The sequence below is a fragment of the Hyperolius riggenbachi genome, chromosome 3, assembly GCF_040937935.1.
Source record: "Hyperolius riggenbachi isolate aHypRig1 chromosome 3, aHypRig1.pri, whole genome shotgun sequence".
NCBI classification, from domain to species: Eukaryota; Metazoa; Chordata; class Amphibia; order Anura; family Hyperoliidae; genus Hyperolius; species Hyperolius riggenbachi.
The window spans coordinates 29,355,996-29,499,362 of NC_090648.1; the positions used below are offsets into that span (position 1 = coordinate 29,355,996).

Consider the following 143,367-nt stretch of genomic DNA (forward strand, 5'->3'; position numbering starts at 1 on the left):
AGTGCCTCCATCTGTCCCCATGCCTCTTTCTGTACCTTTGTTCTTCTTCTGTCCCCTTATGCTACTTCTTCTACCCTGTGCATCCCTCCGTCCCACTGTGCCTAAGCTCCTTCTGTCCCCCCTTGTACCTCTCTGTCTCTCTGTGTCTTCTTATGTCCCCTTGTGCCACTATCTTTCCCGTTTCCCCTTCAGCAATCCACCAGCCTGGTGTGTAAATGCAGAGTCTCCTGCTTCTTCTAGTGCTGGCACTTCACTCACCTCATGTCACGTGTAATAATGCTACATGTGGTAGGAGATGCTGGGCACTAGGGCGAGCCGACAGATGGAAGCACAGCACCGGACTCCAGTGGAGAGGTGAGAGCACAGCTTCTGCTGCTTTATATTCTGCATATATACACTAAGCTGGGGGAAAGCAGGAAGGGGGCATGCAATGAAATGCAAGAGGATCAGCGGGTTGTTTCAGGGACTCCCTGCATTATGGCACTACGGCACATGGTTCATATTCTTTAGTGTGTGTGTGTGTGTGTGGGGGGGGGGGATACTGTGACGTCCAGCCCCGCGATCCCATCTAACTTACTCTAGTACCATCGTGGATTAATCGCCTCCAATGGCTTGTGTGAGCGAGCTGACGTTAAAGGGGAACTTTAGCCTAAACAAGCATACTGTCATCAAGTTACATTAGTTATGTTAATTAGAATAGATAGGTAATATAATCTCTTACCCACCCTGTTTTGAAAGAACAGGCAAATATTTGTGATTCATGGGGGCTGCCATCTTTGTCATGGGGGCAGCCATCTTTTTGGTTGAAAGGAGGTGACAAGGAGCAGGAGACACAGTTCCAACACTATTTGACACTTGAAATGTCAAATTCAAAATGTAAAAAAAAAAAAAAAAAAAAAAAAAAAAATTGCACCAAAACAACAGAACGAGAACAACAAAATCAGAAATCCCATCATGCTTTGCACAGCATCAGGGGAAAAAAGCCCGGGCAGTTTTCTTCTGTGCAGCTAAAAATGAGGCTTGTATAACAGTATAAGAGAAACAAAGCTCTGATGCTGTGAAACTAATCTGGCACCATTACCATTCAGGGAATAGTCACACCCGATGGCTTGAATTACGGTGAACAGACTGATGCTAGAGATTGGTCGCACAGCTGCCAGCAATGTGACGTATGCGCAGTCACCCTTCAATTCCTGTTCCCTGTGCCACAGTTTACCATTCAGCCTCAGACCCTGAGGGAATCCTAAAAGCAGTCAGCACTGCAGGCAAAGTAACCTTTTGGATTGGTTGGTGAGTCCACGCACAGTCCAATTTTGATTGTATGTACAATCCTCACAATCTGTGATCTCATATAGAGACCAGATCGCTGCCACCAATCCGCAATAAAGAGTGCGAATACGCTAAGTCTAATTCTAGCTAAATCCTGTAGGAAACAGGGTTAATACACAACCTTTCTAGAGATAGCAAAACTAACACAAACTTGTCACATTACTGCCACAAACATGCATCAATTTTATTGGAATTCCACGTAAAAGACCAATACAAGGTGGTGTACACGTGAGAAGTGGAACGACAATCATACATGATTCCAAACATTTTTTACAAATCAATAACTGCAATGTGGTGTGTGCGTAATCAGGGTCATAATCAGGGTCGTACTGGCCCACCGAACCACCGATGGTTCCATCGGTGGGCCCCGGCTGCCTGGGGGGCCCCCCAGAGCTGAGGAGGGGGGCACAGGGCAGGAAGGGGGGAAATTGTGCACAGAGTGGCGGGGAGGAGGGAAACCTCCCCCCCTCCCTCACCTAGGGCCCCCCCCCCTTCTGCGCTCCCCCCTCCCTCCAAAATTGCAGCCAGCCAGCGGCAGCAGTGAAGAATCGGCATGCTCAGAGGAGCGAGAGTGCTGCGTGCTGCTGGGCTGGTCTCCGTCTCCTGCACTGGCCAATCACGCTCTCACAGGAAGTACTGCGAGAGCGTGATTGGTCAGTGTGCAGGGGACGGAGACCAGACCAGCAGCACGCAGCGCTATCTCTCCTCTGAGCATGCCGGTAAGTAATTATTCGCTGCTGCCGCTGGCTGGCTGCAATTTTGGAGGGAGGGGGGAGCGCGGAAGGGGGGGGGCCCTAGGTGAGGGAGGGGGGAGGGCTTCCCCCCCTCCCCGCCGCTCTGTGCACAATTTCCCCCACTTCCTGCGCTGTGCCCCCCTCCTCAGCTCTGGGGTGCCCCCACTAACTGTGACCTGCCTTTGTGGGGGTATCTGCCGCCAGCCAGATTGCATTTTGTGGGGGTATCTGCTGCCAGCCAGATTGCATTTTGTTGGGTTATCTGCTGCCAGCCAGATTGCATTTTGTGGGAAAATCTGCTGCCATTTGACTACTTGATGAATTATCATGAGGCATGTAACTACTTGATTATTTTATCTAAAATGTATCTGGTCAGACCTAATCTCTGTGAATAACACCGCTACTTATTTTGTGTTTTGTTTGTTTTTTTTTTAAGTCTGCCCATGACTCATCATGACCACGCCGATGTTCCAGTGCGTGGTGACACCCATTTATTTTTGCAGCGGCGCGCTGCGTGTGTACATATCGCTATTGGAGACTGTCCTCAGAAGTGCTCACAATCTATTTCCTACCATAAAGTCATGCAAAATTTCTAGAGTACATGTGTATGTGAGTGGGGAGGGGGGGAAGAGGAGGAGAGGGGATCGGGTGGGGGGGGCCCAGGCTGAAACTTCCTTGGTGGGCCCTTAGTGTCCCAGTCCGACCCTGTACGTAATTATTCAGCCCCCTTTGGTCTGAGTGCAGTCAGTTACCCATAGACATTGCCTGATGAGTGCTAATGACTAAATAGAGTGCACCTGTGTGTAATCTAATGTCAGTACAAATACAGCTGCTCTGTGACGACCTCAGAGGTTGTCTAAGAGAATATTGGGAGGAACAACACCATGAAGTCCAAAGAACACAGCAGACAGGTCAGGGATAAAGTTATTGAGAAATTTAAAGCAGGCTTAGGCTACAAAAAGATTTCCAAAGCCTTGAACATCCCACGGAGCACTGTTCAAACGATCAAAAGGAAAGAGTATGGCACAACTGTAAACCTACTAAGACAAGGCCGTCCACCTAAACTCACAGGCCGAACAAGGAGAGCGCTGATCAGAAATGCAGTCAAGAGGCCCATGGTGACTCTGGACAAACTGCAGAGGTCTACAGCTCAGGTGGGGGAATCTGTCCATAGGACAACTATTAGTCATGCACTGCACAAAATTGGCCTTTATGGAAGAGTGGCAAGAAGAAAGCCATTGTTAACAGAAAAGTCCCATTTGCAGTTTGCCACAAGCCTTGTGGGGGACACATCAAACATGTGGAAGAAGGTGCTCTGGTCAGATGAGACCAAAACTGAACTTTTTGGGCCAAAATGTAAAACGCTATGTGTGGCGGAAAACTAACACTGCACATCACTCTGAACACACCATCCCCACTGTCAAATATGGTTGTGGCAGCATCATGCTCTGGGGGTGCTTCTCTTCAGCAGAGACAGGGAAGCTGGTCAGAGTTGATGGGAAGATGGATGGAGCCAAATACAGGGCAATCTTGGAAGAAAACCTCTTGGAGTCTGCAAAAGACTTGAGACTGGGGCGGAGGTTCACCTTCCAGCAGGACAACGACCCTAAACATAAAGCCAGGGCAACAATGGAATGGTTTAAAACAAAACATATCCATGTGTTAGAATGGCCCAGTCAAAGTCCAGATCTAAATCCAATCAAAAATCTATGGCAAGATATGAAAACTGCTGTTCAGAAATGCTGTCCATCTAATCTGACTGAGCTGGAGCTGTTTTGCAAAGAAGAATGGGCAAGGATTTCAGTGTCTAGATGTGCAAAGCTTGTAGAGACATACCCTAAAAGACTGGCAGCTGCAATTGCAGCAAAAGGTGGTTCTACAAAGTATTGACTCTGTGGGGGCCGAATAATTACGCACACCCCACTTTGCAGTTATTTATTTGTAAAAAATGTTTGGAATGATGTATGATTTTTGTTCCACTTCTCACGTGTACACAACTTTGTATTGGTCTTTTACGTGGAATTCCAATAAAATTTTATTCAGGTTTGTGGCAGTAATGTGACAAAATGTGGAAAACTTCAAGGGGCTGAATACTTTTGCAAGCCACTGTAAATCCTTTTGCGCAGATTTTTCAGAACATCACTTAGACTAACGATTTTTAATTGTTTATTTAAAGAAATAATGCAGAACAAAATATAGCAATAGAAACAAATCGATACAGTAAATAATAAGGATTAAATGTGAAAATAATAACTTGATTATAGTCTAAGCAATGTGTCAAGTTACCGTATGTCCTTTTGCAGTAGTAAGTCCAACAGAAGATATGAAGTCCAGCTATGGAAAGTTCTGTGGAATGGATAGAAGTCCATGGATAGAGCAGCCAAATCCATGATGGTATAAGGACGGCTGCAGCAGGACTCTCTCTCTCTGCCTGAGTCCAACAGGTTTTTTTGAACCCTTTCTCTGCCAGAGGTTGTGGATGATAACAAGAGAGGTTTCCCCACCTTTAGCAATCTGACCTCAGGCTGAAGTCCGGCCCCTATTGTCTTAGGTACTGAATTGTGTATTTTCTCCAGTTAGGTCATAACTCAGTGGATATCAGACGTATCATATAAAAACAGCATTTTACATTCTGTCATCATGCTCTGAACCAATCGATATCAAACTCGCTTGTGCTGACACCTTCTCTGTCTAGGGAATCGATATCTCAGGGTGTGAGGCAGTTATGTGATCGAATAACATCTCAGAAGGTGTGCTGCGCTGGTCGCATGACACACTGCGAATTGTGGACCACGGGACCCCAACGGTTCCGCAATATCCATTGAATTATAGAATACTGTGAAATGAGATATCAAAGTCTCATTATCAGTACAGTAGGTTTCTGCAGGACAGGCCACGTGCAGGAACGTGGTCACCTAATGATTTTATGAGGGGTTCTGTTTTTTTCTCCTCCATGCATCTCCTTATCTTTAAATCTAGAATGTGGAGAGGATCTGTCTTTTTGAGGGTTTAGTGCTGCTCTCAGGAAGCATAAACAAACACTCACATACCCCCTCCCCCCCCCCCAGTTCAGGGGTTGTAAGATGGAAGAACACTGATTTTCTAAAAGCCAGGCCAATGAATTAAAGGGGCTCTCCAACTCATACATTGTGCACATTTTTGTATGATTGCGCAGATGGCGTGGTTCTGCTGGTGAAACCAACCATCACAAGAACTTCTTGCCTGGAGTGACAAAAAGGCTTGCAATTTCACTTTATATTTATTGCATTGCATTTTGCAACTTTTTGATTTTGAGCTGCTGGTGGCTTTATTGCAATTATCATCGTTGGTTGTACATTATAAGCTGGAAATTCCCACACTTATTATAGTGATTAAAGAGAACCCGAGGTGGGAATTACTTTTACTATTGGGGCACAGAGGCTGGTTGTGCGCACTAAGACCAGCCTCTGTTGCCCCATCGTGTGCCTCCATGTCCCCCCTGCTCGCCGCTATACCCCCCGCATTGCTGGCGACACGCAGCGTGTCGCCAGCTCAATGTTTACCTTGCGCTGTCAGTCAGCGCTGCTCCCCTGCCTCCTCCGCATCGGCGCACCCGCCCGTGTCCCTTCCCTCCCGCTGATAGGAGGGAAGTGACGCGGCGGGTGGCGCCGATGCAGAGGAGGCGGGGGAGCGGCGCTGACTGACAGCGCAAGGTAAACATTGAGCTGGCGACACAGCCAGCAATGCGGGGGGTATAGCGGCGAGCAGGGGGGACATGGAGGCACACGATGGGGCAACAGAGGCTGGTCTTAGTGCGCACAACCAGCCTCTGTGCCCCAATAGTAAAAGTAATTCCCACCTCGGGTTCTCTTTAAGTTATAATTCTATACTTCTTATTCATGTATGCTTGGGGGGGGCGGGCATCCTCAAAATGTTTGCTTAAAGTGAACCAGAGACGAAGCACCCTCATGTATTTTACCATATATATCAATGGGAACATTAGTGAAAACACCTACCTGTTTCATTTTTAACTGTTCAGCTTGCTTCTAATCAGCCCTGATAAAATCCCCGACTGAGATTTCAGTCTGGCTTTTCTATAATGACTCAGCTATAATGATTCCTGAGCAGAGCCAGCAGGGGGCAGGCTTGGGCTTGAAAAGACACCAGAGAACACAGACTCAGCTATAATAATTCCTGAGCAAAGCCAGACTGAATGCTCAGTCGGGGATTTTATCATGCCTGATAAGAAGCAATCTGAACAGCTAAAAATGAAACAGAAAGCAAGGTAGGTGTTTTCTCTAATGTTCCCACTGATATATATGGTAAAATACATGAGGGTGCTTCGTCTCTGGTTCACTTTAAAGGACTTGCGCGGTGAAAAAAAAAAAATAAAGATCAATACCTGTGTGCATTGTTGTTCTATGGAGGACGCCATCCGTGCCCTCCCTTCCATTCCGCGCAGTTTCTGTATCCGTATTCAGCCCCAGGTCGCACCCCGACCCCACACCACGGGTCGTGCTAGCTTTCCCCGCATAGACCTCAAATGCGGATGCGCAGCTTTAGTGCCTCCTCCAGCCGCGTGACATCCCACAGACGTGGGAGTGAGAAAACGGCTGGAGGAGGCACTAAAGCTGCGCAAAAGCACTCGCGTCTATGCGGACTGTGCAGCCGCGGCAATCCCGGCGGACGTCTTATGTGGGGAAAGCTAGCACGACCTGTGGTGTGGTTGAATACAGATACAGAAACTGTGCGGAATGGAAGGAAGGACGCGGATGGCGACCTCCATAGAACAGCAGTGCACACAGGTATTGATCTTTATTTCTGTTTTTCACCTTGTAAGTCCATTAAGGCAGCATAAAGTCTAGAACCTGCCCTAGTATAACTTGATGCTCTAGTTTGACTCTGATGCATTTCTTTCATTCTTAGGCTTTCGATGATGGCCTGTCTGAGAGAGGAACTGCTGTGTTCCATCTGCCTTAACATCTATACAGATCCTGTAACCCTAAGATGTGGACACAGCTTCTGCAATGTCTGTGTTGACTATGCTCTGGATGCACAGGAAGGATATGAAGGTTATTCCTGTCCTCAATGTAAGTCATTGATTCAGGAGTGGCCTGCAGTGCAGAAGAACATAAACCTAAGTAACATAGCAGAGAAATTCCTGTCTATCAAGACAGGTCAGGAGGCATCCAGGGTCTACTGCAGCCAATGTCTTTATGTTCCTCAGCCTGCCGTGATATCCTGTGTGCATTGTCAAGTCTCTGTGTGTGAGGATCACCTGAGAATCCACAATAAGGCACCAGAACATGTGTTATGTGACTCCACCAATCCCCTGGAAGGCGGCAGCAGCAGCTCCATTCATCAAGAGGTCCTTAAATCTTCCTGCACTGAGGATGCTGCCTGTGTCTCTACATCCTTCTCGTTGGTTGGTGCACGCTGGGGAAATCAGGTGGAGTCACTGGCTGAAGCCTCTGAAAGGGAGAACCAGCAGCGAAGAGAAATAATGAGAAAAATAGAGGAGATTGAAATAAAAATCAATAGTGTGGAGGAATGCAAGAAAAAGGCACAAGAAGAAACAGATTGTGAAATAGAGAAAATGTTTACCCGGCTTAGATTTCCTTGGAGAAAGATGAAGGACCAGGAGAAGAATTTCCTGACTTACATCATCAGGGAGGCAGACCAAGTGTCCCAGTTACACAAAAGTGCCATTTGGCAACTGAAGGATCAGAAGTACAAGCTGACCAGGAAGATGCGCCAAACTGAGAGCTGTGCAGCGCAACTGATCCACTGACGATCCATTCATGAGAAAGAGACACATGTGACATGCAGGGCCGGATTTGTACTCTTTACCGCCCTAGGCCACTGTCACCAGCCCCCCCCAAGTATAGGTGGTCAGATGACTTCTCCCCCTTTCCCTCCAGTATAGGTAGCCAGATGACCCCTTCCCTTTCCCTCTAGAATATGTAGCCAGATCCCTCCTCCCCCCTTTCCCTCCAGTATAGGTAGCCAGATTACTTCTTCCCCTTTCCCTCCAGTATAGTGCAACCTGCAGTTGGCTGATGGTGTAATGGTTAAGGGCTCTGCCTCTGACATGGGAGACCAGGGTTCAAATCTCGGCTCTGCCTGTTCAGTAAGCCAGCACTAATTCAGTAGGAGACCTTTGGCAAGTCTCCCTTACACTGCTACTGCCAATAGAGCGTGCCCTAGTGGCTGCTGCTCTGCTCTGGCGCTTTGAGTCCGCAAGGAGAAAAGCGCAATATAAATGTTATTTGTCTTGTCTTGTCTATAGGTAGCCAGATGACCCCTTCCCTTCCCTCTAGAATATGTAGCCAGATCACTCCTCCCCCCTTTCCCTCCAGTATAGGTAGCCAGATGACTCCCTTAATCCCTCCTTTTCCCACCCTCTCACCTTTCAGTATAGGTAGCCAGCTCGCCTTTATGCCGCAGCAGCCATCTGTGTCACTAATTTCTCTGCTTGTCTCCAGTGCAGAAGCTTCCTCTTCCTTTCCATCTCCAATGCTGCCCAAGTCCAAAGCTGCTGGCCACAATGCAAACGTGCACAGAGAGCAAGGCGGCTATCAGCAGAGTACCGCTTTCAGGAACTCGCCTTATCTCCCTCCATTGCAGTATTTGCAAGCTTGTAAATGCTGCACCAGTGTAGCCTGGTGCTTTGGTGCCCTTCTTCCTGTGGTTCCCTAGGCCATGGCCTAGGCGGCCTTGGCCTAAATCCGGCCCTGGTGACGTGTGTAACAGAGGAGGAGGAGATATTGAGAACAAAGGGAGATCTGATGTGCTGCCTCTAGCGATATGTGGCAATGTAATTGTATTTATTTGCATTTTTAGGCTTTATAGTCCATTGATATAGTTTTAGGATGTGGTTGCTGTGCTATTGTACTGGTTCTCTGTGAATACCAGATTCCTTTTTGTGATGTAACTTCTTCTCCAGTATTAGGAAGGGGCCTGCCTAGGAGAACTCATGGAGAAGCATGTGATCAGTTTGTTCAGCTGATAGATTCGTAAGGCTCTGATTTGCTGGTCATGATTAGTAATGGACAAATTTGTTTGCTGGAAAACAGTTTGTGTTGAACGGACATTCATTCGCTGTTCGCATTAACACAAATTATCGTTCCCAAAAGTTTGCGTTCACTTTTAATATCAATGGCCCTCAAACTAACCAATTGAAGACCACAGGTTTATACCCCCCTAGTGACCAGGCCATTTTTTTTTAAATCAGCACTCTGTAGCTTTAACAGCTCAGTTATATAACACCACCCAAATGAATTTCACCTTCTTTTCTTCCCACCAATAGAACATTTTTTATTTATTTATTTGTGGTGGGATCTGATTGCTGCTGTAATTTTTTATTAGTATTATTATTAATTTAAAAAGGTATTTAAAAAAAAAAACATTTTCCCCCCTCCCTCCCCCTGAGATCATTACATTACAATCACCTCTCATAGGCCTCAGCCTATGAGCGGCATTAGAGCGTTAGCCACTCCAGGAGACAGCTAAGTGACAAAGCTGTCCCCTGTACTGCGCTGCGCTAGTCCGCAGCACTGTACAAATGAAAATAACTTTGTTTTTGTTTTGTTTTTTTTACTAACATCCCGCAAGTTAGTCGACTTCAAAGTTATTATAGGAAAACATTTTTTTTATTTTAAAATGCAGTTAAAGGACAACTGAAGAGAGAGGTGGATGAAGGATGCCTCTTGTATTATGAAACTACCCAATCAATTTAACTGCATTTAGCTGGATTTGAGCAGATAGTATGTCTCTGATCACCTCAGAATTTATTCAGCTGCTTCTGTCCTGTGTCATATAATCAATAAACACTTGTGTCCCAGTGCCACTGGCAGCCATGCACGCCCAAGCCATCATTCTGCCTCCACCATGTTTTACAGAGGATGTGGTATGCTTTGGATAATGAGCTGTTACATGCATTCTATTCATGGCGGTAATGTACAGAACCAAAATTAGAAAAAAACAATCACCTGTCTCGCTCTAAATATTTATGGACCCAACTGTATTTTTTTGTGAATATTTTGCCATTAAGCCCCATCTGCCATGCCACTGTCAGGGTTTTTTGGACACTTTGTACACCTTTTTTAAAGAAATTGTGGCTACAGAATTGCCCTGAAGGTTTTCAAAGTCTGCCTGCCATTGAAGTTAATGGGGTTCGCAGAGAACATTCGGTTTGCAATTTTTCACTGTAAAATTTACAAAACATCCGCAAACAATGTTTGTCCATCCCTAGTTAGTATTATGGGTTAAACCAGGAAGTCTTCACAGCAAATCAGAACCTAACAAATTTATCAGCTGATTAAAGATGAGCTGTCAGAGACATACTATCTCAGAAAAAAACAACAACACATATATAAGTAGATAAATACTACTTACATAACATACTGTATGTATTGCACTGTCCACATTTTGATTTTAGTGATTCTACTATAGTAAAAAAGAGACAATTCTTCTTAGGATTTTCCATTTTTGATTATGTCTATCTTGAAGCCATTTCCTCTCTTACTCTGCCTTATTCACCGCCCTCCTCCCAGCCTTCAGGCACTCCCATCCAGTTGTGCAGTAGAAAGTGCATTGTCTCAGCATGAGAAACACTGGCCAATCAGAGAGGAATAGAGGTGTGGGAGGGGAAAACAGGAGGGAAAGAGGCTTTAGCCAATCAAGCTGCATTAGTTATGTCGGAGCGGAAAGTGAAGAAGAAAAAAAGAAAACCCAGCATGCCCTGCAACTTCCTTTGTGCGGCAGATGTATCAAATAAGAGCCAGGGAAACTGGGGAATGATGTTTTATGGAAAAGAAAAGAAAGTGATTTTTAACTTTTGGATTGCCTGGTTAGCATCCTTATTACTTGTTTACCAGATAAAAATAAAGAATTGATTTTTTTTATTTTATGCCCGACAGTTACACTTTAAACTGATCACATGCTTCTCATGGGTTCTCCTAGGCAAGGTCATCCCTACTCAGTATTAGTTCCTGTTTTCTTTCCTGCAAGACACATGCTGAGACTAGAAAATAAATATTCAAGTGACCTGCATATTACACTCATCTACAGCATCATACTGTTAAGCTGACTTTCTTGCAATAAAGGTTTTTGTGGAGACCATGTATTTGCAATGTTCAAGCTGTCTATTCTTATTATCAATGATTGATTTATACAGTGCCATCATCCCATGTGGTGCTGTGCAAAGTAAGAGACAAACATGCAGGGCCGCCATCAGAAATCAGGCCTGCCCCCCCACGGGCACACCCACTGGCTTCTGTGCCTGCCCCCTTGCCACCCCACCCCTGCGCCCGCCAGTAAGTGCTTTCATAGGATTAAGGATACCTTAGTGAAAATAAAATGAAAAACAGGTGGTGCAGGCATATTTAGCGGGCTCTCCTCATGTCCACCACTCCCCTTGTTCTCCTCTGTCCCCTCCATTGGTCAGTAGCAATTGTCACAGGGCCCCTAGTGGCTGGACCACAAAATGCCTTCCAATCGGTTTCAGCACACAGACCATGCAATCTGTGGTCGCAATCGGTGCGCAGAAACCGCTGGAATTTTGGCAGCAAACCGACTAGAAGGGAGCCTGTGAGTTACGATAATACAATTTACACACTATTTCAGGGTATAACTGCCACCACCTCTGTTATCATGGGACAGAGGCACCCACTGACTGGCTGACTCTAGACTTGCAAATAAAAACGGTTAAACACACTCTATTCTGTCTAGCTAGCAACAATAGTAGCGACTCTTCAGAGACCAGGTACAGTTTGTGCGGCTGAATAGCAGGGTAGCTGAATAAATAAAGGACGTTTTAGCTTCGTTTATTAACCACTTCACCACTGAGGGGTTTTACCCCCTGACCACCAGAGCAATTTTCACCTTTCAGCGCTCCTTCCATTCATTCGTCTATAACTTTATCATTACTTATCGCAATGAAATGAACTATATCTTGTTTTTTCCGCCACCAATTAGGCTTTCTTTAGGTGGGACATTATGCCAAGAATTATTTTTTTCTAAATGTGTTTTAATGGGAAAATAGGAAAAATGTGGGGAAAAAAAAATTATTTTTCAGTTTTCGGCCATTATAGTTTTTAAATAATGCATGCTACTGTAATTAAAACCCATGAAATTTATGTGCCCTTTTGTCCCGGTTATAAAACCGTTTAAATTATGTCCCTATCACAATGTTTGGCGCCAATATTTCATTTGGAAATAAAGGTGCATTTTTTTCAGTTTTGCGTCCATCCCTAATTACAAGCCCATAGTTTATAAAGTAACAGTGTTATACCCTCTTGACTTAAATATTTAAAAAGTTCAGTCCCTAAGGTAACTAATTATGTATTTTTTTTAATTGTAAATTTTTGAATTTTTTTTTAATTACAAAAAAAAAAAAAATGGGGAGTGTGGGAGGTAATGAGTTAATTTTTTGTGTAAAAGTCATTTATTTGTATGTGAAAAATGTGTAGGGTGTAGTTTACTATTTGGCCACAAGATGGCCACAGTAACTTTTTGCTTTATTGCGACCTCCAAGCCTCCTTCCGGAAGCTTGGAGGAAGAATAAGGAGGCTGGACACGTGAGTTTCTTCTCACAATGATCGCGCTGCCCATAGGAGAGCAGCGGGTCATTGTGGGGCTTAGATCAACGAACGGGAATGGATTTTCCCGTTCATTGATCTCCGGGCGAGCGGGCGGCGGCGTGTTTACTAGCGGCGGGCGGCGTGTTTACGAGCGGGAGCGCGGACAGCGTCGGGAACGCGGAAAGTACGTGTTTCTCCGTCCCTGGTTTTTAAAGGATGGAAAAAGGGGCGGAGAAATACGTACGCGTGGGGGTAAAGTGGTTAAATATGCAACATTAATTATATACAGAAAATCGTTAAAATCAACAATTATAGAGACAAATGATAACACAGTATAGAAAATAAAAATGGAGAAAATACTTAGAGTTCGAGGAAATATGTCCTTATGGGAAAATCTGAGCACATGGGAAATGTCCTTTGTTTCAGTTCAGGAAAATGGCCGCCAGCCACATGGTTCTCTGGCTTGCTTGATCAGGTGATGGTACACAGGAGGACTGAGGTCCGTCTGCTGGCAATGTGCTTTCGATGAAGCTGGTTCGGGGGTGTGGCAATGCCTGCCCCCTCTGAATTACAAACCAATCACAGTTCAAGTCCTTGGAGAGAGATTTAGGTTTAAACTTATACAACGCTGTAACTCAAAACCGATAAATGCTACATTGGCGCTGATAACAGATTAATATTCCTCAGATGATGACAATTCCTATGACATCAGACTTGATTAGGGTCAAGGGTCCAGTTCCTGAGAAGTTTAATAACTTGGTTGTAGGGGCCCCTGGCCCCTCTAGACTGGTATCAAGAGATTCAGTACGACTCTACAAATCCAATGATACCGCTCTCGTAACTATCCTATTTACGGTATTCCGTAAATATGCAAAAAATCATATAACACATGCATCTGAATCTGCCCCTAGCGGTGCCGCACTGGCTAGCCCATCCAGGCCACCTGGGGAGCGAGCTTGCTGGCTTCCTTTTAGGAAGCCATATTGCTGAGCAATTGACACCTCTGTTAAGGCCCAGATTCCTAGTCATATGCTAATTACAAATCACAGGCTCGACTGCAGATAGCCACAGACTGGTGCAGAAAATGGATTGCGATCGCATCTTTTCAGGGGCGGTTCACGGACGCCATCTGCGGGCACGCAACCGTCCGTGACAGCAACCCCTCAAACTTACTTCTTGGGGTGGTGGTCACGGCTTACTGCACAGGCGCAGCCCAGAAAAGTGTATCCTTGTACGCCTACACGCAGCTCTGATCGGTCTGCACTGGTGCACTATGTAGTTGTGACGTTACAAGGATACACTTCACCAGGCAGCGTTGCTCAGTAAACCTGTGAGCAGGTCAGGAGCCACTTTCATTGGCTCCTGACCACGTGATCACCTACAGCCAATCACATTGGCTCACATTGATAGTCAGCATCAGGAGTTAATGAAAGCGGCTCCTGACCATCTGACACCGCTCTGCCTTCATAGAGAGGGCAGAGAGAGGAGTGTGCCGCAGTGACAGCGGCGTGACCCGCGAGAGCGATGGATATGTGCGGCATTTCACCGGGAGGTGACGTTTTGTGGCACCAGCAGTCTGTGGTTCTTAAAGAGAAACTCCGACCAAAAATTGAACCAATCAGTAGCTGATACCCTAATTTACATGAGAAATCCTTTCCTTTTCACAAACAGACCATCAGGGGGCGCTGTATGACTGATATTGTGGTGAAACCCCTCCCACAAGAAAAGTTCAAACTTTTGGCAGTTTCCTGTCTGTGAATCTTGTTGCATTGTGGGAAATAGCTGATTACAGCTGTTTCCAACTGCTAAAAACCATGCAGCAGCTACATCACCTGCCAACAGTAAAATGTTTACTGGAGTTCCTCTTTAAGGGTCCGGAGACTGCTTGTGCGGTAGTGGTTAATCATCAGTTCCATAAGTGAGGAGATCTGGCTTCACATTACACATAGAGCTACATTTTAACAAGACTGGGGTGACTGGAAAGATCTGCAATCACTGGCTTCCGTACACCCATTCTATTGCTTCAGGGGCGTTTCTAGCCATTTTGTCACTCCAGGCAAGAAAACTTGTGGTGCCCCCCGGTCCCGCCCACACCACATAGCGCCAGCCCTTGGTCCCCTCCCCTCTGTGCCCCCCACCACACACACACACACAAACATAAACGCTGTATCCTTAAAGGTATCCTGCATGCACAGAAGACCCTGGCTGACTCAGACTGGTCCCAACTGAGCCAGTTACCGGGGATGATTGCGGACAAACAGGACAACGGGATGACTGCCAGGGACGCATCCATGCTATGGGGCAGGAGGAAGCCCCGGGTAAGTAAAAAAAATGTTGTAGTGTGTTGTCTCTTTCTGACTGAGGCTAAGATTCAGCAGCAGCAATGCTGCAGCATCACCTCAGACAGCATGATTGCTTGCTGCTGATATCATCATCAGTGGTGCTGCAGCAGCTGCGTCACTCAAACTTAGCCTCAAAACTCACAGTTTGCCTACCTACAACTAGTGACAGCTCAAACCAACTCACAACCTCTGACATTTGAAATGCAGCCACCATTATCTCCGACACTTGCAATGCAACAACTGCTACCTCTGACACTTGTAATGCAGCCACCACTACCTCCGACACTTGTAACGCAGCCAACACTACCTCCGACACTTGTAACGCAGCCAACAATCTTTCCGGCACTTGAAATGCAGTGGCTGGATAGTGTAATGGTTAAAGAGACACTGAAGCGAAAAAAAAAATATGATATTATGATTTGTATGTGTAGTACAGCTAAGAAATAAAACATTAAGATCAAATACATCAGTCTAATTGTTTCCAGTACAGGAAGAGTTAAGAAACTCCAGTTGTTATCTCTATGCAATAAAGCCATTAAGCTCTCCGACTAACTTAGTGGTGGAGAGGGCTGTTATCTGACTTTTATTATCTCAACTGTAAGTGAACTGTTTACTTTTTCTCTGCCAGAGGAGAGGTCATTCATTAGTTCACAGACTGCTCTGAAAGACTCATTTTGAATGCTGAATGTTGTGTAATCTGCACATATTATAGAATGATGCAATGTTAGAAAAAACACTATATACCTGAAAATAAAAGTATGAGAATATTTTCTTTGCTGCTAATCTTCTAGTAATTATTCATAGTACACAACCAATTCACTATATCATATTTTTTTTTCGCTTCAGTGTCTCTTTAAGGGCTCTGCCTCTGACACTGGTGACCAGGGTTCGAATCTTGGCTCTGCCTGTTCAGTAAGTCAGCACCTATTCAGTAGGAGACCTTGGGCAAGTATCCCTAACACTGCCACTGCCTATAGAGTGCGTCCTAGTGGCTGCAGCTCTGGCGCCTTGAGTCCGCCAGGAGAAAAGCGCGATATAAATGTTCTGTGTTTGTTTGTTTAATTACCGCCGACACTTGAAATGCAAAAAACGCTACCTCCGACACTTGAAATGCAGCAAACAGGAATGCAATAAACATTACCCCACACATTAAAATGCAGCAAATGGTACCTCTGACTCCTGTGAAAAACACGTTACCCCACAAATATAATAAATGCAGCACACCTCAGACATAAATGCATTAAATGTTCTCCCTCCCACTGGGTGCTGGTGGGGTGGGATGGAACTGCTTAGTGGGATGGGAGGGTAACACTGGATGAGGTGGAAGGTGATAGTGGGTTGGAGGAGGGTGACAGTGGAGGTGAAACTGTGTGAGGAGGAGAGTGACAGTGAGGAGTGGGAGGGTGACAGTGGGGTGGAGAAAAAGGTGATAGTAGGGAGAAGGAGGGTGACAGTGGAGGTGAAACTGAATGGAGAGGAGGGTGACAGTGGAGAGGAAAATTAGAGTGAAAGAGGAGGTGAAACTGGGTGGAGGGAAAGGTGACAGTGAAGAGGAGGAGGGTGACAGTGGGTGGGGAGAGGAGGGTGGGGGGGAGAGAAGAGTGACAGTGCGGAGGAGAGGATGGTGACAGTGGTGGGGGGGAGAGAAGAGTGACAGTGCAGAGGAGAGGAGGGTGACAGTGGGGGGAGGAGAGTGACAGTGCAGGGGAGAGAAGGGTGGTGACAGTGGGGGGAGAGGAGGGTGACGTGGCTTACTAGCTAGCAGCTGGGGATCTCCTGCAGTGATTAGCTTCCAGGTCCTCACGCTGGGATCAGGGGAGGCCAGCCACGTAGTCCAACTTCAGGGCGAATCGGAGGGAGAAGGATGAGTGAAGGCGGATGCCGCATTGGAAGAGGTAGGAGGCGGTGGAGGGAGAGCAGATGCTATATTGGAGGACGGAGGAGGAGGCGGGACCAGATGTCCAGAGTCACACTTCCCCGACCCCGCCGGCAGCAACTTCCTTTGAAGTCCCTGCCTCCTCTTCGCCGTCACTAGGCTTTGGCTGCGACCCTGCCCCCACCTCCCTATGCCTCTGAGGGGGGCACGTCAAGGGGACACAGTCTCCTGTCTGCACCCGAATGCCTGGTGCGTCACACGCAGGCTGCACGTACATGATTGACGGCGGGGGGCGGAGTTAGAGGCGGCGCCGCATAAAGTAAACAAAGTACTCGTGCGGCTGCTCGCTCTGTAAGAGAGGAGAGGGGGCGGTCCAGAAGGCAGCATTGCTTTAGTAGAGGCGTGGCCGTCGCCGCTGCCGCCGCTAGCATGACATTTAATGGAAAAAAAAACACACACTGCAGTAGCGGCCACAGTGAGCGGTCCCCCGTGTTGCGCCTTCTCCACTCAGGCGAAAATTTGTTCTTGCCTGGTGGGTGAGACGCCGCTGTATTGCTTGCTAAAGGGACCCTGAGCAGTAGATATAAATGAAATCAGTACTTACCTGGGGCTTCCTCCAGCCCACCGTAGGTCGAGAGGTCCCCTGGCATCTTCCTGGCTTCTCTCCTGGTCCCACTGGCCACTTCATTACCGGCGACAACCGGGCTGAATGTCGGCCTGACACTTCCTAAACAGTGGCGCTACATGTCATCACGCCAGCCGATACGTGTCACCATGGCGGCCAGCGTGACAGTCCTGCACATGCTCAGTTCAGAGTTAGAAAACCGTGCATGCGCAGGACTGTCACGCCAGCCGGCGTGATGACGTGTAGCGACCAGCGTGATGACGCGCAGCGCCACCGTTCAAGAAGAGCCAGGCCGATACTCAACCCCAGGTAAGTACCAATTTCATTTATATCTACTGCTCAGGGTCCCTTTAGCAAAAATCGCTAATCAACCAACCACATCTAGCGATGATGGGCAGATTCGACAAATCTCTCTCTAATGGAACCTGATTAGAACCTGTCAGCTGTCCACACACTGCAGACCGATTCCCAATCAATTTCATGCTGAAGGTGCTAGTCTGAAAAAGAAAAAAAAATCCAGTTAGTGGCAATTGTGTGTACAAAATGGAGAAGATTTGAGAAGATCAAAAAGCAGCAGTAGCTCAAATATCTCTTGCTACAACCAAAGTATGCAGAGTGTCATCTCTGAGCACACAGCACATAGAAACTTGAAGCAGATGGGCTATGGCAGCAGAAGACCACACCAGATGTCACTCTTGTCGGCTGGAAACTGAAGTTACAATTGTGCTCAGACTCACCAAAATTGGACAATATAAGATTAGTAAAGCATGATCTGGTCTGATGAGTACTAGAAAACTAGTCCAAGAGGAGTCTGGGAAAATGTGCATGTACAGAACATATTCCACCAAGGGGACTGAAGCCCTACAAACTGGCCCCCCTTTTCCTAATTTTGCTAGTATGTAACTACCAGGTTAGCTGCTCCCAGCCCGTATTCCTGAGTTTCCTGTTTGCATGGTAAGTAATAGTAGTTATGCATATGCTTTGCATCTGATTTGAATGTGAAGTGTGCAGATAGCTTATTAGAGGTGCTGTACATGTGAGCTGTTGGTCATTTCAGATGCAGCCTGTTGTGGTATGCACTGGCCCTCTCCTCGCTGTCCATTAAAATGTAAGTTACACATTTGTATGTATGTGTGTATGTATGTATGTATGTATGCATGTGCTGTGATCACTCAAAAACGGCTTGACCGATTTAAACAAAGCTTAGTATACAGATCCCTTACTACCTGGCATGATATATTCTGGGGGTCTCACATCCCCCTTGCTTACCTGGGCGGAGCTACAAACAGCAAATCAGATTTCATCCATTCATGTCAATGGAAAAAAATGGAAAGGCTGCCATTCTCACAGTAATCAAGCCAGAGTCCCCACACTTGGCACATTTGTTCACTTGGTGACCGAGGTTACAAATCCAGGAAAAGTGGGCGGAGCATAAAACAGCCAATCAAATTTCAGCCATTCATTTTTAATGGGAAAATGTAAACTGCAGCCATTCTTAGAATGTTAATCGCAGGGTTCTCAAACTTGGCACACTTGGTCACTGGGTGAATGAGGTTAAAATTCAGGAAAGTGGGTGGAGCCTACAACAGCCAATAAAAAAGCACCTATTGATTTTTAAAGGGAATATTTAAGCTGCTGCCATTCTTACACTGTTAATGGCAGAGGCTTCAAACTTGCTACAGTCGGTCAATGGGTGACTTTGGTCCAAATTCACTAAAGGAGCGTGGCCACATACAGCCAATCAGATTTCCTTGGTGGATAAACTGCTACCATTCACACATTTGTGATGCCAGGAACCTGAAAGCTCACAAACTTGGTCATTGAGTGACTGTGTGTCAAAGTTACAAAAAGTGGGCGGAGCCAAAAACAAATTTCACTGGGAAAATGTAAACTGCAGTCCTTCTTACACTGTTTATGGCAGGGTTCCCAAACTTTGCCCAGATGGTCACTGGGGGACTGGAATTAATATTCAGGAAAATGGGTGGAGCCTACAACAGCCAATCAAAATTCACCTGTTGATTTTCAAGGGGAATATTTAAATTGCTGTCATTCTTAGACTGTTAATAGCAGGTGCCTCAAACCTGGTATAGCTGGTCACTAGGTAACTGGGGTTCAAATTCAGAAAGGGGCGGAGCCACAAACAGCCAATCAGATTTGTTTAATTTCAATGGGAATATACAAATTATTGATACCAAGGACCCCAAAGCTCATAAACTTGGTAATTGAGTGACTGTATGCCAAGGTTAGAAAAAGTGGGCAGCGCCAACAACTAACTTTTTACATGGGAAAATATAAACTGTAGCCATTCTCACACTGTTAATGGCAGGGTTCTCAAACTTGACACAGTTGGTCACTGGGTGACTGGGATTAATATTCAGAAAAGTGGGTGCCTACAATCACCAATCAAAACTCACATATTGATTTTCAAGGGTAATATTGAAATTGCTGCCATTCTTACACTGTTAATGGCAGAGGCCTCAAACCTGCTACAGTTGGTCATTAAGTGGCTAGGGGTTAAAATTTACAAAAGGGACGGGGCCACAAACAGCCAATCAGATTTCTTTGCTGGATAAAATGCTTCTATTCACACCATTTTGACGCCAGGAACCCGAAATCTCAAAACTTGGTCATTGTGTGTCAAGATTACAAAACGTGGGTGGAGTCAAAAGCAGATTTCCCTGGGAGAATGTAAACTGCAGCCCTTCTTCACTTTTAATGGCAGGGTTCACAAACTTTGCACAGCTGGTTACTGGGTGATAGGGATTAATATTCAGAAAAGTGTGTTGAGCCTAAAAAAGCTAATACAAATTCACCTGTTGTTTTTCAAAGGGAATATTGAAACTGCTGCCATTCTTGCACTGCTAATGGCACAAGCATCAAACCTGGTACAGTTGGTCATTAGGTCACTGGGGTTCAAATTCAGAAAAAGGGGCAGAGCCACAGCCAATCAGATGTGTTTGATTTCACTGGGAAAATACAAATTATTGATGTCAAGGACCAGAAGGCTCACAAAATTTGTCAATGAGTGACTGTGTCCAGGTTACAAAAAAGTGGGCGGACCCAAAACCAAATTTTACTGGGATAATATAAACTGCAGCCATTCTTACACTGTTAATGGCAGAGTTCTTAAACTTTGCCCAGATGATCACTGGGTGACTGATTACTATCCAAGGAAGTAGGTGGAATCAATAATAGCAAATCAAAATCGTTGATTTCAAAGGGGAATATTTAAATTGCTGCCATTTTTACACTGTTAATAGCAGATGTCTCAAACCTGCTACAGTTGGTCATTGGTTGACTGGGGTTTAAATCCTGGAGAGGGGCTGAGCCACATACAGCCTATCTGATTTGTTTGATTTCTATGGGAATATACTGTAAAAATTAGTGATGCCAAAGACCCCAAAGCTCACAAACTTGGTCATTGAGTGTTTGTGTTTTAGGGTTAGGAAAAGTGGATGGAGCCAAAGCCAGCCAAATACATTCCCGGGCAACGCCGAGTCATCAGCTAGTAGCTTAATAAATGTAGCATTTGTTTTGGACGCAGGGCATGCATGTTCAGCCTAATAGAGGTGGTGCATGCCTGAGGGATTAACCAGTCAATTGCAGCATGTTTTTGGGGATGTGCAAAACCCCCCCCCCCTTTCCTAATTTTGCTAGTATGTAACTACCAGGTTAGCTGCTCCGAGCCCGTATTCCTAAGTTTCCTGTTTGCATGGTAAGTAATAGTAGTTATGCATATGTTTTGCATCTGATTTGAATGCGAAGTGTGCAAATAGCTTATTGGAGGTGCTGCACATGTGAGCTGTTGGTCATTTCAGATGCAGCCTGTTGTGGAATGCGCTGGCCCTCTCCTCACTGTCCATTAAAATGGAAGTTACACATTTTTGCTTAGCTGCTCCCAGGGTTATACATATGTTGTTTTTAACTTAGGTTAGGCCACTTGCCCGGAGGTCTACCGCACCGTGGTGCAAGTGTCCAGTATATTATACTTTGCATGCAAACTATAGTGGAAGCCAAAGTTCCTATATAGCATAATAAATGTAGCATTTGTTTTGGACGCAGGGCATGTACTTTCAGGCTAATAGAGGTGGTGCATGCCTGAGGGATTAACCAGTCAATTGCAGCATGTTTTTAGGGATGTGAAAACCTGCTACAGTTGGTCATTGGTTGACTGGGGTTTAAATCCTGGAGAGGGGCTGAGCCACATACAGCCTATCTGATTTGTTTGATTTCTATGGGAATATACTGTAAAAATTAGTGATGCCAAAGACCCCAAAGCTCACAAACTTGGTCATTGAGTGTTTGTGTTTTAGGGTTAGGAAAAGTGGATGGAGCCAAAGCCAGCCAAATACATTCCCGGGCAACGCCGAGTCATCAGCTAGTAGCTTAATAAATGTAGCATTTGTTTTGGACGCAGGGCATGCATTTTCAGCCTAATAGAGGTGGTGCATGCCTGAGGGATTAACCAGTCAATTGCAGCATGTTTTTGGGGATGTGCAACCCCCCCCCCCTTTCCTAACTTTGCTAGTATGTAACTACCAGGTTAGCTGCTCCCAGACCGTATTCCTAAGTTTCCTGTTTGCATGGTAATTAATAGTAGTTATGCATATGTTTTGCATCTGATTTGAATGCAGATAGCTTATTAGAGGTGCGCTGTTGGTCATTTCAGATGCAGCCTGTTGTGGTATGCGCTGGCCCTCTCCTCACAAGTCATGGGCTACTGCACATGTGTGGCCGAGACCTCACAACTCCTTGATTGTGCTTCCATGGCTGGGAACATTCTACTCATGCACAGAGTGTTTCCAGCAGCTGAAGCATGATTGGGCCGTGCATGTGCATTAGCCCACGACTGGTCTAGTGCAAAAGCTTTTGAAGGGGGACAGCAACACAACACAAGAGACCGGGGAAGAAACCAAGGGACCTTTAAGGCTGGAGGAAGCCCCAGGTAAGTAAAACAGAACTTTTTTCCCTGTCTCAGGGACCCTTTAAAGAAAACCTAAAGTAATTGAAAAAAAGCCAGTTTAACTTACCTGGGACTTCTACTGGCCCCTTGCAGCTGCCCAGTGCCCGCTAAGGGACAAACCGATGAGTTGCTGTGAGGGACTGGAGGATCATTTTGACCTGGCGTCAGCGTAGAGTAATTGCAGGGGCTGGTAGAAGGCCCAGGCTTTTTTTAAAATTACTTTAGATTACTTTTAAAGGACACAGATTTATACTTACCTGGGCTTCCTCCAGCCCCCTGTAGTCCGTCTGCTTGATTGCCGACATCCCGATCACCTCTGTTCTCCCCCAGTGAAGTCCGTGATCAAGCACAGTCGCGTTGAGTGCATGTGAGGTCCCGTAGAGTAATTGCAGGGGCTGGTAGAAGGCCCAGGCTTTTTTTTAAAATTACTTTAGATTACTTTTAAAGGACACAGATTTATACTTACCTGGGCTTCCTCCAGCCCCCTGTAGTCCGTCTGCTTGATTGCCGACATCCCGATCACCTCTGTTCTCCCCCAGTGAAGTCCGTGATCAAGCACAGTCGCGTTGAGTGCATGTGAGGTCCCGGGAGGCTCCCGATCGAAATCCTTTGGCTGGAAGCATTCTGCGCCAGCACAGTAACAATGTTAGTAAAATGCACATGTGCAGAACGCTCCCTTTCACGGGAGTGTGATCGGTTGTGGCCAGGACCACACATGTGCAGTCAAGTGCCTCTGAGCAAGACAGAAGCAGAGGTTAGGGTCCACAGCAAAGACAGTGGATGTGGACTGGTAAGAAGCCACCCCATATAATTACCTTAAAATAAATCATAAATAAATAATTTGAAATAACATGGTTTCTAAAGAGGAGGAGGGGACACAGTAAGGGTTTAACTAGAAATCATGGGGTCCCCCGCGAAATTTTGGATGCACCTCCCCCCGGGGCCCGCTCAGGTCCGTTATGGTGGGCAGGAAGGGTCTCAGCATGAGGGGAGAGCATGGCCAACTACATCGGCGGGGAGGGGGATCCACTCCCCCCTCCCTCACCTCGGGGTCTCCCTTCAGCGCTCCCCCTCCAGCATTAATCAGAGGTAGGAGCAGTGGCGGGCAGGAACACAAGCATACCTCTATGCGGACCACAGAGGTCCGATCTCTAAGTGCCACACGCTACTTCCTGATAAACAGCTGAGGGGAGAGCACGAGGTGAGGGAGGGGGGAGTGGCCTCCCTCCCCGCCAATGTAGGTGGTCATTTTTGCCCCTTACATAGCTCCCAACTGTCCCTCCTTTGAAGGGACTGTCCCTCTCTGGGAGTCCTGTCCCTCTGTCCCTCTTTCCTCCTCATGTGTCCCTCTTTCAGGACTTTGTCCCTCTTTCTATGTAAATATTTGTATTTCTCTACGAGGAGGAAACAGAAGAGGAAGAAGAAGGCGAAGAAGAGGCCCAAAAAGGAAACAATACAATAATAAAAAAGAAGAGGACCCCAAGTCAAAGGAAGGACACCCACAGGAAGCCTCAGCAGAAATTAGACAGGGATCCCCAACCAATCCTAAAGAAGAGAGTACAACCATACAGGAAGGGGAAGCAACACAGAGAGCAGAGGAATTGAAAGTAGCTGGTTGTGAAGGTGAGGAAAATAACAACATCTTTAATTTGAGCAATTTTTTGTTATCTGAGCATCATGTGTCGGTTTTAAACAAGGGACTTTCGTTTTCTCTAGTTTGTGGAGGAGACCATTTTGATACATTTAAAGACATTCAATTCTTTTTACGCCGTGTTCTTTTTAAGAAAATGTTTTCTCAAAAGGGTGGTACATTTCCCTCACCTGAGGAACCAGCTGAGGAGAGTCCAGGTCCTAGATCATTGGATGAAAGGATGTCCTTGAGGGACTTGGAGACCCTTTTGGATGATGGAGGAGAGTACCTTGAAGCTCCCCCTGGTGGTGATGTTGTGTATACCAACCTGAAAAAGAGGTCCAGGTATATGCCACCTCTCTCTATGAATAGAAGTGTACAGGTCTTTGCTGATTTAGTCGGCAGGGATTTGGGTAAACTTTATTGGGGGAGTCATTTTGATAATCTCTCCCCCCAAGAGAGACAGGCCTTGCTTGAGCTGAAGGAGGCTGACGACGTCATCATCAGGGGGAGCGATAAAGGAGGTAATATCGTTTTATGGAGTAAAGAAGCTTACTTCAAAGAAATGAGCAGGCAATTAGGGTGTAGTGAGACATACGCCAAATTAAGGGAGAATCCTTTTCCGGACATTATCAAGAAGAGAGACAAAATCCTGAGTATAGCTATGACACAAGGATCAATTTCTACCAGTGAGTATCAATTTATGAAATTCAATCATTATAAGATACCAGTTTTGTATTTAATCCCCAAAATACATAAAAATAAAGAATGCCCACCTGGCCGTCCCATTGTGTCAACAATAGATGGCCCGCTGGAAAAAATCGGTACCTTTATTGATGAAAATTTGAAAGGTCTAGTGGAGGAATTACCTTCATTTGTTAGAGACACCAGAGAATTATTGAACCTGATTAAGGATTTTGTAGTGGAGGCCTCAGACTACCTGGTGGGGATTGACATCGAGTCCCTGTATACTTCTATACCCCACAGGGTTGGTGTAGAGGCGGTAACTTATTTTTTTGGATCAATACAGGGGCTGGATGAGACAGAGAAACCGGGTGGTCGTTGACCTCTTACAGTTGGTTTTGACAAGTAACTGTTTTTTGGCAGATGGGGTGATGTATCGACAGACGAGGGGGACGTCAATGGGGGCCGCGTGCGCACCGGCGTACACGTGTCTGCATCTTGGGGCATGGGAAAGACATGATTCTACCGCCAGCAGGTGTTCGGTGCGCACGCAGCCCTCTGGCTTCGTTATATAGATGACGCCCTCCTGGTCTGGAGAGGCCCCTATGATACTCTGGTTGAGTTTCTGGAGGGATTGAACAACAATTCAAGAAATCTAAAGGTTACTTATACTATCAGTAAAGATGAGATCTCTTTTTTGGATTTGAAGATACGAAAGGGAGAAAGAAGATTAGAGACAGTTTTGTACAGAAAAGAAACGGCAGGTAACACTTATTTGCATGGTAATAGCTTTCACCCTGAAGGTCAGAAGTGGGTGATACCGTACGGGCAGCTAGTGCGGATTTGATGGAATTGCTCTAAGGATGAGGAATTCCAAGAGGAGGCGACTAAAATGTGCGAGCGGTTTAAGAAAAGAGAATACCCAGGACATGTTCTTGAAGAAGCATTAGAGAAGGCTTCCTCTCTTGATAGAGAGGAATGCCTTAAGAAAAGAATAAGAAATAATGGAGATGACAGGGTAAGACTCATTACTACGTATGGCTCACATTGGCCACAGCTGAGAAAAGTGTTACAGAAACACTGGCATGTGTTGAGCCTCGATCCTGAAATACTTAAGGCAGTAGGTCCTTTTCCACTTCTGACCCCTAGAAGGGCGCCTAATCTACGAGATACACTGGTTAGGGCTGAGGTGTATTCTAAAAATATTAAGAAAAACGATGGAAGGGGATTCCTGGGCCCTATACCTAATAGAATGTTCCCGTGTGGTTCGTGTATACACTGTAAATTGGTAGAAAAATCTAAAACATTAAAAAATGCCAGAGAGACAAAAGAATATGAAATACGAAGTTTTATTAACTGTAAAACAGAAGGAGTGATCTATATGATCACATGCCTGTGTGGGCTCAAATATGTTGGGAAAACGAAAAGAAAGTTAAAGAAACGTATAGGGGAACATGTTACCAACATAAGAGAAGCAGATGAAAAGAGTCCTCTGGGGGCACATTTTGCATTATTTCATGATAGAAACCCAGACTGTATGCGTTTTAAGGGGATTTTGAAACCAAGAAGGAATAGACGAGGAGGTGATCATGAAAAATTATTGTATCAGGTCGAAAATAGATGGATTTATAACTTGGGGACATTAATCCCAAATGGATTGAATTCTGATTTAAATTTGGTCCATTTTTTGCCCGAATATTAAAAATAAGAATATTATGGAGTACAGTGATTGGGGGATAAGAAAATCATGTGTGTATGGTGTGCTTGTAAAATATGAGTGTTCTCCTTTAAGAAATGATTTTTATAAGGTTCAGGAATTGCAAGGATTAATGAGTAGCTGGTGCAGTAATTTCTATATAAGAACAGAAGAATACTATAATGATGCTACTCAATGAAACGATGCAAGGTCTCAATATAAAGCTGCATATGAGAAAAATTGGGGTATGACTGTATTAGATATATTATGAAAATGAGGCTTGGTCACGGAAGAAAGCGTTTTAAAGGTGTGGAGAGAATTCCGGTTTCTCTATGTCAGAACGAGGCATGGTTCCAAGTAATTGCTTAAAGAGACTCTGTAACAAACTTTCCAGCCTTAGTTCTTCTATCCTATAAGTTCCTTTGCCTGTTCTAATGTGCTCTGGCTTACTGCAGCTTTTCCTAATTGCACAGTGGCTGTGTTATCTCTGTTATATGATCTAATCTGTTTCCTTCTGTCGGCACAGTCGGGCTAAAGCTGGAATGTGTGGAATGTGCAGGGCTGCTTGTGCTTGGTAGAAGCTATACACACCCCCTCCAGGCCCCCTGCAGGCTCTGTATGACTCACACACTCTGCTTATGTGAGCCTATCACAAGCTGGTTAGATTGTTTGTAAACACTGCCTAAAACTGTTAATTACAAGCCAGGATTGCAGCAGAGAGTGGCAGAAACAGCACAGAGGGGCACAGGAGAACATAATGAATAGAATGGTATGCTTTTTGCTGTAAAAATGTTAGAGTACAGATTCTCTTTAAGAGAGAGAGCATGCCTAACACCCTGCATCCACAGCATCATCACACTGAAGAAGCCCACGTGATGTGGGCGTAACGCGTATGTGGGCGTGGTTAACTGTGGCTGGCTGACGGGACGCTCCTTCGCTGCACACGTGGATGTGAGCTCGATGTTCCTTCCTGGGCTGCTGAGACTAGGTACCTGGTCGTTGTGGGACGCCGCAACATTGCTGCGCAGTTTCCACTTACTTAGAAGGTAAAAGGCATGTGCTGCCGCTGTGCAGGATATCTGAAGATTAAGGTCATTCAGTGATTGTGAATGCCACTCTGAGGCCGGGCAAGGCTTTGGTTTACGATATAGCCGCTGGCTCACTACACATGTGGATTCTGATTAATGGAAGGTGTCTGGAAGAATGGACAATTACCTTTGATGTAGTAGCAATAGTTGCAGTATTGACCTTTTTGAAATAGCGGTATCTGAAGAATCTCTATTGTAGGTCCAGAGAACTTGGACATTAGGTGCTATTTTACAGTTTCCACATAGGTGCATTCATAACAGATCGGCCGATCCTGATTGTGTATATGTGGTATAGCTGTTGGTGTGTGCATGCTCAGGAGCGCTCCTGTGTGGATAGCCTATGCAGTAGTTTTATGGGGGGAGGTGCAAGGGATTGGGGTATCCAGCTGTGGTTGGGAGGTGTTCAATTGATCCAATAAAGTTTTGCATTTTTATAGTTCCTTGAGTGGCGGTCACACTTTTTTGTGTTCTGAAAAATGTGTTTGTTTGACTCTAAACTTTATTCACATCCTTTAAATTGATATATTTCTAATGTTAATATGAAGGATAATGAACCAGGATAGAAAGGACCAGTGTCATTTGAGTTATAAAACAACACATTTTTCTTATGAAATCTTTATGGTTTTCATGACTAGAGGTGTGTCGGAGGCGTGAGCAGGTGTGATCAGGGGAGCTTAAGTTTCCCTCTTTCTCATTTCAAAAAGTTGGCAGGTATGCCCTTATGCTGCGAACCCTCCTGCCCCCCAAAATGGCCCTTGGAGGGCCTCGAGGCCTCCCCATAGGTGCAGGGGCTGCAGCCTGAGCAACATCAGTATTTTCATTTTACATGTCTCACATCCAGAAGACGTTTTGTTAACTTACAGCCACCTAAAGGAGCAGACACCCTGAAGGCTTGAGTTCTGTGTGCAGCAGATCAACTTTTTAAGGGAAAGGGATCTCGATCTCCTCTGTGCCTGTGCACTGGGGCTCTCATGCATCCATCAGCCCCTGCGGCACCGTGAGACCTCACCTCCCTGGCTCCTGGCTCAGGCTGACGCCAAGTAGTGTACTCGCATGACATCACGTGACTTGATTGACAGCGGGCACTGAGTTAAGAGATGCGCCCGCTGCCCGCCACTAGAAGCTGGACTGGCAGGGATTTGGGAGCGAGATTCTGCCTGCTGGTTGCTGCAGGCTTGTTCACACTCGCTCCAGTCCAGGCAGCTTCACTAACCACTCCATCGGCGGCGGTGTACATACTTCTCAGTCCGCTCTCTCCTTCTCCTCCTCATAGCCAGGAACCATGACCACCCCACCTTACCTGCTGCTCTGCTCACAGTAGTATATCACAGAGAAAAGCAGGGTGGGTGGCTGGTTGCGGTTGCGGACTTGGGGAGCTGGCGCAAGTGGCTCAGAGGCACATTATGGAGGTTGACAGGTGCAGTTAACCTGTCACCTGCCCCACGGACTCTAGCAGATTTCAGTGCCCTAGTCCTGGGCCTTGGGTGCCTTCCCATAAATCTGGCCCTGGTCATGGTCGATCTCTTACTTCCCCTAACCAATAAGTCTAGGATGGGATGTCGCTATTCCCTGATCCCCAGCGACCAACAAGTGCTAGTTTATATCTCTACAGAAAGGAAGAGGCCACGTACAGTGCTGTCTGTGGGAAAAACTTTCTCCCAAATGGCACTCACTACCCTGGTAGCCCAGAAAGGGTGGTTCCCTCAGCTGAAGGAGTTCATATAGCAAACAATGAGGTAGATTCATCGAGCTGTGTGCACTGCTACAGCATCACAGCTTAATGACAGGAGTGGTGATTTACGCTTGCTCCTCCAAACTAACAGCCACTCCGCTGAGCCTGCCCTGAACCCTGGCTGGTCCATTGGCTTTAAAGAGACTCTGAAGCGAGTCTAAACTCACCTTTTTAACATGCAGTCATGTTAAGTACTAAAACCCCTGCTAAACCACCGCTATCCCATGGCAAAACGAGGGGTTTATACCCCCCAAGTCCCCTCTCCTACCTCCGGGGAGCGCTTCCTGATGAGGCAGAGCTTATGGCTGTAGCTCTGCCTCTCAGCGCATCAATCCCCGCTGATTGCCGCCTCTCCCCACCCCTCTCAATCTTCCTTCACAGAGGGGGGCAGGGGATAGGCGGAGATCCGTGCGGCGATTGACGTGCATGGAGGCAGAACTGCAGCTGAAAGCTCTGCCTCCAGGAGCAGCAAAATCCATCGCTGAGTCACTTCAGCCTTGCTTGTAAACACAAGTGAGCAGGGGATCATGTTTCAGCAAAATCAGTTAGGCAGGGGAATAAAGAAAAGAGGGGCAATATATTATAGATAAAAAGAACCTCCAGCATGCAACTGTTTGGCACTGACTACTAAAGGGCCAGTGCTCCTAAAGTATGTGATAACAGCAGAAACAGTTTTGAAAGTTTTGAATGCAGGATTAGCATCTTTATTACTTAATACACTCAGACCAGTTGCTGTTGAAATTAGATTTTTATGGTGACAATCCCGCTTTAAAGTTTCCTGTAAACAGGTTGTTGGGTGTGGGAGGTTCTCTTCTGGTTTTCAGAGCTGGTCACACTGGCATGCCTGGAATGAGGCCATACAAGATTGTTTCTATTGTTATGACTGAGGAGTGCTTTTGTTATCCTGATCCCCAGGCTCAGAGTGAAGTCAGATCTTGTCACAGAGAGCGGGAAGGTGAGGACTGGAGATGAAAGGGTTACTGATGCAAGGAGTGGTCAGAGGAGAGGAAAACACAGAACTAACCAACAGTCTCTCTTTCTGTATACAGACCGGTCCGAGAGCCAAGACCCAGGAGCTGACACTCTACAGGATGGCATGTCTCAGAGGTACTCCTATCCAGCTCTGATTGGCTGCACTGTTCCTTTATACTTTGCTGTAGCACACTTTGAGGCCCGGGGGCCGGGGCCCAATAGCAGCGCCTTTCTAAGCCCTTGTGTTTTGAAAGAGCAGAAACTGAGAATTGTGCCCGTCATACAGGACAAGGGAAGTGTTACTGTGCAGTGTCCATACATACAGAATAAGAGCAGATACTGAGAATTACACCCGGCATACAGTACAAGAGAAGTGGTACTGTGCAGCCTCCATACATACAGAATAAGAGCAGATACTGAGAATTACACCCAGCATACAGGAAAAGAGAAGCGCTACTGTGCAGCCTCCATTCATACAGAATAAGAGCAGATACTGAGAATTACACCCGGCACACAGGACAAGAGAAGTGCTACTGTGCAGCCTCCATACATACAGAATAAGAGCAGCTACTGAGAATTACATCCGGCATACAGGACAAGAGAAGTGCTACTGTGCAGCCTCCACACATACAGAATAAGAGCAGATACTGAGAGTTACACCCAGCATACAGGACAAGAGAAGTGGTATTGTGCAGTGTCTATACATACAGAATAAGAGCAGATACTGAGAGTTACACCTGGCATACAGGACAAGAGAAGCCATACTGTGCAGCCTCCATACATACAGAATAAGAGCAGATACTGAGAATTACACCCAGCATACAGGACAAGAGAAGTGGTATTGTGCAGTGTCTATACATACAGAATAAGAGCAGATACTGAGAATTACACCCAGAATACAGGACAAGAGAAGTGGTATTGTGCAGTGTCTATACATACAGAATAAGAGCAGACAGAGTTGCTCAACTCCGAATTCGGGTGAAACCCGGATTATTGCTATCCGGATTTCACCCAGTTACCTGTGCGGGGTGGACGGGGGGGGGGTCAAGCTTACCTGTCTGACGTCTTCAACGATCCATCCCTCTGCACCTCCCATGATGCGTTCCACGCGGTGGTCACGTGATTACAAACACTTCCTCCTTCCGGGTTGAAGGAGGAAGTGTTTGTAGTCACGTGATGACCGTGGACCGTATCATGGGAGGCGCCGAAGGATGGACCAAAAAAGACAACAACATAGCTCCCAACTGTCCCTTTTTCAGGGGGACAGTCCCTCTTTGGGAGCCCTGTCCCTCTGTCCCTCTTCCCTCCTCATTTGTCCCTCTTTCAGGACTTTGTCCCTCTTTCTATGTAAATATACATATTCTCTAATAAAAAAATTGTTTGATTGACTCTAAACTTTATTCCCATCCTTTAAATTGATATATTACTAATTTTAAAATGTTAATATGAAGGAAAATGAACCAGGATAGAAAGGACCAGTGTGGTTTGAATTATGAAATAACATATGTTTCTTATGAAATCTTTATGGTATGCGTGACTAGGGGTGTGCTGGGGGGTAATTAGGGGTGTGGCAGGGTGTGGCTTAAGTGTCCCTCTTCCGCATCTCAAAAAGTTGGGAGGATGGACATCAGATAGGTAAGCTTGACCCCCCTTGTGACGCCAGGCGACGCCCAGTCGTCCAAAACGCAAGTGTCCTCCACCTTGAGACTCCATCTTGATCACATCTGTGCCAGCTTGAGGATATGTTGGCATCCACCTGGTCTGAACTCTGAACTTTGAACTGAAACAAAAGGACTTTACCAAGGACTTTATGATTCTTCCCACAAAAGGACATCTTTCCCTGAAACTACGTATTTTTCCCCCTTTCTTTTCTTTTCATACTGCGCTATTAATGTTTCAATAATTGTTGATTTTAATAATTGTCTGTATATATTAATTATTTATATTGCCCGTGAATAAAGACTTTATCAAAGTCATTCACTGTTCCGCTACCCTGCTTCTTAGCCGCACAAACTGAACCAGACTTCTGGAGAGACGCTACTATTGTACTGTTGTTACTAGCCAGACAGAATAGAGTGTGTTTAACCGTTTTTTATTTGCAGGACCAGTCAGTCAATCGGGTCCACTGGCCCATACCAGTGGTGGTGGCAGATACCCTGAGATAGTGTGTAAGTTGTAATTACCATAACCTCACAGGCTCCCTTCTGGTTGGGCTGCTGCCCAAATTTCTGTCAGTTTCTGCGCAAAGATCGCGACCGCAGCTTGCATGGTCTGGGTGCTGAAACCGATTGGAAGGCAATTTGCGGTCTGACCACTAGGGCTCATGTGACAGTGTTTGGCAGTGGTTGGGATCTGTGTTGTGCTGAAAGTATCTAAGATAGCGCTAGCGCTATCAAGAAACGAACTAATTCGTTGGTGTAGCTGGAATGCAATATATTTTTTATATATACAGAGAGACTGTGTAGCCAGTACCCCTCCCCAAAAGTTTTATTTTATTTGGCGTGGAAATGTCCGGGAATTACAAGAACATGTGCCTGGCGGACCTGCAAACTCTTTGCCAAGCGAGAGGCATTGACGTCGGCCGCAAGAAACACCAGGACCTGGTAACGGACTTGTTCCAATGGGATACCCAGCAACTGCGGGAGCCGGGTGTGTCCGCTGAAGTGGATACCAGCCCATCTGACCCAAATCGAGGGGAACCAGAGACTGAAGATTCTGAGCGTACAGAGGTTGAGCATCCTGCGGGCCCTGTTGCAACAGTTACGCCAGAGACTGTCAGTGTGGACCCCAATCCCACAGTTTCTGAAAGTACTCGCCCGGAACCGGCCAGTACTGGACTGTCCGTTTGTACTGATCCGCTAATGCAGCAGGCATTACGAAAGCTGATGGACACTGACCTGGAAAAGTACATGCAGTACATGGCGGAGCGAGAGGAGCGCCAGGCTGCAGAAGCACGTGAGGCGCGCCAATCTGCAGAACGCCACGCGGAGAGGAATGCCGCTGAGCGAGAACGGGAGCTCCAACGACAGCATGAGCTAAACATGGCAAAAGTTCAACAGGCCAGTCGGAGTTCCCCGCCCAGCCTCCCTGCTGACAGAGCTGCATCACCCATAAGTGCAAAATTTAAATTTGCTAATATTGAAAAAGACACTGACATTGACTTGTTTTTGCGGTCTTTTGAAAAAGCATGCCGTCAGTATCGTCTGTCCCAAGACCAGTGGGCCAGACATCTGACACCTTTGCTGCGCTACAAAGCGTTTGATGCTTTCGCAGAGTTACCTGCGGAAAAAGATAATGATTATGCTGCTATAAAAGACGCTATCATTACCAAATACCAGCTGACGCCAGAAGCCTATCGCAAAAAGTTCAGGGCCTGGCAGAAAAAGTCTTCTGATTCTTATCGAGATGTGGTCAGCAGCTTGCTCACCACACTCCGCCAGTGGACTCTAGGCCTCACCAAAGGGTCTTATTATGTCCTGGAGGACTTGATAGTCCTAGAACAATTTCTGAACATTTGCCCTGCTGATGTACGACAGTTTGTGCTGAAGCGCAAGCCTGCGTCAGCAACTGTCGCTGCAGACCTCGCTGAAACCTTTACAACTACCCGGGTGGCTGATACCGGCAGAACTGTCCCATCCAGCTGGAGAGGAGGTCAGCCCAATACCCCAGCAGACTCTCCTGCCCCTGTGTGCCGTCAGCCACAGAGGCCACCCAGCGCAGCTGCTGCACCCAGGCCTGCAGCCCCTGGAGAGGTCACCTGTCACTACTGCTGCCAGCCCGGACACATGAAATTTGACTGTCCGGAGCGGAGACAGACACCAACAGCACCTGTATCACCTGTACCTCACCCACAGCAGAGGCAACCCGCCAGCGAACCACAGCATGGATCATCAGATTTTGTCCTGTTTGCCCGTGGAAAGGAAATCCGAGACCGAACCGACCAGCAGCAGCCTGTTAGAGTAAACGACAAAGTTGTCACCGGATTCCGAGACACCGGAGCTGACATCACGTTAGTTCACTCACACCTTGTGCCAGAGGAGAGCATCAGCTCCAGCCGATCCCTTGCCCTTACTGGAGTAGAGGGCACCCTTTTACAAATAGCCCAAGCGAGAGTGAAGCTCGACTGGGGGGTTGGGGTTCAAGAAAGGGTTGTTGGGGTTGTGAAGGATCTCCCAGTCCTGTGTTGCTGGGGACTGATTTGGGCAAGCTTGTGTCCTACTATGAACCTGCCACGACCGCCTTGTCGCTCCCGGAAGGAGACGGACTCTCCACCCACCACCGGGTACTTTATACACTTGGGGGAGCACCAGGGGGAGGTGGGTTGAATGTGCCCAGTTCAAGGGTACCCAGTTCAATAGTGCCTGCTTCAAAGGCACCTGAGTTTGATGCACGAACTTTCTGTCATGAAGATGTAACTGTACCTGTGTTTAATGTACAAACTGTCTGTAATGAAAATGTGTCTATGCCTGTCACTGTCATTAATGCATGCAACGATAATTTAAGTAATGCCAGTCTGTGCCATTCTGAAGGTATACCTGTGCTAGCAGTACCGCGCAGCTGTACTGCTCAGAACCCGAGCTCAGAACAGGTGGAGGGGGTTCCGGCCTCCTCCTCCTCCTTTGACCGCAGGGATGAGACCTTTCAGCCGCTGGCCTCGTGTGACATGAGCCAGTTGGCTGAAACTGACAGCGTATTCACAGCAGCACTACAAAGTGACCCAAGCCTGGAGGTGCTCAGGCAGCAAGCCTCTGAGCCCCTCGCAGACGGGGCCGCTTTCAAGGTGTACTGGGAAGGCAGGAGACTGTACAGCCAGTCTGTACAGCCCCCTACATGTAAATCGCATGCAAATACCAAATGGCTTGTGTTTCCGGGTGCGTTCAGGGGACATGTGCTGAAATCCACACATGGTAATCCTCTGACAGGGCACTCAGGTGTCCGCAAGACACTTGCCTGTACTCGGAAACGGTTTTATTGGCCCAGGATGAACAGGGATGTAGCAAACTACTGCAAAGCATGTGCCGTCTGTCAGGAGCTGGGGAGGTCCAGGGGTTCCCTTAGGTCCACAGCCACTTAGCAGGGAAACCCTGCGTGGGCCGGCTGTCGACCTACCCAACTCACTGCCGGTTGTCCGCAGTCCTGGCAGACGCCACGTCCGAACGCAGTGGCGCAAACGCCCTGTCCAGAACGGTCCAGGTTGGGTCAAGCCTGAGGGGAGCGGACAGCGACCTGTCCAGGGGAACCGAGCCGCAGGCTCCAATGGGTTTTCCCGCCGTGCCGGCAGCTCGAGACCAGTCAGCCAGGTTGGCCGACACAAAGCGGGCAGCCGACACCGGAACGCTGATGGGCTGTCCCGGTGTCAGGGGGAACTAGACCCAACAGCGCCAATGGCTGCTACGGAAGGCATCCTGGTGACACCTCCCTGAGCAGAGCTCAGGAAGGGGGAGGTGTGACGCCAGGCGACGCACAGTCATCAAAAACGCAAGTGTTCTCCACCTTGAAACTCCATCTTGATCACATCTGTGCCAGCTTAAGGATATGTTGGCATCCACCTGGTCTGAACTCTGAACTTTGAACTGAAACAAAAGGACTTTACCAAGGACTTTATGATTCTTCCCACAAAAGGACATCTTTCCCTGAAACTAAGTATTTTTCCCCCTTTCTTTTCTTTTCTTTTCATACTGCGCTATTAATGTTTCAATAATTGTTGATTTCAATAATTGTCTGTATATATTAATTATTTATATTGCCCGTGAATAAAGATTTTATCAAAGTCATTCACTGTTCTGCTACCCTGCTTCTTAGCCGCACAAACTGAACCAGACTTCTGGAGAGACGCTACTATTGTACTGTTGTTACTAGACAGACAGAATAGAGTGTGTTTAACCGTTTTTTATTCGCAGGACCAGTCAGTCAGTCGGGTCCTTTGGCCCATACCAGTGGTGGTGGCAGATACCCTGAGATAGTGTGTAAGTTGTAATTACCGTACCTCACCGGCTCCCTTCTGGTCGGGCTGCTGCCCAAATTTCTGTCGGTTTCTGCGCAAAGATCGCGACCGCAGCTTACATGGTCTGGGGTGCTGAAACCGATTGGAAGGCAATTTGCGGTCTGACCACTAGGGCTCATGTGACACCCCTACCCACCCCTCATAGGTTAACTGGGTGAAATCCAGATAGCAACTATCTGGGTTTCACCCGAATTCGGAGTTGAGCAACTCTGAGAGCAGATACTGAGAATTACACCCGGCACACAGGAAAAGAGAAGTGTTACTGTGCAGCCTCCATTCCTACAGAATAAGAGCAGATACTGAGAATTACACCCGGCATACAGGAAAAGAGAAGTGTTACTGTGCAGCCTCCATTCCTACAGAATAAGAGCAGATACTGAGAATTACACCCGGCACACAGGAAAAGAGAAGTGGTACTGTGCAGCCTCCATACATACAGAATAAGAGCAGATACTGAGAATTACACCCAGCATACAGGACAAGAGAAGTGTTACTGTGCAGTATCCATACATACAGAATAAGAGCAGATACTGAGAATTACATCCAGCATATAGGACTAGAGAAGTGTTACTGTGCAGCCTCCATACATACAGAATAAGAGCAGATACTGAGAATTACACCCGGCAGACAGGAAAAGAAAAGTGTTACTGTGCAGCCTCCATACATACAGAATAAGAGCAGATACTGAGAAATACACCCAGCATACAGGACAAGAGAAGTGATACTGTGCAGCCTCCATACATACAGAATAAGAGCAGATACTGAGAATTACACCCGGCATACAGGACAAGAGAAGCAGTACTGTGATACTGTAACATTATACAGTGAAGTTTATTATTTTTCTCTATTTCCATTACAGATGTAGTGTGACTCTTGTCTGCAGATCAGCATGTCTTCAGGTAAGAACTGAGTTATTAAGTGACCTATTACAACAAATAAAATGTAATATGATACTTGTGGATACATTTTGTTTCCTGAATGTTCACTTAATTTTTGCAATTCCGATCTGGATCCTAATTATGATTTTGCATGTAATCTTGACTTTGCATACATTTTGCAAGTTACGCAAAATTACCTTCACTGAATTCACTAATGTATTTTGAACATATTTTTGCATAGATGAGTATATGTGTGAAAATGAGTGGGCATGCATGCTAACTTACAGGACCACTATCGCAAAAAAAAAAAAAAAGGCAGTTAAAAAAAGGCAGTTAAAATCTTACAGAACTGACAGGTTTTGAGCCAGTCCATCTCCTCATGGGGGATTCTCAGGGTTTTCTTTGTTTTCAACAGCATTTCCTGAATGGCAGTTTAATTGCCATCAGTGGCGGCTCCAGGAAATTTTTTTAGGGGGTGCTATGCAAGTGCTGGACCAATTTCCGGGGGAGCTGACGACATGCGTCGCGCGAAGCGCGCCGCGGCAAAAAAATGGGTGTGGCTACAACCTGCGGCGCGCTAGGCGCCGCCGCGGCGAAAAAATGGGCGTGGTCATGACCGGATGAGGGCGGGGCTAACTGTAATTTAAAGTGAACCCAGGGTGAGAGTGATATGGTGGCTGCCATATTTATTTCCTTTTAAACAATACTAGTTGCCTGGCAGCCCTGCTGATCTATTTGGCTGTAGTAGTGAACTGAATTACACCAGAAACAAGCCATGCAGCTAATCTTGTCAGTTCTGACAATATTGTCAGAAACCCCTGACCTGCTGCATGCTTGTTCAGGGTCTATGGTTGAAAGAATAAGAGGCAGAGGACCAGCACGGCAGCCAGGCAACTGGTATTGCTTAAAGGGAGATAAATATGGCAGCCTCAATATTATTCTCACCTCGGGTTCCCTTTAAAAGTGCAACGCAAAGACAGAGGGCCCAAGTTTTGGTGACCCTTTTCCCAGAAAATTCACATAATTGTGCAGGTTTTCTCAAGAAAATACACGTAATGTGAGCAGATTTTAACAAAAAACACGTCCAATGACCCCAATATGCACAATCGTTATCAGATATGGCTCCAATATGCACAATCGGTAGCAGATATGGCTCCAATATGCACAATCGGTAGCAGATATGACCCCAATATGCACAATCGGTAGCAGATATGACCCCAATATGCACAATCGGTAGCAGATATGACCCCAATATGCACAATTGGTAGCAGATATGACCCCAATATGCACAATCGTTAGCAGATATGACCCCAATATGCACAATCGGTAGCAGATATGACCCCAATATGCACAATCGGTAGCAGATATGACCCCAATATGCACAATCGGTAGCAGATATGGCCCCAATATGCACAATCGGTAGCAGATATGGCCCCAATATGCACAATCGGTAGCAGATATGGTCCCAATATGCACAATCGGTAGCAGATATGGTCCCAATATGCACAATCGGTAGCAGATATGGTCCCAATATGCACAATCGGTAGCAGATATGGTCCCAATATGCACAATCGGTAGCAGATATGGTCCCAATATGCACAATCGGTAGCAGATATGGTCCCAATATGCACAATCGGTAGCAGATATGGTCCCAATATGCACAATCGGTGGCAGATATGGTCCCAATATGCACAATCGGTGGCAGATATGGTCCCAATATGCACAATCGGTGGCAGATATGGTCCCAATATGCACAATCGGTGGCAGATATGGTCCCAATATGCACAATCGGTGGCAGATATGGTCCCAATATGCACAATCGGTGGCAGATATGGTCCCAATATGCACAATCGGTAGCAGATATGGTCCCAATATGCACAATCGGTGGCAGATATGGTCCCAGTATGCACAATCGGTGGCAGATATGGTCCCAATATGCACAATCGGTGGCAGATATGGTCCCAATATGCACAATCGTTATCAGATATGGCCCCAATATGCACAATCGGTGGCAGATATGACCCCAATATGCACAATCGGTAGCAGATATGACCCCAATATGCACAATCGGTAGCAGATATGACCCCAATATGCACAATCGGTAGCAGATATGACCCCAATATGCACAATCGGTAGCAGATATGACCCCAATATGCACAATCGGTAGCAGATATGACCCCAATATGCACAATCGGTAGCAGAAATGACTCCAATATGCACAATCGGTAGCAGAAATGACTCCAATATGCACAATCGGTAGCAGAAATGACTCCAATATGCACAATCGGTAGCAGAAATGACCCCAATATGCACAATCCGTAGCAGATATGACCCCAATATGCACAATCCGTAGCAGATATGACCCCAATATGCACAATCCGTAGCAGATATGACCCCAATATGCACAATCCGTAGCAGATATGACCCCAATATGCACAATCAGCATCACCTGAAAAAGAAAAGAAAAACCCATTTACTCACCTACAGCCAGAAGACCTTCTTTCCCGACCTCCTGTCCCGAGTCCCGACCTCATTGTGGCGCGCAGCGCCCGCGCGCCCACGATCCTCTTCCTTCCCGACGTCACGACGAGACTTCCTGCCTGCATGCAGAGAGCAGGGCTACGGGAAAATGGCCGCCCGAAGCCATGCACTGCAGACTCGAAGTCTGCAGAACAGGGCTCCGGGCGGCCATCTTACCGTAGCCCTGCCTGCTGCTCCGTGCTGCCGCTCTGTGAACTGACTTGGCGTCTTTTAGACGCCTGAAGTCAGTTCACTCCAGGGGGTGCTTTGGGGGTGCTTGGACAATTCTAGGGGGTGCTCGAGCACCCCCTTGCACCCCCCTGGCGCCGCCCCTGATTGCCATAATTGTAAGATACCAGCCAGCCTCCCTACTCACTTGCACACTATTTTGTCAGTTAGACTTTGCAACTGCTGTTCAGGAAATGCTGTTGAAAACAAAGAAAACCCTGAGAATCCCCCATGAGGAGATGGACTAGTCCAAAACCTGTCTGTTCTGTCAGATCTTAACTGCCTATTTTTTTGCGATAGTGGTCCTTTAAGTTACACTGTTACGTTACAGTTGGCTCTGCCCACATTTTGTCATGGCCATGCCCATTTTAGTCCTTTATTGTCTCTTTGGTGCCCTAGGTTGCCACGGATCTTTGAGGATGGATCAGGTGGATTTGGCACCATGATGGGCTAATGATGTCTAATAGACGCCAGTGTTAAATCGTCAATCAGGCACCCAGCGCTTAATTTTGGCTCTCGATGTGAGTAGTAGTGGCTACCACATAGAATTGTGGCTACAACTATCAGAATTTGTCCCCCAAAAAATTAATAGTGTTAGGACCTTTTAGGGAGGGGATAAGGTTAGGCATTAGGAAGGGGGTGTTAAGGTTAGGGATAGAGATGGGCCGAACGGTTCGCCGGCGAACGGTTCCCGGCGAACTTCGGTGGTTCGCGTTCGCCTCCCGCAGGCGAACGTTTCCGGAAGTTCGGTTCGCCCCACAATGCACTATGAGGGTCAACTTTGACCCTCTACATCACAGTCAGCAGGCCCAGTGTACCCAATTAGGCTACACTAGCCCCTGGAGCCCCACCCCCCTTATATAAGGCAGGCAGCGGTGGCCATTACGGCCACTCGTGTGCCTGCATTAGAGAGAGTAGGGCGAGCTGCTGTCTGTCTCTCATAGGGAAAGATTAGTTAGGCTTAGCTTTTTCTGGCTGCATACCTGTTCAGTGATCCTGCCACTGCATACCTGTTCTGTGAACCCACCCACCACTGCATACCTGTTCAGTGATCCTGCCACTGCATTTCTGTTCTGTGAACCCACCCACCACTGCATACCTGTTCAGTGATCCTGCCACTGCATACCTGTTCTGTGAACCCACCACTGCATACCTGTTCTGTGATCCTGCCACTGCATACCTGTTCTGTGAACCCACCCACCACTGCATACCTGTTCAGTGATCCTGCCACTGCATACCTGTTCTGTGAACCCACCACTGCATACCTGTTCTGTGAACCCACCCACCACTGCATACCTGTTCAGTGATCCTGCCACTGCATACCTGTTCTGTGAACCCACCCACCACTGCATACCTGTTCAGTGATCCTGCCACTGCATACCTGTTCTGTGAACCCACCACTGCATCCCTGTTCTGTGAACCCACCCACCACTGCATACTTGTTCAGTGATCCTGCCACTGCATACCTGTTCTGTGAACCCACCCACCACTGCATACCTGTTCAGTGATCCAGCCACTGCATACCTGTTCTGTGAACCCACCCACCACTGCATACCTGTTCAGTGATCCTGCCACTGCATACCTGTTCTGTGAACCCACCACTGCATACCTGTTCTGTGATCCTGCCACTGCATACCTGTTCTGTGAACCCACCCACCACTGCATACCTGTTCAGTGATCCTGCCACTGCATACCTGTTCTGTGAACCCACCACTGCATACCTGTTCTGTGAACCCACCCACCACTGCATACCTGTTCAGTGATCCTGCCACTGCATACCTGTTCTGTGAACCCACCCACCACTGCATACCTGTTCAGTGATCCTGCCACTGCATACCTGTTCTGTGAACCCACCACTGCATACCTGTTCTGTGAACCCACCCACCACTGCATACCTGTTCAGTGATCCTGCCACTGCATACCTGTTCTGTGAACCCACCCACCACTGCATACCTGTTCAGTGATCCTGCCACTGCATACCTGTTCTGTGAACCCACCACTGCATACCTGTTCTGTGAACCCACCCACCACTGCATACTTGTTCAGTGATCCTGCCACTGCATACCTGTTCTGTGAACCCACCCACCACTGCATACCTGTTCAGTGATCCAGCCACTGCATACCTGTTCTGTGAACCCACCCACCACTGCATACCTGTTCAGTGATCCTGCCACTGCATACCTGTTCTGTGAACCCACCCACCACTGCATACCTGTTCAGTGATCCTGCCACTGCATACCTGTTCTGTGAACCCACCACTGCATACCTGTTCTGTGAACCCACCACTGCATACCTGTTCTGTTCAGTGGACCCGCCACTGCATACCTGTTCTGTTCAGTGAACAGTTTGGTGTGTCAGTGTGAAGCAGTACCTTAATTACACTACCTGATTGATGTATACACATGCAAGATGTTTTAAAGCACTTTAGGCCTGTCATTTAGCATTCAATATGATTTCTGTCCTTAAAACGCTGCTTTGCGTCAAATCCAGATTTTTCCTGGGGACTTTTGGCGTATATCCCACTCCGTCATGCCCCCCTCCAGGTGTTAGACCCCTTGAAACATCTTTTCCATCACTTTTGTGGCCAGCATAATTATTTTTTTTTTCAAAGTTCGCATCCCCATTGAAGTCTATTGCGGTTCGCGAACTTTAACGCGAACCGAACCTTCCGCGGAAGTTCGCGAACCCGGTTCGCGAACCTAAAATCGGAGGTTCGGCCCAACTCTAGTTAGGGAGGGTTAAAGGACATATGAAGTGAAAATAGACTAATGAAATAAATGATTGTATCTGTCTTCCTTCTCCTAAAAATGACTTTTTAACATATTCCACCATTTTATTTTATGTTTAACTACTTTTTAAATTTTAACTGTTTTATTGTTTTTGCTCAATGACACATTCATGGAAGTATGCCAGAGCTATAATCTATGAACTATTGACCCTTTTTATCTCTTTCCTGCTCTCAGAAGCCATTTTCTGCTAGCAATGTGTTTTATAGTTGGAATTTCTTATCAGTGAGGGCCACACTGTAGTCACTTCCTGTCTGAGTCAGGACTGAGTCAGCCACTTACATACCTGATATTTTACTCTTTCAGGCAGAGAAAGAAAAAAAGGAACACAGCCTAGTTATTTGTGTGCTTGGCTCTGTACATACACATGCCTATCTCCTCATGTCACATGTCACTTCGGGTATCCTTTAAAGTGGAACTGTAGATTGCTAATAAACACAGTGTTTAACTTACCTGGGGCTTCCCCAAGCCCCCAGCAGCTGTCCCGCGCCGCTCCTCAACGAGTTTCCGTTCCCCCGCCGCCGCTCGGTCCCGCACCTCGACTTGTAAGTCGATGCCAGCGTGGCTCTGGCCAAGCGTATCCTTTCTTCGCGTTCCCCTCTGCAATAGCGTGGAACGCGAAGAAAGTATACGCGTGGCCAGAGCCGCGCAGGTGCAGTGGCCCGGCGGCGAAACCGAAACTAGCTGGCGGCGGGTGAACGGAGGCTCGTTGAGGAGCGGCGCGGGACAGGACAGCTGCTGAGGGCTTGGGGAAACCCCAGGTAAGTGAAACATTGCTGACAGGACACCACTCATCTGGTACTGTATGCATTGCCTTCTTTGGATTTTACCTATGTCCACGCTCTACTCCGCATGCTGGCAACTTGCAGTGTCTGTCGCTCCTGCTGATGTTTTGCTGGACTTTGCTTTGCCTCTCCTCAGCTTTGCAGCTTTTTGTTGCTTTCTATCTGTGCCCTTTGAACTGCCTGCCTCACACAAGTGCCGGATCAGCCGTTACCTGGATTATCCATCCCCCTGTATACCCATGGTTGTTGTGTCTTGCCGGGCTGTCTGATATCTAGTTGTTACCGTTACTGAGCGGACATTTCATTCAAGAACTCTCACTGGAAACACTCAGTCTGAGTCAAGTGGAACTAGCTCATGCATGGGTTTCTACAATTGAGGGGGTCAGGATTGTATGGGCGTGTGTGTGTGGCCTGAGTGAGCGGTGTGCTGACAGCCATTAGGATGTTTCTGTTTTAATGTGTGATCTTTTTATTATGTACTTCAAATTTTGATAATTAATAAAATATTTTTGATATTTCCTTAAAACATGTGTTCTTATTGCTTGGAGTATATGCCCCGCATTAGTACCTCCTAAATTGAAGTGAAACATTGTGTTTATTAGCAATCTACAGTTCCGCTTTAAGGGTAGGATAGGAATGCAGATATTTTACTCATATTGCCTTATCCCAGCGTCCAAGTGATGTGATGCTGTAATAATACATACTCCTTTCAAGCCCCTAACCGGAGTGCTAAGGGACTTTAAAGGACACTTGTGCAGTGGTAGATTCTTGATGTAGATGAGCCTTTCTCAGCCTTTTTACCCTTGGAGGTACCCTGCTTCTTTTTACCGTACCCCCTATTATACTTCCCTCTCGATCGGGGAAAATGCCAGGGAACTCCTGCAGAGTACTCAAGGAACCCTGGTTGAGAAAGCCTGATGTAGAAGATGTTGGAGAAATTCAACAGAACTGCAGCTTAGTCTAAATAAGAACTGACTGCAATTTATATTCTGGACACTAGATGTCGCTGCTGATGATGCCTCTACAGTGATGTCTATGGTTATCTCTCTATGTTTCTTTTAGGTGTGTCCAGTGCTTCCTGTGTGTGTACACTGTGTGTGTTTTAGCCTGACACCATGTTAGGTGGTCTTGCTGTATGTTGCTGAATCCAAGTTTAAGTAAAACCAAGTTCCTGTTACTACTTCTTGTCTGGACTGCAGTGCTTCATTAGATCCAGTAATCAAGCGCAACTCTAACAGGTTATGGGCCCAGAGCAGCAATCAGAAGAAGCCCAGGACAGCAGCAACCAGGAGCAGAGATCAGCGCAAGAAAGCTTTCCAGAGACATCTCCTGCAAACAAGTAAGACTGTTATATATAAGGGGAGAAAGACAATGGCCGGAAACTCTGATATTAAACTCTCAGTGGCCAAGCTGAACAATGACAATTATCAGCTATGGAAGTTTAAAGTGGAAATGCTTTTATCCAGAGATGATTTATGTGAGGTTACCACCACAGATAGACCACTGGATAACAATCAGGACTGGGATAAGAAAAACAGACAGGCATGGGCTACAATCAGTTTGCTAGTGGAGGATGACCAGCTTATCCACATACAACAACAACAACAAATAACATTTGTAAAGCGCTTTTCTCCCATAGGACTCAAAGTGCATAAGCATGGCTCAGACCATCGTGGTACAGAGGAAGAATTTTATACATCTGGAAATGCCAGGCTAAACAGGTGGCTTTTCAGTCTGGATTTGAATAGCTCCAGGGATGGTGCTGTCTTTACTGGGTGTGGTAGGGAGTTCCAGAGAGTAGGGGCAGCATGGCAGAAGGCTCTATCTCCAGATTTTTTGAGGTGCACTCTGGGAGTGACCAAGTTTACAGAACTTGCTGATCTGAGGTTGTGAGAGGTGTGGTGCAGCTTCAGCAAGTCCTTCATGTATCCAGGTCCCAGATTGTGCAGGGATTTGAATGTCAGCAGTCCAATCTTGAAGAGTATTCTCCATTCTACTGGTAGCCAGTGCAGTGAGCGAAGGATCGGTGTAATGTGACAGTGGCGAGGCTGGTTTGTTAGCAATCTGGCAGCAGAATTCTGCACTAATTGCAGGCGACGCAGGTCCTTTTTGGGGAGGCCAACATAAAGGGCATTGCAGTAGTCCAGCCGTGATGTGATGAAGGCGTGGACTAGGGTTGGAAGATCCTCTGGGGGAATCAGATGTTTAATCTTTGCAATGTTCTTCAGATGAAAAAAGGAGGATTTAACTACAGATGAAATTTGGTTTCTGAAACTCAATTCCCCATCGATTAGCACACCAAGGCTGCGCACAAGGTTGGAGCTGTTTATGTCTGAATTCCAAATCTTGATTGGTGTTGCTTTAGGATAGAGCTGTTTTGATGGCGAGCGCTGGCTTTGGACAAACAGGACCTCAGTTTTGTCAGCATTCAGTTTCAACCAGTTATCATTCATCCATGCCTGAAGCTCAGCTAAGCAAGAGTTTATTTTTGGGGTAGGGTCTGTTCCACCAGGTTTGAAGGACAGGTATAGCTGTGTGTCATCGGCGTAGCAGTGGTACGTCAGGCCATGTCGTTGGATAAGTGTGCCGAGTGGCAACATGTAGATTGCAAACAGCAGAGGAGATAGGATTGATCCTTGTGGCACGCCGAATTGTAGAGGTGCAGGTTTGGATATTATAGGACCTAGGGATACTCTCTGTGTTCTGTCAGTCAGGAATGATCTGAACCACTGGAGGACTGATCCACTGATGCCACAGTACTCCTGCAGTCTGTTAAGCAGGATTTCATGGTCAACTGTATCAAAATCCGCTGAGAGATCCAACAGGATTAGGATGGAGCATTCCCCTCTGTCCCTTGCCATGAGCAGGTCGTTGCAGACTTGGATGAGGGCTGTTTCACAGCTGTGGTGTTTCTTAAAGCCAGATTGTAGAGGGTCCAGGATGTTGTTTACTGACAGCCTGGTTTCAAGTTGCAGATAGACAGCCTTTTCAATAACTTTACCTAAGAAGGGGAGGTTGGAGACAGGTCTGTAGCTGCTCATAGCATCTGGATCCATGGAAGGTTTTTTAAGAAGTGGCTTGATGATTCCTTCTTTTAGAAAGGTAGGAAACCTCCCTGCTTGCAGAGAGCAACATACGCCACGAAGATACAGCAAAAGACATGTGGAGTGTGCTAAAAGGACTGCATGAGCGATCCAGTTTAAATAGCAAGTTGTTTTTGTTAAGGAAACTGTATAAAATGCGGCTTAGCGAAGAGCAGAACATGCAGGAACACATAAATGCAATGCTGGAAATAATCACACAACTCAAATCAATCGGGGAGACTATTACAGACAGTCATGCTGCAGCCATGTTGTTGTGCAGTTTACCCGACACATACACTGCACTGATCAATGCAATGGAAACACGGCCTGAAGCAGACATTACACTAGCGTTTGTGAAAACTAGGCTTATAGATGAGTATGACAGAAGGAAGGAATTAATTCATGACTCCGTGCAGAGAGACCCCAGAACCGCTCTTAAAGCTATAGACACACAGTTACACTGGAAGGAGACCAGAATCTGTTTTCGTTGTAACAAAAAGGGACACTTAAAGAGGATCTGTAACATAAAAAGATCCCCTGGGGGGTACTCACCTCGGGTGGGGGAAGCCTCCGGATCCTAATGAGGCTTCCCACGCCGTCCTCCATCCGTCAGGGGTCTCGCTGCAGCCCTTCGTGGAGTCCGGGCAGCGGTGACGTCATTATTTACCTTCCTGGCTCCAGCGCAGGCGCTCTGACGGCTGTCGGCTCCGAACTACACGGAAATACCCGATCGCCGTCGGGTCTGCTCTACTGCGCAGGCGCAAGTTTCCGGCGCCTGCGCAGTAGAGCGGACCCGACTGAGATCGGGTATTTCCGTGTAGTTCGGAACGGAAAGCCTCCACAGCGCCCCCCGCTGGAGCCAGCAAAGGTAAATATTAAACTAACAGTCGGCACAGTCGCCGGCTGTTCGGAGGGCTGCGGAGAGACCCCCGTGGGACAGAGGACGGCGTGGGAAGCCTCATTAGGATCCGGAGGCTTCCCCCACCCGAGGTGAGTACCCCCCAGGGGATCTTTTTAATGTTACAGAGTCTCTTTAAAGAGAATCTGTATTGTTAAAATCGCACAAAAGTAAACATATCAGTGCGTTAGGGGACATCTCCTATTACCCTCTGTCACAATTTCGCCGCTCCTCGCCGCATTAAAAGTGGTTAAAAACAGTTTTTAAAAGTTTGTTTATAAACAAACAAAATGGCCACCAAAACAGGAAGTAGGTTGATGTACAATATGTCCACACATAGAAAATACATCCATACACAAGCAGGCTGTATACATCCTTCCTTTTTAATCTCAAGAGGTCATTTGTGTGCTTCTTTCCCTCTGCAGCTATCTTCCACTGAAGTAAAATAATAGAGCAGAGAGAAGCTGCACTAATCTAAATAATACACAGGCAGTGTGCAGAGAGGGGCCTGGAGGAGGGAGATGCATCACAGAACCACAACACTGAAGAACTTGGCAGCCTTCCAGACACAGCCTGACAAGTCTGACAAGAGAGAGATAAGTTGATTTATTACAGAGATGGTGATAGTAGAACGTGCTGCAGTAAGCCAGAACACATTAGAATAGCTTTTGGAACTTGTAGGATGATAAAAAACAGAATGCAATTTTTGTTACGGAGTCTCTTTAAAGAAGGACTGTACAATATGGAAAGCAGAGCAAATCAGACAACGTCCCCATTATACTAAACAAAAAATCAAAACCACAGTCTCTGATTCAAAGGAGGGAAATTGGAACGCTACATTTAAAGCGACAGATAACAATAAATGTGAAGGCTGGTGCATCGACTCAGGGGCAACCACCCACATGACGAGTGATAGAAGTTTCTTTACCAAACTTGATATGAATAACAAAGGAATTATTTCTCTCGCAGATGGAAGCAAAGTACATGCAGAAGGATATGGTCATGGGACCCTCGTATGCGCTGATGATGAAGGACACAATTTAACCATACCTGTGAAAGATGTGCTTTATGTACCTAATCTAGAAGGAGGACTCTTATCTGTGAAGCGTTTAACAGCCAGAGGACTCACTGTTTAATTCCAAGATGACAAATGTTTTATCCTGAACGGCAAGCAGACAATAGCATATGCCAAGCTGGACGACCATCTGTATCACCTCAACACAGTGAAGCAACAGGTGAGACAATGTACACACAAGCACAATGACTGTATACACATATGGCACAGGCGACTAGGTCACAGACACCCAGAAAGCATGCAAGAACTACAAAAGAGGAATCTGACAAAGGACTTAACAGTATCCCCATGCTCAGTTACCGTTAAGTGTGAATGTTGCATAAAATCCAAAGCTACAAGAGCAACACTTCCCCAAGCTAGTCAGAACAGAGCTTCAAGACCACTTGATCTAGTACACAGTGATGTATGTGGTCCCCTTTACCCACCTACATCTGGAGGCAACAGATACATAGTGACCTTTATATATGACTATTCAAGATACACTGTCACTTACCTAATGCAACACAAAAGTGAAGTTTTTGAAAAATTACAAGACTACATAACAAAGGCCAGTAACAAGTTTCAAAGAAAGCCCTTCATACTTCGGACCGATAATGGAGGTGAATTTACAGGACATAAAATACAAGAGTATTTGAAGCTGAATGGAATAGAGCATCAAAAGACAGTCCCATACACTCCAGAGCAAAATGGTGTAGCTGAAAGAAAGAACAGAACTCTAACTGAAATGATCAGATGTATGCTGACAGACTCTGGACTACCTCAAAAATACTGGGGCGAGGCAGCAATGACACCCACATATTTACAGTACAGACTTTTTTCCAGAACAGTGGAGAAAACTCCATATGAGATGTGGCACAATGCGAAACCATGCGTAAACCACTTAAAAGTTTTTGGATGCAAAGCATTCATCTACATTCCTGAAGAGAAACGCAAACTACAAAACAGAGCATTTGAAGGTTTTTTTGTTGGATATGGTGACAATGTCAAGGGCTACAGAATCCTAAATCCCAAAACAGACAAGATTACCATTAGCAACAGTGTAACTTTTCTTGAAGACGCAAGAGATGATGTAATGACAATAGAGAATGCAAGAGCAAAAGAGAAGATTGACACTGACCATCCCATCACCATGAGTACTGAACAAACATTTGAAGTGAGTGCAAACTACAACAATACTGAACAGCAGTTACCAGCAGATTCAGACACAGGACTGAGGCGATCAACAAGAGAAAACAAAGGTAAGGCACCCGTACGTCTGTCTTACAAGGCAAGCACTGCCACAGTCTGTGAACCTGCAACCTGGGAAGAAATATCTCAACTTCCAGAAGGGGAAGCCAGTAAATGGATGAAAGCTGCTGAGGAAGAGATAAGATCCATGAATGACACTAAAACATGGACACTTACAGAACTTCCACCTGAAAGGAAAGCCATTGGTTGTAAATGGACTTTTAAATTGAAGTACAATGCAGATGGAACGATTAAACGATACAAATCGAGACTCGTAGCCAAGGGATACTCTCAAAAACACGGAGATGACTATGATATGACATTTGCTCCAGTAGTCAAATATGCCACAATAAGAACTTTGCTAGCAGTAGCGGCGAAAAAGAAAATGGGAGTGCGACATTTTGATGTGAGGACCGCCTTTCTACACGGTGAGTTAGCAGAAGAAATATATATGGAACAACCACCAGGTTTCAAAGACGAACAAAGACCGGATCTAGTGTGCAAACTTCATAGGAGCATATATGGCCTGAAACAAGCAGCCAGAGCATGGAACATAAAAATAAACGAAGTGCTTACACATCAGGACCTTCAAAAGAGTAAAGCAGACCCCTGCCTATACACAAAGAAATTGGCAAACAGATGGATCTACATCATGGGCGTCCCTACGTCTGGCAAAATGGGGCAGACGCCACCCCCTGGCCAGCTGCTGCCCCCCCCTAGCCACCCGAACTCGGAAGTGTTTGAAGCCGCGGCTGCCACTTGCTCCCCGAGACTGACAGGCTGCTGCTGTGCTGCCCATCACCCACCCACTCTCCCCGTGCACTGGGCGGGTGGCTGGCAGGTGAACAAGTCCCGGTGCCCACCCTCCACAGAGTCCCCCTGCGTCCCTGTACCTATGCACTGCAGCGCTATCATCAGACAGATGACAGGCGCTGCAGAGACTGTAGCATTACTGTTGCTAGGCAACAGCAGGAAGCGGTGTTGCCTGGGTCTAGGAGTGGCCCCACTTGCTTGCCATCCAAGCCATCATGGGACACGGGAACTTCTGGAAGTCTGGCACTGTGACTGCACAGTGTTCAGCATCTGACAGGAATCCCCAGGCAGCAGACAGCAATGAGCTCCTCCACATGACCTCACCAGCCAGAGCCAGGCAAACTTCACGTGCACTGAATGGCTAGTTGTCGCCCGTACTCTGCTGCAAGACGAAGGTATGGGGGAGGGGGTAATAGAGGCTGTAAAGCTGCAGCAGAGAGACGTCTGTGAGCATGTCCCCCTCCCAATCACATAACTGTGTAGGTGTTCTAAGTCTCCCTGCGCTGTAGAGCCCTCAGTGTAACTGCTTCCCCCTCTCACCTCAGGCATTCATTATGTGTAAGGGGGCTGGAAGTTGATTAGATGTGTGTGTCAGTGTGGTGTATGTGTGTGTGTCTGTGTGTCTGTGTACAGTGTGTGTGTGTGTCTGGTGTATGTATGTGTCTGTGTACAGTGTATGTATGTGTCAGTGTATGTATGTGTCTGTGTACAGTGTGTATCAGTGTGGTGTATGTGTCTGTGTACAGTGTGTGTGTATGTGTGTCAGTGTGGTGTGTGTCAGTGTGGTGTACAGTGTGTGTGTCAGTGTGGTGTCTGTGTACAGTGCGTGTGTATGTGTGTCAGTGTGGTGTGTCTGTGTACAGTGTGTGTGTGTGTATATTTTAGCATACATTCAAAGTGTACCTGTCACTAGGGGTAGAAGAGGATTTATTCTTCCAGCCATTCTTCCAGCCATCAGCTCAGCCATTCTTCCAGCCATCAGCTCTGTTATTGCCCTCCTGGTGCCCTTCAGTGCCAAACACTAACCTTTCCCCTAACTACACCTACCACCAACCCTCCTCCTCCCTACACCTACCACCAACTCTCCCCCACCTACACTTACCACCGACCTTCCGCCAACCTATACCTTACAACAACACCACAACTATCACACACACACACACACACACACACACACACACACACACACACACACACACACACACACACACACACACACACACACACACACACACACACACACACACACACACACACACACACACACACTACTCGGAAAAAGCACCGGTGGAATTTACACACCTGAGGCGGGAGGCCTCAGGTATGCAAATTCCACCGGTGCTTTTTCCGCTGTTCCTGTCGCTACAGAGTTATGTTCCAGAGTAGCAGGAATCCACTGCTGCTATTGTGCTGTTCCCGCCACTAAAAATGTTAGCGGAACTCCTCTGCTGCTACCATGCTGTCCAAACAATACACGTGCCCTTAGCAACTGAATTACTGGCAGTGGCCGGTAAATCTACCATTTAACATGGGCATCTATGGCGTCGCTCAGTTTCTCGGCCGCAAGTTGCTTGGGGGCGCACTTTGGAATCTCTGCCTCTGGTCAGGACAAGGTCCTCCAGCACCCAAGGCTGAGACACCAAAGTGCGCCCCTCCATCCCTCCCACCCCAGCCGTCACACACTGATTGCTATTAGACTAAGAGATGCCCCAGGGCCCCCAACACCTTCATCTCTAGTTATCTGGCTTGAAGTCACTGCCATGTATCGCCTTTTCTTATTTCTCTCTGCTTCAAACACAATAGGGGAATGATAGCGAGTGAGTGAGTTGTGCCCCCCTCCTACACTGCGCCCTGAGGCTGGAGCCTCTCTTGCCTTTGCCTCAGCCCTGTGTGTGCCCCCCCTACACTGCGCCCTGAGGCTGGAGCCTCTCGCGCCTCTGCGTCGGCCCGGCCCTGCTGGAGGACCTTGTCCCGGGCCCTGGCTGGATGATTGATTTTGATCGGCGCAATAGCCAATTGTGGGGGAAGGGCGGGTGGCCATGGAGACGGCGGGTCACGTGGTAGCAGGCGGCAGCACAATCTGACAAGGGCCGCTCTGCTCCTGATGTGACGTCACACACCCACACTCTGCACTCCCGCAGGGAGGGGGGTGCGGCTAGAGCCCAGCCCACATGCAGAAACAGTGAGGGCCTATTTCCACTATATGTGTGGATTCTGGATGCAGAAAACTGACTCCAATGAATGCCTATGGGAAATCTGCTTCAAAAAAATTGCGTTTAGTGGAAACAGGCCTATAGGCATTCATTGGAGTCAGTTTTTCTGCATCCAGATATTGAATCTGTGTGTAGTGGAAACAGGCCCTTAGACTGTCTGTCTGTAATGTCAGCAAGGAGGCGGGCATGGCCAGGGAGGGACTGTGTCATGTGCAGACTGCAAATGAGTCGGGCGGCAGGCCAATCTGCAACTGATTACAAGGGGGGAGGGGAAATAGGGGTGGAGTACAGGGAAACTGTCTGTCTTTGTACCTACTGCTGTGCTGTGGTTAGTTCTGCCCCCCCTGTCACTACCTGAACTGGGGTGCTTCTGTCACTACCTAAACTGGGGGGCACCTGTCACTACCTAAACTAGGGGCTCCTGTCACTACATACACTGGGGGGTCCCTGTCACTTCCTGAACTGGGGGGCACCTGTCACTGCATACACTGGGTGGCTCCTGGCACTACCTAAACTGGGGGTACCTGCCACTAACTGAACTTGTGGGCTCCTGTCACTACCTGAACTGGGGGGTACCTGTCACTACCTAAACTGGGGGGTACCTGTCACTACCTAAATGGGGGGGGGGGGGTACCTGTCACTAACTGAACTGGGGGACACCTGTCTCTAAAAGGACTGGGGGTTGGGGCTCCTCTCACTACCTGAACTGTGGGGCCCTGTCACTACCTAAACTGGGGGGCTCCTGGCACTACCTAAACTAGGGGGCACCTGTCACTACCTAAACTATCAAGGCCAGCCAGCCCAGCATCACCACCAGCCAACCAGCCCAGAATCACTGTCAAAAAGGCCACAGCATCACCACCAGTCAGGCCAGCATTTACTTCAACCAGCCAAGCATAGCCTAGCATCACCGACAGCCAGTTCAGCCACAGCATCACTGCCAGCCAGGCCACAGCCCACACATCACCCCCAATCCAGCCAAAAACAGTATTGCCAGGCCAGCCAGGCACAGCAGCCAGTAGAGGAGAATTCAGAAGCCAGGTGAGAGGTGTCTACCATATTAAAGGATACCCGAAGTGACATGATAATAATTGCCTCATGGTTACTGAATTTGTCTTGTTGGGGGCCTCATAATTGCTGAATTTGTCTTGTTGGGGGCCTCATGATTGGTGAATTTGTCTTGTTGGGGGCCTCATAATTGCTGAATTTGTCTTGATGGGGGCCTCATGATTGCTGAATTTGTCTTGTTGGGGGCCTCATGATTGCTGAATTTGTCTTGTTGGGGGCCTCATAATTGCTGAATTTGTCTTGTTGGGGCCCTCAGGATTGCCGATTTGTCTTGTTGGGGGCCTCATGATTGCTAACAGCGAGACTATGAGAAAAGCTGAATCATCATCATAAGAGAAAATAGCATTAAACCTACTTTTTTAGCTTTTTAAAACAAAAAATAAAACTGGGAGGTTCTAAAAAAAGAGTATATTTTTCAGGAGTAGGATGGATGAAGTTATTTATCTTCACAGTTTATTTTCAACTTGGATTTTCCATAATGTTCATGTATGAGTTAAAACATTTGTATTTAGTTTAAATTGCTGTTGCCACTTTGCGATAGATAAGTGACTTTTGGGTTGCAGTTTGGGCACTCGGCCTCCAAAAGGTCCCCCACCACTGTCCTAATCTGATGTTCCACATTGCTAAGTTCATGTAAATTTGTCTCCACCCATGACCACACCCACATTCTGGTCCATGGCCACACCCATTTTTCGGCGCGGCGCGCTAAGCGCGCCGCACAACTTCTCCAACATTTTCGGCGCGCTGCGCGCGCCGCACCACTTCTTCCTCCCCTTCTTGCCCCCCCCTGGAAACATTTCTGCGGACGCCCATGATCTACATGCTAATTTATGTTGATTATATCCTGATTTGTTTTGAGCAAGAAGGGGATAAAGCAGAGGTACTGAAGAATCTGAATAGGCACTTTGAGACCAAAGATCTTGGCGACATAAACAATTACCTCGGCATTCAGATTGAGAGAGAGGAAGATGGGAGCTTCCTTCTGAACCAAAAACACAAAATACAAGACATAATTCAAACATGTGGAATGAAAGATGCCAAACCAGTGAAGTCTCCTATGGAAACCAACTACCCAAAGGAGATGAACAGACAAGATAACCCTTTACCAACTAACACTAGTGGTGCTCAGCAGAGCTCGAATATTCGAGTAGCTCGAATATTCGAGCTCTTTTTCAGCTATTCGAGCTCGGTATTCGAGCTCCGAATAGCTGTAGCTATTCGAATGGGCTATTCGAGAACACTCGAATAGCCCATTCACTATTCGAGCTATTCGAGCAAACCGGCGCTATTCGAGCTCGGTACCGAGCTCGAATAGCGTCATAGCCCAGATTGATGTGCTTAGAGCCAATCAGAGGGCTCCCAGGCCCTCTGACGGCAGCCAATCACAGAGGGGGACCCTGGCCAGCCCCTACCCTATAAATAGCGGCCGCCATGTTCGGGTTTTCCATGCTTGCCTGAGACTTGTACAGAGAGAGATCTGCTCCTTTGTGCTTTGGCTTAGCAAGTGCTCTATTGTGTTCATTTACCTAGCGTTTTTGCTCACCTACACCTGCCATATACACCTGTATTGTTGTTATTTAGATAGACATTGTATTTTAGTTAGTAGCTTGTGTGTTACATTAGAGACAGGCAGCTGCTGCAAGCTTACAGGTTTAGGCCTCAGGGGGGCCTTGCCTCTGTGGGCAGCTGTCCTCTGTTTATTTCTCTCATCATCTATACCAGTATTTCTGCTGTCCTTTACTAATAGTATTGTAGTTATACTGTACTAGGAGTAGGACACTCACTGACTGTCACTGTTTATAGGCTACTAGCTAGCTCCTGCGTGTGTGCACTCACTCACTGTCTGTGTGTACACACACTCTATTTCCTTCTGATTACTGATTGATTATTGTTAGTTGTACTTACTTACTACTTACTCTTACTGTACCCGTAGGGACACTCACTGTCACTGTTCATATAGGCTACTAGCTCCTGCGTGTGCGCACTCACTGTCTGAGTGTACACACACAACACACACTCTATTTCCTTCTGATCGCTGATTGATTATTGTAATTAGTTAGTTCTACTTACTGTTACTACTTACTCTTACTGTACTAGGAGTCTAGGACACTCAGTCACTGTGTTCATAGGCTACTAGCTCCTGCGTGCGTGCACTCACTGTCTGAGTGTACACACACCCACACTCCATTTCCTTCTGATCGCTGATTGATTATTGTTATTAGTTAGTTCTACTTACTGTTACTACTTACTTACTCTTACTGTACTAGGAGTCTAGGACACTCAGTCACTGTGTCCATAGGCTACTAGCTCCTGCGTGCGTGCACTCACTGTCTGAGTGTACACACACCACCCACACTCCATTTCCTTCTGATCGCTGATTGATTATTGTTATTAGTTAGTTCTACTACTTACTGTTACTACTTACTGTACTAGGAGTCTAGGACACTCAGTCACTGTGTCCATAGGCTACTAGCTCCTGCGTGCGTGCACTCACTGTCTGAGTGTACACACACCACCCACACTCCATTTCCTTCTGATCGCTGATTGATTATTGTTATTAGTTAGTTCTACTACTTACTGTTACTACTTACTTACTCTTACTGTACTAGGAGTCTAGGACACCCAGTCACTGTGTCCATAGGCTACTAGCTCCTGCGTGCGTGCACTCACTGTCTGAGTGTACACACACCACCCACACTCCATTTCCTTCTGATCGCTGATTGATTATTGTTATTAGTTAGTTCTACTTACTGTTACTACTTACTTACTCTTACTGTACTAGGAGTCTAGGACACTCAGTCACTGTGTCCATAGGCTACTAGCTCCTGCGTGCGTGCACTCACTGTCTGAGTGTACACACACACCACCCACACTCCATTTCCTTCTGATCGCTGATTGATTATTGTTATTAGTTAGTTCTACTTACTGTTACTACTTACTTACTCTTACCGTACTAGGAGTCTAGGACACTCAGTCACTGTGTCCATAGGCTACTAGCTCCTGCGTGCGTGCACTCACTGTCTGAGTGTACACACACTAAATTTACTTGTGATTACTACTACTGATTATTGTAACTGCTAGTTGTACTTCCTGACTGTTAATACTTACTTACTGTACTAGGGGACACTCACTCAGTCACCTCACCAACCAACCCACTCCATTAAAGTACCCCACTTTTCACCCGCCCTTTTACAAAACTTTTGTCTATACGCCCAAAACATTGAAGATGTCTGGAAGTGGCAGCCAGCGCGGTTTGGGCAAGGGGAAGGGCAGCAAGGGAATCAGGAAGAGAGGGAGCAGCATTGTGGCAAGCCGCGGCCGCGGGCGCGCCACCATGCACAGTTCCGCAGCAGCAGCAGCAGCGTCAGTGGCTAACATTCCTCCCATAGCCACTGGCCGTGGACGCCTTGGGCGCCGCCCAGGAGGAGCATCTGCAACTCACGCTGCAGAGACACAGCAGCAGCAGCGTGTAGCACCTGCTCCCATTTTCCTCCAGCCGGGTCGGAAACGTCCCATTGAGGAAAAGGATGCAGACACTGTGGTGCAACTCATGACGGAGGATGAGCAGCCCGCCATCAGCTCTGCATCCGAGGCCTCCACCCTCACCACCACCACCCCTGTTCGCAGCAGCCGCCCAGCAGGGCCTGGGGAGGAGGCCAGTTCACCGTCAGTCGCCGACCTGTCACTCAGCACTCTTTTGACCCCAGGCATGATGAGTCAATTGAATGCTGTTGTTGGCGATTTGGAGGAGGAGATGCTGATGGGCACTTTGGGGGAGGAGGGATTGGACAGCAAGACTGTGGCGACAGTCAAGCGTCCCATCCATGCATCAGCAGAGGAGTTTGGGGGGTCATCATCAGAGCAGGACATGTTTCAGGAGGGGCATGATGATGATGACCCGGTGACAGACAGAGACTGGGTGCCAACACATCCAGAGGATGTCGTCCTCAGCAGCTCTGAGGAGGAGGAGGAGGATGCGGTTGTGGGCCTTGCAAGGAGGCGCATCATTGCAAGCATTGGCAGCGTCCCACAGCCTGCTGGTGTCTCAGGCTCAGCAGCAGCAGCAGCAGCATCAGCCAGTACCACCACCAGCCGCACCCAAGACCCCCCCCCCCCCCCAACCACCACAGGGAAACAGGCAGCAGCGCTTCCATGCCGTAGGGGGATGTTTTTGTCACCAATCTGGCGGTTTTTCACCATGCCCACAGTGTACAGCAAGTACGCCACTTGCAACCACTGTCAGCGGAAGTTGAGCAGAGGTGCAGACCCCTTGAAGTTCAGCACCAGCTCGCTGATCAACCACCTTTCTGCGAAACACTTCCACCAGCATGAGGAGTTCCAGAGGCTGAAGGCATCTGGTGCTGGCAGTGGCACCAATCCCATCACTGCACAGCCTTCAGCAGCAGCAGCAGCAACAGCAGCCACCCGCCCTCCTGCTCCTCCAGCAGCACCAGCAGGAGTGCGGAAACGCCCTGCTCCTCCCCCCTCTGCAACTCCTGCCGCCGACACTGAGGCCTGTTCTGGCAGCCAGTCCTCAGTGGCCTCCTCTGCTCCGTCTGCTGATTCCCGTGCCAGCAAAAAGGCACGCCAGAGCCTTTTGAGCGAGTCCTTCCAGGGGGTGGTTAGGGCTCTGCCTCCCAGCAGCCGTCGCGTGCGGCAGCTGAACGGCTTGCTGGCACGGGCCATGTGCTCCCAACTCCTGCCGTACACGCTCGTGCAGGAGGGGAGCGACATGCGGGCGCTGCTTGCTTGTGCAGCCCCAGACTGGCAGCTCCCCAGCAGACACTTCTTCGCCCGCAAGGCCATTCCTGCACTGCACCGCTTTGTGATGGCCAATGTGGAGCGAGGGCTGGAGCACGCGGTTGGTGAAAGGGTCCACGTCACCATGGACTCCTGGAGCAGCCGCTTCGGGACAGGCCGCTACCTGTCCTTCACTGTCCACTGGGTCAGCTTGGTGGAAGGGGGTGAGGATGGGAGAGCAGCAGCGGGCACAGCAGCAGCAGCAACACAGTGGGTGGTGCCACCCCGCAGGGTCAGGGGAACTGCAGCGGGTTCCTCCGATCCTCTGCCATCCTCCGCCACACCTGGCCAAACCCCCCGCCTCAGCAGCAGTGTGAAGGCCCGCCACTGCCAAGCGCTGCTGCACTTGGTCAGCCTTGGCAAGACCAAGCTGACGGCAGCCCACGTGTTGGCCAAACTCCAGGAGCAGGAGCGGATTTGGCTGACCCCCAGAGGCCTCAGAGTCGGAGAGGTGGTGTCCGACAATGGGGCCAATCTGGTTGCTGCCATAGACAGGGGAAACCTGACCCACATCCCCTGTCTTGCCCACGTGCTGAACCTGGTGGTGCAGAAGTTCCTGCGCACCTACCAGGGGATGGACGAGCTGCTGGAAACGGCAAGGAACGTTGTGCGTCACTTCCGGCGCTCGGCTGCAGCCTGTGCGAGCCTGGAAGACGTGCAAAAGGAGCTGGATCTGCCACGCCATCGGCTGATCATTGACGTTCCGACTCGCTGGAACTCCACCCTGGCGATGTTGGAGCGTCTGGTTGAACAGAAGCACGCTGTCAACCACTACCTTGCCCTGGCCACTGTTTCCGCAGCTCAGAGAAGGGACAAGACCAGCAACATCCCGTCCATCGTCCCCGATGATGACTGGAGGCACATGCAGCAGGTGTGCTTAGTGCTGGCTCCCTTCCTGCAGGCCACAAACATGGTGAGCAGGGACCATGCTATGGTCTGCGAGTGGGTGCCCCTGGTTTCTCTGCTGAACAGGGCACTCGATGCTTTGCTGGCACAGGGAGCGGCAGCCTTGGACCAGCAGGAGCGGCAAGCAGCTGCACAGTCCACCTCTGAGGGGGAGGAGGAGGAGGACTTGGTGGAGGTCCCTGACCTGGCTGCTGATGAGGGGGATCAGCGCAGTGCAGCTGAGTTGGTGCGGGGGTGGAGAGAGGATGAGGCAGCAGAGGAGGAGGATGAGGAGGACAGCACTGACGTCGATGTGCCAGCAGACGTGGCCCGCCTCTTCCCAATGGCAGCGCACATGCTGACGTGCCTGCGCAGGGACCCCAGGGTGATCCAGATGAAGCAGAGGGAGGACATCTGGATCAGCATGATGTTGGACCCACGCCTCAAGGGGAAGTTGAGCCAGTTCCTGCCGCCTGCAGGAGGAGACCCAGCGCAACAAATAAGGAGCTTGCAGCAGGCCCTTGTTGAGCGCTTGGAGGAAGCCTTCCCCCAGCCTTCCACCCCCACTGTCCAGCAGCCAGCACAGAGGCAGCAGCAGGTGCCTGCATCCAGCAGCAGCAAGCGCCCCACAGACCTGCTGTCTCTCAGCCACGAGCTCTACAGGACTGTAGAGGCTCCGGCAGCAGTGACTAGAGAGGAGATGCATGCAGCAGCATCCTCCTCCGGTCACAGCCAGCGCCTGACCCGCATGGTGGCTGACTACATGGGGTCCTACAGCGGGCTTGACAGCGATGCCCCTGTTGATCCCATGGAGTATTGGGTCAAGCGCATGGAGATCTGGAGCGAGCTGGCGCAGTACGCCCTGGAAGTGCTGTCCTGCCCCCCTTCCAGCGTGCTGTCCGAGCGCTGCTTCAGTGCAGCTGGTGGCGTGGTCACCGAGAAACGCTCACGTCTGTCTCACAAGTCTGTGGACAGACTGACGTTTCTCAAGATGAACCAGGCGTGGGTGGAAGGCGAGTTCCTGGCCCCTGTTGTCGGCGAGAGGGGGACATGAACTGGCTGCCGGAACTTAGTACCATCGTTAATGTGCCTTACCACCCTTTACCACCTCCTGGCTCCTGCTCACTAAGCCAGCCTGGTTCACTTTGACTATTACGTCGCCTGCAGCCACACATTTCACACCTACAGTGGGCTGCTGCTGTGTACTGCCCTTCTGCTGTCTGTCTGTGTTTCCCACTGCCAGGGTACACAGAATTACCTTCTGCTGCCACTCTGCCACCAGCTATTACGTCAAAACAATAGCTATATTGGTTGTAAAACCAAAACCAAAAAAAACCAATAAAAAAAAAAAAAGGTTTAATTTTTCTGAGGTGCCCGGGTTGAAAACTGTGTTGTCCCAGTTGTGTATTGGACACAATGTGGGCTGCACGACCGCTGTCTGGGACCTCCTGTTGTGTTTATTTACAGCCCTGGTATCACCGCTAGGTACCAGGGCTATTATGTCACGCTGCCTACCTGCTGCCACACTCACACTGCTCCTCCATTCCTCCTGCTGCTGCTGTCTGTCTGTGTTTCCCACTGCCAGGGTACACAGAATTACCGTCTGCTGCCACTCTGCCACCAGCTATTACGTCACAACAATAGCTGCTCACACTGCTCCTCCATTCCTCCTGCTGCTGCTGTCTGTCTGTGTTTCCCACTGCCAGGGTACACAGAATTACCTTCTGCTGCCACTCTGCCACCAGCTATTACGTCAAAACAATAGCTATATTGGTTGTAAAACCAAAACCAAAAAAAACCAATAAAAAAAAAAAAAGGTTTAATTTTTCTGAGGTGCCCGGGTTGAAAACTGTGTTGTCCCAGTTGTGTATTGGACACAATGTGGGCTGCACGACCGCTGTCTGGGACCTCCTGTTGTGTTTATTTACAGCCCTGGTATCACCGCTAGGTACCAGGGCTATTATGTCACGCTGCCTACCTGCTGCCACACTCACACTGCTCCTCCATTCCTCCTGCTGCTGCTGTCTGTCTGTGTTTCCCACTGCCAGGGTACACAGAATTACCGTCTGCTGCCACTCTGCCACCAGCTATTACGTCACAACAATAGCTGCTCACACTGCTCCTCCATTCCTCCTGCTGCTGCTGTCTGTCTGTGTTTCCCACTGCCAGGGTACACAGAATTACCTTCTGCTGCCACTCTGCCACCAGCTATTACGTCAAAACAATAGCTATATTGGTTGTAAAACCAAAACCAAAAAAAACCAATAAAAAAAAAAAAAGGTTTAATTTTTCTGAGGTGCCCGGGTTGAAAACTGTGTTGTCCCAGTTGTGTATTGGACACAATGTGGGCTGCACGACCGCTGTCTGGGACCTCCTGTTGTGTTTATTTACAGCCCTGGTATCACCGCTAGGTACCAGGGCTATTATGTCACGCTGCCTACCTGCTGCCACACTCACACTGCTCCTCCATTCCTCCTGCTGCTGCTGTCTGTCTGTGTTTCCCACTGCCAGGGTACACAGAATTACCGTCTGCTGCCACTCTGCCACCAGCTATTACGTCACAACAATAGCTGCTCACACTGCTCCTCCATTCCTCCTGCTGCTGCTGTCTGTCTGTGTTTCCCACTGCCAGGGTACACAGAATTACCTTCTGCTGCCACTCTGCCACCAGCTATTACGTCAAAACAATAGCTATATTGGTTGTAAAACCAAAACCAAAAAAAACCAATAAAAAAAAAAAAAGGTTTAATTTTTCTGAGGTGCCCGGGTTGAAAACTGTGTTGTCCCAGTTGTGTATTGGACACAATGTGGGCTGCACGACCGCTGTCTGGGACCTCCTGTTGTGTTTATTTACAGCCCTGGTATCACCGCTAGGTACCAGGGCTATTATGTCACGCTGCCTACCTGCTGCCACACTCACACTGCTCCTCCATTCCTCCTGCTGCTGCTGTCTGTCTGTGTTTCCCACTGCCAGGGTACACAGAATTACCGTCTGCTGCCACTCTGCCACCAGCTATTACGTCACAACAATAGCTGCTCACACTGCTCCTCCATTCCTCCTGCTGCTGCTGTCTGTCTGTGTTTCCCACTGCCAGGGTACACAGAATTACCTTCTGCTGCCACTCTGCCACCAGCTATTACGTCAAAACAATAGCTATATTGGTTGTAAAACCAAAACCAAAAAAAACCAATAAAAAAAAAAAAGGTTTAATTTTTCTGAGGTGCCCGGGTTGAAAACTGTGTTGTCCCAGTTGTGTATTGGACACAATGTGGGCTGCACGACCGCTGTCTGGGACCTCCTGTTGTGTTTATTTACAGCCCTGGTATCACCGCTAGGTACCAGGGCTATTATGTCACGGCGAGCTGCCTGCCTCATTGACTGCCTGCTGCCACACACTCATCCTCCTCCTCCTGCTGCTGAATTTACCTCCTGCTGTCTTTGTGTTTCCACTGCCAGGGAGCACATACAATGGCGCTTCCAACATGCGTGCGCCCACCAGCTATTTGTTACGCTCAAAAATAGCTGCATTTCTTTAAAAAAAAATTTGAAAAGAGAAATACGTGAAGAAGAAGAAGAAGACGATATTGAAAAAGAAGGAGAAGGAGAAGATGAAGAAGAAGATGAAGAAGAAGATGAAGAAGAAGAAGATGAAGATGAAGAAGATGAAGATGAAGAAGAAGAAGAAGATGAAGAAGAAGAAGATGAAGAAGAAGATGAAGAAGATGAAGATGAAGAAGAAGAAGAAGATGATGAAGAAGATGAAGAAGAAGAAGAAGAAGATGAAGAAGAAGAAGATGAAGAAGAAGAAGATGAAGAAGAAGATGAAGAAGATGAAGAAGAAGATGAAGAAGATGAAGATGAAGAAGAAGAAGAAGATGATGAAGAAGATGAAGAAGAAGAAGAAGAAGATGAAGAAGATGAAGAAGAAGAAGAAGAAGATGAAGAAGAAGAAGAAGAAGATGAAGAAGATGAAGAAGATGAAGAAGATGAAGAAGAAGATGAAGATGAAGAAGATGAAGATGAAGAAGATGAAGATGAAGAAGATGAAGAAGATGAAGAAGAAGAAGAAGATGAAGAAGAAGAAGAAGAAGATGAAGAAGAAGATGAAGAAGATGAAGATGAAGAAGAAGAAGAAGATGATGAAGAAGAAGAAGAAGAAGAAGAAGAAGATCTAGAAGAAGATTAAGAAAGATAAAGAAGAAGAAGAACAAGTATATACAGTAACACTACACTACTGAACCAAATTAAGGACACAACTTCTCTTTCCACATTTTTTTTTAAAGGAACATCCCCACATAATCACTTGCTGTTGTTACTTGGAAAAAAAGATGTTTCTTGCATCATTCACCCTCAAAACAAGTGTTGGAAGCTATTTTGGGCCAATTCGAATAGTCAGCTCGAATAGTGAGCTCGAATACCGACTCGAATAGTGAGCTCGAAGTCCGAGGTCGAATCGAATAGTAAAAAATATTCGACTCGAATATTCGACTGACCTCGAATAATTTACTATTCGAATTCGACCAAATTCGAATTTTTAAAAGGGGTATTTGAGCACCACTAACTAACACTCAATACAGGCAAACAATAGGGAAATTGTTGTACCTTACCACTGCTACAAGGCCTGACATCGCAGCAACAGTTGGAATCTTATGTAGAAAGGTTTCAAAGCCAAGTCAGATGGACTGGAATGCTGTGAAGCGAATCATTCGCTATCTTAAAGGAACTCTATGTTACAAACTAAAGTTACCAGCAAGTGATGAGTGCACCTTAACTGGATTTGTGGACGCCGACTGAGCAGGAGACACCAATGACAGAAAGACTACCAGTGGTTACTTATTTTTTTTGTCGGGAGGTGTCATCAGCTGGACTAGTAGAAAACAGCTTTCTGTTACTCTGTCCTCCACTGAAGCAGAGTACGTTGCAGCAGCCCAGGCAAGTCAAGAAGTTATATGGCTGAGACAATTACTAACAGACTTGGGTCAACCACAATCGGGACCAACACAAATCTATGAGGACAATCATGGATGCATTGCACTTGCACAAATGGAAAGAGTTAATGCAAGAACCAAACACATTGATGTGAAGTTCCACTTTCTCAGGGATCTTTAGGAACAGGGATTCCTTGAGTTACTTTATTGCCCAACCGAGGATATGACAGCAGATATCCTTACAAAGCCTCTGACAGCTGAAAGACACTCAAGGCTTACAAAGAAGATGCATTTAACAGACTAAGCCTTAGCTGTTGAGAAGGGGTGTTGGAGAAATTCAACAGAACTGCAGCTTAGTCTAAATAAGAACTGACTGCAATTTATATTCTGGACACTAGATGTCGCTGCTGATGATGCCTCTACAGTGATATCTATGGTTATCTCTCTATGTTTCTTTTAGGTGTGTCCAGTGCTTCCTGTGTGTGTACACTGAGTGTGTTTTAGCCTGACACCATGTTAGGTGATCTTGCTGTATGTTGCTGAATCCAAGTTTAAGTAAAACCAAGTTCCTGTTACTACTTCTTGTCTGGACTGCAGTGCTTCATTAGATCCAGTAATCAAGCGCAACTCTAACAGATGATACCTAGCAACCACCTTGTCCGTGTTTCCTCCAGCACAGTGATGGCTAACTTTGGCACTCCAGCTGTGGTGGAACTACAAGTCCCATGAGACATTGCAATACTCTGACAGCTCTAAGCATAACTCGCGGAGGCATGATGGGGTTTGTAGTTTTGCCACAGCTGGAGTGCCAAGGTTAGCCATTACTGCTCTATTTATTTATTTTTTATTTATTTCAGTATTTATATAGTGCCAATATATTACACTGCTTCCCGACCATCTAACGCCGATAGGCATCGGGAAGGTGGCAGCTCCAGGACCGCCTAAAACTGAAAGGCATCAAGTCCTGGGGCGGGGTTTAGCAGGGGATTGCGCGCGCAAACGCGTGCGCATCACCGCTTGAATGACGGAGCTCCGCTCCGTCATCAGTCTACCGGCGACAATTGCCGCCAGGAGACTGTTAGACGGCTAAACCGCCGCTGTTTGCAGCACTGCGATCTATGGCAGCGCTGTACTGGGGACTGCCGTGTCACTAGGCTGTCCCCTGGGGAGGCTCCGAGAGTGATCATCTCTCATAGGCTGATGCCTATGAGAGCTGATCGCTGTGATTGGCTGCCAGGGGGTGGGAGGGGGGGAATAAAAAAATAAATGTAAAAAATAAAATGACAAATAAATTAATAATAAAAAACACACTGCAGTAACAATCAGGACCCACCAACAGAAAGCTCGGTTGATGGGCAGAAAAGGGGGGGAGGATTCATTGGTGTGCTCAGTTGTATGACTCTGCAGCAAGCCATTAAAGCTGCAGAGCACCAATTTGAAAAAAAAAATTGCTTGGTCACTAGGCAGGGCAGCCAACAGGGGGGGACAACTGACACTGCAGTGAGGGGTCCAGGGCTTCTGGGGGCCCTGGGTTCTCCCAAAGCGCTGGAAGGTCCGCATGTGCTGGCTGCGGGCCTGTGGCTCACTAACCAGCATACCGCGTTCCAGCACTGAGAGAAGAGTGACATCAGCACTTGAACGTGGGGAGCAGATGAGCGAGCCCGCTACAGCGGACTTTCTATACCGGGTCACCACCTATACCTGGCTATAGGCTGCCTATACTGGGCCAACACCTATACCTGGCTACCTATGCTGGGGCTGGAACCACCTATACCTAGCTACCTATACTGGAGCACCACCTATATCTGGCTACCTATACTGGGGCACCACCTATATCTGGCTACAGGCTACCTATACTGGAGCACCACCTATATCTGGCTACCTATACTGGGGCTGGAACCACCTATACCTAGCTACCTATACTTGGGCACCACCTATACCTGGCTACCTATACTGGGGCACCACCTATACTTGGCTACTTTTACTGAGGGCACCACCTGTACCTGGCTACCTATACTGGGGCATCACCTATACTTGGCTACTTATACTGGGGTGCCTATAGCTTGCTACCTATACTGGGGGCACCTGAACCTGGCTAACCTATACTGGTGCACCACCCATGCCAGGCTACCTATACTGGTGACAACTATACGTGGCTACCTATACCGAAGCACCACCTATAGTTGAATACCTATACTGGTGGCACCTGTATCTTGCTGGCCTATACTGGGGCACCAGCTATACCAGGCTACCTATACTGGGGGTATCTACACCAGGCTACCCATACTAGGGCACCACCTATAGCTGGCTACTTATACTGGTTGAACCTATACCTGGCTACCTATACTGGGGGCACCTATGCTTGGATACCTATACTGGGAGCATCTATATCTTGCTAGGGCGGGGGGACGAGCTGAGACAGAAGGGGACAAGAGGTAACACAGGGGATAAAAGAGGCACAAGGGGAACAGAGGCGGACAAAAGAGGCACAGGGAGAAAAGAGATGAGACGGGAACATGAGGTCACACAGAGGGACACAAAAGAGGCACAAACTGAGGTGAGACAGAGGGGGACAAGAGATGCACAGGAAGAAAAGAGGGGGAGAAAAGAGAACGGATAAAGGATAAGAACGGACCTACAAGTCCCTATCTCATTTGTTAACCGGGAACTACCTGTATTTTGCTAGTATTTGGCTCCACCCACAACATGCCATGGCCACGGCTACTTTTTGCTGCATCATGCTGTGCATGCTGCTTTCTTCAGTGTTGAAGCCATTCACATTTTTTGCAGCAGTGCACTTCGCACACGGACACAGGGGTGGGGTGGCTAGTGGGCGGGCACAGCAACCAGAGGGTGGGCCCAGGGAGGGGGGCCCAAGCCTGATGATGTGTGAGGGGCCCCAAAATTTCTGATGGCGGCCCTGTCACTAGGGGGGTGTAAGCCTACAGTCCTCAAGTGGTTAATACAGGGTTCCTCCTTTGGAGCTCCTTCTGGTAGCCACCAATGACTATCATGCACAGCGGGGCAGGGAAGAAGGTGTTGCCATGGCTTCCCTCCTCAGTGTGTGGTGCAATCCCCTGCCTTTCTCTTCTTCAGGTTGCCTCCTCTTTCCTGTCAACATTCTTCTGACATCACATCAGTCAGACTGGTAGAGATACGAGGAGAAGAGAACAAGAGAAGCTCCAGTAACAAGAAGCAGGCTAGAGAATACAACCTGCAGTATGTGGCAAGATAGGTAGCTATGACAACAGCTGCCTATCTCCACAGCTCTGCCTGGGCAATGCATGGCTTTACATGAAGAAGCATGGCTATGGAACATAGCATTAGCAAAGGGGGAGCATAGCTATAAAAGGGGATAGCGGTACTATTGTGAAGGACAGGGCCGGTTTAAGCAACAATGGGGCCCCAGGGCAAAATAAACCTGGGGGGCCCCCCAACATATACCACGGAACAAAAATCGGCATTAGGGGACCTTTTTTGCAGCTGGTATAGTCAGGGTGTGAAGTCCCAATCGGTCGGAGCTCCACATTCTGGCTATCCCAGCCTGCATGGGGGACAAGGGGTTAAAAAGTTTCAGGAGGGGGGACCCCACATAATTTAAAAAAAAATAAATTCCCACACTCTAAACATAAAAATTTTTTTGGGAAAATAGGAAAAAAATGCCAGGGATCTTCATACAGCCATATTGCGGCTGTATAGCGATCCCTGGCCAAAGCGCTGCGGCTGCGTATAGACCCCCTGGAAACCCCGTCAGGAAATGTATTGCGCTTTCGTTTGATGCATGTAAAATTACACTACCGTTAGGTTTGCTACTAAAAGTGACATTTACCGCATTTAAAATTATACTTTTTTCCTTCGAAACTTTAAAATCGATTTTCTTAAAAACTATAAGGTCTTTTTGAAAAATTGTTTTTTCCTCTTATTCCCAATGATCTCCTTAACATATCCTGCAAATTTAGGGTTTCTAGCATTTAAGGTAGATATGCTATTAACCATTAAAGTCGGCAGGTTTTTAAATGTGTATTTTGTTTTTCTTTGAGACTTTAAAATCGATTTTCTCAAAAACTATAAGGCCGATTTGAATTTTTTTTTTCCTCTTGTAGCCACTGGGGGCCCCTGGTGAAGGATGTGGTTAGGCTATAACAGTCTATACTGTGGTAACATAGCATACCGCCCAACTTTTTCAGATCAGAAAGAGGGACACTTAAGCCACACCCCTGCCACACCTCTAACCACACCCGACACACCCCTAGTCATGCAATCTTTGAAGATTTCATAATTAAAATATGTTGTTTTATAATTCAAACCACACTGGTCCTTTCTATCCTGGCTCATTTTCTTTCATATTAACGCTTGAAAATAAGAGATATATCAATTTAAAGGATAGTTATAAAGTTTAGAGTCATTTAAACACAAATTTTCAGTAGAAAAATGCATATATTTACATAAATCTGTTCATGAGTCCTGAAAAAGGGACAAATGAGGGGGACAGAGGGACAGGGTCCCCAAAGAGGGACTGTCCCTCTAAAGGAGGGACAGTTGGGAGCTATGTAAGTCAGTGATATGGGGGTATGAGATGAGTGTCATGGTGGACAGGCATGCTTTTACACCAATGTTCCCCAACCCTGTCCTCAAGGCCCACCTACAGTGCATGTCTTGTAGAAATCCACAGAGGCAGTTGATCAGCTCTGCTGAGACACTAATTACCTCACCTGTGAATGTTTGTGGTTTTCTGCAAATTGCAAAACATGAGTGAGCATTGTGGACAGGGTTGAGGAACTCTGTTCTATACAACTGTGCTGCTACAGGGTGTGTGTATGTAGGGGGGTTGTCCAATGTCTACTGGCAGATTGGGGTCATCAATGTTATAGGGGCAGTGAATGTACAGAGGGCCTATCAAAATGTTGATGGACATTCTTATCTAATCTCTGTTTTCGAAACTGTGGGAATGTGGGTTCCATGGCACACGTCTGGTGGTTCTGCTGCCCCCGAGTTCAACAATAGTGGTCAAATATAGCGGCCCTCATAGGCACCATTTGAGGCCTCTCAGTAGCCCCTGATGCTTAGTCGCTCCTTCTTGGCGATAAGCCTCTGGGCTGGAAATTCCCCACACACAGAGCTAGGCAGTGGCAACAACTCACTCTTTCTGTAGATCTCACAAAAAAATCATTATGGACACCATGACCTCAGAGAGGCTACTAGCCAACATTAATGACACCAGGGAGGTCTTCACTAGAGCCTGGCAGCCGTGGCTTTCCTACTCAGATAATGTGGGCCTTCGCCCCCATGGTATCTCTGCTTGATTTGCTACTACTGACCAGTGATGCTCGGATACCCCTTTTTATTATTCGAGTTTGGTCGAATTCGAATAGTAAATTATTCGAATTCGGTCGAATATTCGAATCGAATATTTTTTGCTATTCGATTCGACCTCGGACTTCGAGCTCACTATTCGAGTCAGTATTCGAGCTCATTATTCGAGCTGACTATTCGAATTGGCCTTATATAGCTTACAACACTTGTTTTGAGGGTGAATGATGCAAGAAACATCTTTTTTCCCAAGTAACAACAGCAAGTGATTATGTGGGGATGTTCCTTTAAAAAAAAAGGTGGAAAGAGAAGAGAAGTTGTGTCCAAAATTCTGTTCAGTAGTGTATATACTTCTTCTTCTTCTTCTTTATCTTCTATATCTTCTTCTTCTTCTATATCTTCTTCTTCTTCTTCATTTATATCTTCTTCTTCTATATCTTCTTCTTCATTTTCTTCTTCTATATCTTCTTCTTCTATATCTTCTTCTTCATCTTCTTCTTCATCTTCTTCATCTTCATCTTCTTCATCATCTTCTTCTTCATCGTCTTCTTCTTCTTCATCTTCTTCATCTTCTTCTTCTTCATCTTCTTCATCTTCTTCTTCTTCATCTTCTTCATCTTCATCTTCTTCATCATCTTCTTCATCGTCTTCTTCTTCTTCTTCATCTTCATCTTCTTCTTCATCTTCTTCATCTTCATCTTCTTCATCTTCTTCTTCTTCATCTTCTTCTTCTATATCTTCTTTTTCTATATCTTCTTTTTCTATATCCTCTTCTTATTATTATTTTTCTATTTCGTCTTCTTCTTTTTCTATATCTTCTTCTTCTTCTATATCGTCTTCTTCTTCTTCACTTATTTCTCTTTTATATATATTTTTTTAAAGAAATGCAGCTATTTTTGAGCGTAATAAATAGCTGGTGGCGCACGCATGTTGGAAGCGCCATTGTATGTGCTCCCTGGCAGTGGAAACACACAGACAGCATGAGGTAAATTCAGCAGCAGCAGCAGGAGGAGGAGGATGATTGTGTGGCAGCAGGCAGTCAATGAGGCAGGCAGCGAGACATAATAGGCTGTGTGGTACCTAGCGGTGGTACCAGGCCGTAAATACACAGCATGAGGTTCCAGACAGCGGTTGTGAAGCCCACATCATGTCCAATACACAACTGGGACAACACAGTTTTCAACCTGGACACCTCTAAAAATAATATCACAAAGTATTAATAAAAAGAATATATATTTTTTTTGTTTTTTTAAAGAAATGCAGCCATTTTTGAGCGTAATAAATAGCTGGTGGCGCACGCATGTTTTAAGCGCCATTGTATGTGCTCCCTGGCAGTGGAAACACACAGACAGCAGGAGGTAAATTCAGCAGCAGGAGGAGGAGGAGGAGGAGTGTGTGGCAGCAGGCAGTCAGGTAGGTAGGCAGCGTGACATAATAGCCCTGGTACCTAGCGTTGATACCAGGGCTGTAAATAAACACAACAGGAGGTCCCAGACAGCAGTCGTGCAGCCCACATCGTGTCCAATACACAACTGGGACAACACAGTTTTCAACCCGGGCACCTCAGAAAAATTAAACCTTTTTTTTTTTTTTTTTTTAATGGTTTACTTTTTTTTTTACAGCAAATTACACAGATATAGCTATTGTTGGACGTAATAGCTGGTGGCAGAGTGGCAGCAGAAGGTAATTCTGTATACCCTGGCAGTGGGAAACACAGACAGACAGCAGCAGCAGCAGGAGGAATGGAGGAGTAATGAGAGTAGCTATTGTTGGACGTAATAGCTGGTGGCAGAGTGGCAGCAGAAGGTAAATCTGTGTACCCTGGCAGTGGGAAACACAGACAGGCAGCAGCAGGAGGAATGGAGGAGTAGTGTGAGTGTGGCAGCAGGTAGGTAGGCAGCGTGACATAATAGCCCTGGTACCTAGCGTTGATACCAGGGCTGTAAATAAACACAACAGGAGGTCCCAGACAGCGGTCATGCAGCCCACATCGTGTCCAATACATAACTGGGACAACACAGTTTTCAACCCGGGCACCTCAGAAAAATTAAACCTTTTTTTTTTTTTTTTAATGGTTTACTTTTTTTTTTTTTTTACAGCAAATTACACAGATATAGCTATTGTTGGACGTAATAGCTGGTGGCAGAGTGGCAGCAGAAGGTAATTCTGTGAACCCTGGCAGTGGGAAACACAGACAGACAGCAGCAGCAGCAGGAGGAATGGAGGAGTAATGAGAGTAGCTATTGTTGGACGTAATAGCTGGTGGCAGAGTGGCAGCAGAAGGTAATTCTGTGTACCCTGGCAGTGGGAAACACAGACAGACAGCAGCAGCAGCAGGAGGAATGGAGGAGTAATGAGAGTAGCTATTGTTGGACGTAATAGCTGGTGGCAGAGTGGCAGCAGAAGGTAATTCTGTGTACCCTGGCAGTGGGAAACACAGACAGACAGCAGCAGCAGCAGGAGGAATGGAGGAGTAATGAGAGTAGCTATTGTTGGACGTAATAGCTGGTGGCAGAGTGGCAGCAGAAGGTAAATCTGTGTACCCTGGCAGTGGGAAACACAGACAGGCAGCAGCAGGAGGAATGGAGGAGTAGTGTGAGTGTGGCAGCAGGTAGGTAGGCAGCGTGACATAATAGCCCTGGTACCTAGCGTTGATACCAGGGCTGTAAATAAACACAACAGGAGGTCCCAGACAGCGGTCATGCAGCCCACATCGTGTCCAATACATAACTGGGACAACACAGTTTTCAACCCGGGCACCTCAGAAAAATTAAACCTTTTTTTTTTTTTTTAATGGTTTACTTTTTTTTTTTTTTACAGCAAATTACACAGATATAGCTATTGTTGGACGTAATAGCTGGTGGCAGAGTGGCAGCAGAAGGTAATTCTGTGAACCCTGGCAGTGGGAAACACAGACAGACAGCAGCAGCAGCAGGAGGAATGGAGGAGTAATGAGAGTAGCTATTGTTGGACGTAATAGCTGGTGGCAGAGTGGCAGCAGAAGGTAATTCTGTGTACCCTGGCAGTGGGAAACACAGACAGACAGCAGCAGCAGCAGGAGGAATGGAGGAGTAATGAGAGTAGCTATTGTTGGACGTAATAGCTGGTGGCAGAGTGGCAGCAGAAGGTAAATCTGTGTACCCTGGCAGTGGGAAACACAGACAGGCAGCAGCAGGAGGAATGGAGGAGTAGTGTGAGTGTGGCAGCAGGTAGGTAGGCAGCGTGACATAATAGCCCTGGTACCTAGCATTGATACCAGGGCTGTAAATAAACACAACAGGAGGTCCCAGACAGCGGTCGTGCAGCCCACATCGTGTCCAATACACAACTGGGACAACACAGTTTTCAACCCGGGCACCTCAGAAAAATTAAACCTTTTTTTTTTTTTTTAAAGGTTTACTTTTTTTTTTTTTCTTACAGCAAATTACACAGATATAGCTATTGTTGGACGTAATAGCTGGTGGCAGAGTGGCAGCAGAAGGTAATTCTGTGTACCCTGGCAGTGGGAAACACAGACAGACAGCAGCAGCAGCAGGAGGAATGGAGGAATAATGAGAGTAGCTATTGTTGGACGTAATAGCTGGTGGCAGAGTGGCAGCAGAAGGTAATTCTGTGTACCCTGGCAGTGGGAAACACAGACAGACAGCAGCAGCAGCAGGAGGAATGGAGGAGTAATGAGAGTAGCTATTGTTGGACGTAATAGCTGGTGGCAGAGTGGCAGCAGAAGGTAAATCTGTGTACCCTGGCAGTGGGAAACACAGACAGGCAGCAGCAGGAGGAATGGAGAAGTAGTGTGAGTGTGGCAGCAGGTAGGTAGGCAGCGTGACATAATAGCCCTGGTACCTAGTGTTGATACCAGGGCTGTAAATAAACACAACAGGAGGTCCCAGACAGCGGTCGTGCAGCCCACATCGTGTCCAATACACAACTGGGACAACACAGTTTTCAACCCGGGCACCTCAGAAAAATTAAACCTTTTTTTTTTTTTTTTTTTTTTAATGGTTTACTTTTTTTTTTTTTTACAGCAAATTACACAGATATAGCTATTGTTGGACGTAATAGCTGGTGGCAGAGCGGCAGCAGAAGGTAAATCTGTGTACCCTGGCAGTGGGAAACACAGACAGACAGACAGCAGAAGGGCAGTACACAGCAGCCCACTGTAGATGTAAAATGTGTGGCTGCAGGCGACGTAATAGTCAAAGTGAACCAGGCTGGCTTAGTGAGCAGGAGCCAGGAGGTGGTAAAGGGTAGTAAGGCACATTAACGATGGTTCTTCCGGCAGCCAGTTCATGTCCCCCTCTCGCCGACAACAGGGGCCAGGAACTCGCCTTCCACCCACACCTGGTTCATCTTGAGAAACGTCAGTCTGTCCACAGACTTGTGAGACAGACGTGAGCGTTTCTCGGTGACCACGCCACCAGCTGCACTGAAGCAGCGCTCGGACAGCATGCTGGAAGGGGGGCAGGACAGCACTTCCAGGGCGTACTGCGCCAGCTCGCTCCAGATCTCCAGGCGCTTGACCCAATACTCCATGGGATCAACAGGGGCATCGCTGTCAAGCCCGCTGTAGGACCCCATGTAGTCAGCCACCATTCGGGTCAGGCGCTGGCTGTGACCGGAGGAGGATGCTGCTGCATGCACCTCCTCTCTAGTCACTGCTGCCGGAGCCTCTACAGTCCTGTAGAGCTCGTTGCTGAGAGACAGCAGGTCTGTGGGGCGCTTGCTGCTGGATGCAGGCACCTGCTGCTGCCTCTGTGCTGGCTGGACAGTGGGGGTGGAAGGCTGGGGGAAGGCTTCCTCCAAGCGCTCAACAAGGGCCTGCTGCAAGCTCCTTATTTGTTGCGCTGGGTCTCCTCCTGCAGGCGGCAGGAACTGGCTCAACTTCCCCTTGAGGCGTGGGTCCAACATCATGCTGATCCAGATGTCCTCCCTCTGCTTCATCTGGATCACCCTGGGGTCCTTGCGCAGGCACGTCAGCATGTGCGCTGCCATTGGGAAGAGGCGGGCCACGTGTGCTGGCACATCGACGGCAGTGCTGTCCTCATCCTCCTCCTCTGCCGCCTCATCCTCTCTCCACCCCCGCACCAACTCAGCTGCGCTGTGCTGATCCCCCTCATCAGCAGCAAGGTCAGGGACCTCCACCAAGTCCTCCTTCCCCCTCAGAGGTGGACTGTGCAGCTGCTTGCCGCTCCTGCTGGTCCAAGGCTGCCGCTCCCTGTTCCAGCAAAGCATCGAGGGCCCTGTTCAGCAGACAAACCAGGGGCACCCACTCGCAGACCATAGCATGGTCCCTGCTCACCATGTTAGTGGCCTGCAGAAAGGGAGCCAGCACTAAGCACACCTGCTGCATGTGCCTCCAGTCATCATCGGGGACGATGGACGGGATGTTGCTGGTCTTGTCCCTTCTCTGAGTGGCGGAAACAGTGGCCTGGGCAAGGTACTGGTTGACAGCGTGCTTCTGTTCAACCAGACGCTCCAACATCGCCAGGGTGGAGTTCCAGCGAGTTGGAACGTCAAGGATCAGCCGATGGCGTGGCAGCTCCAGCTCCTTTTGCACGTCTTCCAGGCTCGCACAGGCTGCAGCCGAGCGCCGGAAGTGACGCACAACGTTCCTTGCCGTTTCCAGCAGTTCGCCCCTCCCCTGGTAGGTGAGCAAGAACTTCTGCACCACCAGGTTCAGCACGTGGGCAAGACAGGGGATGTGGGTCAGGTTTCCCTTGTCTATTGCGGCAACCAGATTGGCCCCATTGTCGGCCACCACCTCTCCGACTCTGAGGCCTCTGGGGGTCAGCCAAATCCTCTCCTGCTCCTGGAGTTTGGCCAACACATGGGTTGCCATCAGTTTGGTCTTCCCAAGGCTGACCAACTGCAGCAGCGCTTGGCAGTGGCGGGCCTTCACGCTGCTGCTGAAGCGGGGGGTTTGGCCAGGTGTGCCGGAGGATGGCAGAGGATCGGAGGAACCTGCTGCAGTTCCCCTGACCCTGCGGGGTGGCACCACCCACTGTGTTGCTGCTGCTGCTGTGCCCGCTGCTGCTCTCCCATCCTCACCCCCTTCCACCAAGCTGACCCAGTGGACAGTGAAGGACAGGTAGCGGCCTGTCCCGAAGCGGCTGCTCCAGGAGTCCATGGTGACGTGGACCCTTTCACCAACCGCGTGCTCCAGCCCTTGCTCCACATTGGCCATCACAAAGCGGTGCAGTGCAGGAATGGCCTTGCGGGCGAAGTGTCTGCTGGGGAGCTGCCAGTCTGGGGCTGCACAAGCAAGCAGCGCACGCATGTCACTCCCCTCCTGCACGAGCGTGTACGGCAGGAGTTGGGAGCACATGGCCCGTGCCAGCAAGCCGTTCAGCTGACGCACGCGACGGCTGCTGGGAGGCAGAGCCCTAACCACCCCCTGGAAGGACTCGCTCAAAAGGCTCTGGCGTGGCTTTTTGCTGGCACGGGAATCAGCGGACACAGCAGAGGAGGCCACTGAGGACTGGCTGCCAGAACAGGCCTCAGTGTCGGCGGCAGGAGTTGCAGAGGGGGGAGGAGCAGTGAATTTCCGCACTCCTGCTGGTGCTGCTGGAGGAGCAGGAGGGCGGGTGGCTGCTGTTGCTGCTGCTGCTGCTGCTGCTGCTGAAGGCTGTGCAGTGATGGGTGTGGTGCCACTGCCAGCACCAGATGCCTTCAGCCTCTGGAACTCCTCATGCTGGTGGAAATGTTTTGCAGCAAGGTGGTTGATGAGTGAGCTGGTGCTGAACTTTAAGGGGTCTGCACCTCTGCTCAACTTCCGCTGACAGTGGTTGCAAGTGGTGTACTTGCTGTACACTGTGGGCATGGTGAAAAATCGCCAGATTGGTGACAAAAACAACCCCCTACGGCCTGGAGCCGCTGCTGCCTGTCTCCCTGTGGTGGTTGGGGCGGGGGTTTGGGTGCGGCTGGTGGTGGTACTGGCAGATGCTGCTGCTGCTGCTGCTGAGCCTGAGACACCAGCAGGCTGTGGGACCTGCCTACTGCTGCCAATGCTTGCAATGATGCGCCTCCTTGCAAGGCCCACAAGCGCATCCTCCTCCTCCTCCTCAGAGCTGCTGATGATGACATCCCCAGGTGCTGGTGGTGGCGGCACCCAGTCTTACAATACTTCAGTAATCAGTATAAGTGTGAACAGTGAGTGTGTCCCCTAGTACACTAACTAGAAAATATAATAATCAGTAGTAATCAGATTAAGTAGAAGGAAATAGAGTGTGTGTGTGTACTGAGTGCACGCACACACACACGCAGGAGCTAGCCTATGAACAGTGACTGAGTGTCCCTAGTAGTAAGTAGTAAGTAAGTGTACAACTAGAAATTACAATAATCAGTAGTAATCAGAAGGAAATAGTGTGTGTACTGACAGTGCACACACACACACACAGCGCAGGAGCTAGCCTATGAACAGTGACTGAGTGTCCCTAGTAGTAAGTAGTTACTAGTAAGTACAACTAGAAATTACAATAATCAATAGTAATCAGAAGGAAATAGAGTGTGTGTACTGTACAGACAGTGCACGCACACACACACGCAGGAGCTAGCCTATGAACAGTGACTGAGTGTCCCTAGTAGTAAGTAGTAAGTAAGTGTACAACTAGAAATTACAATAATCAATAGTAATCAGAAGGAAATAGAGTGTGTGTACTGAGTGCACGCACACACACACGCAGGAGCTAGCCTATGAATAGTGACTGAGTGTCCCTAGTAGTAAGTAGTTAGTAAGTACAACTAGAAATTACAATAATCAATAGTAATCAGAAGGAAATAGAGTGTGTGTACTGCACGTACACACGCAGGAGCTATGAACAAACAGTGACAGTGAGTGTCCTAGTACAGTTACTACAAAATACAATCACTCAGTAGTAAAGGTAGGACAGCAGAAACACTGGTATAATAAACTAACAGAGGACAGTCACAGGAGGACAGCTGCCCACACAGGCAAGGCCCTGAGGCCTAAAGCAGTGTAAGCTTGCCTGCAGCAGCTGTGTCTGTCTCTATGTAACACACAAGCTACTAACTAAAATACAATCTCTATCTAACTAACAACAATATAGGTGTATATAGGAGGTGTATGTGAGCAAAAACGCTAGGTAGTTGACCACAATAAAGCTCTTGCTAAGCCAAAGCACAAAGGAGCAGATCTCTCTCTGTACAAAGTCAGGCAAGGACGGAAAAACGGAACATGGCGGCCGCTATTTATAGGGTAGGGGCTGGCCAGGGTCGCCCTCTGTGATTGGCTGCCGTCAGAGGGCCTAGGAACCCTCTGATTGGCTCTAAGGACATCAATCTGGGCTATGACGCTATTCGAACTCGGTATTCGAGCTCGAATAGCACTGTTAGCTCGAATAGCTCGAATAGTGAATGGGCTATTCGAGTTCACTCGAATAGCCCATTCGAGTAGCTGCAGCTATTCGAGCTCGGTATTCGAGCTCGAATAGCTGAAAAAAGAGCTCGAATATTCGAGCTACTCGAATATTCGAGCTCTGCTGAGCACCACTGCTACTGACTTGGATCTGTGTCCTTCTTATTGTAGCCTATGTCTCACCTGTGTCATTTTTTGTTACTTATTGCTCAGGATTACTAAAGTTGTTTTTGTTATTACTGATATCAATTCATGAGTCATGACTAAGTTGTTATGTAAGTTCTTTTACTTTCACTGCACCTGCTGGGGCAATTCATGGCTGTTTTATGCTTATCATGTTGTCTTTCAAAAGGTAAAAAAAAAAAAAAAAACTTTTGAAAATAAAATGTTGATGGGGCTCTCATGACTGTGCATCTTGGTGGCCCAAAAGTATAGACAGAAACCATGTAAGTGCGCCACTAGCAGGTGAACCATAGTAACTGACAAAATATTTTGTGTGTAAACAAGTCTATTTATTCTACTTGGTTACAATGCTATTTTTTTTTTTTCCTTTTTTATGACTTTTTACAGGAAATCCGCCCCCCATCCAGACTCAGCCTCATAACCAGTTCTCCGGACCTCCTACCGCAGTGCTACCTCCTGGCCTGGAGGTTCTTGTAAAGGTCAGTTATGCTGCCAGTCCAAAAGGGAGTCTACAGCAGGGATGATTAACAGTAATGAGTGGAAATGCCGATATCCTTTTCACATTAATTTTTGCAAAAATTATGTTTAATTTGACTTAAAGTAAACATGAGATCAAAAGCCATAAAGATTCGATACTTTCCCGGGGCTTCCTCCAGCCCCATAAACCCGTCTGAGTCCCTGGCCGCCCTCCCGCAGTCTGCCGTTCAGCCGCGATCAGCCCCCAGTAACAGGCTCAATTGCGTCCAGTCTGGGTCTTCTGTGCATGTGCGGTAGGTCCGTGCATGCACTAAGGTTGGTCTCACAGTGGGACGTTACAGGCGCACGTTAGAGCAGCCTGTAACGCACCCCACCGCACAGCAATGAAAAATCAATGGGATGTTCACAGTGTCCACGTTGCGTTACACAGTAACGCTGCGCCATAATATAACGTACTGCATGCAGTATTTTATAAGCGGCAGAGCCGCGTTAGACTGCTTGCACATGCTCAGTAATGTTGGGGAGGAGCGGAGAGCGGCCAGGCACATGGCTAATTAATATTCACTGCACTCAGTGACGTGTAGTGTTTACTTCCTGGAGCGGCTGCTCTGTGCGGCGATTGGCCGGGGCGGGACCACGTGATGCCGCATGCGTCCAAGAGTGCGCATCACGGCATCACTGACGCCAGAGTGAGCTGCACAACGCGGCTCACTCTGACGTCCACATCAGAGAGCACCAGGCGTTGCGTTAGGGGCACGTTATGCGACCATAACGTCCCCTAAAACGCATCGTCCTACTGTGAAACCAGCCTTAAGAGCCAGACTTGACTTGATTGAGCCTGTTACTGGGGCTGATTGCGGCTGAACGGCAGACTGCGGGAGGGCGGCCAGGGACTCAGACGGGTTTATGGGGCTGGAGGAAGGCCTGGGTAAGTATCGATTTTTTATAGCTTTTTATCTCTGGTACACTTTAAGACTGGATCCACACTATGAGCTTGATTCACAAAGTGGTGCTAACTGTTTAGCACGGGTGTGATAAACACTTAGCACGTGAAGTGCCGTTCACAGACTTTGCGCAAAGTGCCGCGATTCGCACGATCGCGGACTTTTGCGCTTCACTTCACGTGCTAACTGTTTAGCACACCCGTGCTAAACAGTTAGCACCACTTTGTGAATCAAGCCCATAGTGTGGATCCAGCCTAAGAGCAAAAATGCCATTGAAAAATATTTTGTAATAAGTTTGTGATTTTTTTTCACATTTTTGCCAATTTTCGGGCTAACAATAAATGATTACTGCGCATTTCGGCTGTGAAGAATACTGATTATTTAGCTCTCTTGTGACCTTTTGCCATAATGCGAAAATACCATTTATTTTCACAAATATTTTCTCGAAATCGAAAATAGCATTTTCAGTGTGAAAACTTTCAAGCAACACTGATTGATGATCAGCGGCACCCAAACAACTCTGAGCTGAGCCAGGATTATGTAAATATTGCAAATGTATGCAGCTTGAAAATCGACCAATCCGATGCTGCCCCCTTGCAACAAAATGCAATGGTATTCTGTCTACTAGAGCTAGGCAAAATGGTGGTTTGTTGCAAGGGGCGGGGCTATGCGCCAGAAGTCGCCGGGCACACATCTCCAGGAGAGATTAAGATAAAAAATACCCCACAGGTAATTATAACGTACTTTACTATAAGATGATCGATGCAATGTGCAATTTTCCCTTCAGGTCCACTTTAAATTACTAAGGCGTTTATTATTATTATTATTATTATTTAGTATTTATATAGCGCCGACATATTACGCAGCGCTGTACAGTGTATATATATATATATATATCTTGTCACTAACTGTCCCTCAAAGGAGCTCACAATCTAATCCCTACCATTGCCATATGTCTATATTATGTAGTGTAAGTACTGTAGTCTAGGGCCAATTTTTAGAGGGAGCCAATTAACTTATCCGTATGTTTTTGGAATGTGGGAGGAAACCGGAGTGCCCGGAGGAAACCCACGCAGACACGGAGAGAACATACAAACTCTTTGCAGATAGTGCCCTGGCTGGGATGTAGTGCTGTATGTAGTGCTGACATTTATTTATAGTCAGGGCTGGATTTACCATAAGGCACTGTAGGCTCATGCCTACAGGCACCTGATGATGGAGAGGCAGCTCACTCCCCTTCCCCAGTGCCTCCCTACCTTCTTCCCTATGCACAATCCTGATGAGAGTGTAAATGAGAGGTTACTCACCCAGCTCTCGGCATTCCACTGATGAGATCTCCCTTTAGTCGGGGGCACCTCTAGGTAATGAAACACTGAGGATAGCTCTTGCTACCTAATGCTAAAGGACACCTGCAGCTACCTATAATGAGCAAAGGAAGTAAGGGAGAAGTGACAGCTGAGACAGCCAGCCAGTGGCGTAGCTAGAGATCATTGGGCCCCATAGCAAAACTTTTAAGGGGCCCTCAGATGTAGGCACTCTGAGGCCCTGTTCAGACTATGTGCGTTCCAAGCCATTTTTCCAGAATGCGTACGGGCTGAGTTTGCGCATAGAAATGTCTGCTAATGTTTTCTAATGGCCTCGTTCACATCTATACGTATGAGACGCATACGTTTCTCATCTGCATTGTTGCAGTCAGTTCTGTGCATCACGCACAGAAACGGACACAATGAAAGTGTATGGACGCGTATCAAAAATGCGTACTATTGCGTTTTAGTGTGCGTTTCCCATTGTTTCCTGTGTGACGCACTACCTTGCAACATGTAAAAACGCAATAGAAACGCATGCGTTTTTCAACTTGCATTTTCCTTGCTTTTCTATGCGTTCTGCAAATGCTGACAGAATGAACAGGGGTTTAAGCAATGCCACCCCCCCCCCCCCACACACACACACACACACACACACACACACACCCTATGGATATGAGTTCTTTGGGCAATTTACGTTCTCATGCATTCAAAAATGCATATAGTTCATGGGCACTGAGACAAAGTCTGAGGCAGGAGAAACAGAAGTTAATGGTGAATACATTAAAGTGAACCTCCAGACTAAAAATCTACTCAGCAGCACTGAAAAGGCTTTGTGTTTTTTCAACAGTTTCACAGGATCAGAACTTTGTTTTTCTTACCAAAGCTTCATATTTAGCTGCAAAGAAACTAAGCTCCGCCCCATCAAAGAAATCTGCCCAGGCATTTTTCCTCTGATGCTGTGCAAAGCATGATGGGATTTCTGATGTTGTTGCTCTCGTTGCCTAGCGTGCGCAGCTGGGAGGAGTGATCAGGACAGTTGGAACTGTGTCCCATGCTCCCTGTCACCTCCTTTCAACCAAAAAGATGATTGCCCCATGAAATCACAAACATTTGCCTGCTCTTTTAAAACAGGGTGGGTAAGAGATTATATTACCTATGTATTTTAACTAACATAACTAATGTAACTTAATGACAGTATGTTTGTTTAGGCTGAAGTTCCTCTTCAAGTACTACCTTGCCCTTATATACTTCAGGGCCCCATAGCAGATGCTATGGCTGCTATGTCTATTGCTCCGCCCTTGCAGCCAGCACACTTGCAGTGCTGTTCGGCAGGGTTTTGTACTTACATGGAGCGCGGAGTCTAGGGTGCCAGGACATCTGTGCCTATAGGCTCCCATGATGTAAATATGGGCCTGTTTATAGCCATTTGTAGTGTTAAAAGCAATAATAATAAATGAGAATATTGTTGTTTAACTAATTTTCTTTTGTTCTCAGGAGGAAGAGGTTATATTGAAGGATAAAGGTGAGAGCAGTGAGTGGGGATTGCTCTGAGCTACTGATTTCTAAAGCTGAATTTTAGATGGCACTTCAGGCCTAGTTCACACTGCGGGCGTTTTTCAGGAGTGTTTCAGCAATTTGCTGATCGGCCGGATATCAGCAAAACATTGTAACGATGTATCCCTATGGGACCATTCTTGCATGCAGCATTCGGCCGCAATTGCATTGCAATTCTCATTCCTTTGGAAGCAGTGGCTTACCTAAGGATTTAACACCCGATGCTGATTATTTACAGACAACATATACCAAGCCCCCCCCCCCCCCCCCCTCTTCAACTTAAAAAAAAATTAAAAAGACCTAATAGTTTTTAAGAAAATTGATTTTAAAATTTCAAATGAAAAGAGTATTCCTGTCCACCCCTGTATCACTTAAGTATGGGGTGCCCCAGGGCTCAATCCTCTCTCCCCTGCTTTTCACAATTTACATGTTACCGCTGGGTAAACTAATCCAAAAACATGGCCTGACATACCACTGCTATGCAGACGACACCCAACTATATCTTTCCTTCAAGCCTGGTGTGACAGACCCAACTCTAACTATAAACGCCTGCTTACGTGAACTACAGCAATGGATGAATGACAACTGGCTGAAACTAAATGCAGACAAAACTGAAGTCCTTCTGATTGGAGGGCAGAGCATGATAACAAAACAACTTAACTTGCAGTCTTCACCACTGGGAATAGGAGGCACGGATCTACGCAGCTCTGTTCATGTGCGTAGCCTGGGAGTTCTAATTGATTGGGATTTAAACTTCAGAACTCAAATCTCTGCTGTGGTGAAATCATCCTATTTTCACCTGAAGAACATTGCAAAAATCAAGCACCTCATCCCCCCAGAAGATCTGCCAACCTTAGTCCACGCCTTCGTCACATCCCGACTGGACTACTGCAATGCTCTCTACACTGGCCTTCCAAAAAAGGTCTTGTACCGCCTACAGCTGATACAGAATACTGCTGCCAGACAGTGCTAACCAACCAACCCCGTCACTGCCACATAACGCCAGTCCTGCACTCCCTTCACTGGCTACCTATAGAATGGAGGGTCCTATTCAAGATCGGCCTACTGACATTTAAATCCCTGAATAATTTAGGCCCTGGATACATGAAAGACATGTTGCAGCTGCGTAGCAATCCCCGCATTCTCAGATCAACAGGTTCTAATAATCTAGTCATACCCAGAGTCCACTTGGAAACTTTTGGTCCCAGAGCCTTCTGTCATGCTGCCCCTACGTTTTGGAACTCCTTACCTCAACAGATCAGGACAGCTCCATCCCTGGACGTGTTTAAATCCAGACTGAAAACCCACCTGTTCAGTTTGGCATTTGCAGAAATATAACTTTTGTTGTGTGAATACTTCATCCTACTAATTACTGAATCTGAGAGAGCCTAAGCGCTTTGAGTCCTATGGGAGAAAAGCGCTATAGAAATGTTATTGTATTGTATATTGTATTGTATTAAAAACCGCCAAAACCCGCCAACTTTAGCGGTCAATAGCAAAGCCCCTTTACTTGCTAGAAACACCAAATTTGCAGGATATGTTAAGTAGAACAGTGGGAACAATGTGAAAAAAATTCACCAAATCACCAAATTAGCATAGATTGTAAAGGTGATCAGTGGCTACAACTTAAAAAAAAAATTCAAAAAGACCTTATAGTTTTTGAGAAAATCCATTTTAAACGTCCAAAGGAAGTTTCAAAGGAAATAGTAAACATGTAAGTGCGGTAAATACATTAACTGTCATTACCACATTTAAATGTATACTTCGAACCTTTAAAATCGATTTTCTATAAAAAAAAAAAAATCCCCTTGTTCCAACTGTTCTACTAACATATCATGCAAATGTGGTGTTTATAGCATCTAAGGGAGCATTGCTATTAACCACTAAAGTCGGCAGGTTTAATCACGGATATTTTTTCAGTGATCACGCCCCGAATACGCGGAATAACGGCTGAATCCGTGATTGAATTCCTTGACCAATTCCCGATCATGGATTCGGATCACAATGTCGGATAGTGAGAAAATGTTTGTGAATCACGGCTATAACGTGATCACGACTTTGTGATGAGCACCACTGGGTACGCCACGGCTTGGAAGGCAATCGCAAGACGCAACCACCAAAAATTTGCGACCTGAGTGTGAACCAGCCTTCAGGCCTATGATCTATGAAGCCTTTCTGCAGTCTTTGCTCCAGCCAGCAGAGGGAGCTGTGTGATTCTCACTGTTCCAACCCTCAGTTTTTCAGACCAAGACGGGGCAGACTCTGTTCTCTTTACGTCAGGAGTCGGAGTGCTGCGGACCATCACTCAACCTGCTCCTCCGAGACCCTCATAGGAGGGATGTGGTCTCCCTGCGCCTGGACTCCAGCGGTGGCTGCTGCGGAGGGGAGACTTATGTAAGTTTATTGTTGCTTTAAAACCGTCAAAATAACTCAAAAACTGAAAGAAAACACCATCACTTTTGTGGACAAAAAAGCTCCGGCAAACAGGGAAACTTTTAGGTAATGGGGCCTTGGGCAAAAATGAGTATGGTGGCCCTTACAGGACTTACCTGGCTAACCTATACTGGGGGCACCTATGCCTGGCTACCTATATTGGGGGCACCTATGCCTGGCTATCTATACTGGGGGCACCTACCTAGCTAACCTATCCTGGGGGACCTATCTGGCTAAATCATACTAACCTATACTAACCTATACTGGGGGCACCTATGCCTGGCTACCTATACTGGGGGCACCTACCTAGCTAACCTATCCTGGGAGGCCTACCCGGCTAAATCATACGGGGGGCACCTATTCCTGACAAACCTATACTGGGGGCACCTATGCCTGACTATACTGGAGGAAGCTACCTGGTTTAAATACACTGGGGGCACCTATGCCTGGCCAACGTATACTGGGGGTAACGTGTAACGTGTATGGGAACATTTTATCGCATGACACCAATGGTTTCCCGATGGGTTCTACTGTGTTGTGGCTGCCGACGTCTGCACTTTAACACACCACAACATGCATTCTGTGTGATGGGAAGTAATGCTGCCAATAGATGTTTTTTGTTGTTTTTGGGTTTTTTTTTCACTTAGAATTTTTTATATTGAGTCCAATACAACAAAAAATGTGCTGCCTGATGTGATGACGCTGCAAATGCCCAACACCAGGGGGCGCACGCAGCGTCATCAGAGGGACACACCGGGGGATGTGATCACTGAAGGACATGAAGCGACGAAGGAGGAAGAAATCACCACTGGGGATTGCCGAGAAGAAGACGGAAATACGCATGCGGGGAAGTTGCGACTCGTGAGGTGCCGACGTGGGGTCCCGCACACCAGCAACACCGCAGGGGAATAAGCATAATAAGTGGATGATCTGGACACTTCCTTAACCACTTAAGCCCAACTGGATGAATATTCTCGGCCAGTTAGGCTGCGCGCACTCCCGTGGGCCGAGCGCTCCCGCGGGGGCTCCCATGCACGCTCCCACCACCGGCCATTAGCTCAGCGATCAATGAAAGGGATTACAGATCCCTTTCACTGATCGAAGCCCCCCGCAGAAAAGATGACAGCATCTCTTCAGATGCTGCGGTTTTTCTGAGTTCAAAAGGTTCCCTGTCTTCATTCTACTTCCTGGGAGCGAGAGCGATCGTTCCCAGGACTTTTTGACTGTGGCCATCTTGTGGCGAAATAGTAAAACTACACCCACAACCACTTTTCATTAAATAAATACATTTTTTAACATTTAAAATTAGCTGTTTACCTCCCACATCAAAATACCCAAATACAAATGTTAATAAAAATAAAAAATTACAATAATAAAAAAAAACATAAATAGTTACCTAAGGGTCTGAACTTTTTAAATATGCATGTCAAAGGAATATATTAATATAATTTTTTAAATTATGGACTTGTAAATACTGATTGACGCAAATTGAAAAAATGCACCTTTATTTCCAAATAAAATATCGGCACCATACTGTAACGATCAGTGAAGCACAGAGAGGATCTGATTACCGGTGATCTGCAGTATCACTGGAAATACAGATGTATACCTGATTATAAGTGATCTGCAGTATCACCGATAATCCGATATACCAGCTAACCTCTGTTCACCTGAGTAGAGTGTAGTGTTTTGGTGTAACAGTAACACTTTGAGGACAAGCCTCAGCGCAGTCAGGAGTACTGCACAGATTCCTTCTGCAGACCCGGACTCTCCAAGATGGGAGGAGTCGGGCTGACAGCAGGAAGGATAGTCTGAAAGTAACCCTCAGGAGGAAGGGTCGCTAACAGAGTGAGGAACCGCCTCTAACGGTAAGGTCGGTTCTCGAGGTCGGACAAGCCAGGTCGTACACACACGGACAGATACAGTACAAGAACAGGAGACAAAGGCGGAGTCTAAGTGCAGGCAGGGTTCGGCAATGGGGTATCAGATATATCGAGGTACAAAATCAGGAGGCAGAAACAGAGTCTAGGGACGAGCCGGGGTTCGGCAACAGAGTATCAGAAATATCGAGGTGCAAGATCAGAGTTCAGGAGGATAGTCAGGCAAGCAGGAAGTCATAACAGATAATCACAATCAAACTAGTACTTTAAGCTATCAACAAAATCTAGCTAAGTGTAGGATTACAGCTCCAGCTGGTCCCGGCACACTTGCGGATCTGACTACGGATCTGGGTGGTCCCACGTATGTGATCGCAACGCCAGACACCTGACAACTGAACAGCTGGCAGTATATATACACGGAGGCCTCTCCAGCACCTCCCTAAGTGCTGGACCAATCAGGAGAGAAGCCAGGGTCAGCTGACCAACCTGGTCAGCTGACTCATTTCTGGCTGGCATATATGCTCTGCCTCAGTGCGCGCGCGCGTCATTCTTAACCTAGGGGGACTACGTGTCCCAGCCACCCCAACACCGCTCTGCGGTGTAACAGCCAGAGGGCCATGCGCGCTAACCGCCGCGTCCAACGCGGCGGTTTTCCCGTGCTCCGCCAAGCCCTGCACGGGGACAGCCGCCTCAGACTGAGTGGAGGCGGCTGACTCCCCGTGCTCTGCCACGCTGGATGTGGAAGCAGCCGCCCCGCTCTGAGAGCGAGCGGCTGCGCTTCCACGCTTACTGACAGTACCCCCCCCCCCCCACATGCACCGCAGGTTTGAGTAGGGACACATGAAACGACCTTACGCCCCGCATGCTGGCAGGAGGATCAATGGCGTAAGTGACGTTATTAATTCTTTTGGTCACTGGAAATGGACCCACAAACCTGGGACCCAGTTTGGCAGAAGGCTGCTTCAGGGTCAAATGACGTGTGGACACCCAGACTAAATCCCCTGGTTGAAACTTCCATTCCACGGACCGTCTCTTGTCTGCTTGACCCTTCTGACTCTGGAATGCCTTCTGCAAGTTCCCCTTAACAACTCCCCAATTGTCCCTGAGTGACCTCTGCCAATCCTCTAGTGCTGGAAATGGAGAAGAGACAACTGGAAAAGGGGAGAATTTGGGTGACCTCTCTGTCACAATTTGGAATGGAGAGAACCCAGATGAGGAATTCTTCAAATTATTTTGTGCGAATTCCGCGAAGGGCAAAAATTTTACCCAGTCACTCTGTGCCTCCGCAACGTAACATCTTAGGAATTGCTCCAAAGACTGGTTGATACGTTCCGTCTGCCCATTAGTCTGTGGGTGGTAGCCTGACGAGAAAGACAATTTCATGCCCATTTGGTGGCAAAATGCCCTCCAGAATCCAGACACAAATTGGACTCCCCTATCCGACACAATGTCTTCCGGAATGCCATGCAGCCGGAAGACGTGAATGATGAACAACTCGGCCAGTTCCTGAGCCGAGGGGAGTCCTTTCAGGGGCACAAAATGGGCCATTTTGCTAAAACGGTCGACTACCACCCAAATGACCGACATTCCTTCAGACCTGGGCAACTCCCCCACAAAATCCATGGACAAGTGGGTCCATGGCTCACTCGGGGTGGGCAAAGGCTGCAGCCTACCTACAGATGCCAGCCGGGAGGGTTTACTCTTGGCACAGACCGCACACTCCCTGACATACTCCTTGCAATCTGTTGCCAAAGAAGGCCACCAAGCACACCTGGCAATCAGATCCTGCGTTCCGGCAGCTCCAGGATGACCAGCATTCTTATGGGCGTGAAAGAGATTAAGGACTTGTAAACGAAAGGGCAGTGGGATAAACATGACCCCTTCGGGCTTTCCCTCAGGAACATCCTGTTGAAAGGGGCCCAAAACCTCCGTCCAATCCTCCCAAGTCTCCGTGGCGGCTAACACTAGTTTCCGCGGGATAATGGACTCAGGAGCGGGCGGCTGTGCTGTCTCTGGTTCAAAACACCTGGAGAGGGCATCTGCTTTGACGTTTTTGCTGCCTGGGGTGTACGTAATTATAAACCTAAACCTCGTAAAAAATAAAGACCATCGGGCCTGACGGGGACATAGCCTCTTCGCCCCCTCGATGTATTCCAAGTTCTTGTGGTCGGTATAAACTGTGATCATGTGTTCTGCCCCCTCTAACCAGTGGGGCCATTCCTCAAACGCCAATTTAATTGCCCGAAGTTCCCTGTTGCCTATATCGTAATTTTTCTCTGCAGGTGAGAACCTACGGGAGAAGTAAGCGCACGGGTGTAATCTGCCCTGCAAGCCAGACCGTTGAGACAGCACCGCCCCCACCCCAACCTCTGAGGCATCAACCTCCACGATAAAGGGAAAGGATGTGTCCACATGCCTCAAAATTGGTGCTGAGCAAAATAATTCCTTCAAAAGAGAAAATGCCGCCACGGCCTCAGGGGACCAGTGGTTGGTATCCGCCCCTTTTTTCGTGAGACTGGTAAGGGGGGCAACTACCGTGGAGTACCCCTTAATGAACCTCCTGTAATAATTCGCAAAACCTAAAAATCTTTGTAGGGCCTTTAACCCCACTGGCTGTAGCCACTCCAACACAGCTGTAACCTTGGCAGGATCCATTGAAAGGCCTGAGGTGGAAATTACGTACCCAAGGAACGTGACAGTGGTCACCTCGAAAATACACTTTTCCACCTTAGCATAGAGCCTATTTTGTCTTAATTTGTTCAAGACAAACTTCACGTGGACCCTGTGCTTGGAGAGGTTATTGGAGTAGATTAGTATATCATCAAGGTATACCAGCACGAATCTACCCAATACCTCCTGGAATACCTCATTGATTAATTCTTGGAAGACGGCTGGCGCATTGCACAACCCAAAGGGCATCACTAAGTACTCGTAATGCCCGTCGGGTGTGTTGAAGGCCGTCTTCCACTCATCGCCCTTTCTAATGTGGATTAGGTTGTATGCCCCCCTCAGATCCAACTTAGAGAAGATTTTTGCGGCTGTGACCTGCGTGAATAAATCGTCTATCAAGGGTAACAGATAGCGATTTTTCACCGTGATTTTATTGAGGCCCCGATAATCAATACAAGGTCGAAGACCCCCGTCTTTCTTTTTAACGAAAAAGAAACCGGCCCCAGCAGGCGACCGGGATGGCCGGATGAACCCCTTGGCCAAGTTATCACGAATGTATTCCTGCATAGCCATCTTCTCTGGACCGGACAAGTTATACAGGTGACCCCTAGGGGGCATACAACCAGCACGTAGATCAATGGGGCAATCGAACGGGCGATGAGGAGGTAATTGATCAGCAGACTTGGGACAAAATACATCAGAGAACTCAGAGTACTCTTCGGGAACCCCCTCCACACAAATCTTGGTCTGACCCAATGTCACCTTCCCTAAACACTGTTGGTGACAATGATCGGACCATCTGGTTACCTGCCCCGTAGCCCAGTCTATTTGTGGAGAATGGACTTGTAACCACGGCATGCCTAGGATGATAGTGGAGGTTGACATACGCAATACAAAAAACTGTAGTTGTTCCCCATGCAGTGCCCCTAACGTGACTTTCACCTGCGGGGTCTGTGACAGAGGACGATTCCGTTGCAGAGGGGAATCGTCTACTGCCGTGACCTGAATGGGGGGACTCACTGGAGTGAGAGGAATACCCAACTCCTGAGCAAATTCAATGTTCATAAAATTAGCCGCTGAGCCAGAATCAATGAAGGCCTCAGTGGCTACCGACTTATTCTCCCATGTAATCGTACAGGGGAGAAGCAATTTTTCCTCTTTTTGGGGTGAAAAAGGTGTGCCTAGGGTGTCACCCCCCACTACTCCTAGGCAGACTCGTTTCCCAGCTTGTTAGGGCAGTTTTGCACTCTATGCCCCGCTTCAGCACAGTACAGGCACAATTGTTCAGCTATTCTCCGCCTTCGCTCCACCTGGGTCAGTTTTGATCGACCAATCTGCATTGGCTCGGGTGGAGGCAGGGCCGGAAAGGAAGAGACCGGCGGAGATGTCGTTACTAAGGGTGCAGCGGAAGGTGCCGCATAAGATGTCACCCTGGCACGGTGACTGCCCCTAGTCTGCCTCTGATGGCGTAGCCGACGGTCGACTCGAATGGCCGATGAGATGGCCTCATCGACTGTCTTGGGCTCGGGTACGGTTAACATTAGGTCGGAGACGTCCTCCGACAACCCAGACAGGAAGTAGTCCATCAGGGCATAGGTGTCAAATCTGGCGGTAACTGACCACCTATGAAATTCTGCCGCGTAATCCTCGACGGAACCTCTGCCTTGCCGCAAAAGTTTGAGCTTCCGCTCAGAGGTTGCAGCAAGGTCAGGGTTGTCGTATATCACTGCCATAGCCTTAAAAAATTCCTCTACCGAGGTCAGAGCTGTATCTGTGGGAGGTAGATTGTATGCCCAGGACTGAGAGTCACCAGTTAACAAAGTTTTAATAAATATGACCCGTTGGGTCTCAGTTCCCGAGGATCGGGGTCTCAACTCGAAATATGATAGCACTCTACTCTTAAAATTCCGAAAGTCAGATTTGTGGCCGGAAAATTTATCAGGTACGGGCATACGTATGTCATCACTAGGAGGGGATCGCACCGAATCAACTGACGTCTGAAGGGTTCGCACAGAGCCTGTTAGGGCATCAATTAATGCTTTGTGCTGGCCCAGTGCTTGATGGATGTTATCCACCGAAGTGGCAAGCACATTCAGAGGGTCAGCGCGTGCGTCCATCTGTTTTTCGGTCTGGCATTCTGTAACGATCAGTGAAGCACAGAGAGGATCTGATTACCGGTGATCTGCAGTATCACTGGAAATACAGATGTATACCTGATTATAAGTGATCTGCAGTATCACCGATAATCCGATATACCAGCTAACCTCTGTTCACCTGAGTAGAGTGTAGTGTTTTGGTGTAACAGTAACACTTTGAGGACAAGCCTCAGCGCAGTCAGGAGGACTGCACAGATTCCTTCCGCAGACCCGGACTCTCCAAGACGGGAGGAGTCGGGCTGACAGCAGAAAGGATAGTCTGAAAGTAACCCTCAGGAGGAAGGGTCGCTAACAGAGTGAGGAACCGCCTCTAACGGTAAGGTCAGTTCTCGAGGTCGGACAAGCCAGGTCGTACACACATGGACAGATACAGTACAAGATCAGGAGACAAAGGCGGAGTCTAAGTGCAGGCAGGGTTCGGCAACGGGGTATCAGATATATCGAGGTACAAAATCAGGAGGCAGAAACAGAGTCTAGGGACGAGCCGGGGTTCGGCAACAGAGTATCAGAAATATCGAGGTGCAAGATCAGAGTTCAGGAGGATAGTCAGGCAAGCAGGAAGTCATAACAGATAATCACAATCAAACTAGTACTTTAAGCTATCAACAAAATCTAGCTAAGTGTAGGATTACAGCTCCAGCTGGTCCCAGCACACTTGCGGATCTGACTACGGATCTGGGTGGTCCCACGTATGTGATCGCAATGCCAGACACCCGACAACTGAACAGCTGGCAGTATATATACACGGAGGCCTCTCCAGCACCTCCCTAAGTGCTGGACCAATCAGGAGAGAAGCCAGGGTCAGCTGACCAACCTGGTCAGCTGACTCATTTCTGGCTGGCATATATGCTCTGCCTCAGTGCGCGCGCGCGCGTCATTCTTAACCTAGAGGGACTACGTGTCCCAGCCACCCCAACACCGCTCTGCGTTGTAACAGCCAGAGGGCCATGCGCGCTAACCGCCGCGTCCAACGCGGCGGTTTTCCCGCGCTCCGCCAAGCCCTGCACGGGGACAGCCGCCTCAGACTGAGTGGAGGCGGCTGACTCCCCGTGCTCTGCCACGCTGGATGTGGAAGCAGCCGCCCCGCTCTGAGAGCGAGCGGCTGCGCTTCCACGCTTACTGACACATACATTGTGATAGGGACATAATTTAAATGGTGTAATAAGCGGGACAAATGAGCAAATAAAATACATGGGTTTTAATTATGGTAGCATGTACTGATTTCAAACTATAATTATTATTATTATTATTATTTATTTATAAAGCGCCAACATATTCCGTGGCGCTGTACAATGTAAGAAAACAAACAAGGGATACATAATGATACAGACAATGATATACATGAAAATATGAACACTGATACAAGATACAGCAGTGCTGATTACAATTTGATTTAACAGGATGACTAAAATGTATAAATTTCTAACAGTGTGCAAGCAATTGAATTAATAACATTCAATGACACAAAAGGGTGAGAGCCCTGCCCTTGTGAGCTTACAATCTAAAGCTATAATGGCCAAAAGCTGAGAAATAATGATTTTGTTTCCATTTCTTTCTTAATATTACTGTTAAAATGGATTTAGAATAAATTAATTCTCATCAAAATGTATTACCCAAAGAAAGCCGAATTGGTGTCGGAAAAAACAAGATCTAGATCAATTCATTGTGATGAGTAGTGATAAAGTTATTGGCAAATGAATGGGAGGTAAAAGATGCTCAGATGCAAAAAAAAAAAAAAAAAAAAAACCCTTCGGGCTTAAAGAGACTCTGTAACAAACTTTTCAGCCTTAGTTCTTCTATCCTATAAATTCCTTTGCCTGTTCTAATGTGCTCTGGCTTACTGCAGCTTTTCCTAATTGCACAGTGGCTGTGTTATCTCTGTTATATGATCTAATCTGTTTTCTTCTGTCGGCACAGTTGGGCTAAGGCTGGAATGTGTGGATTGTGCAGGGCTACTTGTGATTGGTTGAAGCAATACACACCCCCTCCAGGCCCCCTGCAGGCTCTGTATGACTCACACACTCTGCTTATGTGAGCCTATCAGAAGCTGGTTAGTTTGTTTGTAAACACTGCCTAAAACTGTTAATTACAAGCCAGGATTGCAGCAGGGAGTGGCAGAAACAGCACAGAGGGGCCCAGGAGAACATAAGGAATAGAATGGTATGCTTTTTGCTGTAAAAATGTTAGAGTACAGATTCTCTTTAAGTGGTTAAAGGGGCACTATGGTGAAAAATGGTAACATTTAAAACATGTGCAAACATATACAAATAAGAAGTATGCTTTTTTCCAGAGTAAAATGAGCCATACATTACTTTTCTCCTATGTTGCTGTCACTTACAGTAGGTAGTAGAAATCTGACAGAAGCGACAGGTCTTGGACTAGCCCATCTCTTCATAGGGGATTCTCAGCAAGGCTTTTATTCTTTATAAAGATACTAGTAGACATAAGTCCATTTAAAAACAGGCTCTAGACAGGGCTGAATTTGTACTTTTTACAGCCCAATGCCATTGACACCAGCCGCCACCCCCCCCCCCCCCCCCTTCCCCAGTATAGGTAGCCAGATGACCCCTCCCTCCTTCCCTTCAGTATAGAAATCCAGATGATCCCTCCTCCCCCCTTCCCTCTAGTATAGGTAGCCTGCTGATCCCCTCCAGTATAGGTAGCCTGATGACCCCTTCCACTCCAGTATAGGTAGCCAGATGCCTTAATCCCTCCATTTCCCACTCCCACCCTTTCAGTACAGGTCACCTCCACACTGCAGCAGCCATCAGTGTCACTCACTTCTCTGCTCATCTCCAGTGCATAGACTTACCCTCCGTCTCCAATGCTGCCCAAGTCCGTAGCTGCCCACCACAACACCAACGTGCACAGAGAGCAAAGTGGCCGCTGCACAGGTGTCTGGCAGCTGGGAGATTAGGCGTTCACCCGATATCCCCGCATTGCAGCATTTGCAAGCTTGCAAATGCTGCACGATTTTAGTCTGCTGCTTTGGTGCCCTTGCTCCTGTGGTGCCCTAGGCCATGGCCTAGGTGGCCTAGGCCTAAATCCGGCCCTGGCTCTAGGTCTATCTCACCCCTGCATGTCAGCGTGCATGTGTGCACCCGCCGTGCGCGCAACCATTTTCCCGCCCCTCCTGTCCCCGTCCTCTTCCTGTCCCTGGCTACACATGCGCAGTAGCCAAAAAACACGGGACACAGAGGACAGGTAGGGTTTTTTATATAGGATTCCCCAAAAAGGATTTAAACAATGATGCTGGCCAGCTTCCCTGCTCACTACACAGTTTTTTGGCAGTTGGACAGAGCAACTGCCATTCACTAACTGCTTTTGAAAAAAATAAATCCTTGAGACTCCCCCATGCACAGATAGACTAGTCCAAAACCTGTCGCTTCTGTCAGATTTCTTCTACCTACTGTAAGTGACAGCAACATAGGAGAAAAGTAATTTATGGCTCATTTTACTCTGGAAAAAAACGTACTTCCTATTTGTCTATTTTTGCACATATTTGACATTTTACCATTTTTCGCCGTATTGCCCCTTTAACAATTCCAGTTTCTTTTTCAGGCTCGTCCTTGATGCTAGGAAGGTTATACGCACACATTATGCGGCAACGCACCGCATGCACTCTGATTGTCGCATAGACTTACTATTGCAACGTGAAGAAGATGCCCCCATAAAGTCGCACCACAACGCCACACTGTGAACGTAGCCAATCTGCTCATAGTATTCAAGATCTGCTGGCCCTCATACTACATGAAGGTGGTAAAATTGTTCAGTGATTGGCCAATCATAGTTGGAAGTGTGTACCAGGCTTTAAATCTGGTACACACCTTAAAGAGACTCTGAAGCGAGAATAAATCTCGCTTCAGAGCTCAAAGTTAGCAGGGGCATGTGTGCCCCTGCTAAACCGCCCCTATCGCGCCACACAAAGGGGGTCCCTTCACCCCCAAACCCACCCCAGCACGACTTGGTCGTGCATTTGGTTGCTCCGGGAGGCAGGGCTAACGGCTGCAGCCCTGCTTCCAGTAGCGTCTGTCAGCGGCGCATCGCCGCCTCTCCCCCGCCCCTCTCAGTAAAGGCAGACTGAGAGGGGCGGGGGAGAGGCGGAGATACGCGCTGACAGATGCGCGTGGGGCAGGGCTGCGGCGGTTAGCCCTGCCCCAACCAGGAAGCGCTCCCCCGCATTACGGAGGGGATTTGGGGGATCAGGGACCCCCGTTCGCCGCAGGATAGCGGCGGTTTAGCAGGGGCACACATGCCCCTGTTATCTATTAGGTCTGAAGCGAGATTTATTCTCGCTTCAGACTCTCTTTAAATTTCGATTTGCTAATGACTGGCCAACTATACCACCTCTATATAGTATGAGATAGTAACAGATTTTGAATACAATGAACAAAGGCCTTGTTCAAATTATAAATCGCCAGCGCTGAGCGATTTATTGAGCTTTTTTGAAAGCGCTTTTCCCTGCGCTTTGAGTTTAGAAAAGCCCTTTTGCTGAGCGATTAAGATTTTCTCTTTAAATCGGAAAAGAATAAATACAATGGCCTCAATTCACTAAGCTTTACCGAATATTATTGAACACTTTATCGAACGTTTGATCATTTACCTCATGAGTAAAATCTAATTTTGAATTCACTAAGGTGTTATAGTTTTATCAAATGTTTTATCAACAAACGTTCAATAAATCTATAACACCTTGGTGAATTCAAAATTAGATTTTACTTACGAGGTAAATTATCAAACGTTCGATAAAGTGTTCGATAAAGCTTAGTGAATTGAGGAAATAATGTATTTATTCTAAAAAGTGCTCGGGAAATCGCTATACAAAGAGCTTTTTCAAGCGCTTTGCCATTTCCCTATACCTTCCATGGAGCCAAAGTGCTCAGAAAATGGTACAGGCAGCGCTTTTGAAATCGGAAAGCAATCGAAACCCTCATATGTGAACACTCTCATGGAAATCATTGCACAAGTGCTTTTAAAGGACTTCCGAGGCCAAATAAAAAAAAAGTTGAATACCTGCATCATATTTAAAGGAATACTTAAGCCCAAAAAAAAATGATATTTACTCACCCGGGGCATCCCTCAGCCCCCTGAAGCTGGATGGTGCCCTCGCAGCCCCGCTCCAATCGTCCTGTCCCGGACGCTATAGCAGCATAGAGGGTGATATAGCGGCTGGGAATGTGGAGAATCAGCCTCGTTCCCAGCCTGTCGGCGGCTGTCGCCGAACCCGGAAGTAGCCGCCGGCGGGGACAGGACGATCGGAGCGGGGCTGCAGAGGGCACCATCCCGCTTCAGGGGGCTGAGGGATGCCCCGGGTGAGTAAATATCATTTTTTTTTTTGGCTTAAGTATTCCTTTAAAGGCACGGAGGATGCCACTAAATAGCCCCCGACCTCACGGCCCGGGTCGGGCTCTCCTGCCTCTACAAACATGGCCGCATGAGGGCACGGACGGCGTCCGCCGTGCCTTCAAATATGATGCAGGTATTTAACTTTTTTTTTTTTTTTAATTTGGCCTCAGAAGTCTTAAGGTGATTTCCAGCGCAAACGCTCATAGGGCTCAATTCACAAAAGCATGATAACTGCTATCACAGCAGTTATCACGCGATCTGCCGCTCGCAAACCTTTGCATGTGCAAAAGGTTACTCCATGTGATAAGTGGAGGTTTGCGCGCGATCACATGCGCGATTCACGTGAAACCTCTGCTTATTAAGCGGAGTAACGTTGTGCGCGCACACACCTTTGCGCGCAGCAAATTGCGCGATAACTGCTGTGATAGCAGCTATCATGCTTTTGTGGATCAACCCCATAGTGTGAACAAGCCCAAATTGTGTAAGTAAGCACTCATACTACATGGAGAGGGTAAAATTAGCCAGTAATTTCCCAATCAAAGTTTAAAGAGACACTGAAGCAAAAAAAAAAAAAAAAAAAAATGATATAATGAATTAGTTGTGTAGTACTGATAATTACTAGAAGATTAGTAGCAAAGAAAATATTTTCACTTCTTTATTTTCAGTTATATTGTTGTTGTTTTTTTTTTTTTTTATAACAATACATAATTTTCTAATATTTGCAGTTTACACACTACTCAACACTCTAAATGATTGTACAGAGCAGGCCAGTGAACTATTGAACTGTCCTCTACAGAGAAATAAACAATACAGTGACTGACACTTGAAATAATAAGCTTCAGAAGACAGAGCTCTCTGCAACTTTGCAAAAGAGCCATTGAGCTCTACGACTTTCATAGATAACAACTGGAGTTTCATAACTCTTCCTGTACTGGAAACAATATTAGACTTACGTCTCGGCTGCTAATGTTTTATTTCTTAGCTGTACTACACATACAAATCAATATATCTTCATTTTTATTTTTTCGCTTTGGTGTCTCTTCAAGGTGCGTACTAGGCTTAGTTAACTAACCTTTAACTAACTAACCCCACTTTTATCTGATATGACTATAAAAAATAAAAAAAAATTAATTGGGTTACCCCCTGTTATCAAAAGAAAGTTGTTATAATTTATATCCACTTTTGGGCGCTATTTTCTTTGAGCACTTTTGTTGAATTTTTGCCTTCAATTAAATTGTTCTCAACCATAGAGGCATTTAGTGATGTACTAATGACAGCATTCTGGTGATCGGTAAACATACCTCCCAACTTTTTGAGATAAGAAAGTGGAACACTTTAACAGATGCGCCTGCCACACCTCTATCCACTCCCCAGTCACACCTCTAACCACTCCCCAGTCACGCCTCTAACCACGCCCCCACCACACTCCCCACTGCATATCACAAAGAATCCAGAGTCAAGAGATGTAGTTTTATCATTCAGACCCCACTGGTCCTTTCTATCATCAGTAGTTTTCCTTCACTATTAACATTTGAAAATAAGAAATATATCAATTTAATTGATGGGACTAAAGTTTAGAGTCAGCTTAACACGTTTCAGGAGAAAAATACATAGATTTACACATATCTGTACATCAGTCTTCAAAAGGGACACATGAGGAAGAAAGAGGGACACAGGGATTTGGTTCCCAAAGAGGGACTGTCCCTCCAAAGGAGGGTAAATGTGGGTAAATGTTAATATAATATAAATAAATTAATATAATAACTACAGTAGGTAGTTTGTATGGTAATACTGTGTATATGCCCCAACAGCTGAGGGTCAGCGCTCCATCCGCTAACCCCATTGGGTTCGTTATAATCGTCAGCTCTTCCACCAGCCTGAGCATCTCCATCCAGATGGGGAACAGGGAGACGGTGTTATGCGCCAAGATGCCTGTAAACACGGATGCCGACAGCAGCAGCATTCAGGTTAGTTGTTTTTATTGCCTTATTAAATACCCTGATTACTTAAAGTGTACCTCTGAAGCACATAAATGTTGAAGGCTGTGAAACGTGCGTTAGGCCATGTCATCTGAAATGTGTGATTCAAGGACTTTTTTACTGTGCTGCGTCACATTTAACATTTTTGGTTATTGTAATAAAAAGTGATGCCTACTACTGAATATTGATAGTCGGTCTTTAAACCCTCATTCTGTTATTTTCAGTTTGATTCATAAATGTATTAGAGGCAGAGGGTCAGAAGGACAGCCAGGCAATGTGCATTGTTTAAAAGGAAATAAATATGTCAGCCTCCGTATCCCCTCTCATGAAACTCACATCTCATATGTCTAAAGCTTAGGATCTCAACACATTGGGGTTCTTTAGTTAGTCTCAGGGGGTATTTGAACTTGCCATAGTCAATCTATTAAGTTTTGAGATGGAAAAAAATGATAAACCATACAGAAATAAGCATGAGTATTTATAGTTAATGAAATGCATCACAGAATACTTAAAAAGCATTTATACACTGTTATGAAATAGTCCCAGTCAGTATGTATGCGTCAAGAGGTACTTGAGATGATATTACTCATATAACCAGGGGCATAACTAGAAATTACCGGGCCCCCCTGCAAAAACTTGGATGCCCCCCCTCCCCCTGCTCAGGGCTGTTTTAGGGACGGGAGGGGTCACAGCACGAAGGGAGAGCATGGCCACACATCGGCGAGGAGGAGGGACGCTCCCCCTCCCTCACCTCGGGCTCTCCCATCAGCGATCCTCCTTGAGCATCAAATAATGGCAGCAGGCGGCGGCAGAAACACACACCTCCATCCACCATGGAGGTCCGATCGCTAAGTGCCTCATGCTACTTCCTGTTTAAACAGGAAGTAGCATCAGACACTTAAAGAGCAGAACCTCCGGCAAGTGGAACGCATGAAGGTGTGTGTTCCTGCCCGCCGCATGCTGCCACTAATTGATGCTGGAGGGGGGCGCTGAGGGGAGAGCCCGAGATGAGGGAGGGGGAGTGTCCCCCCTCCTTGTCGATGTGTGGCCATGCTCTCCCCTTATGCTGTGACTCCTCCTGTCCCCAGAACGGCCCCGAGCGGGTCCCAGAGGGGCCCCGGCCCATCCACGGGTGCAGGGGCTGCAGCCCCTATTGTTATGCCACTTCTCACAACAGGGTGCACTTGGCCAACACAGTCATGAATAAAGGGGTACATGCTGTAATAATGGTGATCACTGGTCTAAAGCAGTAAACACATCATAAAACTAATAGAAAATGGTTTAAAAAAAAGATGTCAACGGTTTCTAAGTTACTGGAAGGGTTAGTACTAAAACTTCTACTTCACTCGGAAGACATTTGATAAGACATTTGACATGATGAGATAGACATGGTATGTACAGCGCCAAGCACACACAAATATGCTGTGATGCTTTTCTTCTTCCTCTGCCTAAGGGCTGGTTCAGACGGGCGTTTTTGTGGCGTTTAACGCAGCGTTTCAGACGCAGCGTTTTTTGGGATCTACTGCCATCCCATGCAAGTGAATGGGAGCGTTTAGAGCTGGCTTTTGCAGGCTTTCATGAAAGCCTGGCAGTAGATCCCAGCGTTGAGTCTAGTCTCAAAAGCAACATGCTGCTTTCAGAGGCAGTAAACGCGAGGAAACAATAGCAGAGACCAGAACTGCTAGCCTTGAACGCTTTTCAAAAGCTTTCAAAAGCTAGCTTTTAAACGCTGGCGTTTAAACGCTGGCGTTTGAACGCAATGCCAAGGAAAAGCTCAGCAGACGCCCGTGTGAACCAGCCCTAAAAGAATTAATATTCAGCCATGCAACTGACAATGAATCGCAGCCATAAGATATTTTGCTCTAGGAAGCTCAGTTCTCTGACGAGGATAGATTAAAAAAGTCAATAGTTTACATATTTAAAGAAAGCCCGGGGTGGACTCAAAAAAAGCAAAAAAAAAGTAGGCAGCCTGATCCACGGGGCTGAGCAGATCAGGTAGCCACAAAAACCGCTGCTCTCCGCCGCTCCCATCATCCCATGGGTCGCAATGGCCCACTTCCACTTTTGTGACCTTCGGGTCATGTAGCTGCACTGAGAGACTGTGTGTCTCTTATAGCGTGCAGGGAAGCGGGGGATTGGCAGACGGATCAAGACCAAGTTGCACCTGGGGCAAGGTCAGGTTTTGGCGCCTAAAGGTCAGGTTTTGGCGCCTAAACTGACATTCATTTTGCCGCCTTTTTAAGAATTCAACAAACTGCGCCTGGGGCAAGATACCCGCTTGCCCCCCCTAGATCCGTCCCTGGGTGTGGCCAGGGAGAACTGCCCAATGGCAGCTCAGGAAACCCTGCAGGAACGCCCCTGGCGGGCATTTTAAACAGGGAATTCCTCTCCCCTGTGTTTACCTCTGAGTTAGCAACAAATCTTGTCGCTAAACTGGGGGGGGGGGGGGGGAGAGCGGCGGTTGGTGGACACAAAGCCATGTCATTAGGCAGAGGACATAGCTATGTGTCCCATCTTCCCCCCGAAGATCCACCTCGGGTTCTCTTTAAGCACTCTGAGACACAGGGTAGACTGTTTCCTTCAGCTGAGATAGGACAATAAATCTGCTTTTTTAAGTTTTTACACATAAAATAAACTGTGTGGCTAAAAGTCATTTTTAGGAGTAGGACAGTGTGCCTTCCCTAGTCTGGTAGGCTTGGCAGGGTATGCAGAGCCGGCGGCAGGAAGCTCTAATACCTGTCTGGACAGCTGGATCAGCTTCTTCTTCCTTCCCCATGGTGGCGATGTAACCTTGACATATCTTCTTGGTTCTGATCACGATATGACATGTGATCAGGATCCAGGAAACCGTGTCAGCAGTACAGCTCCACACGGTGGTGGAAGAGGGGTGCTTGTAGAGTCTCTTCCATCTTATCCATCACCCCTCTTCCACTACAGGGTGGCGCTGTAACGCTGACACGGTCTCCTGGATCCTGATCACATGTCATATCATGTGATAGGATGTGATCAGGACCCAGAAGACCTGTTGGAAGTTCAGAGCAGCGGGTGGTGGAAGAGAAGAAGCTGTCCGCAACAGATAACAATAACTGCTCCCTGCTACCCGCGCATTTGGCTGCACTAGGCAGCCAAACGAGATTTGCCGGCAAAGGTTTTCAAATCTAATTAGTAGGGAGTTTATCCTGTGATCGCTTATTCTTTGATATAATGGAATGTTCTGTCACCCCTCTCAGATCCTCAGCATAGACGGCTCCCACCCTGTGGCTTCCATCACTAAGGAGAAGGTAGAGAAGTCTTCCCAAGTCATCTTCCGCTTCCCGATGGACATGGCGGCCACTCTGAAAGCCGTTATCCTGGCTGCCTTCCTCTATATGGTGAGTGGGGAGTAACCGACGTTATAGGTCTCCTGGTGCCTTCCTCTGTATGGTGAGTGGGGAGTAACCGAGGTTATAGGTCTCCTGGTGCCTTCCTCTATATGGTGAGTGGGGAGTAACCGACGTTATAGGTCTCCTGGTGCCTTCCTCTATATGGTGAGTGGGGAGTAACCGAGGTTATAGGTCTCCTGGCTGCCTTCCTCTATATGGTGAGTGGGGAGTAACCGAGGTTATAGGTCTCCTGGCTGCCTTCCTCTGTATGGTGAGTGGGGAGTAACCGAGGTTATAGGTCTCCTGGTGCCTTCCTCTATATGGTGAGTGGGGAGTAACCGACGTTATAGGTCTCCTGGCTGCCTTCCTCTATATGGTGAGTGGGGAGTAACCGACGTTATAGGTCTCCTGGTGCCTTCCTCTATATGGTGAGTGGGGAGTAACTGAGGTTATAGGTCTCCTGGCTGCCTTCCTCTATATGGTGAGTGGGGAGTAACCGAGGTTATAGGTCTCCTGGCTGCCTTCCTCTATATGGTGAGTGGGGAGGGATGGAGGTTATAGGTCTCCTGGTGCCTTCCTCTATATGGTGAGTGGGGAGTAACCGACGTTATAGGTCTCCTGGCTGCCTTCCTCTATATGGTGAGTGGGGAGTAACCGACGTTATAGGTCTCCTGGCTGCCTTCCTCTATATGGTGAGTGGGGAGTAACCGACGTTATAGGTCTCCTGGCTGCCTTCCTCTGTATGGTGAGTGGGGAGTAACCGAGGTTATAGGTCTCCTGGTGCCTTCCTCTATATGGTGAGTGGGGAGTAACCGACGTTATAGGTCTCCTGGTGCCTTCCTCTATATGGTGAGTGGGGAGTAACCGAGGTTATAGGTCTCCTGGTGCCTTCCTCTATATGGTGAGTGGGGAGTAACCGACGTTATAGGTCTCCTGGTGCCTTCCTCTATATGGTGAGTGGGGAGTAACCGAGGTTATAGGTCTCCTGGTGCCTTCCTCTATATGGTGAGTGGGGAGTAACCGAGGTTATAGGTCTCCTGGTGCCTTCCTCTATATGGTGAGTGGGGAGTAACCGACGTTATAGGTCTCCTGGCTGCCTTCCTCTGTATGGTGAGTGGGGAGTAACTGATGTTATATGTCTCCTGGTGCCTTCCTCTATATGGTGAGTGGGGAGTAACCGAAGTTATAGGTCTTCTGGCTGCCTTCCTCTATATGGTGAGTGGGGAGTAACCGAGGTTATAGGTCTCCTGGCTGCCTTCCTCTATATGGTGAGTGGGGAGTAACCAACGTTATAGGTCTCCTGGCTGCCTTGCTCTATATGGTGAGTGGGGAGTAACCAACGTTTAGGTCTCCTGGTGCCTTCCTCTATATGGTGAGTGGGAGTAATGGAGGTTATAGGTCTCCTGGCTGCCTTGCTCTATATGGTGAGTGGGGAGTAACCGAAGTTATAGGTCTTCTGGCTGCCTTCCTCTATATGGTGAGTGGGGAGTAACCAAGGTTATAGGTCTCCTGGTGCCTTCCTCTATATGGTGAGTGGGAGTAATGGAGGTTATAGGTCTCCTGGCTGCCTTGCTCTATATGGTGAGTGGGGAGTAACCGAGGTTATAGGTCTTCTGGCTGCCTTCCTCTGTATGGTGAGTGGGCAGCCATGGAGCAGTCCTAAAACTATTTTTGGTCATCAGCCTTGCAAGATGCCCAGCACTAACATTATATCCTGCTTGTTGGTAAGCTTCAATCATTGTAAAACATCGAACCTAAGATCCTCAAAGCAATCAGGAGGACCAGTGTAAACTCTATGAATCCTTTAACAAAAACAAACAAACATGCAGACAGACACCAAACATACAAACATTGATTCAGGTAATAGCTTCAATGAGTAACTGTTAAGCGTTTATTGTAAGCTTCCAAAAAGTTAAGTTTCTACTTCAGGCATTACACGGAGTTGAGTCAAAATTGCACTGTACTTATGTCTGAAGAAGAAACTTTAATAGGATCTGTAAGGAAAAAAAGTGCCCTATGGGGTACTTACCTTGGGAGGGGGAAGACTCTGGATCCTAATGAGGCTTCTCCAGTCCTCCTCTGTTCCAGCGCTGTCAGCTGGCGGGGCTCCAGGATCATAACCCCTCCCCGTGGTCATGTGACTCGTTTGTGTTACAAGGTCTATCACTCTCACATTCTCTCATACTGGTAACTGTAAGCTGGTACCTCATGGCAGAGAACTCTCTGAGGATCTTAAAAAAAATGTTGCTCTACATAAAGATGGCCTAGGCTATAAGAAGATTGCCAGCACTCTAGATCTGAGCTGCAGCATGGTGGACAAGACCATACATTGGTTCTAACAGGACAGGTTCCACTAAGAACAGGCCTGACCACCATTGTTGACCAAAGAAGTTGAGTGAAGGTGCTGCCATCATTGCTGCAGTCGCTGAAGGGTTAGGGGGGTCAACCTGTCAGTACTCAGACCATACACTGCATCAAAATTAGTCTGCCTGGCTATCGTCCCAGAAGGAAGCCTCTGCTAAGGATGATGCACAAGAAAGACCAAAAACAGTTTGCTGAAGACAAGCAGACTAAGGACATGGATTACTGGGACCATGTCCTGTGGTCTGAGAAGGTCCAAGGTAAACTAATTTGATTTAGATGGTGTCAAGCATGCGAGGAGTACAAATACAAGTGTGTCTGGCCTACAGTCAAGTATGGTGGTGGGCATGTCCTAGTTTGGGGCTACATGAGTTCTGCCGGCTCTAGCACTGCCAGCAATGGTGAGCTACAGTTCATTGAAGAAGCCATGATGCCAACATGTTCTGTGACATACTGAACCAGAGTATGATCCCCTCCCTTAAGAAACTGAACCTCAGAGCAGTAGTCTTATATAATGACCAGTGACACAAACTGACTTACAAGATGACCACTGCCTTGTAAAAAAAACGAGGGTAAAGATGTACTGGTAAAGTATGTTTCCAGACCTGAATCTTATTGGGCATCTTTGGGGCATCCTCAACCAGAAGGTGGAGGAGCACAAGGTCACTACCAGTGGCGTAGCAATAAGGGGTGCAGAGGTAGCAACCGCATTGGGGCGCTTGGGCCAGAGGGGCCCCGAAGGGTTTACTCTCTATCACAGTATTACCTCTCTATTGGTCCTGTGTAGTGTTGGGCGAACACCTAGATGTTCGGGTTCGCTAACGTTCGCCGAACATCGCCGCGATGTTCGAGTGTTCGCGCCGAACTCCGAACATAATAGAAGTCAATGGGGACCCGAACTTTCATGCTTTGTAAAGCTTCCTTACATGCTACATACCCCAAATTTGCAGGGTATGTGCACCTTGGGAGTGGGTACAAGAGGAAAAAAAAATATTTGAAAAAGAGCTTATAGTTTTTGAGAAAATTGATTGTAAAGTTTCAAAGGAAAAACTGTCTTTTAAATGTGGAAAATGTCATGTTTCTTTGCACAGGTAACATGCTTTTTGTCACCATGCAGTCATAAATGTAATACAGAGAAGTGGTTCCAGGAAAAGGGACCGGTAACGCTAACCCAGCACCAGCAGCAGCACACGTGATGGAACAGGAGGAGGCGCAGGAGGAGAAGGCCACGCTTTTTGAGACGCAACCCAGGCCTTGCATGAGGACAAATAGCGTGCGGATATAGCAATGCTTTTTGCCGCCATGCAGTCATAAATGTAATACAGATGAGAGGTTCAATAAACAGGGACCGGCAACGCTAACCCAGCAGCAGCAGCACACGTGATGGAACAGGAGGAAGCGCAGGAGGAGAAGGCCACGCTTTTTGAGACACAACAACCCAGGCCTTGCATGAGGACAAGAAGCGTGCGGATATAGCAATGCTTTTTGCTGCCATGCAGTCATAAATGTAATACAGATGAGAGGTTCAATAAACAGGGACCGGCAACGCTAACCCAGCAGCAGCAGCACACGTGATGGAACAGGAGGAGGCCCAGGAGGAGAAGGCCACGCTTTTTGAGACACAACATCCCAGGCCTTGCATGAGGACAAATAGCGTGCGGATATAGCAATGCTTTTTGCCGCCATGCAGTCATAAATGTAATAAAGATGAGAGGTTCAATAAACAGGGACCGGCAACGCTAACCCAGCAGCAGCAGCAGCACACGTGATGGAACAGGAGGAGGCGCAGGAGGAGAAGGCCACGCTTTTTGAGACGCAACCCAGGCCTTGCATGAGGACAAAAAGCGTGCAGATATAGCAATGCTTTTTGCCGCCATGCAGTCATAAATGTAATACAGATGAGAGGTTCAATAAACAGGGACTGAAAACGCTAACCCAGCAGCAGCACACGTGATGGAACAGGAGGAGGCGCAGGAGGAGAAGGCCACGCTTTTTGAGACACAACAACCCAGGCCTTGCATGAGGACAAGAAGCGTGCGGATATAGCAATGCTTTTTGCCGCCATGCAGTCATAAATGTAATACAGATGAGAGGTTCAATAAACAGGGACTGAAAACGCTAACCCAGCAGCAGCACACGTGATGGAACAGGAGGAGGCGCAGGAGGAGAAGGCCGCGCTTTTTGAGATGCAACCCAGGCCTTGCATGAGGACAAGAAGCGTGCGGATATAGCAATGCTTTTTGCCGCCATGCAGTCATAAATGTAATACAGATGAGAGGTTCAATAAACAGGGACCGGAAACGCTAACCCAGGCCAGCCCAGCAGCAGCAGCAGCACACGTGATGGAACAGGAGGAGGTGCAGGAGGAGAAGGCCACGCTTTTTGAGACACAACATCCCAGGCCTTGCATGAGGACAAATAGCGTGCAGATATAGCAATGCTTTTTGCCGCCATGCAGTCATAAATGTAATAAAGATGAGAGGTTCAATAAACAGGGACCGGCAACGCTAACCCATCACAGATGGTCATTGTTCATGTTACTTGGTTGGGGTCCAGGAGTGTTGCATAGTCGTTTCCAATCCAGGATTGATTCATTTTAATTTGAGTCAGACGGTCTGCATTTTCTGTGGAGAGGCGGATACGCCGATCTGTGACGATGCCTCCGGCAGCACTGAAACGGCGTTCCGACATAACGCTGGCTGCCGGGCAAGCCAGCACCTCTATTGCGTACATTGCCAGTTCGTGCCAGGTGTCTAGCTTCGATACCCAATAGTTGAAGGGTGCAGATGGATTGTTCAACACAGCTACGCCATCTGACATTTAGTCCTTGACCATCTTCTCCAGGCGATCGGTGTTGGAGGTGGATCTGCACGCTTGCTGTTCTGTGGGCTGCTGCTGCATGAGTGTCAGAAAATTTTCCCACTCCAAGGACACTGCCGATACCATTCCCTTTTGGGCACTAGCTGCGGCTTGTGTTGTTTGCTGCCCTCCTGGTCATCCTGGGTTTGCGGAAGTCAGTCTGTCGGCGTACAACTGGCTAGAGGAGGGGGAGGATGTCAATCTCCTCTCTAAAGTCTCCACAAGGGCCTGCTGGTATTCTTCCATTTTGACCTGTCGGACTCTTTCTTCAAGCAGTTTTGGAACATTGTGTTTGTACCGTGGATCCAGAAGGGTATAAACCCAGTAATTGGTGTTGTCCAGAATGCGCACAATGCATGGGTCGCGTTCAATGCAGTCTAGCATGAATTGAGCCATGTGTGCCAGAGTCCTGCCAGAATCCTCATCATCCTCTTGTGAGCGTTGTGATAGTTGTTGTGATGTATCATAGTCGTCATCTTCTTCCTGGTCTGCTTCTGCTGACCATTCGCGCTGAATTGTGGAAGTCCAACGTGCACCGCTCTGGCCCTCGTCAGTGGTGGCAGGAAATTCCTGCTCCAACTCCAGCTGTTCCTCCTCCTCTTCTTCGTCATAGCTGCTGGGGCCAGCGTTTCCTGAGGCGGATGGCCTGATGTTGGTACCATCACGCTGATCGTTTTCTCCTTCAGATTCCCCCAGTTGCATCATGACAGCTGTTTCCTTGATTTTCAACATTGACCTCTTCAGTAAACACAGCAGTGGTATGGTAATGCTGACTGAAGAGTTGTCACTGCTCACAAGCAACGTGGATTGCTCAAAATTTTGGAGGACTTGGCAGAGGTCCAACATGTTGGCCCAATCGGATCCACAGAAGCTTGGCAGCTGTCCGGATGCGCCTCGGTACTGCGCCGTCATGTACTGGACCACTGCACTCTTCTGCTCGCAAAAGCGGGCTAGCATGTGCAGCGTAGAATTCCTGCGCGTAGGGACATCACACAGCAAGCGATGGTGGGGGAGATTGAAGCGCTCCTGCATCTCGGCGAGTGCCCCCGAAGCAGTACTGGAATTTCTACAATGTTTGGCCACTCGTCGCACCTTTAACAGAAGATCGGCCACGCCTGGGTATGTCCTCAGGAACCGCTGAACTACTAGGTTCATCACGTGCGCCAGGCAAGGGATGTGTGTCAGCTTAGCCAACCTTAAAGCGCGAATGAGATTACTCCCATTATCACACACAACCATGCCCGGTTTCAGGTCCAGCGGTGCCAGCCACAAATCCGTCTGTTCCTTTATTACCCTCCAAATTTCCTCCCCTGTGTGCTGCTTATCCCCAAGGCAGATCAGCTTCAGCAACGCTTGCTGACGCATGCCAACAGCTGTGCTGCACTGCTTCCACGATCCTACTGCTGCTGGGTTAGCGTTTCCGGATGAGGTACAGCTTTGAGATGCATTGGAGGAGAAGGAGTCAGAGAGGTAGGTGCTGCTGTTGTTATCCAGTGGGAGGGACGGCGGTGCAGCTGTTTGCGGCGTGGGCAACACCCGCGCCGTAGCAGGTGAGGAATCGCTGCCAGGCTCCACAAGGTTCACCCAGTGCGCGGTAAGGGAGATGTATCGACCCTGGCCGAACGCACTCGTCCAGGTGTCAGTGGTGAGGTGAATCTTGCAGGCAACGGCATTCTTCAAGCTTTGGGTTATTTTGCTGACCACGTGCTCATGCAACTCAGGCACTGCAGACCGCGCAAAGTGGTAGTGGCTGGGAACCACGTAACGTGGGATGGCCACTGACATCATGCCCTTGAAGCTCTTTGTCTCCACCACTCGATATGGCAGCATTTCGCAGGCCAGAAGCTTGGCTATGCTGGCTGTTACTGCCACGGCCCGGGGGTCATTTGCTGGCAATTTCCTCTTGCGCTCAAACATCTCCGAGACAGACAACTGAACCGTAGGGCTGCACACTGAAGGGCTGTTGGTTGTTGTGTTTGATGAACACTGGGAGACCTCAAGAGCACTACTCCGGAAAGTGACAGTGTCAGCGTCGTCTGATGTTTGTGAATGTTGTGAACCACGCAATGGCTGGGCTACTGCTGCTGCTGAGGCGGGTCTGGTGGTGAGTCTGGTGACCCCAAGGGAGGCAGTGTTGCTCGTACCCTGTCCTGCCGCGTTTGCCCACAGAGTGGGATGTTTGGATAGCATGTGGCGGCTCATGCTGGTGGTGGAGAGGTTGTTAATACTTTTCCCCCTGCTCAGGCGGGTCTTGCACACCTTGCAAATCGCCATAGTACCATCCTCAGTGCAGTCTTCAAAGAAAGCCCAGACTTTGGGGCACCTGCCTTGCTGGCGATTTCTGTTTGCGCCTCTTTTGCCTCTCACTTGAACTTCCACGCTTGTGGTGCCTGAAATTGCGCGCCGCCTACCTTGTGGCACAAGGCGAACTCGTGCAGCAGTGGGTTCTTCAACAGACTCATCTGTGCTGCTGCTACGACGGCGATGTTCTCGTTCACAAACAAAATCTGGGTCTATGTCCACATTGTCCATACCCTCCTCTTCCATCTCCTCAAACTCGTCATATGTCATTGTGGGGGGCCGCCGCCGTGGAGTAGAGCTCCCCAGAACAACCTCTGCGCAGCTCACTCCAACGTCAACTTCCAGATCTTGTCGGCCGACCTCCTGCAATTGCAACCCCTCCTGCCCAACTTGCTCTGGGATTTGGGTTTCAAAGTCCTCGGACTCGCCTTGTATTTCAGTGCGCGGTGCATTTCCCACAGTTAATGGTTGTGAATCCGGGCACAACATTTCTGGCTGTTCCTCCATTGACCTTTCAAAGGTGTAATTTGTTGGGCTGGGAATAGCTCCTGCGAATACCCCATTGTGTCCTGAGGTAATTCATCGGACTGGTTATCTGGCAGTTGTGTGCGTGGTGTCGCTGCCGGTTGTGTCAGCTTTGTGCCCACTGGCTCCTTGTAACTGGCTGAGGACTCGGACCTCGTGCGTGATGTGCTGGTGCTGCTTAACCCACTGCTGGACGCTTGAGAGGTCATCCAAGTAATTATCTGGTCCTGTTCTTTTGGATTTGTGAGGGTTGTTGTCCTGGACAACATGGGCGGTATTGAGTGGGTTTTCTTGGGTGCTCCCCTGTGGCCTGTACGTGAACCGTCAGGGGAAACACCTCTTCCCTTGCCCCTCCCTCTTTCACCGGATTTCTTCCTCATTTCACTTATCCTTAAAGTACACGCTGACTGGCAGCAGTACAGTGGCAGTACAGAAATGCTATACAGTGGTGGGTGAGCGGTGTACCACTATTCCCAGCAGCGACACAGAGCACAATGCTATACAGTGGTGGGTGAGCGGTGTACCACTATTCCCAGCAGCGACACAGAGCACAATGCTATACAGTGGCGGGTGAGCGGTGTACTACTGTTCCCAGCAGACACAGAGTGGCAGTAAACACAATAATGCTATATAGTGCTGGGTGAGCGGTGTACACAGAGTGGCAGTAAACACAATGCTATATAGTGTGGCTGAGCGAGCGGTGTACTACTGTTCCCAGCAGACTATGAGTGGCAGTAAACACAATGCTATATATAGTGCTGGGTGAGCGGTGTACACAGAGTGGCAGTAAACACAATGCTATATAGTGTGGCTGAGTGAGCGGTGTACTACTGTTCCCAGCAGACACAGAGTGGCAGTAAACACAATGCTATATAGTGTGGCTGAGCGAGCGGTGTACTACTGTTCCCAGCAGACACAGAGTGGCAGTAAACACAATAATGCTATATAGTGCTGGGTGAGCGGTGTACACAGAGTGGCAGTAAACACAATGCTATATAGTGTGGCTGAGCGAGCGGTGTACTACTGTTCCCAGCAGACACAGAGTGGCAGTAAACACAATGTTATATAGTGTGGCTGAGCGAGGTACACAGAGTGGCAGTAAACACAATGCTATATAGTGTGGCTGAGCGAGCGGTGTACTACTGTTCCCAGCAGACACAGAGTGGCAGTAAACACAATGCTATATAGTGTGGCTGAGCGAGGTACACAGAGTGGCAGTAAACACAATGCTATATAGTGTGGCTGAGCGAGCGGTGTACTACTGTTCCCAGCAGTGACACACAATGACTGGGGGGACCCTGGCTAGCGTGGCTGGAGCGCGAACTACCCTGCCTGCCTACCCAAAGCTAAACCCACAGACAAATGGCGGAGATATGACGTGGTTCGGGTATTTATTTACCTGAACCACGTGACAGTTCGGCCAATCAGAGCGCGTTCGGGTCCGAACCACGTGACCCGTTCGGCCAATCACAGCGCTAGCCGAATGTTCGGGGAACGTTCGGCCATGCGCTCTTAGTTCGGCCATGTGGCCGAACGGTTTGGCCGAACACCATTAGGTGTTCGGCCGAACTCAAACATCACCCGAACAGGGTGATGTTTTGCAGAACCCGAACAGTGGCGAACACTGTTCGCCCAACACTAGTCCTGTGCTGGCAGTAATCACTTCTACAGATGCTTTGAATAGTGGTAATCCTTAACACACTGTTCCCCATCCCTTTCTTGCATCTCTGACACTGTGGTTGCCAATGGCAGGTTTTGGTACACCATATCAATTGTTATGTATAGAGTGCTTGGGGGGCCCCATGTAATACTTGCACCGGGGCCCATAGCGCCTTAGCTACGCCCCTGGTCACTACCATCATTTCATCACAGAGGAGTGGAAGAGGATTTCAGTGGCAACCTGTGAATCCCTAGTGACCTCCAAGCCCAATATAGTCCAGGCAGTGCTGGAAAATAATGGTGGGCACACAAAACATTGACACTAGTGATGAGCACAGATTTCGCATAGTCGTATTTTTGCATCGTAATTCCCAATTACGATGCAAAATTTTAATGCACAATTTCGGGAAAATTCGTAATAAATGTTGCATGTAATCATAATCTATCCATAATTTGCAAAATTTTGTGTAATTTTATGTCGACTTTGGTGGTTAATAGCAAAGTCCCCCATACACGCTATCAAAAAGAATTTTTCAAAAAAGTCCTTGTAGTTTTTGAGAAAATTGATTTTAAAAATGCAAAGGAAACATTTTTCTTTGCATTTTTAAAATCAATTTTCTCAAAAACTACAAGGACTTTTTTGAAAAATTATAATTTTTTTGACTTGTTTCCAGTATTCTCTTTAATATACATAGCAAAATTTGGTGTCAGTAGCCTGTATAGGGGCTTTGCTATGTACCGCTAAAGTCGGCACAAAATTATGCAAAAATTACATGGAAATGTACGCAAAATTACAAATGTGCATACGAAATCACTTGAATTTACAATTTACGTATAGTCATAATTGCAAAAATGTACGTGAAATTTCATGTAATCATAATTAGCTGATTACGGTTATCACTACTTGACACCTTGGACACATTCTTCACTTAGGGCTCGTTCACATTGCGTTTCATTCGCATTTAGCATTTTTTGAGGAGTTTTTTCTCCTCCCAGGGCTCAGGTGGGCGCTGCGGTTTTTGTAAAGCGCTTCAATAAGTGCTTTTTCAGAGCGATTGCATTTTTTCACTCCCTGATGCAAGTGAACCTGGAAAAGAATAAATACAATGTATTTATTCTTAAAAATGCGAACGCAATCGCTGCACAAAGCGATTTTGTGAGCAAAATCACCTCAAAAATGGTCCATGCAGCGCTTTGCTGAACGCACAGCGCACAAACCGCGCTATGAACCTTCTCATAGAGATTCACTGCACCAGCGTTTTGGGGGGTGATTTCAAAAATCGCCTGCGCTTGAAAAAAGGCTGAAAACGCCTCTAGTGTGAGCCAGCCCTGAGAGTGTACTCACTTTTGTTGCCAGTGCTTTAGTCATTAATAATGGCTGTGTGATGAGTTATCTTAATGGCACGGCAAATTCACAGTTATACAAGCTGTACACTGACTGCTTTACATTGTACAAAAGTGTCCTATCTTCAGTGTTGTCCCATGAAAAGATATAATATTTACAAAAATCAGAGAAGTGTACTATCTTATGCACGATACTGTTAGGTTAGTTATTGGGTGCCCCTTGCTGCTCTGGCCCCTCGCTGCTCCCTTACAGGCACGCTCTTGTATTTAACTCAATCGCTGTGATATCACCTGACCCTCTATAACTATATGCATCACAAAATGCGTTTTGGCGATTTGGTGTTGTTTGAAAACACGATATAAGGCTGAGTTCAGCTCACTGTAGTTGTACGTTCTTTTCTTTGTAGAGTTACTCCATACAGCAAGAGTCCTCCAACTCCAGTGAAGGAGATGATGGCTGGGCCAAAGTAGGGGGAGTAGACCTTATACACATGCAATACCATCACCACCATCATCATGATGATAGCAGCCAAACAACCCACCACCATCATCATGATGATAGCAGCCAAACAACCCACCATCATCATGATGATAGCAGCCAAACAACCCACCACCACCATCATCATCATCATCATCATCATCATCATGACAATGACTACCAATCAAGCCACCATCACCATCATGACTATAGCGACCAATCGAGCTACCATCACGTCGCAGACTCTGGAGGACATCATCATTTTTAATAAATAAATCTATCAGCACGCAAGATGTTTTAGACTCAATTATTTAGCCAGATTCTTCTTAAAGAGGAACTGTAACGACAAAACGTCCCCTGGGGGTACTCACCTCGGGTGGGGGAAGCCTCCGGATCCTAATGAGGCTTCCCACGCCGTCCTCCATTCGTCAGGGGTCTCGCTGCAGCCCTCCGTGCAGCGGTGACGTCAATATTTACCTTCCCGGCTCCTGCGCAGGCGCTCTGAGGGCTGTCGGCTCCGAACTACACGGAAATACCCGATCGCCGTCGGGTCTGCTCTACTGCGCAGGCGCAAGTTTCCGGCGCCTGCGCAGTAGAGCGGACCCGACTGAGATCGGGTATTTCCGTGTAGTTCGGAGCGGAAAGCAGCCACAGCGCCCCCGCTGGAGCCAGCAAAGGTAAATATTGATTTTACAGTCGGGTCTGTCGCCGGCTGTTCGGAGGGCTGCAGCGAGACCCCCGTGGGACAGAGGACGGCGTGGGAAGCCTCATTAGGATCCGGAGGCTTCCCCCACCCGAGGTGAGTACCCCCCAGGGGAGGTTTTTGTTGTTACAGAGTCTCTTTAAGATCTGGGACTTGACTGAAAGAAACCAAGATATTTTCATATTAAGGCCTCTTTCACAGTGGGACGTTGCGTTTGATGCGACGCTAAAGTCGCACAACGTGCCCCTAACGCAACGTATGTTGGTTTTGAAGTTGGACGTTATTTTAAACAGCGTTGTGCGTCTCTTGGTGCGCCGTTTTCGTCGCATACTGATGGAACGAAAATGGCGCATGTGTCACATTTAAAAAAAAAATTCATTACTGAGCATGTGCAAACAGTCCAACGTAGCTAATAACGCTGATAATGCACAGCATGCAGAAATTTCTAAATATTGCTACACGTTACACACAACGCAATGTGAGCACTGTGAATGTCGCACATACTTTGTATTTCTGTGCGTTTGTCTGCGTTATTACGTTTTATAATGTGCAACTTTAACGTCGCACTGTGAAAGCAGCCTAAAGGTACAAATTTGCAAGTATTGTTAGTGTTCAAATTCGGGGTCACGTGGTTCAGAACCCGAACACATGCATTCCGCTAAACACACCCCATCCTGCAGTTCGGTGCTAAAGTAATGTTGAATGCGTGCGTTTGGGTTCTGAACCACATGGTCCTGACAAGCACCATGGTAGGTATGATCTTTATGTGTGCAAATATGTTAGCCAATACATTTCTGTTTTCTTGTAATTGAACCAGATATAAATTTTGATAGATTTATATCTGTTTGCTTAGCCACTTAAAGAGAGTCTGAAGCGAGAATAAATCTCGCTTCAGACCTAATAGATAGCAGGGGCATGTGTGCCCCTGCTAAAACGCCGCCATCCCGTGGCTTAACGGGGGTCCCTTCACCCCCAAATCCCCTCCGTACAGCCGGGGAGTGCTTCCGCATTGGGGCAGGGCTAACCGCCACAGCCCTGCCCCACGCGCGTCTGTCAGTGCGTATCTCCGCCTCTCCCCCGCCTCTCTGTCTTCCTTCACTGAGATGGGCGGGGGAGAGGCGGCGATGCGCCGCTGATAGACGCGACTGGAGGCAGGGCTGCAGCCGTTAGCCCTGCCTCCAGGAACAAAAAATTCACGACCAAGTTTGCGACCAAGGTTTGCGGGGGTGGGTTTGGGGGTGAAGGGACCCCCGTTAAGCCGCGCGATAGCGGCGTTTTAACAGGGGCACACATGCCCCTGCTAACTATGAGCTCTGGAGCGAGATTTATTCTCGCTTCAGTCTCTTTAAGGATGGAAGTAATTTTCCCCATCAGTGCTCCTCACATTCATTCACCAATAGCTTAATCACTACTTATCAAACCTAAATGATCTAAATCTTGTTTTTCCGCTACAAATTAGGCTTTCTGTAGGTAAGACTTGTTTTCACTCATTTATTTTCTATGCATTTTATAGGGAAATACAAGGGAAAAAATAAAAAAATACACCATTTCTCCAATTACATCCCCTATAGTTTTAAAATAAACAATGCAACTATAGATAAAACCGACATATTTTATTTGCCCATTTGTCCCGGCTATTACTAAATTTAAATGATGTTCCTAGTGTAATGTACGGCAACAATATACAGTATTATTTGGAAATAATGGTGTATTTTTTGTTTTCTCACTGTACTCTAAAAACGATTACAAGCCCTTATTTGGTAAAATAATAGTAATATACCTCATGACATACATATTTAAAAAAAAAAGTCCCTAAGGTAACTATTTATGTACTTATTTTAATACTGTCACTTTAAAAAAAAACAAGTGTTTCATTTTGGTAACTACAGGGAGGATGTTACGCTTGGTGGTATATTCTCCACGGTCAGCACACAATGCGGATTCTGACGTGAAGGAGGCACACACGCTAGCACAAGGAACCAGGATATCCCCAGTTTAGTGGAGGAGAGGACTGACTCCAACAGGAGATGTGGCGCACAGAGCAGGCGTAGATCCGAACAGCCACAAACAAACAAACAATCCTTCCACTGTAATGGCTCAGCGCAAGGTAGCGCTGAGGGCATAAACCAGAACTCAGAAGATCAGGACAGGTAACAGAATGAACGTTTGCTTAACTAGTCACTGCTTAAGTGACAGCAAGCGTCCATAACAAGACAGACTGGAATGAGGCAGCCAATGCGATTGCAGCGGTGGCGTGCCTCACAAGGACAGGACAGAATAGTCGGGAAATAGAGTCAAAGAAGGCAGACGTAATCCACACAAATATACAATAGGTATGATTTCCTAGCATATTACGATTACAGCTATCAATGAACTACAAACGACTAACTGACATATGTATATATCGGCGATAAACGGATATATGACATAAGCAAGGAACACTGAGTAAGAACTGGAGCAGGACTAGGAACAGGACTGAACTAGCTAAGCACGGGTGATCACGATACGCGCAACCTACCAAAACGTGCTGGAAACGAACTGACTGAACACAGGATATAAACAGTTCGAGTACGTATATATCAGCGACACTGATGTATTAACGTAACACGAATACAAAGAAAATAACAAACGTGCTAGTATGCGTATATATTGGCGATGAAACGATATATGACGCAAGACAAGCAAAGTAACAACTTCTGATAACAAGAGCAGAACTAGGAGGACTCGCTGACCCCTTTGCAGGAGTCAGCGCAGTCCACACGGACTAGGAACGAGGTGGGGGCCGGACAGAGTAACAGACTGAATCTGAGACTATGATAGCCCATGGAACACTGCAGGAAGCAGTTCTTTTGAATGGTAATTAATCACAGGCTGACAGCAGGAAAGGGCAGACAATGATATGCAGCCTGGAAGAAAGGGATTGCAGCTCCATTGCAACAGACAATGTTTGTTTTCACAAAAGCATATTAACCTATCATTAACTTCAGAGCGACTGCAGATGGAATCAACGCTCAGTGTAAGCGCACACAAAACTATGCGAGCAAATGCACGCAAAGAAATCAAAATCTGCTTGTCTTCAGTAAAACTGCAGCCAGCAGTACATGCTGCAGAAGTGATCATAACAGTACCCCCCCCCCCCCCCCCCCCTTAAAGGCGGCTTCCAGACGCCTTTCAAAACTGACATTCCCAGTAAAACAATCTGACTGATAATTCATGATGGCCGGGACAGCCCGACAAGACCAAATTCCAGAATCAGTCACTACAAGACTGAACCCATCAGGACCAGAACCTACAGAACCATACCCATCAGTACTACAAGCCTCAGTGTAATACCCATCAGAACCATGATTTCCAGGAAAAAAACCCGAAACTCTGAGCGATACCCATCGCCTTCCAGGGACTGTCCAAAAATGCCAAAGCCTTTGCAATGCCCACCGGAACTGTCTCTACCAACACAAAACCCACTGTTGAACCAGTCCAAGGTACCAGGACAAGTTTCCTCAGAGATCTCCCAGAACACTTTGAAGTTCCATAGAGTTCCCAAAAGGTCAGAACGCCCCTTAGGCTCACATGGAGAACTATCAAGAACCCCTATGGAACCTAGGGCAATTCCAGAGTCAGGGTTACAAGGACAAACATCAAGATCAGGGCTCTCAGGCATAAACTGGCAATATCAGAACATGTCTCCACTAGGGAAGCATCTGAGCACGCTAACACGTTAGACACACTTTGGCATTCTGGCACACGAAGCACATCTGGGCACACTGGCACAAGAGAAACTTCTGGGCATGTCAAGGAACTGCGAACCTCAGAGTCAGTCAAGATAGGACCGAAACCAGGACTGGGCAAAAAAAAAATCATCATGACCAGACTTCACAGTTACTGGATTCTCACTAAAGAATGCAGGATCAGACTTAAATGCCGCTGAGTCTAGCAAGGTTATTAACAAATCATGTTCAGGGGCAGTTACAAGACAGGACAAATCTTCTGATATATGCACCGAACTAGACAGGGTTTCCATAGCTTCTTCTGGACTAGCTGGGAAAACTGTTCAACAGCATCCTGAATAAGAGAATCCTCACCTTTCTCACACAGCACAATGTTATCAGTAAGAGCCAAGCAGGTTTTATGCCAAACCATCGCACCACCGACCACATCTACACCCTGCACACCCTTATCAAGCACCATGTACACAGACGAAGAAACGGAAAAATATTTGCCTGTTTTGTGGACTTTAAAAAGGCTTTTGACTCAGTGTGGCATCCAGGTTTGTTCCTGAGACTCCTAGAGAGCGGAATAGGAGGGAAAGCATATGATGTCATAAAGAGCTCATACACTGGGAACAAGTGCAGTGTGAAAGTAAATGGGAAAAGAACACCTTTTTTCCTCTAGGGTCGGGGGGTAAGACAGGGTTGCAGCCTGAGTCCAACACTTTTCAACATATACATCAACAAATTAGCCTCAGCCCTAGAGGCTTCACCAGCACCAGGACTCACCCTGCATGACACAACAGTGAAATTCCTACTGTACGCAGATGACCTCTTACTGCTATCGCCAACTAAAGAAGGTCTACAAGACAGCCTAGAAATCCTGGAGAAATTTAGCACAACATGGGCACTCCCCATTAATCTAAGGAAAACCAAAACCATAGTGTTCCAGAGGAAAAACATGTCAGCCCAGAGCCCATCCTTTATACTCAATGACTGTGAAATCAGCAGAACTGATACATATACCTACCTTGGTCTGGAAATCAACCAATCAGGAAGCCTTAAGTCAGCCATGGAGGCCCTAAAAGCCAAAGCATGCCGAACGTTCTATGCCATCAGGAAAGAACTGTACCACCTCAAACCACCAGTAAAGGTCTGGCTGAAAGTATTTGACAGTGTCATCACCCCAATCCTACTGTATGGAAGTGAAGTATGGGGCCCCACCACCTACCCTGATCAATCAAAATGGGAATCCAGCCCAACAGAAATATTCCACCTTGAGTTCTGCAAACACCTTCTCCATGTCCACCGGAGTACCTCAAACAATGCCTGCCGAGCTGAGCTGGGGAGATTCCCATTACTGCTTGAGATACAGAAGAGAGTGTTGTCCTTCTGGGCCCACCTACAGAGCAGCAGCCCTGACTCACCCCACTACAAACACAGAAAGAAAGACTGGGTCTCCACCTGGAATTAGTGCAATTGTAGCAAAGTGATTTTATTCCATAGCAAAAGAGCACACAACGTTTCGGCACAAGGCCTTTGTCAAGTGTTACCAAATACAACATATAACCACATATATATAGCAATCAGCATAAAAAAGACACACCCAACAAAAGTGGGTGGGCACAACAGCTTAATAGAGAGGATGGCCAGTAATTTAAAGTGACAGTACAATATATTAAATTCATTACAAAAAACACCTTAAATTAAAATCATCGTTAAGTCCATTGGGAGCAAGAGTACTTAGCTTATCAATCCATCTGCTCTCACGTCTTAAAAGGACAGTCTGTGAATCGACATTAGCAGCCATGAAAACTTTTTCCAAAACGCACCATCGCAGATCACTCACGGTATGATCGCATTCATAAAAATGTTTACCTATAGGAGAGTCAATTTTTTTGTCAGGATCATCAATATATTTTCTATAGAGTCTAATACTACTGCGATGTTCATTAATGCGTACACGTACTTCCCGTGAGGTCTGCCCCACGTAACCTATACCACACGGGCATTTCAGGAAATATACCACATTAGTTGTCATACAGGAGAATTTTCCATTCACTTTAATTTTTGTTCCTTTCATAGGATGGCATACATAATCCCCTTTAATAATACTGGAGCAATTTTGACAGCTGAGACATGGAAACGTTCCCAGCTTTTTTGGTAAAAAGGTTTGTCTAGCTGGAGCAGTATGTTTCACATCAGCCCTTACCAGCATATCTTTAATACTCTTGCCCTTTCTATATACAAAAGAGGGAGGGGTGGAGAACACCCTAGACAACACTGGGTCCGCTTGTATAAGATTCCAGTTGTTCAATATACTCTTTTTAACTAATCTAGCATGTGTGTCAAAGGTCGAGATTTTGAGATATGAAGAGATTAAAGATATGCTGGTAAGGGCTGATGTGAAACATATTGCTCCAGCTAGACAAACCTTTTTACCAAAAAAGCTGGGAACGTTTCCATGTCTCAGCTGTCAGAACTGCTCCAGTATTATTAAAGGGGATTATGTATGCCATCCTATGAAAGGAACAAAAATTAAAGTGAATGGAAAATTCTCCTGTATGACAACTAATGTGGTATATTTCCTGAAATGCCCGTGTGGTATAGGTTACGTGGGGCAGACCTCACGGGAAGTACGTGTACGCATTAATGAACATCGCAGTAGTATTAGACTCTATAGGAAATATATTGATGATCCTGACAAAAAAATTGACTCTCCTATAGGTAAACATTTTTATGAATGCGATCATACCGTGAGTGATCTGCGATGGTGCGTTTTGGAAAAAGTTTTCATGGCTGCTAATGTCGATTCACAGACTGTCCTTTTAAGACGTGAGAGCAGATGGATTGATAAGCTAAGTACTCTTGCTCCCAATGGACTTAACGATGATTTTAATTTAAGGTGTTTTTTGTAATGAATTTAATATATTGTACTGTCACTTTAAATTACTGGCCATCCTCTCTATTAAGCTGTTGTGCCCACCCACTTTTGTTGGGTGTGTCTTTTTTATGCTGATTGCTATATATATGTGGTTATATGTTGTATTTGGTAACACTTGACAAAGGCCTTGTGCCGAAACGTTGTGTGCTCTTTTGCTATGGAATAAAATCACTTTGCTACAATTGCACTAATTCCAGGTGGAGACCCAGTCTTTCTTTCTGTGCTTGTCTAATGGATTTGCACCTTTGATGGATCCAGGTGCTGACTGGTTGACTCCCTGGTACCGAAATCATTTACACGGTTGAGCTTTGGGACTTTCCTTCTTTCTTGTGGATTGCGATTGGATCCATTGTCCTGGAAGCTCCTGGTTTGCAAGGATCTGCTTTTGATATAATCATGTCACTAGAGGAAGTGACTACAGAGACTAATTCTCACATTGATTACCATAGCTTTTCTGATGAAGAGAGATTGGCCATTTTAGCGCTGGGAAGATCGGTCCGTTACACTTTCACGTCTGAGGATTCAGACCCCGTCGAGAGTCTAAAGAAACAGATAGAAGATCTGGCACTGAAAGAACTGAACCTTTCTTTACATGTATCCACACTCACGGAGTATCTGCGAGTGGAACGTATTCCTAGGGGATTGAGAATCACCTTAACTCCTATTTTCTGCAAAGATGACCAGGAATTCCTTAAAAAATGGCAGGGTATATTGAACAAATGTTCTATGGACTTAATGTACCTCACTGTCCAACATGTTCACCCGAAATTGAATGAGATCACATCGGAGATTGATCGATTGAAAAATGAATTAATGCATAAGGAGACTGACATATATGCTCAATTTAAGGTTAAGTTGGATGAACTAATTAAAGAGACAAAGGAACTCACCTTAAAAATCAAGAAACAGAAATTCCAAAGGGATGCACAAGATTATGCCACTAATCAGGTTTATACATGGAGCCTCATCAGACGTGCACAGCGTAGAGTGAGAAGGGGGTTCACTGGATTACAACCACGTCCACAGAGTCGGCCAGGAGACTCTGAATCTGAGGTGGAGCAGCAAGAGGGCGCTAGACAGCGTTTTTTCCCACAGGGGCCTCCGTAGACACAGGCGGAGGAGACAGAGGCGGAGTGCGCATGACAGCGCTGAGCTCCAGGGAGCCGACGGAGAGGAGGCCGCAACAGAGCAGAAATCGTTATACAATGCAGCGCCTGCCACCCTCACCTACTCAGGGAAGGATCACAAGGAGCCAGAAGCGCCGCTAACACGGAACGCAGTGATCCGACGGCCATCTGTAGGATACGTGAGTACCGCTGCTATCAATGCCACTAAGGGAACCTATCCACTATATGGGGACGTAGGCCATGTTACAGAGACTTCACCCACTGATGATCAAACATTGATCATTAATGTGTCTGGTAGGACATTTAATCCTGCAGAACGAACTGTTCTTGAGCGCGGGCTCAGTTTTGTCCCCAGCTTCCACCAGGAACTGTTTGATTTGAAGGTGGATATGCATAAATTTATGCGCAAAATGAAATGGCGCTTGTGGCATCAGCTAAGAGAACCTGTCAATAGCCTTAATCGTTTGGACATTGATGGAGATAATGATATTCCCCTGAGGTTAAAACCAACTAGTAAGTCCGAGGCTCCCATCACTAATGCTACCCTAGATGTATTTGAACAGACAGTGCTACATGAATTAGAGACACATTGGGAATTGAACAAATATAAGATGGCCCATAATGTTTCTTTAAAGGAGAGAAATGCTTTAAAACAGCTGCAGAGCGATGTTAATGTTACATTTAAAAAAGCTGACAAAGGGGGAGCCCTGGTGGTGCAGGACACCAACAGTTATATTCAGGAACTGCACAGACAGGTGGGGGATACAGGGACCTATATTCCTATACAGAATGATCCGTCTTCACGAATTAAGGCTGATATTGAAGAATTAGTGGGGAATGCCCATGAGACGGGGGTAATATCTAACAGTCTAAAATGTGCATTGATCAAGGAACACTATAGGGTACCAGTGTTGTACACTTTACCCAAAGTGCACAAAAATCCCACCCATCCCCCTGGTAGACCTATACTGTCAGCATCAGACTCCTTACTGGAGCCATTAGACATCTATATTGACAGTGTACTCCAGCCTATTGTTAAAGACATTCCCCAGTGCCTGCGGGACACTACTGAGTTTTTGAACTTTCTGACAGGGGTGAATGTGGAGAATGTGAAATATTTGGTTAGCCTGGACATAGTAAGTCTGTACACAAATATACCTCATATTGAGGCTATGGAGTCTATCAAGAGGTCATTCCTATGCAGGGCGAACCCTGCTTTCAGTCCATCCTTCATCATGGACCTATTGGATATGTGTTTGAGGTCCAATTATTTCAGGGTGCAAAATGATTTTTTTCTACAGGTAAGGGGAGTACCAATGGGGGCCCCTTATGCTCCTACATTGGCTAATATTTTTATGGGAGATTTTGAAACGGAATTCATCATTGAGAATGATTTTTTTTTAAAATGGGGCCTTGCATACTGCCGCTATATTGATGATTTGTTCTTTTGCTGGACGGGGCCGGAGGACGATTTGAGGGCATTTGTGGAAGTATTAAACACCTGCCACAGTTCCATCAAATTCACCTTGGAGTTTCATGAAAATAATTTACACTTCCTTGATGTGGACATACATTTGAATGAAGGAGCATTATACACCGATTTATATAGAAAAAGCACAGACAGAAATAATGCCCTATTAGCTAATAGTTGCCATCCACGCTCCTTGATTAGAGGACTCCCTAAAAGTCAGTTCATCCGTGCTAGACGCATTACTTCTACAGATGAGGCTTATTTTAAACAAGCGGATAGACTTATCTCAAACTTTACCGAGAGAGGCTATAAAAAAGAGGAAGTAGAACATACAGCATCCACAGTTGCTGGGATGGATAGGACAGAACTTAGACAAAAGAAGTCTAGTCGCCAATGTAATAGGGGGGTGCAATTTATCTCGACCTTTGACACACATGCTAGATTAGTTAAAAAGTGTATATTGAACAACTGGAATCTTATACAAGCGGACCCAGTGTTGTCTAGGGTGTTCTCCACCCCTCCCTCTTTTGTATATAGAAAGGGCAAGAGTATTAAAGATATGCTGGTAAGGGCTGATGTGAAACATACTGCTCCAGCTAGACAAACCTTTTTACCAAAAAAGCTGGGAACGTTTCCATGTCTCAGCTGTCAAAATTGCTCCAGTATTATTAAAGGGGATTATGTATGCCATCCTATGAAAGGAACAAAAATTAAAGTGAATGGAAAATTCTCCTGTATGACAACTAATGTGGTATATTTCCTGAAATGCCCGTGTGGTATAGGTTACGTGGGGCAGACCTCACGGGAAGTACGTGTACGCATTAATGAACATCGCAGTAGTATTAGACTCTATAGGAAATATATTGATGATCCTGACAAAAAAATTGACTCTCCTATAGGTAAACATTTTTATGAATGCGATCATACCGTGAGTGATCTGCGATGGTGCGTTTTGGAAAAAGTTTTCATGGCTGCTAATGTCGATTCACAGACTGTCCTTTTAAGACGTGAGAGCAGATGGATTGATAAGCTAAGTACTCTTGCTTCCAATGGACTTAACGATGATTTTAATTTAAGGTGTTTTTTGTAATGAATTTAATATATTGTACTGTCACTTTAAATTACTGGCCATCCTCTCTATTAAGCTGTTGTGCCCACCCACTTTTGTTGGGTGTGTCTTTTTTATGCTGATTACTATATATATGTGGTTATATGTTGTATTTGGTAACACTTGACAAAGGCCTTGTGCCGAAACGTTGTGTGCTCTTTTGCTATGGAATAAAATCACTTTGCTACAATTGCACTAATTCCAGGTGGAGACCCAGTCTTTCTTTCTGTGCTTGTCTAATGGATTTGCACCTTTGATGGATCCAGGTGCTGACTGGTTGACTCCCTGGTACCGAAATCATTTACACGGTTGAGCTTTGGGACTTTCCTTCTTTCACCCCACTACAAAGCCATGCTGCACAATGAAGACCAAGAAAAGCCGTGTGCACTGAAAGTGATGGTCAGCTCTATACTCCCTCCAACCCCCGACCCACAGGTCATAACAAAAGTCCAGATAAAACACACCACAGCTAAGAGCAAAGAGGACTATGTGGAAAAATGGAGGAGTGAAATAAAACAGTCACAAAAGCTAACCATATACCAGTCCCTACAGAGAGAATATAAAATGGCCCCATACCTGGAAAAGCTGCAAAACTCTCAAGAGAGGAAAATTCTGAGTGTCTACAGATTGAGTGCTCCAACCTCGAAATCGAGTCTGGGAGACACAGACAGACATACAAACCCAGGCAGGAGAGACTATGCCAACACTGTGAGCAGAAGACCCTTGAGGATGAAAGCCACTTCCTGCTGCACTGCCCCAAATATACTGCAACCAGGGACACTTACTTTAAGAAATTGTTGGAACTATTCCCAGACTTTCTCACACTAGAAGATGAGAGAAAAACATATATCCTACTGGGAGAAGAGGAATCCACAGTGACAATCGCTGCACACTATGTCACAGCATGCCACAGACTGAGAGGAGCATAACGGAACTGTAAACCTAAAAATGTCCACAGACTGCTTAGCCATTGTCCCCCTACCCCACCCCCTCCCATGTCCCCTATTTCCCCTTGCTTTGGCAATACCTGTAATGAATCTTGGTCATGCCAATAAAGCTATCTTTGATTTGATTTGATTTGACTAGACAGAGACTCATCTAATACACTGGATTGGAGCTCATGAAGGGCTGCAAAACAAGTCAGTATTGCAGCAACCCCCACTGAACTAGGCAAAACTGAGGAACTCATTGGACAGGAGGGGGACTCTGGAACTTCTGCCACACCGGCCGGAGAACCAGAATTTTTCAGGATACAGGGCTGGTTTTCAGAAACACTCATTAACCTGGACTGAAATTCTGAGATTTCTATTATTTTTTCCAGAGAATCAGAATTATCCATGTTACAGGGCACTACTTCTAAAACATTCAGAGGACAGGGCTGAAGTTCCCTGGCTACTGTAATATCAGAGAGGGACTCAACATCATTAGCAAAATCAGACTGTGTACAGGGCAAGGTATCTAAAACGATTGCTGACAAGGACAATGCTTCAATGGTTTCCGCTTCACTAAGCAGGGATTCATCAAGTTTTACTAGAGTAGACTGTAATTCCAAAACAGCTACTAAACAAGTGAATATTACTGTAACACCCACTGAAGTAAGCAGAGCCTCTGAGTCTTCTACTCGAGATCTCGAAGCATCTACCATACTGAGTGAAGCATAATGCTCTGTAATTTCAGCTTCACTGGACAGAATCACTGAACAGTTCATATTGCAGGGCAGAACCATGGAAGCACCTGCTGGACAGCATAATGATTCTGTGAGCTGAGTTTCATTGGAAAGAATTGAACAATTCATGGTACAGGGCAAATTCACAGGAATATTTTCTGAACAAGGCAATAATTCTGTGTTTTTAGGTTCACATGATAGAAGCTCAGAACCATCTGTGGAGCTAGAGCAAGGTACAGAAACAGGAGGATCAGGACACAGGGCTTGTGAATCTGAACCATAGTTTTTCAACTGTGAGATTGGAAAATTCAGATGCTGGGGTTCTAAAGCTACCAAACATGATTGCTGAGACTCAGGAACTGATGTAGTGCATCTATTGGTGTCTGCTGGATCAGACAGGAATTGAACTTTATCAACACAGGTAAATTCTACAGAAGTGTTTGCTGAGGCAGGCAATCATTCTTTGATTCCTGTTTCACTGAACAAAGACTCATGAGTACTGGCTAGACTGGACTCAGAAGTCAGCAGCAGTGGTGCTCAACAGAGCTCGAATATTCGAGTAGCTCGAATATTCGAGCTCTTTTTCAGCTATTCGAGCTCGGTATTCGAGCTCCGAATAGCTGCAGCTATTTGAATGGGCTATTCGAGTAAACTCGAATAGCCCATTCACTATTCGCGCTATTCGAGCAAACAGCGCTATTTGAGCTCGAATACCGAGCTCGAATAGCGTCATAGCCCAGATTGATGTCCTTAGAGCCAATCAGAGGGCTCCCAGGCCCTCTGACGGCAGCCAATCACAGAGGGGGACCCTGGCCAGCCCCTACCCTATAAATAGCGGCCGCCATGTTCTGTTTTTCCGTCCTTGCCTGACTTTGTACAGAGAGAGAGTTGCTCCTTTGTGCTTTGGCTTAGCAAGTGCTTTATTGTGGTCAATCACCTAGCGTTTTTGCTCACATACACCTCCTACTGTATATACACCTATATTGTTGTTAGTTAGATAGACATTGTATTTTAGTTAGTAGCTTGTGTGTTACTAGAGAGACAGCCAGCTGCTGCAGGCAAGCTTACAGCTTTAGGCCTCAGGGCCTTGCCTGTGTGGGCAGCTGTCCTCCTGTCCTCTGTTAGTTTATTTCTCATCTTATCTATACCAGTGTTTCTGCTGTCCTTTACTACTGAGTGATTGTATTTTGTAGTTATACTGTAACTGTACTTGGACACTCACTGTCACTGTTTGTTCATAGCTCCTGCGTGTGTGCGTGCACAGTACACACTCTATTCCCTTCTGATTACTACTGATTATTGTAATTTCTAGTTGTACTTACTGTTACTACTTACTACTAGGGACACTCAGTCACTGTTCATAGGCTAGCTCCTGCGTGTGTGTGTGCGTGCACTGTCTGTACAGTACACACACTCTATTTCCTTCTGATTAGTACTGATTATTGTAATTTCTAGTTGTACTTACTGTTACTACTTACTACTAGGGACACTCAGTAACTGTTCATAGGCTAGCTCCTGCGTGTGTGTGTGCGGGCACTGTCTGTAGTGTACACACACTCTACTTCCTTTTGATTACTACTGATTATTGTAATTTCTAGTTGTACTTACTGTTACTACTTACTACTAGGGACACTCAGTCACTGTTCATAGGCTAGCTCCTGCGTGTGTGTGTGTGCGTGCACTGTCTGTACAGTACACACACTCTATTTCCTTCTGATTACTACTGATTATTGTAATTTCTAGTTGTACTTACTGTTACTACTTACTACTAGGGACACTCAGTAACTGTTCATAGGCTAGCTCCTGCGTGTGTGTGTGCGTGCACTGTCTGTAGTGTACACACACTCTATTTCCTTCTGATTACTACTGATTATTGTAATTTCTAGTTGTACTTACTGTTACTACACTTACTACTAGGGACACTCAGTCACTGTTCATAGGCTAGCTCCTGCGTGTGTGTGTGTGCGTGCACTGTCTGTACAGTACACACACTCTATTTCCTTCTGATTACTACTGATTATTGTAATTTCTAGTTGTACTTACTTACTGACTGTTACTACTTACTGTACTAGGGACACTCAGTCACTGTGTTCATAGGCTAGCTCCTGCGTGTGTGTGTGCGTGCACTCACTGTCTGTAGTGTACACACACTCTATTTCCTTGTGATTACTACTGATTATTGTAATTTCTAGTTGTACTTACTACTTACTGTTACTTCTGTACTAGGGACACTCAGTCACTGTTCATAGGCTAGCTCCTGCGTGTGTGTGTGCGTGCACTCACTGTCTGTAGTGTACACACACTCTATTTCCTTCTGATTACTACTGATTATTGTAATTTCTAGTTGTACTTACTACTTACTGTTACTACTTACTGTACTAGGGACACTCAGTCACTTTTCATAGGCTAGCTCCTGCGTGTGTGTGTGTGTGCACTCACTGTCTGTAGTGTACACACACTCTATTTCCTTCTGATTACTACTGATTATTGTAATTTCTAGTTGTACTTACTGACTGTTACTACTTACTGTACTAGTAGGGACACTCAGTCACTGTTCATAGGCTAGCTCCTGCGTGTGTGTGTGCGTGCACTCACTGTCTGTAGTGTACACACACTCTATTTCCTTCTGATTACTACTGATTATTGTAATTTCTAGTTGTACTTACTACTTACTGTTACTACTTACTGTACTAGGGACACTCAGTCACTGTTCATAGGCTAGCTCCTGCGTGTGTGTGTACGTGCACTCACTGTCTGTAGTGTACACACACTCTATTTCCTTCTGATTACTACTGATTATTGTAATTTCTAGTTGTACTTACTACTTACTGTTACTACTTACTGTACTAGGGGCACTCAGTCACTGTTCATAGGCTAGCTCCTGCGTGTGTGTGTGTGCGTGCACTCACTGTCTGTAGTGTACACACACTCTATTTCCTTGTGATTACTACTGATTATTGTAATTTCTAGTTAGTGTACTATTGGAAACACTCACTGTGTTCACTGTTCACACTTACTGATTACCAATACCGATTATTGTATTTTGTATTTGTACTGTACTAATCACTTAGCGATCTAATCACTTAGTGATTAGTGTCACCTCACCCACCAACCCACTCCATTAAAGTACCCCACTTTTTCACCCGCCCTTTTAAAAAACGTTTGTGTTTACGCCCAAAACATCTAAGATGTCTGGAAGTGGCAGCCAGCGCGGTTTGGGCAAGGGGAAGGGCAGCAAGAGAATCAGGAGGAGAGGGAGCAGCATTGTGGCAAGCCGCGGCCGCGCCACCATGCACAGTTCCGCAGCAGCAGCAGCAGCTGCGTCAGTGGCTAACATTCCTCCTATAGCCACTGGCCGTGGACGCCTTGGGCACCCAGCAGGAGCATCTGCAACTCACGCTGCAGAGACACAGCAGCAGCAGCGTGTAGCACCTGCTCCTATTTTCCTCCAGCCGGGTCGGAAACGTCCCATTGAGGAAAAGGATGCAGCCACTGTGGTGCAACTGATGACGGAGGATGAGCAGCCCGCCATCAGCTCTGCATCCGAGGCCTCCACCCTCACCACCACCACCACCACCACCTCTGTTCACAGCAGCCGCCCAGCAAGGCCTGGGGAGGAGGCCAGTTCACCGTCACAAGTTGGTGACCTGTCACTCAGCAGTATTTTTACCCCAGGCACCATCAGGGTATTGTCTGCTGTTGTTGGCGATTTGGAGGAGGAGATTCTGATGGGCACTTTGGGGGAGGAGGGATTGGACAGCAAGACTGTGGCGACAGTCAAGCAGCCCATCCATGCATCAGGAGAGGAGTTTGGGGGGTCATCATCCCAGCAGGACATGTTTCAGGAGGGGGATGATGATGATGACACGGTGACAGACAAAGACTGGGTGCCACCAGCTCCAGGGGATGTCATCATCAGCAGCTCTGAGGAGGAGGAGGAGGATGCGCTTGTGGGCCTTGCAAGGAGGCGCATCATTGCAAGCATTGGCAGCAGTAGGCAGGTCCCACAGCCTGCTGGTGTCTCAGGCTCAGCAGCAGCAGCATCTGTCAGTACCACCACCAGCCGCACCCAAGCCCCCCCCCCCCAACCACCACAGGGAGACAGGCAGCAGCGGCTCCAGGCCGTAGGGGGTTGTTTTTGTCACCAATCTGGCGACTTTTCACCATGCCCACAGTGTACAGCAAGTACGCCACTTGCAACCACTGTCAGCGGAAGTTGAGCAGAGGTGCAGACCCCTTAAAGTTCAGCACCAGCTCGCTCATCAACCACCTTGCTGCTAAACATTTCCACCAGCATGAGGAGTTCCAGAGGCTGAAGGCATCTGGTGCTGGCAGTGGCACCACACCCATCACTGCACAGCCTTTAGCAGCAGCAGCAGCAGCAACAGCAGCCACCCGCCCTCCTGCTCCTCCAGCAGCACCAGCAGGAGTGCGGAAACGCACTGCTCCTCCCCCCTCTGCAACTCCTGCCGCCGACACTGAGGCCTGTTCTGGCAGCCAGTCCTCAGTGGCCTCCTCTGCTGTGTCCGCTGATTCCCGTGCCAGCAAAAGGCCACGCCAGAGCCTTTTGAGCGAGTCCTTCCAGGGGGTGGTTAGGGCTCTGCCTCCCAGCAGCCGTCGCGTGCGGCAGCTGAACGGCTTGCTGGCACGGGCCATGTGCTCCCAACTCCTGCCGTACACGCTCGTGCAGGAGGGGAGCGACATGCGTGCGCTGCTTGCTTGTGCAGCCCCAGACTGGCAGCTCCCCAGCAGACACTTTTTCGCCCGCAAGGCCATTCCTGCACTGCACCGCTTTGTGATGGCCAATGTGGAGCGAGGGCTGGAGCACGCGGTTGGTGAAAGGGTCCACGTCACCATGGACTCCTGGAGCAGCCGCTTCGGGACAGGCCGCTACCTGTCCTTCACTGTCCACTGGGTCAGCTTGGTGGAAGGGGGTGAGGATGGGAGAGCAGCAGCGGGCACAGCAGCAGCAGCAACACAGTGGGTGGTGCCACCCCGCAGGGTCAGGGGAACTGCAGCAGGTTCCTCCGATCCTCTGCCATCCTCCGGCACACCTGGCCAAACCCCCCGCCTCAGCAGCAGCGTGAAGGCCCGCCACTGCCAAGCGCTGCTGCAGTTGGTCAGCCTTGGGAAGACCAAACTGACGGCAACCCATGTGTTGGCCAAACTCCAGGAGCAGGAGAGGATTTGGCTGACCCCCAGAGACCTCAGAGTCGGAGAGGTGGTGGCCGACAATAGGGCCAATCTGGTTGCCGCAATTGACAGGGGAAACCTGACCCACATCCCCTGTCTTGCCCACGTGCTGAACCTGGTGGTGCAGAAGTTCTTGCGCACCTACCAGGGGATGGGCGAACTGCTGGAAACGGCAAGGAACGTTGTGCGTCACTTCCGGCGCTCGGCTGCAGCCTGTGCGAGCCTGGAAGACGTGCAAAAGGAGCTGGAGCTGCCACGCCATCGGCTGATCCTTGACGTTCCAACTCGCTGGAACTCCACCCTGGCGATGTTGGAGCGTCTGGTTGAACAGAAGCACGCTGTCAACCAGTACCTTGCCCTGGCCACTGTTTCCGCCGCTCAGAGAAGGGACAAGACCAGCAACATCCCGTCCATCGTCCCCGATGATGACTGGAGGCACATGCAGCAGGTGTGCTTAGTGCTGGCTCCCTTTCTGCAGGCCACTAACATGGTAAGCAGGGACCATGCTATGGTCTGCGAGTGGGTGCCCCTGGTTTGTCTGCTGAACAGGGCCCTCGATGCTTTGCTGGAACAGGGAGCGGCAGCCTTGGACCAGCAAGAGCGGCATGCAGCTGCACAGTCCACCTCTGAGGGGGAGGAGGACTTGGTGGAGGTCCCTGACCTTGCTGCTGATGAGGGGGATCAGCACAGCGCAGCTGAGTTGGTGCGGGGGTGGAGAGAGGATGAGGCTGAGGAGGCAGAGGAGGAGGATGAGGACAGCACTGCCGTCGATGTGCCAGCACACGTGGCCCGCCTCTTCCCAATGGCAGCGCACATGCTGACGTGCCTGCGCAAGGACCCCAGGGTGATCCAGATGAAGCAGAGGGAGGACATCTGGATCAGCATGATGTTGGACCCACGCCTCAAGGGGAAGTTGAGCCAGTTCCTGCCGCCTGCAGGAGGAGACCCAGCGCAACAAATAAGGAGCTTGCAGCAGGCCCTTGTTGAGCGCTTGGAGGAAGCCTTCCCCCAGCCTTCCACCCCCACTGTCCAGCCAGCACAGAGGCAGCAGCAGGTGCCTGCATCCAGCAGCAAGCGCCCCACAGACCTGCTGTCTCTCAGCAACGAGCTCTACAGGACTGTAGAGGCTCCGGCAGCAGTGACTAGAGAGGAGGTGCATGCAGCAGCATCCTCCTCCGGTCACAGCCAGCGCCTGACCCGTATGGTGGCTGACTACATGGGGTCCTACAGCGGGCTTGACAGCGATGCCTCTGTTGATCCCATGGAGTATTGGGTCAAGCGCCTGGAGATCTGGAGCGAGCTGGCGCAGTACGCCCTGGAAGTGCTGTCCTGTCCCCATTCCAGCGTGCTGTCCGAGCGCTGCTTCAGTGCAGCTGGTGGCGTGGTCACCGAGAAACGCTCACGTCTGTCTCACAAGTCTGTGGACAGACTGACGTTTCTCAAGATGAACCAGGCGTGGGTGGAAGGCGAGTTCCTGGCCCGTTGTCGGCGAGAGGGGGACATGAACTGGCTACCGGAAGAACCATCGTTAATGTGCCTTACCACCCTTTACCACCTCCTGGCTCCTGCTCACTAAGCCAGCCTGGTTCACTTTGACTATTACGTCGCCTGCAGCCACACATTTTACACCTACAGTGGGCTGCTGTGTACTGCCCTTCTGCTGTCTGTCTGTGTTTCCCACTGCCAGGGTACACAGATTTACCTTCTGCTGCCACTCTGCCACCAGATATTACGTCAAACACTAGCTATATCTGTCTGTGTAATTTGCTGTAAAGGAAAAATAAATAAAAATAAACCATAAAAAAAAAAAGGTTTAATTTTTCTGAGGTGCCCGGGTTGAAAACTGTGTTGTCCCAGTTGTGTATTGGACACGATGTGGGCTTCACGACCGCTGTCTGGGACCTCCTGCTGTGTTTATTTACAGCCCTGGTATCACCGCTAGGTACCAGGTCTATTATGTCACGCTGCCTGCCTGCTGCCACACTCACACTACTCCTCCATTCCTCCTGCTGCTGCTGCGGTCTGTCTGTGTTTCCCACTGCCAGGGTACACAGAATTACCTTCTGCTGCCACTCTGCCACCAGCTATTACGTCAAACAATAGCTGCTCACATTACTCCTCCATTCCTCCTGCTGCTGCTGCTGTCTGTCTGTGTTTCCCACTGCCAGGGTACACAGATTTACCTTCTGCTGCCACTCTGCCACCAGCTATTACGTCAAACAATAGCTATATCTGTGTAACTTGTGGTAAAAACAAAACAAAAAAACCATAAAAAAAAAAGGTTTAATTTTTCTGAGGTGCCCGGGTTGAAAACTGTGTTGTCCCAGTTGTGTATTGGACACGATGTGGGCTACACGACCGCTGTCTGGGACCTCCTGTTGTGTTTATTTACGCCCTGGTATCACCGCTAGGTACCAGGGCTATTATGTCACGCTGCCTGTCTGCTGCCACACTCACACTACTCCTCCATTCCTCCTGCTGCTGCTGCTGTCTGTCTGTGTTTCCCACTGCCAGGGTACACAGAATTACCTTCTGCTGCCACTCTGCCACCAGCTATTACGTCAAACAATAGCTGCTCACATTACTCCTCCATTCCTCCTGCTGCTGCTGCTGTCTGTCTGTGTTTCCCACTGCCAGGGTACACAGATTTACCTTCTGCTGCCACTCTGCCACCAGCTATTACGTCAAACAATAGCTATATCTGTGTAATTTGTTGTAAAAACAAAACAAAAAAACCATTAAAAACAAAAAGGTTTAATTTTTTCTGAGGTGCCCGGGTTGAAAACTGTGTTGTCCCAGTTGTGTATTGGACACGATGTGGGCTGCACGACCGCTGTCTGGGACCTCCTGCCTGCTGTGTTTATTTACAGCCCTGGTATCACCGCTAGGTACCAGGGCTATTATGTCTCGCTGCCTGCCTCATTGACTGCCTGCTGCCACACACTCATCCTCCTCCTCCTGCTGCTGAATTTACCTCCTGCTGTCTGTGTGTTTCCTCTGCCAGGGAGCAGATACAATGGCGCTTCCAACATGCGTGCGCCACCAGCTATTTGTTACGCTCAAAAATAGCTGCATTTCTTTAAAAAAACAAAAAAAATATATATACTTTTTATTAATATTGTGTGATATTATTTTTAGAGGTGTCCGGGTTGAAAACTGTGTTGTCCCAGTTGTGTATTGGACATGATGTGGGCTTCACGACCGCTGTCTGGAACCTCATGCTGTGTATTTACGGCCTGGTACCACCGCTAGGTACCACACAGCCTATTATGTCTCGCTGCCTGCCTCATTGACTGCCTGCTGCCACACAATCATCCTCCTCCTCCTGCTGCTGAATTTACCTCCTGCTGTCTGTGTGTTTCCACTGCCAGGGAGCACATACAATGGCGCTTCCAACATGCGTGCGCCACCAGCTATTTATTACGCTCAAAAATAGCTGCATTTCTTTAAAAAAAAATATATAAAAGGGAAATAAGTGAAGAAGAACAAGACGATATAGAAGAAGAAGAAGCAATAGAAAAAGAAGAAGAAGGAGAAGAAGAAGAAGGAGAAGAAGAAGAAGATATAGAAAAAGAAGAAGACGAAATAGAAAAATAATAATAAGAAGAAGATATAGAAAAAGAAGATATAGAAGAAGAAGATGAAGAAGAAGATGAAGAAGAAGATGAAGAAGATGAAGAAGATGAAGAAGAAGAAGATGAAGAAGAAGAAGAAGATGAAGAAGAAGAAGAAGAAGAAGAAGAAGAAGAAGATGAAGAAGAAGATGAAGACGATATAGAAGAAGAAGATATAGAAGAAGAAGATATAGAAGATGATGAAGAAGAAGAAGAAGATATAGAAGATAAAGAAGAAGAAGAAGAAGTATATACAGTACTGAACAAAATTTTGGACACAACTTCTCTTTCCACCTTTTTTTTTTTTTTTAAAGGAACATCCCCACATAATCACTTGCTGTTGTTACTTGGAAAAAAAGATGTTTCTTGCATCATTCACCCTCAAAACAAGTGTTGGAAGCTATTTAAGGCCAATTCGAATAGTCAGCTCGAATAATGAGCTCGAATACCGACTCGAATAGTGAGCTCAAAGTCCGAGGTGGAATCGAATAGTAAAAAATATTCGACTTGAATATTCGACCGAATGTGAATAATTTACTATTCGAATTCGACCAAACTCGAATAATAAAAAGGGGTATCCGAGCACCACTGGTCAGCAGGACCTCTGGATTCTCTGCTGAGAAATTTGTGCAGGGCAAGGTTAGGGAAGTATCAGTATCTTCTGTCTTTCTGGGAAGTAACACTGAGTTATTCATGGTACAGGGTGGATTTACAGGAACATTAACTGGACAAAGCAGGGATTCAGGAACTTCAATTTCACACAAAAGGAGCTCTGAATCTCTCACTGAATCAGCCAAAGGTACTGAAGCAGGCGGGTCAGAACGCCAAATTTGCAAATCCGGAGTCAAGTTCAATTGTGAAACTGAAAAACTCAGAGACAGAGGTTCTGAGGTCACCTGACTGGATTGCGGAGCCTCAGGAACTGAGGAAGTGGAACAATCTCCAACTGACAGTGTGCTTTCCCTGGTATCCATTGATTGAATCGCATAAAAATCATCCAAAATCATCTCCCACACATCGATCAATAGAGCCACAAAGTCATACCCACACACACCAGTCTTTATTAGGTTATAGGCAGACTTAATGCATGTATTCAATACTGCTTCACTTTTAGCACTGAAGAAATGGCAGAATGAACTTGAATCACTGTTCAATTTATGGACTAGAGCTTCAAGCTCCCATTTCTCAAATGGAGGATCCCATGCACACTTAACGACAGCTGAACATTCAGGATGACCACAGTTCACAGGTGTGGTTGTGGCAGGAACATGTATTGGGTTATTTAGCAGGCGATTGGCAGATTTCTTATTCCTAAGAATCTCCAAAACCTGTAACAAGTGTTGAATTGTAGTATATGCAAATTTCCCTTGCTGCACGAATAAGTTGATTTGCTCAATACTCTGTAATATGTCTTCATAATCATTGTGTAATGATCCGCTCAGCTGGCTGCACAGGCAGACAGCTGTTTGACCATTCCTCTAGTCTGTGGGCTGCAAGTCTTTGGAAGAGAGACCTGTATTTCCTTTGCAAGTTTCTGATCTGCTCTACTGCTGAGGAATTTGCATACATTGGTTATGCAAATCACCTAGCTGCCTCCTTTGTAGGCTGGCAGTATATAAGTCATGTTTTCCCAGAGTCCTTTGCTGGTCATTCCTTCAGGGTTTGTTGAAACACTCCTAGAGTGTCAGCCATGCTATTTCTTGTCAAAGTTATCTTAGAGTAATTCCTGGGACTGCACTAGGCAGCTTCCCTAGTGCAGTTAGATTGTTATCTGTTTTGTCTGTTTTGCCTCTCTGCTGCGATTGTCCTGTCGCCAACGGTGGGCTTCAGGAAATCGTTCTGTCTGTCTGGGGGTGCTAACCAGAGCAGCGGTTGCTACTGGTAGCCCCTTCCTGTCTGTCTGGGGGTGCTAACCAGAGCAGCGGTTGCTACTGGTAGCCCCTTCTGTTCATCTTGCTTGGATCGCACTAGCCCCTAGCAGTAACGGCTGTGGATCCTTCTGATCTGCTTTCTTGGAGTATAGCTGGAGCAGCGGTTGCCACCAGCTATCTCATCTGTCTGTCTTGCTTGGATCGCACTAGCCTCTAGCGGTAGCGGCTGTGGATCCTTCTGATCTGCTTTCTTGGAGTATAGCTGGAACAGCGGTTGCTACCTGCTATCTCATCTGTCTGTCGTGTTTGGATCGCACTAGCCTCTAGCGGTAGCAGCTGTGGATCCTTCTGATCTGCTTTCTTGGAGTATAGCTGGAGCAGCGGTTGCAACCTGCTATCTCATCTGCCTGTCTTGCTTGGATCGCACTAGCCCCTGGCGGTAGCGGCTGTGGATCCTTCTGATCTGTGTTCCTGTTCCTGTACCCGGATCGCACTCGCTCTGGCGGAAAGAGCAGTGGATCTTCCCTAGCCTGTTCCTGAACCCAGATCGCACTCGCTCTGACGGAAAGAGCAGTGGATCTCTCCTCTCTTATTCCTTTTTTCCGTTTGTCTGTCTTGTCTGATACGGGCGCTTGCTGTAGGCTCGGTGAGGTAACCGTTAAGCAATTGCTCACGTTCTCTGTTTCGTGTTTGTCTGTCGGTGGTTAGTTAGGCGTGCTTGTCTCTGTTGTGCTTAACGTGCAGAGATCGCGCTGTAAACGTGTTCGCTGTTGCGAATGAGTGCGGTGTTCGCGTTTAGTTACCGTTTGTTGTTTTCATTGTTTTCTCATTGTTGTTTGCTGTGATTTTGCTCCTCTCGTGTTCTGTTTTGATCTGTCTTGTGTCACTTCTGGCGATCGCCTTTCTCGCGATCGCGTTCTTGCTTTTGTTTCTGCTGTTGTGTGTTCACCGTCGCAGGGTCGCGACTAGATTGGTGAACACACATTCATCCTGTATCTGTGCTCCTTCTCTTTAAGGACTGTTCAGCCCCGCATTGTCTTAGTTCTGTACAATTCTCATCTGGCATTTGTGGCTGTGCAGAGGCTGTGCTCGTCTGCACTCCACAGCGCCATCTGCCGGTGGGAATTGCCCTCTGCTGGTGCATTGCACCTAGCCTGGGTTCACTTAATTATACGCTTGTGGAAGGTTTTCGTTGTGTCAGTGCGCATCTCGTGCGCTGACCACGAAAACGATTCTGCAAACGTTACACATATTCAGACAATTCATTTAAACAAGAATTTTTATTCTCCCTGGCTAGCAACGAAAGTTCATTAGTAGTTTCATAGGTCCATTTGACTCCCCCTAATGGTAACTGAATTTCATTATCTGCTAATGGCGGAGTCTCATTACAGATCTGATGCGCAGTCGCTAAGGGCAACGACTCTGCTGGTAGTGAACGTTTCCTGGAACGTGTATGCTTGTTTCTATGTGAGACTTTAGACTTTGCTGCCTTAGGCGATTTATTCACGGATGAAGGAACGCTATCAGTGCAGCTATCTGCTTGCTGATTATTTTTGCAAGCAGTTAAAGGAGCAGCTGATTGACAGGCTGCCAGGAGCTCATTAAAAGGGTAAGGCAATGGATCGATGCGTAACCAGTTGTGAATCACAAACGCTATGAATTCCAAAGGCTTTTGTCTCAAACGAGTGTGATCCAGGACATCAACTGCCCAATCAAAAAGCTTGCCCTTAAAGAGAGCGCAAACGATCTGATCGGCCCAGGTAGGAATTCCAGAATTCTGAAAATCTGGATTTGCCAAAAATCTAACCAGTTCTGGTATAGATTTGTCTACACTTTCAGGGCCAAGCTTTTCAAATCTTTTAAAAGACAGGGAGCCATAATAAACAGTGTCATTTTTGCTGGAAATCCCCCCCACAATGGGGATTGGTAATGGGGCTATCATAATGTTACGCTTGGTGGTATATTCTCCACGGTCAGCACACAATGCGGATTCTGACGTGAAGGAGGCACACACGCTAGCACAAGGAACCAGGATATCCCCAGTTTAGTGGAGGAGAGGACTGGCTCCAACAGGAGATGTGGCGCACAGAGCAGGTGTAGTTCCGAACAGCCACAAACAATCCTTCCACTGTAATGGCTCAGTGCAAGGTAGCACTGAGGGCATAAACCAGAACTCAGAAGATCAGGACAGGTAACAGAATGAACGTTTGCTTAACTAGTCACTGCTTAAGTGACAGCAAGCGTCCATAACAAGACAGACTGGAATGAGGCAGCCAATGCGATTGCAGCGGTGGCGTGCCTCACAAGGACAGGACAGAATAGTCGGGAAATAGAGTCAAAGAAGGCAGACGTAATCCACACAAATATACAATAGGTATGATTTCCTAGCGTATTACAATTACAGCTATCAATGAACTACAAACGACTAACTGACATATGTATATATCGGCGATAAACCGATATATGACATAAGCAAGGAACACTGACTAAGAACTGGAGCAGGACTAGGAACAGGACTGAACTAGCTAAGCACGGGTGATCACGATACGCGCAACCTACCAAAACGTGCTGGAAACGAACTGACTGAACACAGGATATAACAGTTCGAGTACGTATATATCAGCGACACTGATGTATTAACGTAACACGAATACAAGGAAAATAACAAACGTGCTGGTATGCGTATATACTGGCGATGAACCAATATATGACGCAAGACAAGCAAAGTAACAACTTCTGATAACAAGAGCAGGACTAGGAGGACTCGCTGATCCCTTCGCAGGAGTCAGCGCAGTCCACACGGACTAGGAACGAGGTGGGGGCCGGACAGAGTAACAGACTGAATCTGAGACCATGATAGCCCATGGAACACTGCAGCAGTCCTTTATACTGAGGTCATCCAATGGGAGCAGACATGCAGATTCCCACACAGGTGAATGGTAATTAATCACAGGCTGACAGCAGGAAAGGGCAGACAATGATATGCAGCCTGCAAGAAAGGGATTGCCACTCCATTGCAGCAGACAATGTTTGTTTTCACAAAAGCATATTAACCTATCATTAACTTCAGAGCGACTGCAGATGGAATCAACGCTCAGTGTAAGCGCACGCAAAACTAAGCGAGCAAACGCACGCAAAGAAATCAAAAACTGCTTGTCTTCAGTAAAACTGCAGCCAGCAGTACATGCTGCAGAAGTGATCATAACAGAGGGAGACGGTTAATAAGGTATTAATCACTATTAATTTTTTTTTATTTTTTTTTACTTTAATTTTACTTTTTTTGCCACAAGATTCCACTATACACTATCCTGGAAGTTACCAGGTAGTTTTTAATCATTTTTAACTTTCCTTTTTATTTTTGTTATTAAGAATGAACATGGCTCCCGATTAGAGATATCAGCGAACGGTTCCCGAACCGTTCGCCGGCGAACCCCTCACCCTGTACTACTTCCGGGTCGCTATGACCCGTAGTAGTACGGCTGCGCTGGCCCGGCGGTGTGCGTCCTAGATCGCGCTCCTGTTGCCGGGCGCTTTCTGCACATGTGCATGAAGTCATGAGTGACGTCACGCTCATGCGCAGAGAGTGCCCGGCAACAGGCACGCGATCAAGGATGCACACCGCTGGGCCAGCGCAGCCGCACTACTACGGGTCATAGTAGTAGCGGGGAAGTAGTAGCGGCCAATAGAGATTCGCCCGCGAACAGTTCGGGCCATCTCTACTCCTGATTGGAGTCATGTTTATTTTTATACAGGGACTTTGATTGGCCCAGGGAACACATGTTACCGTTCACCAATCCCTCAGCTGTAAGTCCCGCTGTGAACGAGCAACAAGAGCATGCACGCAAACACCGTAGCAACACTGGATGGACATAAACGTTCAGATTAATTTAATACAGCTCAAACAGGACAGATATATCCGTACAGTGTGAGTTAACTGGTTAAAGGAAAAATTGTAAAATTTAAAATCCAGTTTTACACCTATTTGTAAGAAGTACATTTCACCCAGAGTAAAATACACTATAAAGTACCCATATATTTCGGCGTATAAGACGACTGGGCGTATAAGACGACTCCTAACTTTTCCAGTTAAAATATACATTTTGTGAAATACTCGCCCTATAAGACTACCCCTCTTGGCTCTTGGGCATTTGTATACTGTACTGTGTGTACTGGTGCTATACTGTATAAACAGGTACAGATACTGGTGCTGTACTGTATTTGGTACCCAGTATATAAAGACCAACCAATTACGGCACGCGATGTACCTTACCGGCGATTGGCTGGTTGTTGTATACAAATCCTTCCCACCCTCACCTCATCATCAGGACCGCGTTAAGTCACTTCTTTCCAGGAATCCTGGAGAGTGGATTTTCTTCTACCGTACTTGTACAGCACCGCCCTTGCTGCTTTCATACGGTCAACGAATACGGTGGGGTTGCGGCCATGGATGTTTTTGCCAGTTTAATGTACCTGGGGTTTCTTCCACCCCCCTGCAGTCCTCCTGGTCCGTCACCACTACTCTGATAAGAAGCAGTGATCTTCTGACAGGCAGCTGCATGCACGGATATGGGCCGCACACCCTCTTATTGCGCTCCTGTGGGCCAGAGTGTTCTACACTTGTGCAGTCCATTAAAATTGGAGCTGCCCATGTGCAGAATGCTCCCAGACGTGGGATTGCAATCGAGGAGGCTTGCGTCCGGGGCCGCACATTAGTGATGATCGGAAAGAGCAAATTCCAATCCGCCGGAAATCGCGGATTCCGTCAGCGTTAAATTCCATCGTTATGAAAATTCCGACGGATTTTTACGAAATTTCCTTGGAATTCCGGATTCCGCCGGAAAAATGTAAATAATCGCAAAAGCAACCTTATTTATCCTATATGGTAGCCCATAGACCCTATTAACTGTTCCCTTAGTCCTTTTTCTCTTGTAGCATGTAGCATTGTAGTGTGTTGTGTTGGTGGTATATTGGTTAGCATAGCAGCCTACAGAGCGGTAGGCCTGGGTTCTATTCCCGGCCAATGTGAGTTGGTTTTTGACATGCTACAAATCCTTAAGCAAGCTCATTTTTCTCTTGGATATATCATAATGGTACATGCTAGGCTGGCTTCAGCATGTAGTGTTGGTGGTGGTATAGTGGTGAAGAATGCTACCTACCACGCACTCAGACCTGGGTTCAATTCCCAGCCAAGGTATGTAAGCTGGCTTTTGAAATACGACAATTCCCTGGAAGACGAGACTCTCCTGGGAGGAGGAGGGGGAGGAGAAAGGGAGTAGAAATAGTTGTTATCAGGCAGAAATTAGTTTGGTGGGGAAACAAATTTAAATTCCGCGAATTTTCAAATTTTCAGCGGAATTCCGTTTTAGCCCTATAGCAATTCCATTCCGTCATATCAGAACCGTAATCACCAAATTCCGGCCAGATCCAGCGACCATCCCTACCGCACATGTGCAGAAACCCACGACTAGCCCAGCCGGCCAGCTTTCAGAAGGGCACTGCTGCTGAGTGGAGAAGCATGGAATGAGGGCAAGGGACTAGGAGGGCCTTTCAGATGCTCCGAGCCTGAGCTCCGAGTCTTTGGTACAAAAGTCAATGAAAAGGACAATTACCGTAAGCTACGTACAAACACTAGATTAAACTCGGCAAAGGTAGCCAATACTAAGAGAAGACAAGTCAAATAACACTTATATTTGGCTTTTTGCCTAGTGGCCTCAAAGGGATTGAGCTGCAGCCAATAGGGCATGCTCAGTCAGTAGGCAGTAGCAGTGTTGGGGAGTCTAGCCTAAGGACTCCTTGCTGAATAGGTGCTGGCTTACTGAACAGGAAGAGCCGAGATTCGAGCCTAGGTCACCTGTGCCAGAGGCAAAGCCCTTAAAGGGAACCAAGCACCACTTTTTTTGCCTGGTTTCTAATAGCTATAGGAGCTGCCATGTTCCCCCCTCCCCTTCTAGCTGTCCACTAATTATCTGCTCATTATTAATCCAGGGAAAAGAGTGAAGATAGCAGATGTGTGGCTTTTTTCAAACTCTTTGATGC

General features: G+C 47.3%; 1 protein-coding gene across 1 annotated transcript; it reads left to right on the plus strand.

The window, feature by feature from the left end:
* The first annotated feature begins 30,177 nt into the window (after positions 1-30,177).
* Positions 30,178-114,208, plus strand: LOC137560894 (phospholipid scramblase 3-like). Its single transcript, XM_068272053.1, has 9 exons — positions 30,178-30,216; positions 30,311-30,368; positions 37,097-37,136; positions 78,680-78,771; positions 82,515-82,542; positions 84,811-84,968; positions 98,871-99,026; positions 102,269-102,409; positions 113,857-114,208. Exons 3-9 carry the CDS (start codon positions 37,127-37,129, stop codon positions 114,193-114,195), a joined length of 924 nt encoding a protein of 307 aa, XP_068128154.1. The 5' UTR covers positions 30,178-30,216; positions 30,311-30,368; positions 37,097-37,126; the 3' UTR covers positions 114,196-114,208.
* The last annotated feature ends 29,159 nt before the right edge of the window (positions 114,209-143,367 follow it).

Excerpts from the sequence above, each read along its gene's own strand:
- LOC137560894 (XM_068272053.1), top strand. Across the intron at positions 78,772-82,514 it reads GCCTGGAGGTTCTTGTAAAG|GAGGAAGAGGTTATATTGAA; the intron begins GTCAGTTATGCT and ends TTTTGTTCTCAG. Across the intron at positions 102,410-113,856 it reads TGGCTGCCTTCCTCTATATG|AGTTACTCCATACAGCAAGA; the intron begins GTGAGTGGGGAG and ends TTTTCTTTGTAG.